This window comes from Periplaneta americana, chromosome 7 (genome assembly GCF_040183065.1).
Source record: "Periplaneta americana isolate PAMFEO1 chromosome 7, P.americana_PAMFEO1_priV1, whole genome shotgun sequence".
Classification (NCBI taxonomy): Eukaryota; Metazoa; Arthropoda; class Insecta; order Blattodea; family Blattidae; genus Periplaneta; species Periplaneta americana.
In genome coordinates this window covers 53,857,693-53,969,024 of record NC_091123.1, presented here as the reverse complement: position 1 = coordinate 53,969,024, position 111,332 = coordinate 53,857,693, and the positions used below count along the sequence as shown (strand labels likewise).

The window sequence follows — 111,332 nt, the reverse complement described above, 5'->3', positions numbered from 1 at the left end:
CGCAACATTTCTCAGTATTAATGACATTAACTTTTCGTACATTTTTTCACTGAAAGATTAGTAATTTATAAAAACGCTTCCTATGAAAGTTGTTTGTTTTGAAGAGCTCTATCAAATGTTACCTTACTTGACCCGACTCCCATTTGAAATTTTAAAGTGATAAGCCACTGATCCTACTTCCTGTCATGGCAGATTGATGAAATCAAGCTCAAGTGAAAGTTCACATTTGATTTTTTAGTTACAAATAATTTTGTAATGTTTTAATGCACTAGTTTCCGAAATAAATGACTTACAGATGGTCTGAATCACCCATTGTCTTTTCGTACGTTTTCTTATTGAAAGAGAAGGAATCAATAAAAACTTTTCCATGAAAGTTGTTTGTTTTAAAGAGCTCTATCAAAATGGTACCATATTTGACCACGACTCCCATTTGAAATTTTAAAGTAATATGCCACTGACCCTACTTCCTGTTGAAACTGATTGATGAAATCAAGCTCAAGTGAAAGTTCACATGTATTTTAGTTATAAATATTTTTGTCTCGAAAGTTTTAATGCACTAGTTTCCGAAATCAATGACTGTTACTGGTAGTCTGAATCACCCTGTATACTGAATGTTGAATTAATTCTCGATCAAGAAGCAACGTAGAAACATCAATATGTGCTTTTATACTGTAAAGACTTAGAAATGGTAAGTTTCAAAAGAGTCATATTTTATGAAGAATTTGTGGGACAAACAACTATACATTATATAGCACTAATTTACTTTATAATTGGTAGAGAAATGAATTATTCGTTCATGACACTAGTCGTGGGCCATAACATATTTTAAACGCAGTTGTAACATATCACGTCATAAATAAATGACTGTCACCCTGTATAAAAGTTTTGTTTGTACAGTTCTATTTTCCAAATAATACGCTAATTTATCTTATCAAAATATATAATTTAATTTCTTTTCAAATGACAGAACTATTACATATGAACTTTGGAATATATTAAAGTCAAAAAATTAAATATAAACTTCTGAATACACTAAACAAAACAAAATAAACAATAACTTGTCCATTTTCAATGTAATAGTCTTGTTTGTACACTTTGATTGCTTACACTTTTAAAAAGCAATGAGAATCTTTTCGACTTAATTACTGCTTGGCATCTTCTTCTCATTAATTTGACCAACTTTTTACATTGTTCTGGTTTGATTTTATCCCAATTTCCTCTTACTTCACGTTTGAAATCCTCTGGTTGTACACTTCTGCTCTCTCACACTCTTATTCTAAATTTCTAACAGATTTTCCATGGGGTTTAAGTCTGGTGATTGAGGTGGTGTTCGCAGTTGTTGGGATATGTTCCATATGAGTCGATTCTTATTCATTTGAGCATACAATTCTGAGCCCCTGTCGTTTACTGTTATTGTCTTGGTGGAACATATACATTGCATATACGTGGCATCCCCATTTTTTGTGCACTGTGCCCAACATTTGACTTTAAAGTGTTATTGTACACATACTTATCCATGATCCCACCTTTGAACTCAATATTCCCCATACCATTTGCACACATACATCCTGACAATAGTATGCGTCCACCCCCGTATTTCACTGCAGGTAATATGTTGTTTCTGTCGTTATCTGTGTTGAGCTTTCTCCATATCCTATGAATGCCATCGGAACCATAAAGATTTATCTCCGTCTCATCTGACCAAATCATCCTCTTCCAAAATTCCTCATCTTTACCAACATGTTCTTTATCGAAGTCCATTCTTCAAGTTTGATTTGTCTCACTAATGTACGGCCTCTTTCGTGGTGCTCTGCCATGGTGTAACCATTTTTCCAAAACACAAGCCGGATAGTTTGATTACTGATCTCCGTGTTTGGAAACTCTTCAGTCATGAATCGAATTTGTGGAACATTTATTCTTGGATATTTGACAATTTGATTAACTATGAATCTTAATAGTTTGATTACTGATCTTCGTGTTTGAAGACTTTTCAGTCATGAATCGAATTTGTGGAACACTTATTCTTGGATATTTGACAACTTGATTAACTGTGAATCTTAATAGTTTGATTACTGATCTTCGTGTTTGAAGACTCTTCAAACATGAATCGAATTTGCGGAACACTTACTCTGGGATATTTGATAACTTGATTAACTATGAATCTTAATAGTTTGATTACTGATCTTCGTGTTTGAAAACTCTTCAATCATGAATCGAATTTGTGGAACACTTATTCTGGGACATTTGACAACTTGATTAACTGTGAATCTTAATAGTTTGATTACTGATCTTCGTGTTTGAAGACTTTTCAATTATGAATCGAATTTGTGGAACACTTATTCTTGGATATTTGACAACTTGATTAACTGTGAATCTTAATAGTTTGATTACTGATCTCCATGTTTGGAGAATCTTGAATCATGAACCGAATTTGTGGAACACTTATTCTTGGATATTTGACAACTTGATTAACTATGAATCTTAATAGTTTGATTACTGATCTTCGTGTTTGAAGACTTTTCAATTATGAATCGAATTTGTGGAACACTTATTCTTGGATATTTGACAACTTGATTAACTGTGAATCTTAATAGTTTGATTACTGATCTCCGTGTTTGGAGAATCTTCAATCATGAACCGAATTTGTGGAACACTTATTCTTGGATATTTGACAACTTGATTAACTACGAATCTCTCGTCACGTGCATTTAGCAATTTTTTCTTGGTTTTTCCTTGCCAAGTTATTCCAAGTTCTGTGATTTCGAAACTTTTCTACAATGTGTTGTACTGTAGAATGTTTTTATGCACAACTTTACCTATTTTTATATGGGAATAGCCTTTCAGAGCCAGGTGAACAATAACTCTCTTTAAATCGGAACTGAGCTCCTTACGACCTCCATTGTACACAGTTCTGAATGACAGACTATCAGCAAGTGACCTCCACTGAAAGAACAACCCTGTGAGCACTGCATGCTTGTTTGCTATGAATCTAAACATAACTACCCTCTGTCAGTGGGGTAAGTGTACGAACAACAGTGTTACATGAATTTTACGTAATTGCATTTTAAAATTTTTATGTAAGTAACAGGCGTATGTAAATTAATTTTATTCATGTAACTGTGTTCGTGTTTAAATCATCAAACATAATGCATTAAGTTTTATTGATATATTTTAAATTTTAAGCCCATTTCAAAGGTGAGTTTAATAATATATATAGACACTGTTCTATACTGTATGTATGTTACACGTCACCAAACACAATAATAGCTATTGTGTATTTGTTTTCGTGTGTCGTTACTGTCCAAACTACAAAATTATGCTATTGTGATACTGTAAAATAATATGACTAGTCACGTAAATAACAGCCAGTATAAATATAGTAATAATGTTACCCTATTTATAACGTTCTGCATAAGGTTTCGATAATAATGACAATATTTATTTCAGGAAATTCCTCATTTATTATAACGCTGTTAAAAATGCCGACTAGTCCTAGAAACAATAATAAGGTAATTAATTTATATATTACAGAAACATAGCGACGACTACATTTATATCGTTCTGGCTGTACCATTATTGTTACAGTGAATGTGAAAAGTATTCGAACATTATAAAAAGTAGTTGTAATTGACTTTACAATTTTTCAGTTCATAACAAAAGCATATTTCAATGATAGTATACAACAGTGATGTGAAAGCAATCGCATTTTTCTGACCTTGACGTCATGCGCGGGCATCAAGCGCCAGGTATGGAAGGAGGAAGGGTTATGTATATGAATAAGCAGTCTGATTAAGAAGACAGTGGTGCACAAACTTGAAAAGGAACTTGAAATTTTATGTCGGTATTTTTATATGGCTTCTTTCTCTTTGATAGTATCTATAGTGTTTGTAAAACAAAAGCATTTACATCAATTTCTTAATATTGCAGTTGTCTTTTAAACGTTAACTACACAACAAAGATTTAAGAAGGAATATTCATATAAATTCCATAGTAGTTTAACTATACTGTACTAAGTGAATGAAACACATTATTCATAAAGAAATTGATATACCAAGGAAAGAGATTGAGTATGACATAGTAAGTTGGAATTGATATTGATGGTATCTTTAGCCATATAAAAGTAATCAATAAACTAATCAAAACAATATTACACTACAAAGCAAAGTTACCTAGGTGCTATAGCCTATATGTTTTAACTGTAACTAATATTAAGTAGCAAAACTCTTATCGAATTATGCTTTTAAGGTGATATTGGTGCGCAACCTGCCTATCATCAGAATATTAAGTTATTTTCTCGAAATCTGCTGAAGCTATAGAGCACACATCAGTACATATCTTTTGCTTATGATGTAACAGTAGTTGCTGCCTTAATTCATTTCCTTACTAACATTTTGCATGCGAATATTTTCAAAATTTGTAATGTACTATCTTCAGTTATACGTATTTACGATATATTAGATTTACGAAAACATTGTTTCAGTACCTATAAGGCTACTAAACAAACATATCTGATAATTTCACTTTTCTATAAAAAAAAAAAGTAGAGAAAAAGTCCTTTCGAATAAAAAGGTATATCTGTGAAAAATGAGTATTAAAATTGAAACTTACATTCTTATAATGGAATTATACTTGTCACACAAATCTAAAAATTAACACTGATGTTTAATAAGTTCTCTTCCCTTTATCCACTGAATCAGTGCTGGCCACCTCTGTATATAGCTCGACCAAGCGGCATATACTACGGGTACCTCTTTCGTCTGTCTCTTTCCTTTCCGTTGTAAAGCGCTCAGGATCTCCTGAGCTCTAAAGCTCGAACTTACGCCTATGGGCATCAATTGACGTGACTGGTATACAATAAGAAATTATGTAGATCAAATTATTCATGCAAAATTACGAAGATAATATTAAGATTTCACCTTACACTGAAAAGACCTACAGATTAGCAAAATGTAATAAGCGAAAGGTTTTTAAACGCACAATATTTCACGAATTTCTTCTCTGAATTTCAGCTTCTTTTCACAGTCTGTGTATTACAGCCCTGGGTATAAGAGGGGAAGTGAAAAAAGACGGAGAAACACACGCCCATTTCCTTTTTGCTTACACCGCCTTATAAACAAACGTGCAGTAAGGCTCTGTACATCAGTGGTGGATTTTAGGCGATCAGCGAGAGCCGAAAATTCGTAAAAGCTATGATGCCCGCTTGATACAATCCGCCACTGACATTCTAGCCTGCTCTTATCGCACCGAAACATTACTGTCTCAGCCGGGGAAGGTGGAGTGGGGAGTTAAGGGTTAGTCTGGAGAGACTCAATTGAGTTAATAACGCCCAGGCCTGGTGTATCAAATAAGATAACCATAAGATTGTTAGTACTGCTTGCAGTCTTCGAGGCATAGAGTTCACTAAATAAGACGTCAGATTTCAGTCTTTGATAAGCACTCTCTGAAAATCTTGTTTGCACGAAATATGGTATGTACTAATTCTTTTCTGCAGATGACTGCACAGATGCTGTATCGGATTGATATCTGAAGAATGAAGAGGGATCTTCAAATGTTTCGAGATGTTGGAGATAATCCACATCCTGGTATTTCATGCAATATGCTTAAGTTAATTATTCTGCATGAAAATATAGTTGTCTCGAATTCTCATTTTCTCAGCAATAGGTTTTAGATCAGCTTTCAGAATAATATCGACATATGAATTCTGGTCCATGAATCCATTGATAAAGTGCCGAGATTTCACGCTGGTCGCGCTTATTCACCCCATACCAAGAGAGAACCTCCAGCGTGTTTCACTGTAGGACAGAGTTTTCTTTCAAGCTTAGTATTCTGTCTTTTCCAGACTGTACATACTCCATCTGAAGAAAATGCATTAAACTGGCTCTCGTTTGTGAATATCAATTTACTTCAGAGCTCACTAGAGATATTTATTATGATTATTATTATGATTATTATTATTATTATTCATTAAAATGGATTTTAGGGAGGTGGGATATGATGATAGAGACGGGATTAATCTTGCACAGGATAGGGACCGATGGCGGGCTTATGTTGAGGGCGGGAATGAACATCCGGGTTCCTTAAAAGCCGTAAGTAAGTAATTAACTATTATTATTATTATTATTATTATTATTATTATTATTATTATTATTATTACTTTTGTTGCTAATTATAACAGTTTCTTTCTGTAGAATTCTTTCACAACATATTTTATCCTGGTTTCTCTTCCATGATATTCATTGTTTCTGAAATAATTACGAACTATTCTGTAACTTACGCCTAGATTTAGCTGTAGTTCTTCTGCAAGTTGACTGGCAATTTACGGTGGATTTAAGCAGGGATATTTCTTAATTTTTCTTAGAATTTCTCGTCCATTTATTTCAGATATTTTTTGTACACTAAGTTCTTCTCATATTTTCCCAATTTTTCTTTTCAGTACCACTGCCAATCATGCTAAGAATTCTTGCTGTAGCCCTATTGTATTGTATTTATTTCCATTCCATGGTGAACATCGTTTCACAGCTAGAACATTGAACATGTAAAAAAAAAAATCTTAATAGTACTACAAAGTCTTAATTATAGTCACAGTCTAATTAATATATATATATATATACTAGTATATATATATATATATATATATATATATATATATATATATATATATATATATACACTAGTATAACACAAGGGGTTATTATCGATGCTTAATAAAACACAGAAATATTCATGTAGCGTTGTTGAATGTCATAAATTCACCTGTAGAATAGAAGGCGTGAGAAATTAGATACTTCTTTAATTTGGCTCTTAAATAATTTTGTTTTGATTTTGATTTTTTATATCCATAGGGAGACTATTAAAAATGTTGTTGGTGTTGTTTTCTAATGCCAGGCGTTTGACAATAAAGTCATTTGACCTCTTGCACTCCAATATTTTTCAAAGCGTCCACACCTGCGGAGTAACAGTTAGCGCGCTTCTGGCCGCGAAACCAGGTGGCCTGGGTTGATTCCCGGTCGGAGCAAGTTACCTGGTTGAGGTTTTTTCCGAGGTTTTCCCTCACCCCAATATGAGCAAATGCTAGGTAACTTTCGGTGCTGGACCCCGGACTCATTTCACCTGCATTATCATCTTTATCTCAATCAGACGCTAAATAACCTAAGATGTTGATAAAAGCGTCATAAAATAACCTACTAAAAAAATTCAAAAATATTGTCATGGTCAGCCACTGAAGCACAGATTTTGAGGTGTTCCGAATCCATTTCTTGGTTTGTGTTGCTCAATGGGCACTTAGAGGACTGATATATTCCAATTACATGCAGGTGTTTGGCCAAACAGTCATGGCCTGTTGCCAATCTAAATGCAGCTAAAGACGATTTTCGTGGTAAATCGGGAATAACTGTGGATTATGATTATTAAAAATGTTTACTGCCATATAACGCACTACTTTCTAATAGCACGATAGACTTGCTGGTTGAATACGGAACTCATTTTGTGACTAGTATTGATGCTATGTTCTGTTGAATTAGTTACAAGTTTTCACGATTACGTACGAGGAAGTTTATTAATGAAAGAATATACTGGCAAGCCATGAACATTATTTGTAGTTTTTTTTAAATGGTCGTACATGACTCCCTAGATTTGGTACCTAATATTATTCTAATTACTCTCTTTTTGTAGTAGAAATATACTGTTGCTATATGTGAAATTTCCTCAGAATAGGCTATTATTCCAAAACACATTACCGAATGGAACTCTAAACTATATAAGATATTTCACGCAACGATTTACATTGATTATAATGTAATATGATAATTATCTTTCTTTCTTCCAATATTGTCTCCTTTCCCTTTCTACCCATTTTTGTTTTTAATATATGACACTGACCACCTGCATACAAACTACTGTACTTACAAGAGGCTGGTAGAGACTGAAACGATGTTCGCGCGGGCCAAGCGCGTTGGAGTCATAAACAGTGTTCTAGGGTTACCATCCGTCCGGCAAAAGAAGGACATGTCCTCTTTTTTAATAATTTTATCCTGTCCGGCAGGCATTAAAAAAATTGAAATAAAAAAATAAATAATACAAGCAATATAAAAAGGAGATACAGTAGTATTAACAAAATTTGAGACCGAATGAGCAGCGCTCGTGCTCGGTCGCAGTTCAGATATAATATTAAAATAAAAAATAATAATAATAATAAAAATAAATAAGTAAAATAACATAGGAACTAAAATATAATTACAGCGACAATGGAATTATATAATATAATATTAACACTAGAGAAGAATAATATCGCACGTGAAAAGTAGGACTAATATATATTTCAAAATTATAGAATACAAATATAATATAGGTTGATTAATTCATACACATAGGCTATAAATTTATTTAATCAAATTGAAGATATTAACACGTTTCTAATTTTCTTGTTATATGTTAGTGGGTTACATGTTAGAAGTTCTGGGTGTAATTTAGTTAAAGCATTGTACAACCGAGGGCCAAAATTAATGCTATGCTTTAGACCAGCAGATGTGAGACATTTAGGTTCTACTAATGTTGAATTAATATTTCGTCTTGTGTCATAATTGTGCGTCTGTAATACAAACTTATTACGATTTTTATGATAAAATTTTAACAGCGTATACTTATAAATTTGTTCAATATTAAATACATTAAATTCAGAATAAATTAATTTAGTTGGATAATCGAAACGTTTCTTCAAACAAATTTTAATTATTCGTTTTTGTAGTAACTTTAACGGACTAAGATTAATTTTTGTACTTCCACCCCAAACAATTATACCATATTGAATAATAGACTGAATAATGGCCAAATAAACATTTCGTAGAACTCTAATGGGTAAGTAGCATCGAAGATTAACGAATTTATAAATTGTTTTACGAAGCCTCTTACAAAGATAAGTAATGTGATGAGGCCATTTTAAATTCTGATCAATAATGTTACCCAGATATTTGACATACGTGGCTTCTTTCAATGGTGGACATTTACAACTTTTGGGATCTAAACAATTTTCACTGTGTATTATTAGTCTATATTCATCGCTAAATTTTAAATTTTGAACACTGGCAGCTGTTAACGAAAAAGGAACTAAAGTTGATTTGGATATATTTAAAGAAAGGAAGTTGGAATTAAGCCATTTTTTAACAATATTAGCACCTATATTAGCATTTCTATATGCTTCCAGCCAAGAAAAACCATTGAAAATAACTACTGTATCATCCGCATATGAATATATAGATACATTAAATTTTTCTAAATTTATATTTAGCAGATCATTAACATATATTAGAAATAAAATACGTCCCAAAATTGTTCCTTGCGGTACACAAATGTCCGGCATTTCGCATTTCAACTAGAATTATTATGAATGTTGAATAATGTGCGACATTATGCATAGAATATCTAAACAAATGGTGAAAACATATGAAAGAATTTAACTGCTTTCAATGGTTGAAGCTGGAGCACATAAAAAAACATAAAATATGATCACCTATTGACATGCATTGAATTCTTACATTCTAAAAATGTCACTATTCATGATTCTAAGCTATTTTATCAATGTTATTCTGCAGTGTACAAATATATGCCAATCAAGTTAATTTGGACAAAGATTTAACTTTAGATAAACAGTGGTGCAAATTATTCAATTCCAATAGTTCTGGGAGCACTGAAATATTTCAGAACTGTTAAAAATATGTCAGTTCTATTTATTTATCCCAACTCACAATGGAAGTGTTGAGGGAGTGTTTTCCTTAATATCTGCTTAATGGACAAAAGAAAGAAATGGCATGCTAACTGAGACAGTCAGAGGTATCATCATAGTGAAATATAATTTCAAGGACATGTCCTGTGAACAGTTCCATAGTTATTTGTTACAAGATACAAGTTTGTCTCTTCAGACTCTTGTGCACAAAGGGGCTCCACCGATAAGTAGGGTAGAGATGTAATACTGATCCAGCAACTAGTGAGAAAACTAAGGTGAGTCATTGTTTTTATCTTTAATTTTGTTCATACCAATGTTTAAAAAGTCCTCCTCTTTCAGCAATGTCCTCTTATTTTAGATTGCATGTCCTCCTATAGAATTTCTTCTCAAGGTAACCCTATGTATTTGTGAACCAAAAAGTGTCCTCGCTGTGTTATTTTGGTAATACAGATTGTAGTTGTCTTCGGCGTCATGCTGTCATCTTAATCATCATTATCACCATTTCGGCAGGAATATTTATGGAATATGAGATGAAAATACATGGATTCGAATCTAGATGTAGAGATTGTTATATCTTTGGAGTAGACCTCACTATAAAATGGTTTAAATATGAATGAAGTATGACTTTTTATAAACGGAAAATTTGACTATAACATGAAAATCATAAAAGTGCCTTTGCGCCCCTTGGCCTCGAAAAATGGTATCTACCCTAGCGCCGCCAGGCCTGAAATATACCCTCGTCATAACCGTCACGCGCATTTGAACTGTTGGAATACATATTAAGCGTTCAATTTTCACATCTCAGGAGATTTAATAGATTTATAGAACGTAATGGCTCCTACACTTCAGTGAATGTAGAGACAAAATGTTTCATATAAATAAGTGTTTACTGGACAATCTATACTAATAAAAAAACTGTAACCAATATTTTTCTGGTAATTTTCGATTCTGAAAAAATAATTGGTGTAAACATGAGACCGAAAATAGCATTTTTGAAATTTTTGTTTGTATGTCTGTATGTTTGTTACCTTTTCACAAGAGAATGGCTGAACGGATTTCTATGAAAATTAGTATGTAAGGTAAGTTATTTCCCACTTAGACATTAGGCTATATGATATTCAAAATAATTTCTTTTAAAGTGGGTTTTAAGGGAGGGGGTCTGAAGCAATTAAATCGAAATATCTCGCTTATTATTGATTTTTAGTAGAATGTTACATAATAGTAATATGCGTTACAAGAGCGGTATGTTGAAGTTTTCATGTTCGAGGAAAAGTTTGAAAAAGCGAAACGTAGTTGAGCTTTTTTAATTTCCGAGAATTGAAAGAAAACATACCGCTCGTGTATCGTACATTATTTTGTGCGAAGATCGTTTATTACATACCTGAAAGAAGAATTTCTAATTAGTTGCAATGAAATCTCCATCTTTGTTTCTGTTCAATGACGGCAATTTTGGAAAACAAAAATATCTATCTTCAACATTGTTGCTTTAAAATGTTTTCTGTGTTTACTATACTCCAGCAGACCGTGATATACGTCTGTCTTTTTTTCCCCCAGTCTATAAATGCGATCTTAAAACAAACTGCTTCCTTAGTGTTACATGCATCACGAAATGCAGTAACTTTAGTGGAGTTGTGGAGTTTACTGAATTTTTGCAAATATTTAAAAACAATAATTAACAGTGCAATTTACTGTAGGTGAAATTGCAGTGGTAAGTTTCCAATTTATAACTATTACTATATTGAACGTCTCTAAAAATAATATGTTAAAAGCCTAAAGCAGTAAAATTAATATGTCACTTAAGCGGTAAGAAGAGGGAAATTGTTATGTGTGTTCGGTTGGGAATACTGAATGTGGAATTTTAGACTTACCGCGGGTTGGTTTTGTGCGGAAACCAAGCAAATACGCACGATCTCATACAAACACTTTTGTAATATCACATAAAACAGTTCTGTGGTTCAGAGAAACTATATTAACAAAATAAACAATTGTAACATAAAATTTGATACCTAAGGTATAACTAGAGTTTGTAATACCTGCAAGGTCATCCATTTCTCTTTATTCAGTGCCAATGCCAGGCGCGACTAATCGATACGAACTATGAATACTTTGTCAGCTGTGGATACCGAATTATTTCGTAATTTATTTCCTACAATTTATAATGCTAAGATGCTATAAAGTGTAAACGAACACGAGATGGTAATACAGTCGCTAATGTATTTCAAATGGGAGTTATGACGTGACTTCTTATGTAACAACTAGATGGTAGCATAGTAAACCTGACAAAAGTTGTTACCGTCAAAGCCTATAACGCCGAATGTATAATCTTGTTATGATACTCTTGAAAATTGTCGTACTCACTATCGGTCGTGCAGTCTGGGTATATAATGATCTAGGATGATGGTCAAATGTCGGATTGCTATTAGAGCAGGCGAACTAAATCATTGTCGGCAAAACGAGGACTTGCCGAAGTTTAATGAGGAAAGCGCGTCGATAATACAGAGCTAGTGTTGTGTTAAAGACGTTAAAGTAGAAAACGGTCCAACTTAGACATTGTCGTCGCAAAAATTTCACGTTCTGAACAGTATTTAATTATTGGTTTTATTTCTTACATAAGTTTTATATTTCTTGAAAATTATTTAGCCTATATTTTTATCAAATAAATATTTGAAATTAGATAATCAATCGGACATACAAGAAAATAGCCTATGTTAATATGTTTACATTTAAATATGCAAAATAATAATATATATGCGTTTAAAAGGTAGATCCTTGAAATATGCATTTATGCAAAATAAACTTGGCTTCACTCGCACGTAGAAACCATAATCGGCAAAGATCCACTTTTGCTTTTTCAATATGTCACGTCAATAAAAACAAGCAATTGCATAAATTTCCGCGGTATAGCTATTACATTTAAGTATTCCACTTCCCAGTGGAAGTAAACACTCAGACAATATTCGTTCGTTGACATTGACAAACATATTTTGGGTTAAATCGAGTCTTCTTCTTTTTATACTTCTCATATTCCTTTATGTTGACTGTATTAATAATATTATTGGATTATACTCTTTCCTCGTTCTTATCGATGTTGTTTACATGCCCCGTAAGTTGACAATACCGCAAGTTGTCTAGTTGCTATAGAAACAAAAAATACAGTGCTATGATGATTACTTACCTCATTGGTGTGGTAAGTGAAGTGATCACAAAGGGAACATTTATTTAATAAGAATGTCATAGTATAATTTGTGCAGTTACTGGAGCAGTATTGTCCATCTTTTTTGTAGCGTCAAAGCAGTGATGTCAACGTAAGCGCAAGCGTGCCTCATCGCTCGTATGCACTGTTCAGAGCAAGTACGGCACGCAGGTACAAGCCACTAACGAACTCGAGGGTTGTACTTAAGATATTGAGGAAAAAGTCATTCAGTAAATTTTAGGCTGTCGGGAATCTTGTCTTCTTATGAGTGAAAGAGGAGATAATGTTCTTTGTCTGATATATGGAAAGGATTTAGTTACAAAGAGGAGCAATGTGAAACGCCTGAAATTATTAATTGATGTACATAATGATGTATTGAAATTTTGTTGTTTTATTGACGTTAAATAGTAATAAATATATGTTTAATGTATTGTAGAGATTCTTCCTCACTGCATTGCATTTAAGTTTACAGAATAAAGTACAAAAAGAGTGTGATGCTTATAGCGTAGACTTGTTACAAATTCTGCCTAAAAAATTGTCAAGATACGTCATCCATAGATTTTCAGCTGTGCTGTTTGGTTAACCTGTGACAGTTTCAATGCAATGTTGTGATTATTTGAAGTTTTACTATAACAAATTCTTGATTTTCATGATGGCATTATCGAAAGAGGAAAGAATTGATATCATTCTTCATTCTGGTAGGTTAAGCCACAGAAATGTTGCAGCAGGCTGGACGAACAATCCCTGGACATTGGATTGGTCGGCGTGGACCAGTAGAATGGCCGGCCAGGTATCCAGATTTAATACACCTTGATTTTTGCTTTTGGAGTTAAATAAAGAGCTTGGTATATGAAAAGAAAATTGAGAATGTGAAGAGAATATTTTATAGCATTTCCGGGGTGACTTGAGCAAAGCTTCAATGATACGGTTCTTTAAATGTTCTCCCATTTGTTGGCTTTCTGTGCGGGTCAAAATTATATTTATAATTATTTTGTATAACCTGGTATAATTTAATGTAATTCAGTATTTTCTTACCTCATGTTGTAATTTAACGGTGTAGACTTGTATAATTCTGAGCGATTCCCTTTAAGACTAGGTACTTTGTCGAAGGAGAATATTGCCTCTTTAATCATTAATATTGTAAGTACCGTGCCCGAAAAACAGGATATGCAGCCGCCAATGTGTTTTTTTATATGGAAGGGACTATTGGGCTTGAATTGCTCGTATTTTTCTCTAGTTGCCGAAAGATCAAATACAATTTAATAGGATATAATATGATCGAAGTAGTATCACGATTATTAGTGGATTTTGTAGGTTAAGGACATCGTGTTTTGAATGTCCTCCTGAGTCCTGAGACATTTGTTGTTTCATTTTTAAAGTTTAATATAATTCTGCAGTTCAAAGAGAAAGTCATCGACATGAAGAAGAATGCTGGAAAAAAATCTGCAGGTTACAGTTAGGGCACAAATGGAGATATACTATATTTCGGATCTCTGCACATACATCTTATATCATAATCATGTATGAAGTATAGTGTAATATTCTATATTCTGAGGACTCAGGAGGTTATCTAGGATGATTTTGAAAATTTGAAATTAAAAGATGGTTTTAATAATTAATAAACAATAATAATAATAATTAATAATTCATAATACTTCAAAATTTTATCACTAAGGAGGCATTGAGAATAATATTTTTTAGCTTTGGTACAATCATTAATACAATATGGTATAATAAATTGGGGTGGAGTAGCATCATCTGCACTTAATCCATTAATTTTATTACACAGAACATTAATTAAAATTTGTCTGACGAAAAATATGGATTACCCAACAAATTTAATTTATACAGATTTTAATGTATTGCCTATTGAAGAAATGTATAAATATAGTTCACTAACTTACTACCACAGAAATCAAATAAAACATAAATCTAATCGACATGAATATCGTGCTCGCTGACAAAAGTCTACTTTCCCATTAATTGAGCCTAAATGTCATAAAAGTGCAGCTCTTAAACATGGTGCTAGTTTCGGCCCAAGACTTTATAATAAAATTAGAAACCATTTTCCAAATTTGAAATATTTTAAAATTGAAGCTTTTAAAAAAGTAATTAATAACATTCTTCATGATATATGTAATATTAACAAATGTGTGTAGTTTTTTACTTTTTATTTCTTTCGACTATATTCAGGTTTTTATTGTGTGATTGTCAATTTATATTAAGTGTGTATTTTTCTCTCTTTTTCTCTTTATTCTTTATTCTTGCTCTTGTGTTTTATTCTTTGTTTTGAATATTAAGTTACTTACTGTATTTAGTAAATTGTCCTTGTAAATTTTATGTTATATTATTGACTAAGACCACACCGTACACGAACCTGGCTCTTACGATAGTGGCTAGAAACATTTTTGTTTTATAAATGTAATTTGTACTCACTAGCTAGCTAGTTAAAATAAAAAAAAAAAAATAAAATAAAAATAATTAGTCTACATTGAAGGCATTATTCACGAAATGGGTTTTTGGAGTCAAGGTTCCCTTACTTTTTTATTTTATACATTGACTATATTATTTATAGGTATATATTATATATTATATATTTTTTCACTACAGATCGTGCTGGATAATAAACATCCTAGTTAATTGAGAGTTACAGTAGGCCTGGTATCGTCTCATTATAAAATGCAGGCGTAAACTTCGGAGACTCCTACAAGTACTGAGTATAATCTAAACTAACATAGCTTGCTGTATTTTGCATATATTTTTATTACAATTTTTCTTTGCCCTCTTCCAAAATGAAACTATCGCCAGCAATTCCTTGCTTGAAGTAGTTCTTTTTGTTTAATATATCACTTTAGAGGCGCAATTTAATTAGTTATATTTTTTAAGGTGAAAGCATATATTCAAAATCTTTGGGGACCTGATTTAAGACAGAAAGCTTTCTCTGGATTTTTACATATACAGGGACATCATTTTATTTTTACTTAAATTTTTATTTTACCTGAGTTTTTGAATGTACTTCACTCCCACCCCTTCTACTAAAGAAGTTCAACCATCCTCCACACAGATCCAAGACCGCATATACAGTCATAGTAGCCTTACGGTCATAGTAAACAGTACGTTCCAAAAATATGTTCGCGTTTTCCAGTGACGAAAGAGCTTTCAATATTGTATAATTTTTCCATTTGCCTACGTCGCATCCCGGTTTCCCCCACCTGCTTCTATTCGCCTCTCTGTAAATGCTAGTGGCTGGGCTGTCTTAGCTCTTTTCTGGGAACATTAATTTCTGTTAGGAATTGGACGTCTACGTAATATTATACCCATACGATTGTTTAAAATAACTTAAATAAAAGGGCCTCGTTAAGTAATTAACTGTCACGTGATTTCCTTCCTTTCTACGACGCTTGCGACGTAACCGCTTGGACGGACAGTAGATAGCATGTCTGAGTAATTTTATCTTTTCGGATCGGGCAGAAGTGAAGATTGAATTTACAGTACATAAGGTCTCTTTTATAAAGTAAGTACAGAATTATTTCAACATGAGTTACTGATACGAAGTACGAAACTGGTAATTGGAATTACGTACAATAGGCTATAGTGCAATAATATGCACATTATAACTGAAGCCTGTATCGAAATGAACGGCCACCATTTTCAAAAATGTGTTTAAATATCCATATTATGATTATTTTTCAATTTAACTTCATTCTCTATAGTGTTAGTGTACGCTAATGTGCTGTAGATAGTATAATATACACTGCATAATGAATACGTCCGCATGGAAAGCTCAATTCGTAAGTAAAAACGCTGTGTTAATACTGTACTGTATTTTGATTAAACAAAAGCCTAATGAAAATTAACAAACTCAAATTCGCGATATTTCCTAGTTTACGTAAATGGATAACTACTTTTCTTCCCTCGTATACCTAGTAAAGTGATTTGTTTGTATATTACGCCAGTATCATCGAATTCCAGTCGTGAAAGGGGGTAGCAAACGGTGTTTCCTGTTCTTAATCGTTGACCCAAAGGTATAGCCAGGTTAATATTAGAAATTTTAGTAAAAATAAAATGATGTCCTTGTAGGAACGCAACAAAAATTTGGCATTTTGAGTTGTTTTTTAAGAGTATTTAATATACTAATATACTACGTAAATCTTCGATGTTTATGTACTGGAAAACAAATGCACGCGCAAAGCGCATCCCTCAAAGTACACGCGCGCTATCTGTTGGTGCTAGTTCAGGATATCCCTATTACAAAAATTCACTCTGCTCTCAGGATCGTTCCTTTGCGATTAGTACACTTGCGTTGCCATATAGCTTCAATTCAAGTAACTTTGTTGCTACTCTTGATGGTGATTTATATACAAGAACCTCCTCCTCAAATGCCCGGAAGATTTTGCGGCAAATTTTTTAGCAATGTCGTCTAAAGTTTTTTCAATATGAACTCTGCGGCACGGCATAAGTTTCTTATCAATTAAGAAGCCAGTCTCTCTTAATTTATTGGCTAGATCCCACACACTCGATGGATTTGATGGCTCATAATCTGATAATTCTTTCCGGAGTTGTCTTCTCACTGCTGGTACAGACTCCGGTTTAGCAAAATTATCCTACATAAAAACTCACTGTTCTGACTTGTTATATGTTCCGAACCATCTGAACTCGACTATAATAATAATAATATAATAATAATAATAATAATCATTCTTTATTTATACTGGCACAGTTAAGGCCATAGGGCCTTCTCTTGCACTCTACCAGGTCACAAAGTACACAAGCAGTTACATTTAACAAAAAGTTAAAGAACAGGATACTAACGTATTACAAAATAAAAATAATAATAATAATAATAATAATAATAATAATAAAATCGACACTAAACAACATGAAAATTATACAATACTAGAAAAAAGAAAGTGAAATACATTGGAATATAGTAAACGCAACTCATTTAGTACAAATGGTTAATATGGATAACGTAAGGTAGAATATAACAAAATGGAATGCAATAAAATAATAATAAAAAAGAAAATAAATACGAATATTAAATAAATTTCACAATAAAAAGGCTATGATAATAAATTCATCGGCTGATAAAGAGAACAAAAAGGGGGAAGGAAGGAAAGAAATATATAGCTTATATTTTTACAAAACTATCGCAGAGAAAAGGGCTTATAACTGAAAAGAATCAGAATTGAAAAAGTGCAATTTTAATTTATTTTTGAAACTAGACAATGTCCGACAGTCTCTGACATGTTGTGGTAAAGAGTTCCAGAGATGAGCTGCAGAGACCGTGAAAGATGAAGAGTAGAAGGATGTTCTGTGTTTAGGAATGGAGAGTGTGATATGGTGTTGTGAGGGAGTATCTATTTCGTGATATGAGGACTAATGTTGAGGACTGTACTGTACCTAACCAAGATGTAGAGTTAAGAACGAGCGTACAGTGTATTGATAATATGTACAATACACGTTTGGACCCCAGACTGCCTCGTATTGCTTTCATGTGATGAGAATTAATCTATGAATTATTTGTAAAGTTCTCCCGCCCGCAAACATGCTCGCCTATTACTGCTTCCGTGTAGCTGGAATCACAACGTTCTCCTCCGCCAAACGGGAGAGTTAATTCCCCGCGGGTATGGAAAAAATCCTCTCTATTTATGGATGTATCCCTATCAGCCTAATTTATGTTGGTATAAATCTAATTAAGTCAACAACTTAGATTCTGCTACTGCAATTGAGTTGGTTCGTGTAAATAGAAATCAGTCTTTTTTAGATCTTAGACTACTTCGTGATTTGATTGTACGTACGATGAATCGAGTAATGAGAAGAATGAGCCAGCTCATAAATATAAAGACGATGGAGATGAAAGCAATGACGTCCAACAACAGATACTGGTACCACTTGATATCCAGAGCAGCTGAGCGGAGATGATGCGCTCCTTTGTGCCTGATGACGTATTCGGTCCACCAGACTGCGCGGTCCAGAGAACGTTTAGTTTGATCTCTCGCAATTTTTGATATCTTCTTCATATTTTCTTTATACCTGCAAATATAACAAAAAGTTATATGTAGATATTTTAATTCTAATAGTGACACATTTGATTTGTGACTGTTGTTAAGAGACCCTAATGAAAGGTGACATGAAATAGTAATAGGTTTCTGGATCTAGTATATACCATGAAGAAAAAGGAGTTTGGAATTACGTATTGTGCACATTACAATAGTGTGCCTTGTAAATGATACGTCCTGGGTTTTGGTTGGCGGGCTAATGACCAAAATACATTTTCATTTGCATTTGTTTTCATAGTGCATTTAGCTGTTCAGCAAGCAAGTGCAATGAACTCTGAATGTCGTGGAATTTGTTGCGTTGAACATTAGACCTAGTTACTTATGGATTTTAAGGAACCCGGAAGTTCACTGCCGCCCTCACATAAGCCCGCAATCGGTCTCTATCCTGAGCAAGATTAATCCAGTCTCTACAATCATATCCCACCTCCCTCAAATTTATTTTAATATTATTCTCCCATCTACGTTTCGGCCTCCCCAAAGGTCCTTTTCCCTCCGGCCTCCCAACTAACACTCTATATGCATTTCTCGATTCGCTCATACGTGCTACATGCCCTTCCCATCTGAAAGGTCTGGATTTAATGTTACTAATTATATCAGGTGAATACAATGCGTGCAGTTCTGTGTTGTGTAACTTTCTCCATTCTCCTGTAACTTCATCCCTCTTAGCACCAAATATTTTCCTGAGTACCTTATTCTCAAACACCCTCAACCTATGTTTCTCCCTCAAAGTGAGAGTCCAAGTTTCACAATCATACAGAACAACCGGTAATATAACTGTTTTATGAATTCTAACTTTCAGATTTTTTGACAGCAGACTGAATGATAAAAACTTCTCAACCGAATAATAACAGGCATTTCCCATATGTATTCTGTGTTTAATTTCCTCCCGAGTATCATTAACATTTGTCACTGTTGCTCCCAGGTATTTGAATTTTTCCACCTTTTCAAAGGATAAATTTCCAATTTTTATATTTCCATTTCGTACAATACGAGTATTCTGGTCACGAGACATAATCATGTACTTAGTCTTTTTGGAATTTTCTTCCAAATCTATCTCTTTATTTGCTTCAAGTAAAATTCTCGTGTTTTCCCTAATCGTTTGTGGATTTTCTCCTATCATACTCATGTAATCCTCTTAGATAAGCAGCTGATGTAACCCATTCTATTCCAAACCCTCTCTGTTATCCTGGACTTTCCTAATGGCATACTCTAGACTAGAGCAAAGTTAAAGGTAAAGGTGACAGTGCATTTCCTTTCTTTAGCCCGCAATGAATTGAAAAAGCATCTGACAGAAACTGACCTATATGGACTCTGCTGTACGTTTCACTGGCACACATTTAAATTCATCGAACTAGTTTCTTGGGAATACCGAAGATGGGCGATTATTACCTCCCAATAGTGAAAAGCAGCACTATCACTATCAATATAACATTCGACTATGATGAACTTAATTCATTGGTCCCGATCTACATACATTGCTACACTAAAAAACTCGGTATTAGTTGACTTTGAACTTCAGTTTTAATGAACCTAAGAAATATAGCTAGCAATAATTTTTTTGTAATTTCAAAAATGTTTTCGAGGAACCCATTCTTCATGAACTTGAAGATACACTATAAGTCCTGTACCTGAATTATTTTGGTAGCAAGTACGGCGTGTGAAGGATTGAATGAGGATCCCTGGATAATCTTCGAACTAGCATAGACATCTCCCAACCCACATGATAAGCTGTCGGATTGAATGGGGACCCAAGGATAGTCGTTGCCTAAGTGGAACGACATCTGCAGCGAACTCTCAGAATAAATGGGAGAGAGAGTGTTGAGATAAGGGAAAAACGTAACTATCAATACCATACTTGTCAATTTAGTTAAAAGATTTAGATCACTGCAAGCAGCTGTATGTAACTGAATATTTCATTGTTAACGTCAAATATAGTAACAGTTATATTTTACTTAGTTTATACAGGGACATCATTTTATTTTTACTTGCATTTTTATTGTACCTGCATTTCTGAATGTACTTCACTCTCACCCCTTCACTAATGTCCTTGCTCCCGTCAGACACACAAACTTACGGCCGCTGTTGCATTCGAAGTCTTCAAACAGTGAAGTAAACACTGCAGTGTATAGTCGTTTCATAAATATGATTGCGTTTTCTATAGAAGAAAGAACCTATATTAATAATATCGTACTAAAAAATTATATTCAAGAAACGATAAACTCAATATCAGAGAATATGCTTTAAAATGTTTTTAATAATATGCGTACTGAATTGAAGCCTGCATTGTAATGAACGGCAACCATTTTCAGCAACTTGTTTAAAAATTCAGATTAGCTTTTTTTGAATTGAGGTGGCTAGAAGCAAAGGAATGCTGGTGACATTTGTAATAACATGAGTTGAGTGCATCCAGTGTAAGCAAAAGTATCAAAAATTTTAGTGGCAAAGGGATATTTTAATCGCATCACACATTAAAATTTAAATAAAAAATTTCACCGATTTTACAAAAGCTTAAATATTTAAACCCCATTTTCTCAAAAGTAACTTAAGTGCACTTACAGCCCTTTACTTATGACCCCCTCAATTTAGATGCACTCTCTATATTGTATGATAACATCAATAATTAATATGCTAAATAAAGTAGACTTTACATAACGAACATAGCCGCCTGAAAAGTTGAGTTTTTGAAAAAAAATGTTACTACTCTACTGTATTTTGATAAATTCCGTAAAAGTGATGATCAAACTGAAAATTGTAATATCGTATTTCCCTACAACATAAATGGATACACTACTTTTCTCTCCTCCTATACCTAGTAAAATGATTTGTTTACATATTGCACTAGTAACATCAAACTCCTGTAATGGAAGGGGGCAACAGTGTTTCCGAGTATAGCCAGGTTAATGTTAAAAATGTTGGTAAAAATAAAGTGATGTCCCTTTATTTACTTCTTATTAACAGATTCAGAAATAATGAAATCAGTTCTATATTAGATGTTCTATTTGTCCTATTACCACTGTTCTAATTCAGGTTTAGAGAAGACATTTCGGTTATAGTAATTATTATTGTTATTATTATTATTATTATTATTATTATTATTATTATTATTATTATCACCTTAAGAGGACTTGTACTTGAACGCATGGGCTATTCCATATGAAATCGATCAGTAAAAAACCTCGCATTTTTTATACTCTCATTTTTTCCCTATTTATACAACGTGCTGAGGAGAGTGAATTTTCAAAAATATACTATCGAAAGTCAAACGGTTTTCGTATCACTGAGCAACAAATTTAGCGTATTTTATTAAAACAAGCCTCTTTCAGCGCTCGGAACTCTGGAACCATTTACTGCAGAACATTGAACGAGAGCTTATTTTGAAGGTGACATTTGGTAGGTTATGTTAAGAAGCAATCCTTATTTTTATTGTACACAGAGAGACAGATAATCTGATTTTACTTACTTTTAGGCTTTTTGCCAATTTGTAAAAATGTAAAAAAATATTGAGAAAAACCTTGCATTATTAAGAGGGATTCGGCATTGTTTCTTCAGTGGCACGGCAATAAGTTTCGAGGGTATGAAATAGATTACTTTCACACGCCTAGACTTGAACGGCGCAGTACCGCACGCACTGGCCGATAGCTGAAGATAAGCGAGCGTTGGGCGTCATTTTACTCTTGTGTTTATGAAAACCTGTGATAAAGCTAGCACAGCCATGACTGCTAGACGATACATCACGTGTTTGTCTCCTGGCCTTGCTTACCTCGGCTAACTCCCGCCTCACAGTCAGCTGGTTAGTTCACGCACGTACTATTTATTTTCTTTATTTGATATTTTCAATACTTTCTTATCAACGTGCCATCAGTAAAAAATATGTGTTTATTTGTACTATCAATGCGGAATCTAACTATATATTTTTAAAATATTTTTTTTCCTTGGCAAAGGCGTCTTAATGAGGAAAAATCTAAATTTATCCATTTCCATAGAAAGTAAGAAAATCTGTTTATATGTCAATATAAACTTTAATTTCTCATCATGAAAATAAACCATGATTTTGATCATTGGGTGAAAGGGTTTCGGAGCTACAACAGTTTAAATTTGCAAATTTTATGAAAATATAATAAATTTAAATATTTTAAATTTAAACACTATGAAGTTCTGATGCCTCAAACTTTGCACAAAGCACTGTATCACAGTTCTCTACGTACAAAAAAAGTTTTATTGTATTTAGGAATTATAAGGTCAATTTTCTCTATATTTCGGTCGATTTGAGATGGAAGAGCTCGCATAGAAAAATTATTATAGATCTATTTATGTTAAACTGTAGATGCACAGAGAGTTGGACCCATAATTTGATGTAAATTTTACAGCGGTATAAAGGATAATTTAAGAATGTATTAAGATATGATTTGTAACTTTTAGGTGCAGGGTGTGCTTCGTTCACTGCTACATATTTTGTAAAATGTGAGACTCACCATTAAAGGATGTTTTAGCATAAATATTATGTCATATCATGCAACATATTATGTGAATAAATGTTTTTAAATTTGCAATACAAGTTTTTCAGTATACATTTCTCAATAACAAATTATCTATGCAGCTAATTTTATTACATCACCATTAATAGCGTTGCTTTGATTACATTTTCTTATAAAAATCCCAGAAAAAATCTATACCTTCTGTAATTATTCTTACTTCAGTTTCATAATAATTAGTAGGGCTAGAATTTTTATGACCTATAAATCATGAAAAAAGTCCTAAAACAATGCATTTATGAACTAAAAGTCTTTCAAAAACGCCCTAAAAATTGATCTTACATAATTGGCTTAGTAGGATTATTAATATTTAGACTACTAATTAAATTAAATTCTAGTACCACCATTCAAGTTTGTTTATTTTTACATAACTTTTCTAAGTAGTACACTTTAATTAATTATTTTACCTGATATAGATCCATGTAGTCGCCACAAGGCCACTCTTATCCGGAACTAGCAGGTATATAGGAGTCTTTATTGTAGGAGTGGTTGACTGATCCATTATATGGGGGAGTAATATGTTAAAATGACAATATTTGTGTAGAAAAACGATTAAAATAATATACAAAATAATGGGTATTAATTGAAAAAATAGGTGGAAAAATATCAAAGGAAATAAATAATATTTTACATTAATCATAGGGATTTATGGCCAAAATTAAATGAAAATACCCCAGAAAGGACAGAATGAAACAAAAAATGCTCTTGTGAGTTGTAAGAGGTAAAAAAAAATGCAAAAAATGCCCTAACAGATATGTTTTAAAACACTCAGTTTATCACAGAACATATAAATACTATAGCAGCAATGTTTCTGGCTTACTAGTAAAAAGATGCAATTTCATCAAAATCCTATCCCTAATAATTACAATGCACTGTTATTTAAAATGTTTCTGTGATATTTTAGATGGTGAAAGATAAGGCCATTTGGAAGAGATATACAGCATGTAAGCGGTATAAGTGCCGTCCTTTTCACAGTCGTCGGGGACGGTGTACGATTGTTCATACAACATAGGGTCAAAACTTAATAGTTTTTCCAGAAAAAAACTATTTCTTTGCTTATTTTATTTGCGTTATAGCCTGCTGCTTATGTCGTTAGTAAAATTGCGAAAACAGTTACATCAGTAGGTATATCTAGCAAAGAGTTAATATTAGTTTAAATAAATATTTGTGTTCTATTACGTTTTCGTTAATTTAAATGATAGTGCATGCTTAAATTTGTTAATATTCTGACGTGAGAGACGTGGCAACATGTTCAGCAGGATTCATGCAGCTGACGTACAGCTCAGCTGAGTTCAAACTCCCTATCCATAAGTCTCCTGTCGAGCGGATGGAAGTTCCCAGTACAGGTATTCGATAAACAATTTACAATGCCATTCACAGTTCAGGAATATCGTATGTTATTATTAATTTATGGAGAAAGTCGTCGTAATTCAAATGCGGCAAGAAGGACGTACCGTCAACCTTTTTCCGCAAAGAAGGTTACCTAATCGGCGAACTTTTGTAGCAGTTTCTCAACGATTATTAGAAACTGGCACACTTAAATGCCATCGACCTGGCCTGGGATCGAACCCGTAACCTCGGGCATAGAAGGCTATACCAACAGCGCCAACCAGGCCGACACCTGTGTAAGTGCGTGAACAACAGGACTAGTACTAGCGTAAAAATGGGCCTTCTACTTGGATTTAATAACAATAACAAAGTATTTATTTAAAGACAGCTTAATGCAATAAAAGATAATTTTTACTAGGGATAGACAAAACTTAAAAAAAGAAAAGAACAGGGGATTTTTTCCCACACATGCAATGAGAGAACCATACTAGCTAAGATAAAAATACATATACTAAAATATATTAAATTGTATTAAATATCTATGCACTTCAAATACAATGTCTCAGAGATGCCCTGCAGCTATGTAGGACAATATCTTGAGGTGTGCAACTTAATTATTTATTTTTAGTAGGTTATTTTACGACGCTTTATCAACATCTAAGGCTATTTAGCGTCTGAATGAGATGCTGGTGAAATGAGTCCGGGGTCCAACACCGAAAGTTACCCAGCATTTGCTCATATTGGGTTGAGGGAAAACCCCGGAAAAAATATCAACCAGATAACTTGCCCCGACCGGGAATCGAACCCGGACCACCTGGTTTCGCGGCTAGACGCGCTAACCGTTACTCCACAGGTGTGGACTGCAACTTAATGTAACGATATTAATAAAAAAACATTTTAATTTCTCCTACAACCGCTTTAGTCGTCATGGCTACGCCTGATTTTTACAATAAGTGAAACGCATCTAGATACTTTAGATGTAATTAAAATGTGGAATTAACAAAAATACATATATTATACGATGTTGTATAGTTCACATGAAATTATAATTGGAACTTTTTGTGCATTTTTAGTTTAAATTTAATAAATTCATAACCGTTTTCATGCGTTCACGTTCAAATAACTGAAAGACATTGGAGTATTTCTTTCAATTTCAAGTAGAGATACTTAAGACTACAGTAGCATAATGTATGGAAATCTACATCACATTTATTCTGTAAAATAATTCCTCGCCACAGTAAAATCTCAAATTTAAATAAGACAATTTATTTATTCTTTGAGATTAAAAAAGTGTCTGCAATGTTCAACGCAGAAAATAAACGTTATTCTTATTAATTGGATGCATACAGAATTGTCTAATTTCTTCATGATTGATGCCTGAATAAAATAATGTAAAAATAGGAACATAATTGATCAGCAACATATTGCCGGTAGCTGAATTATTGTGACAGTCATTAACCTATATCGAGAAAGTATTCGCCATCTTCAAGAAAGAACATTTTTTAACTGTACTCACGAAGGGTTATAGAGTATTTTGCGGATTGCATCCAGGATAACTTCCTTGGTGATATCTTCATATTCTACGTATATTCCTACGCCCAATTCAACCATCTTCTTCACATTGACATCTTGATCTGCGAAGAAAGGAATCCCGATAACAGGAACTTGGGCCCGTATGGCTTCTTCTGTGCTCTGCATTCCTCCTTGGTATATGAACACGTTCATTTTTGGATGCCCTGAAATTATACATTTTACAGTGACTATGACACTTTTACTACGTCACACTACTTGTGATACTTTTGACCAACAAAACGGTACGAAAGGACGTCTTTCAACCAATCATGGCTGCTTATCGCACAATTTTATCGCGTCCCTAGCATTTGTTTAATTTTATCGCTTCCCAAGCATTTGTTTATTTTTATCACTACCCTAGCATTTGTTTCTTTGTTTGCCAACATTTCAAACTGCACTGGTCTGGACGTCAAAAAAACAGAAAATTACAAACCACTCCAGTCGACGCACAGCAGTTTCAAATATGACTCGCATTGGCATACTTTTCGATTGCAGCGATATTTTACTACTTAATTTTTTTTATTTGAATTTAAATATACAGAATAAAGAATATAATTACAAACAACAAGAGAAATAGAAATAAAATAATACAAACAATATAAAACAGGAGATACAGTAGTATTAACAAAATTTGAGACCGAATGAGCAGCGCTCGTGTTTGGTCGCAGTTCAGATATAATATTAATAGGCCTATAAGAGAATATGAAATAAAATAAAATAGGAAATAGAATTAAAATTACTTATTATTCCAAGAACATGAATTTTACCAGCACTCGAAAAGTATTGGGAATAAATCTGAATAAGGAACAAAAAAAAGTTTCCTTCCCAGGCAGGATTCGAACTACGAAAGTCTTAGTTACCAGTCTATCGTGCTCTGGAGTGAACAAGGCTCTGAAATTCTGAAATCAGCTACAATGGTCGGTCCGGTTTTTTTTCCACTACTGTACATACAGTACTATTAATATTATTCATGCGTTTTCTTTATGGATATTCCATCTTTCTTTTAATATAACGTATTAAGAATTCCCCATATTTAAATCTAGTAAAGAAATCTATCAGTACTTCTAACTCACATTGGGATATAATCATTTTCGCTTGTAATTTTATATTTTGTACGATTCTAATCTAACAGCACTGAAAAACAAAGAAATTCAACCCGTAAACATAACAGCGTCCAAAGGTAAACAAAATATACAACGCGAAAATATAGGATACGTTCTTTTCTACGTAGAACGGAGTAAGCGCAGTCGTTTTTAAACGTTTATTTTTGCAGAGTATGGATGCTTTATTTTCGTCATTTTGTGTACCATCATAGACGTTATCCTGATTAAATGAGGTGTCAGTTAACCATGTTTAAGTAACCGATGATTATGGATGGTGCACAGAAATTACATTTTAACCGAGGTTGATACACTTGTCACGAATAGAAGAATTCGGTTTCAGCGGCGGATTTTCAGGGGAGGCAAGGGAGGCCGTGCCTCCCCTAATATTTTACCAGAACACAGTATGGCAGTAATAACTCCAGGTGAATTAAGATTACAAACAAGTTATAGTGAATGAAGAACATTTTTACTTTTATATTAATTTTACTATTCACTACGACTAAGATGTAAGTTACGTGAAGTCGACCACATCCAGTTGGAGATGCCCGCATGCTATACTGTAGATAGTACAAATAATTCGTACCGAAAAATAACATAGCGCTGTAACCTTTATAGTTGACATCTAGCAGCCTGCAGTTTCTATGCGAGAGCGAAAGAGAGGAGTCGGCTACATCACTCTACTCCCCGGTAACCATGACAACAGCAGTTCAACCAATAAGATAGCTGGTTAGCGGAGTGTTTAAACTTGACTAGAACGCGCGAGGGGAGCCGAATTTGGAAACGTCCTACCCACCGCTGATAACTGTTTCGGCTCTTTCTCTCTTCTTAGTTTTATAAATTTAAGTCACGTGTTGTTAGTTTTCTCTCCCTGCTTAAAAGTTTTGTTTTATGTTGTTAGATTTTTCTCTTGTTTGCGGGTGTTCCTGTTATTTTTTTCTTTTGTGTTACCGGTAGGAGATATATTTATTTATACAGTATTTTAAGTATATTGAGAGTTTAGAAACAAATGCAGATTTGTTTCTGGCTTCTTCTAGTAGCAGTTGTTCAGTATGTTGTGACCTAATTGATCGGTTTGAGAAAAAAGAGTATCGTCGAGTTAATTTGATGTAAAATTAGACTATGTAATAGTAATGAGCAAGCCCCGGATTCTTAGGTTCGAATGAATTTTGTTGCTATCTCATTACTCTCGAAATATTGCTTTTCTTATTCGTTTTATGTAGCAAAGATTAACATTATTATATTCAATGTGATCTAAAAAGACCTAATTCGTAGATTAGGATTTAAAATAACCTAAAGAGAGACGTTCTTTACCAAGCCGTTGTAATATATTAACAGTAGGCCTATGATGTTCATTTTCATTTTTTCCCCGTAAAATCATATAAATTCCTAAACATAACATTTAAAATCCTAAAACATAAATTGGAAAACCTAATTAAATTGGAAAATCTAATTTTAGTTTCTTAAAACCTATAAATTCTGCGCTTGGTAATGAGGTACGTCACAGGCCTTATATTTTTATATTCTCATCAGTCACGTCTTGGCCTACTCAAATTTCAAACTCACCGTCCGCTATTGTCCGGTTTCTTAAACCAGCTTAACGGTTGGGGGTGGAATCACGTTAATCCCCTTACTGGTTCGATGATCGTTCACCTTTGCTGAAGCATGTGAACATGGAGGCCAGCATTCGGCTGATTGTCCTTGGCCCTTCATGGGTTGTAGCGCTACGGACTATTACTATTTAACTCATATTTTATATTATTTGATTACCAAAGAAGACCAACAAAGATCACTCCATTTCAAATAACTAATTTATTCCGAAATGCGAGTTCAGTGGTACTTTGGAGACCGAGAATTCATCATTGATTACTGCACACTTGCCTTAAAGTTGAAAAAACCTCGCAAAAAGGCACTCTGCCATGTATTAAGCCCAAGCGAGATAAGAGTGAAGCCTAGAATCAAGAGAAATGCAAACAATGGACAGCTGTGAGATAGGTGATGAGGCATAATTAACTGATAAATCAGACTACACTGCTCCGTCGATTTAGTAGAATGCGTTTGAGCCTAAAGAAAGCAGAAAATAGCAAACTTGGTCTGTTGTGACGAGAATCCAAGAACCCCGCATGTCGGTTAGGCATCATGTCACGAACACGTTCATGTCTGAGTATTTCTTACAAAGTAAATATTATTCAATCCCTTGAAAGCAGCATAAATTTTAAGGATATTGCTGGAGAGAGTTAGGTAACATTTATTTTTTATTTATTTACTTAATCTTTTATTACTCGACCGAGGCGAGTGGAGCCGCGGGCGTAATGTGAACTATCGCGATGCGGTATTACGAACGTAGGAGCAGTAGCGCCACGGCCCCGGCTGCAGGACTCCACTGGCCTTGGTCGAATAACACTTATTTAATTCTTTATTTGTTGATTTATTTCTTTATTGAATTATCCCTCATTCGTTCATTCTTTCTTTCTTTCTTTCTTTCTTTCTTTCTTTCTTTCTTTCATTCATTCATTCATTCATTCATTCATTCATTCATTCATTCATTCATTCATTCATTCATTCATTCATTCATTCATTCATTCATTCATTCTTTCATTTATTCCTTCTTTCCTTAATTACATTCCTTCAGTCACTCATTCCTTTATTTATTTATTTATTTATTTATTCATTTATTATTTATTTATTTAGTTATTAGTTTATTTATTTATTCAACCATTCATTAATTTATTATTGTATTATATACATACATACATACATATACATATATACATATACACATATACATACATACAATCATGAATGAATGAATGAATGAATGAATGAATAAACAAGTAATTTTTTTATTATTTTTTATTTTAGTAGGTTATTTTACGACGCTTTATCAACATCTTAGGTTATTTAGTTTCTGAATGAGATGGAGGTGATAATGTCGGTGAAATGAGTCCGGAGTCCAGCACCGAAAGTTACCCAGCATTTACTCATATTGGGTTGAGGGAAAACCCCGAAAAATCCTCAACAGGTTACTTTCCCCGACCGGGAATCGAACCCGGGCCACCTGGTTTCGCGGGCAGACGCGCTAACCGTTGATCCACAGATGTGTAAAATTAACCAGTAAATGATGGAGATATATATATATATATATATATATATCCAACATTTATTTCCTAGTATATATATATATTTTTTTCTAGGAAATGAAATCAATTGGTATTATTAACGTTGTATCAAATTCACTTTTTATAATGAATTAACAACGCTTTAAGTACCCATTCCCGTATGATCGATTTTTTATTGTCAATATTCCTTGGCTTTCATGCTTTACCTAAACATGATGTTTGCCGATTGCAGAGGACGTGCTTCGCATCTTATGGAGTAAAGGTTGCTAATATGTGAAACGAGTAATATTATGATAGTTCTTATTGAGAATTTATTACCACTTTTACTTAGCGAGAGCAGGACCGGTTTTGTGCAGAAACTTGTGCACGAACATTCCCTTAATACGTTGACGCAAAAAATTGATCTTCTTGTCGCTCAGTAAAATTCTAATAAATTTTCAAAAATAACTATCACAATATTACTCGTGTCACAGTATTACCGGACCTTTACCCTATATAAGTACGTAAACATTGACTTTCTACTGGCATATCGACGGAGCAACGAACAACTTACTATAACCAGAAGAAGAAAATGGTTCTTCCCCCCCTCCCCACTTAGTTTAGTTGCCATTAATAAGGTACAGGAATTATAAATGTTGTATGTAGTTTATTTCCTCTTTGTGCGAAGAATGTAATATTAAATATTACCTACTTAAAATGTCTTCTTGAGGTAGCCATTTCGCCACCTTGACGTTGCAGGGTTGCCCTGGTAGCTCGTCAAGTTCCCATTTCCACAGAATTCTGAAGTCTTGCAGTTCTGAAAAGGCGTCCAGAAAAATCTGTCTCTTCTCCACTGACATTTTGTCGCTTCTAACGTTGGTACCGAGGCTGAAGTAGATCACTCCTTGTGATGCTCCGTCAAGGAAATTCTTCAGGTCCTGGAATGCCACAATATTGTTAAGCACCTATATGTGTCATATACCATCGGAGGTTCTTTCTGGTTTTTCCATATTTTGTAGCAAGATATAAATCATAGATTGGGCCGGATTTAGGATAGTGCCGTCCTAAGCAGTGCTAAAATTTGCCGCCTCCCAACTCCCACAAACAGTTTATGAGCAGCTATTATTCAGGTCTTGTTTAGTTTAAATTAGTCTTAACTGAAATATTAAATTGCAGAAAACAATAAATTACTGGAATCGAAATACATGCTTCTTACTTGTGAACTACAAAGATTTCCTTCGCACTTTTTTCACAGGGAAAGCATTGATGAAGTCATCAAGTCCGATCTGACGAAGCATATCAGATCAGACTCGATGCAAAGAAACATATTTACTTACTTGCTTACTTACTTACAAATGGCTTTTAAGGAACCCAAAGGTTCATTGCCGCCCTCACATAAGTCCGCCATCGGTCCCTATCATGTGCAAGATTAATCCACTCATCATCATATCCCAAATCTCTCAAATACATTTTAATATTATCCCCCCATCTACGTCTCGGTCTCCTCAAAGGTCTAATTCCCTCCGGTCTCCCAATTAACACTCTATAGGGTAACTCAGTCTAAATCGGGTCAGAGGTTAAATCGGGTCAGTTTCAAAACCTGTATCCATATTCAAGCGTAAACCAGTTCAAGCAAGTGCTACCATACACTGGTCAGGAAGAGAACTTCCTGTACACGTTGAGTGCCATTGATGCTAGCTGGAGTGTGTATTCTTTGTGTCGACAATGAAAGAATAGAGAGAATATAAAGGTGAGTTAAGAGTATTTTATACATTTGAAATAATGCTTTACGGTTCCTTTATTATTTTACAACAACTATTGTAGAGAATTTGTGCGATTAACTTTCAATATTAAGTTTAATCTTTTTAGGAGAGATTATGGCTATTAACGCCTTCGTCGAAGCAGTGTTCAGTACTACAAACCTCTAGCGCAAAAAAGTTCTAAATTTGGATTAAATAGGGTCAGTAATATCGGACAAATGGGGTCAGCATGTTTCAAATCAGTCCACTCAAATTAAGTATTTATTTTCAATTCTTTGTGACAGATGGTTAAATGTAAGAGGAAAACGTCAAATTCGTGGACTGAGAACGACATGCAGAAGGCTATTAAAGCATTTCGCGAGGAAAGAAGCCAACATCATGCTGCTGAGTTGTTAGGAGTTCCTCATTCATGTCTGCAACGACGTCTTCAAAGTGGCCAGGACAACCACTTGAAACTACGTCAAACTACGTTTACTCCAGAACAAGAAAATGAACTTGTGTCTAGAATTTTGAAACTGTACGCATGTGGTTTTGAATTACACTGCAACACAGTTCGTTGGTGCAGAAAAGAAAACAGTGTCTGTTTGTGGAAGATGTAAAGTGTTAAATTAAATCAATTCAATATTGATTCTAACGTTCCGTGCAGGTATATAGAGGGAAAAATTGTGACCCTATTTGCCCTAAACACTGACCCCATTTATCCTTATAAAAAGGGTAAAAAGAGTCACTGCAGTGAAATATTTCAGTTCATGTACAGACAGTTAGTTTAGAGTAAAAAGAAACATTTTTGGGGAAGTAGTATTTACATGTGGCTGTAACTAATGATGTTATGAGTGTAATATACTGTGAAATTAACAATAAAATTAAGGATTTGTTACTTTTTGACCCCATTTACCCTTGGTTACCCTATGCAAAGAAACATATTCAAACTTATTCATTGTTGAAAGAAAGTTGATTTGTGAAAGGCAGGCTGTGGTTTATTGTTAAGCACTGGTTTTGTTGGTGGTATAATTATTATGAGTAGATACGAGAATTTCATGCATTACACAATCCCAAAATATGCATGCATTAATGCACCGTTAAATACCACTGACGAACTGAAAATTGCGGGAAAATTCTGACTAAATTACATACTATAACATTTTCTTTCTTTCACAGACTCAAAAGACGTTGAAATGTTGCAAAAAAATACAGTGCATCATTGTTGCATCGAAATAAAAGCGTTTTTGTGATTTTCTTAAAGTGCAATCTGGAGGAGATACGGTATTTTAGCTTAGTGCGGCAGTATTCACCTGACATACAGTAAGGCGGTCCCAGACTTTTAATTTCCTCTATACTATTAACAAGAAATTATAGAACTTTACTGTTTGTGAATCAGAGACAATTAAAAAATTATACATTTTGATTATACAACTTTTAATACTATATCACTTCCGAATATAATATAATTTATCTCTTTCACGTGTTTAAAACCAGGTAACCTTGTTGACTATTTTCAGCCTGTTGTACGCTATCTTCAACTCAATTTCAGAACACACACACTTTTTGACTCCACATTACACTACACAAACACCCCCCATCCACAGAAAACACAATAAGAAGGCGCGAAAACCAAGATCACCCAGGTCTGAAGATAGCCTACAACAGGCTGAAACTAGTCAACAAGGTAACCTAGTTTTAACACGTGAAATAAATAAATTATAAATTCCGAAATTAAAATTTATGTCCCTAAGTGGTACACATCAGAATATTCCGTAAATATAGTTACTATTTTATTCCTGTTTTGTGAGTTATTCCAGGCTTGTAATACGCATCCATCCATGTCAAAGCATACCTGAATAATATTACTTTAAAGTATATTGGAAGCTCCTCATGGATTATAATAAACTCTACCAAGTAGATTATGTGAATATGCGGACTCTCCTTGTAGGCCTATGTACGTATTATGGAGCAGATTCGTTCACAGTGTTGAGTTTATCGGATATGACGTAAGCATTTCTAAGGTAACCAAAGTCGAATTTTAGTTCCACAAAATACTCTCTTTTTATATTAAATACGCAGAATATAGACGTTTCAAGTCAAAAGAAGGTATAGAAAAGTTTTTCTATTTTACTCCACTTCTGTAACGATTGGAATCAGTGATGTACGCAGAATTTTGTCATTATTAAAATTGTTTACAGTGTACATTATCGGTATTTTAAATTTTGTGTATTATTATTATTATTATTATTATTACTTACTGGCTTTTAAGGAACCCGGAGGTTCATTGCCGGCCTCACATAAGCCTGCATTGGTCCCTATCCTATGCAAGATTAATCCAGTCTCTTCCATCATATCCCACCTCCCTCAAATCCATTTTAATATTATCTTCCCATCTACGTCTCGGCCTCCCCAAAGGTCTTTTTCCCCCCGGCCTCCCAACTAAACACTCTATATGCATTTCTGGATTCGCCTATACATGCTACATGCCCTGCCCATCTAAAACGTCTGGATTTAATGTTCCTAATTACGTCAGCTGATGTATACAATGCCTGCAGTTCTGTGTTGTGTAACTTTCTCCATTCTCCTGTAACTTCATCCCTCTCAACCCCACATATTTTCCTAAGCACCTTATTTTCAAACGCCTTTTAATCTATGTTTCTCTCTCAAAGTGTGAGTCCAAGTTTCACAACCATAAAGAACAACCGGTAATATAACTGTTTTATAAATTCTAACTCTGTTGACTGCAGACTGGATGATAAAAGCTTCTCAACCGAATAATAACAGACAGTTTCCTTATTTATTGTGTTTAATTTCCTCCCGAATGTCATTTATATTTGTTACTGTTGCTCCCAGGTATTTGAATTTTTCCACCTCTTCAAAAGATAAATTTCCAATTTTTATATTTCCATTTCGTACAATATTCTCGTCACGAGAAATAATCATATACTTTGTCTTTTCGGGATTTATTTCCAAACCTCTCTCCTTACTTGCGTCAAGTAAAATTCCCGTGTTTTCTCTAATCGTTTGTGGATTTTTTCGTAACATATTCACGTCATCCCCATAGACAAGCAGCTGATGTAACCCGTTCAATTCCAAACCCTCTCTGTTATCCTGGACTTTCCTAATGGCATACTCTAGAACAAAGTTAAAACGCAGTGCTTTAGCCCGCAGTGAATTGGAAACGCATCTGACAGAAACTGACCTATACGGACTCTGCTGTACGTTTCACTGAGACACGTTTTAATTTATTATTATTATTATTATTATTATTATTATTATTATTATTATTAAAATATGAACTATCAAATGCACAAAACGTTAAACAAACAATAAAGTCAGAATTCAAACTAACGAACGTGTGACTATCGCTCTTAAAATATGTTTAAAATCGAAAATGCACATTATTTAACGTGTGCACTACAGAACTGCCAAAACAACGTTTTTAATATGTTTCACAACAAGTTAAATTTGACATTGTGTCGGCTTCATTTTATTACAAGGTTGGTGCTAGGCAGTAGATTTCACTATAATAAAGATAGCATCTTATAAATCGAACCTGCCGCAGCACCAAGCACAGGGATTATATGAAAGAGGGGTAGGAGGACTATGTCTTATGTCGATGTAGATTTTGTTACTCTGACAGTGAAAAATTAGAGAAGGGAAAACGATTATGGATAAAGAGAATATTGAAGTTATATACGTAATTTAAAAAAAAAAGTTCAAAAGGAGGTTCAAACCCGGTAACCCTCACCCTTGCATACGCTCCTGGTTAGAATTAACTTAATTTAGAAATTGTTTCGTATAGATCAGGTATGCTCAAAATTGTAAAAGACCCGATTATACGGATGATGCTGCACTGCATAACACACACACAGTGTACGGACTGGGCTCCGCAACTACATTGCAGCTCCGCCCGTGGCATCGCTCTCACGCTCTTACAAAAATACGGATAACAAACTGAAATTGAAAAAGGAAAGAGTATACACTGTAATATTCAGATATTACATTATTCATTATATTAACAAAAAGATTAATATCACTATCCATAGGCCTACATCTAAAATCACAAAATCTATGTTCTGTGAATTCACATTTGAGCTGTTCCAGTACAGAGATATAATTAACTATGTTTCGTTCAGGCACCATATATCTCTTTACAAGTTCACCATCCGTGAAGGGTTTCAGTGCCTTAGCTAATTCCCAACATACTACAGAACTTGCTCCTAAACATAGACTCTGAATTGTTCGACTCTCTTCAGTGTTTGGCCTTTCATGAAGTGCTTTCAATTCTTGAAGCTGTAGTGCACGTTGCACCCCTGAAAAATTATTTCATCATATCTGTTGGAATAAAATCGCCAAAATAACAATAAAGTAATAATAATAATAATAATAATAATAATAATAACTTTGGTATAGGAATGCATATTACAGAAAACAGCTTCCCTGTCATTTCGGCATGTTCTGGATGGCAGAGCGTATAATGTCGTTTTATGTTGCTCAGTAGTATTCCTGACAGTGCCTTACAACATAATAAACACTTTAAGTTTTCACCGAACGCACAACAAAAAATAGTCTTCCTCCCAAACTGTACGGAATGACTGTACTATTCTACGTTACTAAATAATTGAACTGCCTTCCGCAGCCATCCGTCGAGCTTCGAACGAGGAACAGCACGCTCTACATTCGAAGGTTGTGATTACAGAACGTAATCGCGAGTCAGAGAATGAGCATACCTGGTATAGATCCTGGAAATGTTTATATTTACCTCTGGCAGCGGTTGCGGCAAACGCAGATGCATACCTCCTATGTCAACCACAGCCGGCATATTCGGCCTCGAAGACTGGACTGAGAAGTGAGAACACGTCAAGATTAGACTAACGTTATTAACAACGTCTTCAATATATGGTATGGCGTTGTTATTAAAATGTCTCCTCACTACTGCATCATGAGCAGGTAGTATCCAGAAACGGTACGCGAATAGTAGTAGTATGTAGTGAATTGTAGCATGGACACGTTGAATGAACGTTGAATGATCCGTGTAACCCAGAAGGACGTCAGCAGCGTAAGCAGGATGTGCCGGATTGCCTACAGAATGGTGTACTATTATCGCTGGAGGAACAGAAGATATACCAATAACAGGAACTTCATACTTATGGCCTATTGCATGGAAGCAAGGAGACAGAATCCATTCTGTCATCACTAAGTCAAATGTGTTGTTCTCTTGAAAGAAGTTTCTAACATTTGGAAAATTCAGTTCCACTTCACATAGATCTATCCCCATTTGTGCGAGCTGCAGTGATGTGAAAATAAGATATCTTCCTTTGTCCCTGTTTTCGGTCAAGGTATTGAACTTGTCTTGCCACACAGAATACGCAGCAGAGAGGTCGATTTCTGTGTAATTTTGTAAACTGGGATCTCGTAACGGGTCTGGTGTGAGTACAGTGATGTGGTGTCCTCTGGAATGAAGCTCCTTCATGAGTGAACGGTACACAAGTTGGTGGCTGATAGATGGGATGCTGAAGACGCCCAAGATCTTGGCAGCTCCGGCGAATCTCAGAACTAGTACACACAGAGCAACACGTATCGCTTTCATCCTGATTCTGACAGGGACAAGCAACGAAAACTCCCTTTTTTATGTTGCGTTGCTTAATGCACGTCGTTGTGAAACTGTTACCGTTTTAACAGCATGGGAACTGAAAACTGACAGCGCAAAGGAATGTGTCATTTTCTTCTACGAGTAACTATCGTCATAAATCTGTCTGATAAGTGTTTTGTAACTTGTTATTTAACAGTCTTGTGTCCATTTCAAAAACATCGATGGAATTTCTGATAATTCCGAGTTTGTCTTTTCTGAGTGATTAACTGAACATTCTTTTAGAATTCGGAAAAACTTGTCTGATTCTATAGATTAAAATTGAGGTGGTTCTTTCCAACACTAACCTTACCCACTATAAGTTATTTCTCAGGAAAACGGAAAACAGATAATTACTATAATCTTGAATCGACGTACAGTAGGCACATCTATACATTTTTCAAAGACACTGCGAATATTGCGTGAAGTAGAGGTAACACTGAAAACAGCAAAAGTGAAGGATCTGCATACTCTACTTGATTTTACTCCTCCATTACACCACACTTTCTACCTTAATCTGAAAGTTGATGTCCCTAACGTCATTAACTTCGGAATAGAAAGAGGATGAGGACGAGGCTGTGGGCTGTGGACGTGATGTTCGAGAAAAAGAACGTGGAAGAGAGATTCCCCTTGAAAAATACTATTTCTGATGAAGAATACCCAGGTTAGGAGGAAATAAGTGACGACAGTGATTAATGTTCTCAATGTGCTATATGTTGATGGTTCAAGGTGGAAGAAAATGTCTTATAGACTGTAGAATAGTGTATCATGCTGTAGCGTTATCTAAATAATTCTGTGTTGGCAGAAATGTTGCTGAGCACCTAAAATAAAGTAGTTAGTTTCAGTATGTATCTGTACCGTAAAGTCAGAGTTGTAAATGGAGCTTAGTTTATATATTCTTTGAAAATTTGTTTATTATATTATTTTAAATTCATTTATAAGAAAATATACACTTACAACATGTAGTAAGCACTAAAAACTCTTTTAAAAGTGTTTGAGACCTTCCTTTTCCTCTTACCTTTTTTTAATTGGGTTATTTTACGACGCTGTATCAACATCTAGGTTATTTAGCGTCTGAATGATATGAAGGTGATAATGCCGGTGAAATGAGTCCGGGGTCCAGCACCGAAAGTTACCCAGCATTTGCTCGTATTGGGTTGAGGGAAAACCCCGGAAAAACCTCAACCAGGTAACTTGCCCCGACCGGGATTCGAACCCGGGCCACCTGGTTTCGCAGCCAGACGCGCTGACCGTTACTCCACAGGTGTGGACTTCCTCTTACCTTGGCATGTGGTTGATCGATGTAGGAACCAACAGAAATCACCCATCATGCGCAGACCGTATTGATCCTGGTACTGGATCCCATCGTTGATTTGTCTTGATGGAAACTCTCACCATGTTCGTCACTTACAGTACCGAAATTTGATGGATAAAAGTCAAGGTGTGAATGAAGAAAGCGCATTGTTAAAGACATGCGACAACCTAGATTCTGAAATGCTCTAAGCATGTTATATACTAGCTCAACATAATTATCAGCTCGATAATTTCCTAAAAACCTGTTTGACACTAGCATAAATTTGTCCCAAGCTTCGAGTTCAAGAGCACTCAGTTTTGACCTGAACGTAGTGTCACATATCAACTGTCGAATCTCTGGCCCAAATGAAAATTCCTGCCTTCAATTTTGCATCACTTTTCACTCTCCCAAACTCCTCCTTCAGATAGTTAAACCCGTCATCATCATGATTCGGAGCCCGCACAAAGTTTTTCATAATGTGAAGGGGTGGAAGAAATATCTTTTTTGAGTCAACGAGCGTCTTGTGTTAACAATTAAAAATGTACTTATTTTAAAATTGTGACGTGATAGAAAAAAAACGGACTTCAGATCTGTAATCAAGCACACTTAAATTACGGTTGGTACACTTGTTTTTCTTCAGTAGCAAAATCACTGTAGACCAGTGTTACCACGTTGTGCGGTAATTGAACCTAAGTGGCCTGGCATGCGTTCTTTCTTTCTACCCCTATTTAGACTTTATCTTCTGTAAAATTATTTAATGGGGTTTAATTCCTTACCTTAAGACATAAGATGTTCAAAATGACCTCCGCGAGTTTCAATACAATGCTTACATCGGGGAAGAAGATTCTGAAATGCGCGATCCAATTCCTGCCTTGAAATCCTGGAGATCACAGCCCGAATATTTTCTTGAAGTTCCTCTAATGTATGAGTTTTGTTCACATACACTTTATGTTTTAACATACCCCAGAGATAAAAGTCACATGGTGGTAAACACCATGATAAATTTAAACTTAAACAGAGCACAGTTCACCAAACACGTTAAATGAAAACTAAAACTGACCAAACAAGTTCACACCTTACAGAAGACTAACACTAATTGCAAGCTGGGTTGCACAACACCTCTGGGTTTTCCCTCTTGAAATACCGGCCTATCCTCCCGCTCGCCCGCCCGCCCGCCCGCCTGCCTGCCTGCCTGCCTGCCTGTCTCCCGCCGCACAACACCGCTTGGTTTTCCCGCTATAGAGAACGATCTATCGCCCGCCCGCCTGCCGTGACCAGGGTTGCGTCTTAATTTGAAAGCGCTGTACAGTGTTAAAGAGTGCATTACGAGATCAATAATAATTTTACACGAAATGTTAACTTCAAACAATGCAATCGAATAAATATTCGTGGAAGGAAAAACAATTATTGAGTGCTTACCTTCTAGTTTTCTCCTCTTAGCAGTAAGAAGAAAGCCGACTGATTGATACCATTAATGCAGAAACAGGGTTGCCAATGTACCCTTCTAAATAGTATAGTACAAGTGGCACTGTCACAGTCGTTTAGTCAAAATCTTTACTATGTCATTTTACCTGAGTATATCAGTTTAGGCTGATTCCCCCTACCTCTCCACAATAAGGTTCTTACTGTATTGTGCTACTGCGCACTCCACCGTTTTGTTTCACGAGATAACGAATGACCTATACTTGGCACTAAATGTACCTTTCAATATTGAAAGAATATTTGCACATGTATCTTATTATTTACAAAAATGTTACTTATATCACTATGGTTCTCATGGCCTAGGAAACTCAATGTCTAATATTCCTAAATATATTGGAAGAGTAACGTTCGGACTGTTTATATTAATTTATTTATTGTATTTCACAGGTTTACAATTTCTTTGACATCTTCCTTTCTTTTACCTTGGGGATTTAATTGAAGTGAATTTTTATGGCAGGCAGAGTAACTATCTCATGCCCCCATGTTTTATATTGCTACCAGTGCACTTCATTAGAACCAGGTACCCAGCTTCGAAGCTGTTGGTCCTGTGAACTTACAATATATTTATTTTCCCCTAGTATCATAGTACAGGGTTGTTATCTAAGAAATTAGCAAGTTCTTTGTGATAGTAGAAGAGAAAGAGTGGTTCGTGGCCCATTTCTTTTAGGGCTCATCCCGACATTTGTCTTATTATTCAAGGGAAACCACGGGAAAACCTTGAACAGGATAAGGTGTCGTGCTGACGACAAGCCAATTGGCTACAATGGGGTCTGAATATGTTGAGGTGGGAGGTTGTCTTTTAATCATTATTCAAAGTACATAGACATTAAAAATACATAAAATTGTTTACAAGGAAATACAATGCATCTATGCAGCCAATAACGTGATGACCCTGAAACAGAGAAATAACATTATTAGTGCATTAATAGACATGTGTGTCTGTAGAGTCAAGTGGTTGTTTAGTGTTCAAGTTTGTATTCGTCTTGTACGTTGTCGTTCCACGCTAGAGGGTGGAGTACGCACTTAGGTCGTTTGTGTTTATCTAAAGCAGGGTTGTAGTTACCCAGGGAAGAGATTAGTGGGTTGTTGCTGCTGTACGACTTGGTGTACGTGCAGAAGGCTTGATTTGAGATATATTCTTGAATTGTCCAAATTTCTAGTTCTTTATGAATCAATCTGACAGGTGTTACTCTAGGCCGTCCTGTAATGAATCTTAAAAGTTTGTTTTGGAAAACCTGTAATTTTTTAAGAACTGTAATAGGTGCATGTCCCCAAGCAGGACAAGCATATAATATTACAGATCTGATTAATGTTTTTATACAAAATCAAGGCTGTATGTATGTTTAAATGTCTACTTTTATTTCAAATTGGGTACAGCTCCACCATTCTAGAATTGGCAAGTCTGAGTTTTTGTAGTATATGTTCGGAGAAAGTGAGCCGTCTGTCTAGTGTTACTCCGAGATATTTAACTGAAGTTTTCCACTCGATTTGTGATCCATTTATGGCTAATTTTGTATGATTTATTCCCGGTCTATTGAATTTATTTCTTCTGCTAAATAAGATTGCTTTGTTTTGGATATATATTGGATATCTTCCTGTACCCATTTCAAGAATTTATAGCCACTCGCCACTCCTCTCTATTCTCCCAATCTCCTTTCTCTAAACCTCCTCACTCAATATTCTAACTATTCCCTCTGTCCAGGTTAAGTTCGGTCTTCCTCCCTTTCCTCATCCCGTCGGAATCATTCATAAATCTTTTTTCGGTAATCTGTCTTCCGTCATCCTTTTTATATGGCCAAACCATCTTAACTGTGGAGTGTTAATGTCTTCTACAAGGAATCTTTTCAGAGTTTCATCTTTTCCCTCATCACTTTGTTCCTGATTTTTTTTCTCTTCTCGAAATCCTTGCAGAACGTCGCCAGAAATCCATTTCAGTCGAATGTAATTTATGTATTGTTCTTCATTTCAGATGCCATGTATGTGATTGTTCTTTTTACTTATTGAATTATAAATGTTTGTTTTTGTTTTTATTGTAATATCCCGGTCCCATAAAGTGCTGTTTAGTTTTGATATTGCTATCCTTTCTTTGTTTATTCTTCCATTTATGTCTTCTTCAATGTTGCCATTTTTCGTGATTTTCACTCGCAAATATGTGTATTCTTCACAATAGTTTATGGTTCCTTTTCCATCTTCTAATATTAAGTCTTTTGAATCTGTTCCTATTACCATGTAATTGAATGTATGAATGTATATATTTGTCTTCAAGCAATATACCTTTTGGTGAGGCGGCACTTCACATTATTAGTATTCAGTGCCGTCTCCCCGTTTTACACGCCCCTCTTACAAGTCAATAGGGGACATTACTTATTTTTAACTTATAATTGCAATTCTTCCACTAGTCTTTTCTTGTCTTTCATCAATTCTTCCTCTACTTTACTCCTAACCCATCATTATACCAAAAATAGTGTAACCCGCCCTCACTCTACATCTCTAATTATTTACACTCTTCACTACTCCCTTTTCCACATAGCTACTTTTTAGGTCTTAGTTTTCTTCTCTCACGATTTATTTCCCCTCCACACCATTTCCTTAAGTCATACTGTTTTTTCACCTTGTTTTCCCCTCTTCCTTCACCACTGCTCCCTAAAGTATCTCCTATCTGCTTTACTCTACTTCTAGGCAGCCTCGATTTACACCTTAGTTCCTTCACCCGTTTCGGAATTGCTCCCATCTGATGTCCACTATTTCCATTCGCTTGCATTGAGGTCTTGTTTTGCTGAGCTTGCTGAACTTGCTGAATACCAGTTTACGTCACTCCTGTTTCTTCTTCAGTTGACGTCACTGCCTGCTTTCCGGAAATTTTCGCTGAGTTTGATACATTTACAATTGACTCGCGTACACTCACCACACTTGTGTCACTAACCTCGCCTTTAGATACAATATTCTTGATTTTTTCTTTCAAAAATTTTCTGTTCCTTTCCTTTTCTTCTGAGTCTACGATCGGTTCCTTTAACGGTACTAAGCACTCCTCTACACTAAAAACCAAATTGTATTACCATGTAATTTGTTTTCTTCAGATTAATGTTTTAAACCCCATCTTGAGTGTCGTCAGTTCTTCAAAGGAAGTATCAGTAGGTGAGGAATTAGGCAAGCCTAAATGTCCTTGTGCAGATGGAGTATGTGGTGTTTTTGGGGGTGTGGTAATGTCATTTTTAACTGAAATTTCACGTAAAATTTCGGCTAGAACCAGATCGTACTCAAACATGTTACCGTACAGTAAGTTAGGATGTCAATTATCTTACGTCATTAATTGTTAATCCATATATCCTTTAGAATCAAGGCGAAGTGTATGCCGAAGTAATTGACCTTTCATGTTTGTGTCGAGAGTTATGACTTTTTCTATTTGTTCGATATCAATGAAAATTAAAATATAAAGTTTAATTAAGATTGGTTGAATGGAAGATGAGTGGTTTCATACATGCAGGCATACACACAGAAATAAAAGCATATATAGGTACGGACAAAGTAGCACTAAAATTCTCTGTGAATGATAGCGAACTTTCTTAACACAAAACATACAAACATTTTGATAGAGACAGACCCTTAGGTGATCTAAGAACGGCAACAAGCTAAATCGACACATGTCGAGATTTCCCCAGAACACAGTGTCGAAATCTCTCAGAGTTACACCTTCATTAAAAAGACGACAGACCCCCCGAAACAAAAATAAATGTTTTGTCTTTTTTAGGATAATCACTTTGGCGCAATTACTAACCGGTAAAATTTATATACAGTAATTTGTGCATCTACTAATATCATGCGATACTCGGGAGGAAATTAAACGAAGCATACATATGGGAAATGCCTGTTATTATTCGGTTGAGAAGCTTTTATCATCCAGTCTGCTGTCAAAAAATCTGAAAGTTAGAATTTATAGAACAGTTATATTACCGGTTGTTCTTTATGGTTGTGGAACTTGGACTCTCACTTTGAGAGAGGAATATAGGTTAAGGGTATTTGAGAATAAGGTTCTTAGGAAAATATTTGGGGCTAAGAGGGATGAAGTTACAGGAGAATGGAGAAAGTTACACAACACAGAACTGTACGCATTGTATTCTTCACTTGACATAATTAGGAACGTTAAATCCAGACGTTTTAGATGGGCAGGGCATGTAGCATGTATAGGCGAATCCAGAAATGCATATAGAGTGTTAGTTGGGTGGCCGGAGGGAAAAAGACCTTTGGGGAGGCCGAGACGTAGATGGGAAGATAATATTAAAATGGATTTGAGGGAGGTGGGATATGATGGTAGAGACTGGATTAATCTTGCTCAGGATAGGGACCAATGGCGTGCTTATGTGAGGTCGGCAATGAACCTCCGGGTTCCTTAAAAGCCAGTAAGTAAGTAAGTAAGTAAGTACTTACTAATATCATTCATCCTCAGTTTAAGTACAATAAACTAAAGATGCTGTTTTATATTTCATGACCGAAAAGAAAAGTGTAACTCACATGTATTATGCATATTGCCTTCTGAGGACGTAAAACATGAGTTGGAGCCACGAGATTCACTTACACAGAAATTACAAACATAGTCAACACAAATATTATATAGTTCGAACTGTTTTCTCTAGAAAAAGTGCTCGCAATGGCTACTTTTCTTAAAAGTGTTGAGATATCCCAGAATGACTATATACAAGGTGATCCATGAGGATTTACCGTCACTTACTGAGCTTATTTCCGATGACATTCTGAGCAAAAAATGTTATATAAACATTTGTCCTAATCTCAATATTTTCAAAGTTACAGAAATTTGAAGTTGTTAGTAAAATATCTTTTTTCTTTAGTTTTAAGGGTAAAATAGTATTACAAATAGAGATTGAACTATTCAGAAGTATCATTTCTTTATTTGGCTAGTGTTTTGAAGCTAAAATGTGTTAATTGAAATGACATTATTCTTACGCACTTATCACAAAATCTGTTACAAATCATACGACTTTACGAACTTGATTCTTTACAGTTTAATTATGCATCCTCTTGTACAGTCTTGAAGAATTTACAAGAATGGCGTGATTTGCAACAATTGTTGTGATAGATCGTAAGAAAAATGTAATTTTGTGGTTAAAAAAAAATCTGTACGAAGCAACTATGGAATTCACAACATATTTTCAGCTTGAAAATACTAGCAAATTAAAGAAGTTATACTCATGAATAGTTAAATTTTTATCTGTAATATTTTTTTTTAATCTTAAAACTAAAGAATAATGGTATCTTACAAACGACTTCAAATTAGTGTAACTCTGAAAATATTGAGATTAGGACACATGTTTTTATGACACTTTTTGCTCAGAATGTGTTCGGAAATAAACTCCGTAATTGACGGTAAATCCTGGTGAATCAGCTGAATAACAATTTCAGTTTCAGGAAACAGGCATATTTCCTCTCTGATGTGGACTGAAAACATATTTGAATTTTTCCGCGCTTTCATCAACTGTAAGGTGAATTTTCGATAATCCCATGTGGAATACCCGTACTTATTTCTCCAAATATCACCTCGTTCTTACCTCCTCCACATTGTGGTACCTGTTCGTAATATTTTATGGCAGCTGATAATCTGCAATACATTATGCCAGAATTTATAGTGAAATGATAAATGACTAAAGATAAATAATTACGCTTACATCACACAAGGCGCAACATTATTCAAATGGACTACACATGAAACATTTTGTAGTTTTCATATTTTACTTTAAAGCGGGCAATATTTAACAATGTCATTCATATATCTGTCTCTAATATGATGTACTGCCATGTCAGGGAATTTGTCATTTATACTGTCCTCTTTCGCATAGTCATCATGGAAAATATAGCCAAACTGCCATGGGAAATGAATATTTGCAGAACTTCATTATGTAAGGTTTCTCAGAAGCAAGAGGTACACATCTAATTGTTTACACCTTTATTTTCTGTGTACTATTAAAAATTCTGACACGTCTTATAACTCGATAAATATCAATTCTTATGCTATATCTATTGCCATAATTTCATTGCAAATGTAGTATGTGTCTACAATTTTCTTCTTGTGTAAATAGCAGCCTTTCTTCTGTACTGTAAACGCAAGTTCTTTGCTCATGTTTTAGAAAATCTTTTAAATGTGTGTGATAAATTCCATCAATTATGAGTTGTCTTGGATCAGCTCTTTCTATAGATAGTCCCAGTATAAGTTATCCGCAAGATTAATGTCTGGTGATCTTACAGGCCAATTTTTTGGTGACTCGCTACTGAGTTCTTATAATTTCTAGAATTTTCATTGTATGCTCTTGAAACATTTACATCAGGTCATATTGCTAAAATACAATGTTGCTGTGCGCCTGTAAAAGCTACTATGTGCATTTAAACAGATTTTTTAGGAGAAATAAAACATTATCTTTTTTATGCTCTTCATTTTCAAAGTTACTTTGGATATAATTTAACCATTTTTCATGTAACGACTTAAATTGTATCGAAATTAGCTTAGAAAATGAAGGGAATTAAAAGTGATAATGCTTTTATATTTGTACTGAAATATCTGTTGAACTGCACATAGTGAATTTTTGAGGCCCAGTGATAAATACGCCATTTTTTTATATTTTTATATTGAAAAATTTTTATATGCGAAGGGCCATTTCGAAAGTGAAAAAACTCAAAGTTTAAAGTTTTGAAAAGAGTGCACTTTGTAGTTCAATATCGCTGTGAAAAATACAAGGATCATTGAAATTACTCCAAACTCTGTTAATGATGTTTCTTAAAATATACTATAGCCGAAGTTCCAATTAGAGTGATGCAAATTAGATTTTTCACAGCAACATCAAACTTTAAAATGCAGTTATCTCAAAATTTAAATTTTGAGTTTCCCATTTGAACTGGTGAGTCGATATTATATTTTAAAATAATTTAGTTTTTAGTGAACATTCATCTTGGCCTCAAATAAATACATTGAATTTCGTAAAGTTTAAAATCAATCTTGAAGACTGCCTATAATGAAATTGTGCATTGGTTCTCCTAGTCACTATGCTTCATTAGCAAAAAATTATTGAACATTTATGTTTTTTTTTTTCAACTTCGCTGCTAGACATAAAAATCATAGTCTATATGAACAGTAGTGGCAAAAAAAAAAAAAAAAAACGGGACCGACCCTTGTAGCTGATTTCAGAATTACAGATACAAATTTTGCTAGTCACAAAACACATCCATCTTGTATAATTAATTGTAACAATGAAATTTATTGCTGGTAAAATTCGTGTTATGGTAATAATAAGTTAATTAAGTAGTAAAATATCGCTGCAATCGAAACGTTTTGGGAATAAATTTGAATAAGGAACAAGAAAAAGTTTTTTTTTTCCAGGCAGGATTCGAGCCACGAAAGTCATAATTGCCAGTCTATCGTGCTCTGGAGTGAACAAGGCTCTGAAATCAGCTACAAGGATTGGTCCGGTTTTTTTACCACTACTGTACATTTAACAAAATCATTGTTGACCATTGTAACGATAATACTTGCCTACAAGTGTTTGTTAAATAATATATTCCGACTTTAATACCCACTAGTGGCTTGTGCAGCAAATGCTGCAAACTGAGTTCATTAGACGTTCAAATAAACAGTTTTCAGATTTATTTTCAATGAGGAATACCAGACATTCTGAAAGTTATTTGCTTCCATAATAATGAAAGATACTCTCGAGCCAATACTGAAGAGAACCACGCATATAAATATCTATACCACACCGCCATTAAATATATGAAAAAGACCCAACCCCACTTGATTAATAACTACAAAAATATTTAATTTTTAATAATATTATCATCTTACGTAAGTTTTATAGCTTTCAGTAACATATACTATATACACTATATAGCCGCCACTCAGTAAAATATAGAAATCAAAATCTAATTTAAGTTATTCTCTACATCTACTTATATAACCCCAAAACGTTTCACTTTCATATCATCAATATAGCATTAACATGTATAATTAATGAAAAATAGTTACATCACGGCATTAACTACAATAATATATCATTTCTAATAGTAATAATGTCATCGAACCACCTCAAGTTGTGTAGTTTTTAATATCCAATACACAGCTGTACCCAGAAAATTACACACCACAGAATCGAACCTGTAAATTATTTTTAGTAAGTTAAGTTTTTAATAACCAATTTCATTTGAGCTCTAAATATGTCAGCATTCTTGCAGATCATGCATGGCCTTCGTGTAATATTGTTTACTGTAGTGTGTGTTTTGTTTTATTCTGAAATGCAACACGGCCGACTTGATGCTCGCTTCGCTTCTCCTGAATGCAATTAGCTAGTTCTCAAAACTGACGACAGATGGATTTTGGAAAATAGGAAAATTATGTAGGAAAATTGACATTTCACTGAAAACTACTATTTTTCCGAAAAAACTTTGGGTTCCAAGCTTCAAAATGAGGGGCCATTTATTAAAATCCGTTCAGCCGTTTTCCCGTAATTTCCATTACCAGTTCAAATTATATATATAGATATGCTGGGTTGCAAGAAAGCATTTATAGGTTAAGTATCAGGCGCTATTGAAAATTGTATGCTGTGAACAGGGACATGAATAAAATGGACATGGACCAATGTTCTCCTGAAGTTTTGCCATTTAGCAATTAGAAAAACAGTAATTTTGTACCATTACGACCAATCAAAAGCATTTTTATTTACAATATTTTATTTTTTATGATACTGACTCTCTTTTGTAACTAATAACGTACTTATACTGTATATGCTATTTTATAATATATGATATAAAACAATTTATGTAAACAAATGCAGTTTTCTCGAAATGTGACATTATGGACATGGCCCACTATTTTACTGAAGGGCTCAAATATTGAAAATTGTATGCTGTGAACAGGGACATGAATAAAATAGACATGGACCAATGTTCTCCTGAAGTTTTGCCATTTAGCAATTAGAAGAACAGTAATTTATACCACTACGACCAATCAAAAGCATTTTTATTTACAATATTTTATTTTTCTTATGATACTGACTCTCTTTTGTAACTAATAAAGTACTTTTAGTGTGTATGCTATTTTATAATATATGATATAAAACAATTTATGTAAACAAATGCAGTTTTCTCGAAATGTGACATTATGGACATGGCCCACAATTTTACTGAATGTCTCAAATATTGGTATAAAAGTAACTTACAGTTTCAGTTTTCCTTCGACGGTCGGAGTTATTACATAACATACGTTGTGTACGAATCGCAATGCATGAAATGGCTTGTATTATATAGCACCTTCACATAATGTACGCTAATGTCATCTGCGAATGTTTTATGATCTGTGGCAAGTGCAATGAAACTAGATAAAGTGTAATTAATCCTCAGTTATTTAAATCACACATAGGGGCAAAAAAATGTGAATGAGCATTTACGCCTCACAAATTATTTCCTTGAGGATAATATATGAAGAGTGAAGTGTATCTTAATAGGCCACACACCTTCCTGGAATTAAAAGAAAGCAGAATCAATGCAATTACAGCCATTGGTTCAGCTTTACTGCGGAGAGTTATGCAGAAATATCAAACTAGATTACAAGAATGTGTTGTATGGCATGGAGGTTATTTAATTAATGTATTTTTACAAGGATAGATTCATAAAATTTATTATACTGATTTTTTCCAGAATAATTAGGCTCAGTGTCTTATAAGATGATTATAAAACCGTCACATTCCATTGCCGCTTCCAGTTTTAGATACATTTCGGGTGATATCTGGCATTATTCGGAAAGCATGAAGAATGAAAGAAATCAGGATATCAGATTAAAATTTCATAAAACAATAGTCGCTGCACGCTACAATGAATCGTAGGTATTTTCATTTTTGTGAGACACTAGCAATCCTGGGTTCGTATGAAAGCTAATGTAACATTCCATTGTTTTTCGTCAATTCATTCTCACGTGAGGAGCTTGCGTTCAAAAACATGTTTGTCCATGAAAGATGAAATGTATAAAAAATATATATAAATTGTGACACTTAACATATTATATGATGAATGGTTTTACCTTCCCAGTAAGCTGCTTAATCACAAAGTGAATAATGGTCTTAAACTAAAAAATCCCCTTCCATTACTCAATGTCTCACAAATGAAAATTTTATGAACTTACAACATTTTGAAAATAAACTCTAGACTGGCAAAGTTTTAAATGAAAACAGTTGACAAACAAAGTTTTGAATAAAATAACATTTGACATACACAATTCTTTTAATAATTAAAACATGTGATAACAAAATAATCATGTAGCTATAGAAAATGATCTACAAGAAATACCAGCATTTGTAATTTAAATATGCCTGTCTTTTAACAAATTAAAATAATAGTAATCTTTTTTTACAGATTAAGTCGAATATTATCTCCCCCACAATCACAATCCCTTTTACCATTTTCATCCACATCATCATCTCCAGTAATAAGCAATAGTAATTTGTGCTGTTCTAGACGTAATGCTTTATTTACTTGCCAATTTTATCATGCAGAATTTTGCAGATGCTTCGGTACATCATTTTTCCTTTCCTCTGAAATAGGATACTGCAGTGGTAACTCTTCTAGTCTTCTTTCTTCCCTTGTCAGTGACAAATAATAGAGTACCCGTCAAAAAAGACGGGCTGTCAAGATTATTGAAATTATATATTTTGATTCGAGCATAAAAGTGCGAATGTTTTATTTCCTGTGGCAAGTGAAATGAAACTAGATAAAGTGAAATTCATCCTTAGTTACGGTATTTAAGTCACACATATTGGCTTGTCGATGTTAAGGCGGGAAAAGGAATCTGCTCTGGCCGACCACAGAAGTCCAACTAAGGCCCAATTGTATAAAACTCCCTGACTAAAGATCGAAGATCGGAAAGTGAACCGAGTTCAGACACTTCTTCTATTGTATAAAACTTTTCTGCGATCAAATTACTTAGGTTCAAATGCAATCTAAGTTCACGTGAAAAGGACTTGGCAACATCGCATAAACAGGTGAAGTATGTAATGCGCGGGCCATGTTGTACAGGTTTGTTCAGCGTAGCCAATTTAGTGACTTCAACTCTTTTTCCACGACAATTTCTTTTAACTTTTATATTGCTTAAATAGGGATTTAGCGACCTTTTTAGCACCTCATAGTGACAAAATTTAATCTTTCTTTGTTGATAATAAGAAATCTAGCGACTTTCCAAGTACTTTTTGTCGACTTTCCGTACACTCTGTTGGAGACACTGGTTTCTTTTGTGCATTGTTTTTCAGTAGGTTATTTTACGACGCTTTATCAACAGCTTAGGTTATTTAGCGTCTGAATGAGATGAAGGTGATAATGCCGGTGAAATGAGTCCGGGGTCCAACACCGAAAGTTACCCAGCATTTGCTCATATTGGGTTGAGGGAAAAACCCGGAAAAAACCTCAACCAAGTAACTTGCCCCGACCGGGAATCGAACCCGGGCCACCTGGTTTCGCGGCTAGACGTGCTAACCGTTACTCCACAGGTGTGGACTTGTGCATTGTAAATAATGGCGGACAATAAGAAGATTGAGCGTTCTCCAAATTGTTATGTTATGGTGTTTGATACTGCTAAACGTAATAAAGCTTTATAAAACGACAATTTTCGTTTAGTAATACGGTTAATTGAAAATTTATGAATGTAGCTATCATATCCATGAATAATTAATGGTTGTTATAAACATAACAGGCTATAATTATAGGTTATGTTATTTCATACTGCTGAACACGATAAGGCCTTATAAAATATAAGTATGTTTGTATATTATGGCAAGAAATCGAAAAAAAATATATAGACTATATAAATGTATCTACCATATATATTAATAATAATGGTTATTCTTTTTGCACAATCTGCCACTCGTATACTTCAAATAGAAAAGAAATAACTGAACTTGGATCATCTAACTTAATCGGAGAAATTTCTTCAGTCAAAGTTGACTTTAGTTTAAGACAAATTAATCTCAGATTAGACTTTATACAACAAAAAATTTCAAATTCAGCTAGAACGAGGTTCAATTTAACCTCTGATCTAAGATTAAATGGTTTATACAATCGGCCCTAAGAGTGTTACTAAGTTTAAATTAAGGCTGTTATTTATCCATAAATCATTTTTCAAGGCTGAGATGTTGTGTAATCCAAATTAGCATATTTTTAGCACATGTAGTTCTAATAGGACAAGAATAAGACTTGGACAACTTGTGGCAGTAATAAATATTGTAGTACACACCAGATATTTAAAGCTGTCCACTTGTTCTACTACCTCATTCCCAATTCGTATGTGTACCTTCTTCGTTTTTCTTTTTACTCGTATCTCAGTAAATAAGAACTTAACAGCTTGCAGCACATTGTTATTCAATAAGATATACTGATTTTGATCCTACCTCTCATTGCTTTGCATGTCAGTATACTAATCGTTATTCTGATGTGAAAGAACCAATCAGACATTTTAAAAGTGAAAGTGCTATCTTATATGCTTGACCAAATTGTAAAACTTCTCGAGTAAATAATGTAAGTCTATGAAATGCCATAAGGGTAAAGGTGTCCTGCATTTCCGCAAGGTGGACTCTTGTGAATACTCACTAGATGAGGTAATCCTAGCAAGTTATCAGGCGCTATAAAGCAGTATTCGCGGAATATTAGTACACTCCTTTAATATTATAGCCAAATCGTATACTATACGTATAGTTTTGTACGTTATTTTTATGTTTTCTTTTTGGAAAAAATGTGCTAATTTGTTGGAAATTATTTTATTATAAGTCAAAGTCGACCGCGTTTTGTTGTTCTCAATTACTTCCAGATTTGAGGAACAGCATTACCGACAAAATCAAATATACATCATTATTCAACATCAAACAACCCAACGTATAATTCATTGGCATTTATAAAACCATTTAAACTTGAAAATATAAATATATACATATGTATATATATATATATATATATATATATATATATATATATATATATACAGACGTGGACAAATTATTAACAAAATGGACGATTTTTATGATAATTCTGTTTACAAAATTTGACTTTTCAATTTAGACTACATTTGACAATTTTGGATATTTCCATCATTACAGTAGACAGAAATATGCAAAAATGTCAACTGTAGTTTAAATTGAAGAGTCAAGTTTTGTAAAAATATATAATAAAAGTCTTCAATTTTGCTAATAATTTGTAAATTAGCAAAATTGTCAACTGCATTGAAGAGTCAAATTTTGCAAAAATATGAAACAAAAATCTTCAGTTTTGCTAATAATTTCGAAATATCCAAAATGTCAACTGTAGTACAAATTGAAGAATCGAATTTTGTAAAAATATACAACAAAAACCTGCAGTTTTGCTAATAATTTGTAAATATGCAAAAATATCAATTGTAGTCCAAATTGAGGAGTTAAATTTTGAAAAATATACAATACAAATCTTCAATTTTGCTAATAATTTGGAAATACACAAAAATGTCAACTGCAGTCTAAATTGAAGAATCATATTTTGTAAAAATATATAATAAAAATCTTAAATTTTGCTAATAATTTGTCCACGTCTGTATATATAGATATATATTCAAATAATTACGTGACACAAACCATGATACATACGTTTCAGAATGGTGGAAATATATATATTATTGTGAAACAGAAATAAAAATATAATAAATGTAATCACTGTAATTTTGCAACTCTTCACATTCATAATTTTTATCTTAGTTTTATATTTTATTATTTTTATCACTTTTAAATCATGTCATTTTATTATCTCATATGTAAAGACTTGCATTTATATATATGTGTAAATCAATATTTTTTGTAATCTATACATGTATTTTAAGTAAGTGACAATCAAGGCAGTCATATAGAATGTCAATGTGTATCACAGTAATGTTGGTTTTTAATATGTCTCATTTTGCATGCCACTAAGTATGTTTTGTATTTGTAGATGTTATGTAGAGAGCATTGATATTGCTGAAATGTACTTCGTATCTGATGATGTTGGCGTAGACCAACGAAAACGTTCATACGTCTTAAATATGTAATGTAAAGGTGTAGCACCTTAAACATATGCTGTGAAGTCAGTGACTGAAATAAATACTTTTTAAGATACAATATAGACTTCTCTGAAAATTAAAAATGAATTGCAAAACTAATACATTTAGTACTTTCACGTTTTCAATTGACAGATTACTAAAAGTTTCACTATGCAAGAAAAACTTCGTAAAAAACTTCTGACATTATTCCGAGATCATGAAAAATGAAATAAATCAGGATACCAAATTAAAATTTGATAAAACTTTAGTCGCTGCATGCTACAATGAATCTTACGTAAGTCTCCTTTTCTGTGGGACACCAACGATCCAGAATGGATTCATTCATGCCGATGGATTCGTATGGAAGCTTATGTAACACTCTATATCAGGCATGTCAGAAATGAGACTCTAAATGTGCAGTTATGTGTGCGGATCGCCGGTCTGTGCAGGTTGCATCAATCAAGCGTTGCTCTTACCCGTTCTTAGCTGGAGGGGTGTACAATAATCTATTCTGCGCTTCTAGGGTTGGATTAAATAGGCATTTGGACATTATAAACATAGTTAGCAGAACGAAAAAAACACAGTTATTATCAGTGTCTATATTTGACAATTGTGATACAAGAAACTTTAGGCTTACTCAGTTATACTTCACAAAGTAGTGGTTTGTAAAGCATAATTTATTAACATGATTTTTATACAGTATTTGAAGAAAACAAATTGCAGTAATTTCGAAACAACAAGAAACGAACAAATATTTCATTTTACGTAGTAGGTACTAATTATTTTAAAGTAATAGACCCTATTCTTTCATTGTTCGTCAAGCATTATTATTTACAGTGACCATATTATACTCTCAATTAATTACCTGCAGTAGGACATTGTGAAATTTTTACACTGAAATCATTTCTTTGCTGTATGTCAATATAAATTAATATTAATATTAATAAATATAAATTAAGCTGAGAACTTAAATTCACATATAGTTTATTTGAAAACGTTGAGAGCAAGTATCGAAAAGTTGGAAGCGTTACTTAAAGAAATTAAAAGTGTAGTTCACAAGCTGTGAAGCGACGATATTCTCTTTATGTCAGATTTAAAGATTTATTGATATAAGTATATTGAATTAATATTGTGACGTGAGATGGAAAATTTGCCATTATATATTTTTCCAGAAAATTTTTCCGCCTTGCAAATAGTTGTTTTCTTCTCTCCTTACAACCTCAAGAGCTTCACTATATTCTCATCACTTACCAGTTTATGAAATGAAAGTCGTAAGTCGTCTAACCTTTGATGGCTGTGTTAGTACAGACTCCAAACCAACGCCACTGTCATGTACGTTTTGCCGTAAGAGTACTGATTAAGAAATAATCGCTGGCAATATCATATTTTGAGAACTTTACTAATCTGATGTAAATTGTCACCTCACAACACTATTACCTCGACATAGGCTGATGAAAGCCTTTCATTTTAAAATAATTATTGTTGTTGGCTGAGGAAAATATTATAACAATTATGTTACATGATTCGTAATTTCTCTTCTCCGTTATCTGTGAACTCCTCACTTTATTTATCATAACTCATTCACAGACACAGCCAAATCGGCACTCGTACTGAAACTGTTACTGAAACAAAAGCTGCTGCAGTTACTGTATAGTCCTGTCGCGTTCCCCTCCAAGGCGATTCACTCCCTCCAGGTAGGAGAATAAAGAGTGCACGTCGCACAGAGACAGTTGCACAATGTGCGCGACTGTACAATGTGCAGAGTTTTGACATGCCTGCTCTATATGAATTTTTTTTTGCCAACTCATTCCCATCTGAGGAGCTTGCGTTCAAAAACACGTTTGTCCATGAAAAATGAAATAGAGAAAAATGGAAAAAATGTTTCACCTAAACAACATATGAAGGGGACAGAAGCAAAACCAACAGGGTTCATTTACACGAACTTTTCAAGAATTTAATTTTAAAAAGAACATACTCATATCTCTAATGCAAGAGTTAATTGTAGGCGATTATTATTAAAAAAACCCTTAGATTATTATCAATCACATCTAGTATTATGATGTAAAGTCACTAGTAACTTCTAGTGCCATTAATTAATTACGTAACTTTTAATTGGACCCTGTTGGTTTTTCCCCTGCATAGGCAATGTCTTTTCTTAGTGAGTGAATTCGTGACTTTCGAAGAAACTTTTGTTAATCTTAATTACAGTAATGAACATACTTAATTTTTCAGTAAACAAAAAAATTTTTACAAACATTCTCTGTACAGTAGGTGTATAAAAATTCCTGAATTTTTTTAATCAAATAGTGGTAAATATGGTTTTGTTATCAGTTAAATTTATGATTACTGAACATTATTTTAATGCAGTATATCAACATTCCTCGATTATTTTAACAAAATACATTTTATTTAAATCAACTGTTATGCCCCAGGGGTAAAGAACGCCCTGTAGCATGATTTACTGTGGAGTATTAAATTTGAAACAGAAACAGTGTCAGCGGAATATACGGTCTTAAGATGCTTTATAGCGTTATAGAGTCTTGTCGGGCGTGTGGTAAATCACTGCCTATAATGAAAGTATTCTTACGCCACAGATCATCGCTGGACTAATCGCATTGGTCAGTAGAACAAAGCATGCATTTTTAAAATTATATCACGCATTGTTCGAACTCTTTTCTTGCGCGTAGTCTCATTATAGCGACTTATCACTATAATGCACTGAATAAAATTAATTGTAAGAGATGTTTGATTAAGACGACATCTGTAAATACGTGAAATCAAAAGGGGTTTTAAGCCCATCTCACCTGGTGGATGGCGTGGTCGGTACCCCGGGCGGGAAACGGATAACGAAACATAAAAATTGTTGGTGAAGAGATGCTGGGTTAGTTGAGATTGACGGAGGGTGTTAATCGGGTCTTTTTGGTAAAGAAGAGACGGTAGTGTGATGGCGTCGGCGGCAGCAAACGAAATACCTTGTAAGTAACTTTGATGTACATTTTGTAAATATATAATAAATCAAGTAGAGTTTACAATATTGCAATCATTTCAGATTAAGTTTAGTAATCATGTAGTTATCCTTTAGTATCCTGAGAGTTCTAGCTCTTCCAGCAAAATAGTTTTCCATTGTTGAGTAAAATGGTGGTGTCAGAAATCCTGATGAGAAGGAGCAGAAGTCGAATGCAGTAGCGATCCGGTTAGCAAACAGTGCGACCTAAGTGATGGTCGCACAACACAACCTTTCTCCTTCAAGAGTATCATTTCCATAGAGAATGTTTACACCTCGAAAGAGGGAGAAATTATTAATCCCAGTCAATGAAATTCGGTGATACGGCAGCAAGATAGGTTGGACGTGAGAGACGGGAGGGTGAAAACCGAAAACCTGGACAATACTGGTACTACTAACCGTTTAAAATTCACAATCTCTCTGATCATTTTCTGGATCTTCTTGTCGACCAACAACCTCAGGCGCAGAAAGAAGTTGATAAAATTTCTGGAGGCCTTCCTCTTCATAGAGTCTTACATGGTCCTCTAATTTACAATATTTCTTCCCAAAAAGTTTTGTGGAGAGCACTATACAGTCTTTCTCTTTCACCTTATGTAATTGGTTTTAAATTAGACATTTGTAAATAACCTCCACTCCTTTTTTTCTCCGTCTTGCCAGAAGAAATGAATCACCCATTGTCCTTCACGAATGAAGTTTGTCCTTACAATTTTGCAGTTGTCGAATACGCTTTCTTCATGATAGAAACTTTTTCTTGTACTCTGGCGTCAAGACCTTTAACCAGTGCTTAAATATGGTTTGGTCATATCAACATTCGACGAATCTTACATTCTTCTTACCATCTTCCGCTTCTTTGCCGATTTTTCTGAATCATTCCGCGACTTTTCGTCACTCTCGGAATTAGATTAATTTACAAAACAATCTAATAATACCTGACATAGTAAACGTTAAAACACAAAAACTGGAAAATAAAAGTTCACTCGTCACAGAATAGCCAGTACCTTCAGTTATAGTATTGCTAACTTTCTCAATGTAAGCCTAGGCACTTATTATTCTGAAAAATTAAACTCCTATTATATCAATGGAAAAATATATTATGTAGGTAGATGAATGAAACATTTTGTCAAGCAGTATATTTTCGGCATAACACAAAAAAATTCATACCTATATAAATAATATTAAAAAAAATCTGAATTCAGAACTAAATTGGACTTGCTGCCCCATAATTTAACTGTTTCCTGATGAATCGTCATCAGAAAGAACTAATAATTTTGAATGTTAGTTTAAACGTGGTGAATGGACTGTGCAGGTTCTTCCCTTGTACGAATTTGTTTGTCACTCTATAACTTTTACAGTGTTGGGTTTTCCACTGCAATGTCTAGACATCATAAAATAGCTGATTAAGAAGTACGCATTGGTACCATTATCTCATATATCATGAATGGTTTTATCTTATGAGGTAAATTGATTAAGCACTCAGTGAAGAATGGTCTTAAACTTAAAACCCCCTCCATTACTTAATGTCTTACAAATAAAAATATTCTGAACTTACAAAGTTTTGAATAAAGCAACAAGTGATAAACATAGTTTTGAATAAAATAACATTTCACAAACACAAAACCATTAAAAATTGAAACATATTATAACATAATAATAATAATGTAGCTATGAAAAATTATCTGCAAGAAATACCAGCATTTGCAATTTAAATATGCCTGTGTTTTAACATATTAAAATAATAATAACCTTATTACAGATTGAGTTCAATACCATCCTCCTCACAATCACAATCCCTTTTGCCATTTTCCTCTACATTATCATCTCCAGTAGCAAGCAATAGTGGTTTGTACTTTTCTTGCCAAGTTTATCCTGCAAAACTTTGCAGAAACTTCAGTGCCTACATCCTTCTTCTTTTCCTGTGAAATAGGATGCTGCAATGGCAACTCTTCTGGTCTTCTTTCTTCAAAGGAACAACCTCATTGTATTTCTCTACAATTTAGATAGACCATGCTTGCTGTAATAAGACTCCATTATTACTTTGACCACTCTATGGCCTCTTGATTTGTCCCTCTTAATAAATAACTTATTATTTTCATTTCTCTTATGGCTGCTACTTTTTGTAGAATATGTAACAGCTGCTCACTTTCAAAACTTCTCTAATGATTTTTACATCTCCAAATTCCTTGCAGATTTCCTTGCATGTCTGAGGAAATGTTAATAGTACATTCTTTTCTTAACCCAGATATGCTGATATATTTTACTGAATGGAAAATTTTATGTGCAGGTGGAAGAATAATATGACATAACTCCACAATGAACTAACCGATTACCTTGAAACAAGTTCTGACTATATTAATCTTGGTTTCATAATAAATATTCAAACTTCAAAATAAATGAGTATAGTAATGAGTTTGCAAAATTAACAAAACAGGTCTTCCACTACAATACAGCTATCTGCCGCGTCAACATCAAGCCTTCCCCGTCCAAATTTATGTACAAGAATAATGAAGAAACAGAGGTACTCCTAAAATCTAAGTAAATTTTGCTATGAAACGGAACTTGTCATTTTGAAAGGACGGTAGGAACTGTGGGTTAATAGTTCACCTCGCCCGAAGACACGGTCCGCTGGCGAAAAAAATAACGGAAGAAATCTTTCTTGAAATGCAGGGAGCCAGTGTGTTGTGACCGAAATTAGACTAATCATGTTTTGAAAACATGCCAATATGTGTTGGAAATGTTTCTTGTTCTTATGAAAGAAAGTTAATAAGAGAGTTAAGAGATGGCTCTTATGCAATGCTTTCTCATCGTGCAATAATTAAGAAATTTGAAGTAACTGGTTAAATTCATGATAAAACAAAATCATTACATCCAATAAGTAGTGATATTATCTTACAGAAGTTGAAGTTCCTTATGAAAGCCAAAATTTGGTTACAGAAATCCCACTATCAGTCAGCAGTGTTAATATACAGGGTGATTCAGGACCTTTGCAACAAACTCTAAGGATCGATGGATCTCGCAATGATCATCATTTTTCGTAAAACAATCTATGTTCTCCGATAATAATCATAGACATGTTCATGAGTCATAGGTATACTTAAAATGGAGGCTGAAATAAAATTAGAGGCATTGAGTTGTAATTCCTCAGTGTACACAAGAAGCATTAATGTTTTTTGATACTGTGTCACATAACGAAAACTTGCTTCGATAAATTTTTTTGTCGGCCTTGGTTGCGCAGTTGGTATAAGCTGGCCTTGTGTGCTCGATGTTGCGGGTTCGATCCCCGCTCAAGTCGAAGGCATTTAATTGTGCTTAAATGCGACAGGCTCATATCAGTAGATATACTGGCATGTAAAAGAACTCTTGCAGGACAAAATTCTGGCACAGACGACACTAATATAACGTCGGTTGTTGCGACCGTCGTTAAATAAGCAATAATTTAATTTTTTATCCAATTTTTTCATTATTGGATAAACAATTCAGGAAAGAGCATGTGAAAGGGTGTAAGTATATAGGAAATGAATTCGAGTACATTACGTGTCCGTGTTCTAACTTAATTACGGGATCAAGAAGTTTTCCTGTCTTTGAGGCGTGAGTACATAAGTTATACGATATACGAGGATCAATCAATAAGCTTCCGGACTTCTCTGAAAGTAGACAACACACATGACATTAAATTGAGAGGTTATGTAGAACCTGGGAAACGCCTGGAATCTGTACTAAATGCAACACTTGAAAGACAGGAAAAAGATTAGCCATAAGGCGTAGGCCTATGTGGAGAGATTCCAGGAAAAATCGCAATAGGTCCTTGACATGTTTGCACAAAACTACGCGCATAAGCTCAGTTCTTAAATGAAAAAGTTGATTATATGTAGCTTTAATATTACGTTTCTTAATTTACAGAATCCTGTAATCCTAAAATTGTTTGTCAGATCATAATCTGAGTCACTATATATTGTAGTGTAATTTCTCGTCATATCTTTATATTTCTAGAACACATATTATTAGCATTAAGAAGATAATGAACAATGCACATAGCCTACAATTAGTTTTATTTTATGTGGCCTGTAAGATAGTTTTCTCCACATTCTCTATGCTACATTTCACCTTTTGTATATTATAATGTTTGTATTTTAGCTTCCTCTTATTTTGCATCATTAATATCCCACATTTATTTGTACCCAATGATATAATATATAATACAGCTTAAATTTCATTTCTAATGTAATCCACGAATACTTTTTCAGGTACAATTGAGTTTGAATATTAGTCATTTGCGCTTACTCACATTCATTAAAAATTTATTAATCCATAGTGTTTAATTTACATTCAGTTTTTTTTCCATTAAAATGTATTACTTTAAGTTTTGTATCCCAATTAAAAAAGTAATATTTTCTAGATCATTTATATTACGTTTATTTTTTATGTATATTTTTTCTTGATTTCATTTATCATGTTCTTCAACCACAAGATCTGCTTCGTACCATATATTTTATTTTCAACATGTTAACCTAGTATGCATATAAAATTATGCATATTTAATAAGTTTTTTATTCATAACGGCGTCATTCCTACAAATCAGTTGATTTTATTCCTGTTCACCTTTTCAACAATTAATAGTAATAATACGCATTATTTTTCATACGCTGTTTTATTAAAATATGCAGAATTATATACATCACATGTAATGATGACTTTTATACTGTTTTTAAACTTATATCATTTTCCACTATTTTAACCTTGGTCATGTCTTCATATTTGTCAGTATTTAATATTTATTGCTTATTTATTACATAGATATCGAATTTTATGTCTGAAGATGCCCACAAATGGGCGAAAACGTTAACACTAATAATGTAATTGTAAAATAACTATTTGAGTATTTTACATTAAAATAAGTGAAAACACTAAACATTTGCATCTTTTTTCATTTGAATATACTTGACTTATTGAAACTCAAAAATGAATTCAAAGTTCAGTTCTCAAACACAATCTGACGCTGTTTGATAGACTGAATCAACGGGCAACAAGCAATGATCTTCAGTGACACACACATATATGTTTAACGGTATAATTATTACAAGTGCAGCTCGGATACACAGGGCGTTTCTGAGGTGGTGTTACAAACTTTCAGGCATGATGGCGAAGGGAACATGTATCAATTTGAGATAGGAACTCTGGTCCGGAAATGACCGAGTCGAAAGTTACAAGCAAAAATAGTTCTGTGGAAATGAAATAATTTTATTCCTCTGTACACCTTATTTAGCCTATGTGTATTTATCTGTACAACTTACACATACTGTATTCATCTGACGTTGTTTACGTTGTCTACTTACAGTATTCCATTCAGTGCGCTGTCTGAGGGATGGGGACAGGAAACTACACTAAAGCAATGCAGATAGCGTAATGTGTAACGGACATGGTCGGTCCTGATATGCACGTCTGTAGACAGCAGTGTATGTGTATAAGTTGCAGTGTCCAGTCAATCAGTCCTAGTGAAATGGAGGAGTACACGAGAGCAGAATAAGCAGACCTGATTTCCGAATACGGATGAGCCAATGGGAACAGTAGACAAGCCCACAGATTGTATAGGGCCAAGTACCCACGTAGGAGACATCCGGCCCATACCATTTTTCCATGACTGTCCCATAAGTTAAGGGAAGGAGGGCACGTGGTGCCAAATTAGAATTCCATTTCCACACAACTATTTTTGCTTATAACTTTCGACTCAGTCATTTCCGGACCATGGTTCCTTTTCTCAAATTGATACATGTGCCCTTCGCCATCATCCCTGAATATTTGTAACACCACCTCGGAATCACTCTGTATATTGATTGACCCTCGTACAGTATAGCATCGCTCATTTTCCATAATGGATTCTGCGTATAAGCAGAATCACACGGTAGACAATCCAGAATGAAAGGAAAAGTACGAAAATTATACAAGCGATAACATCAAGCAGAAGGTTTTGGATCCACGTAAGATCCAGAGCTGCTGTGCGGAAGTGACGTGCCCCTTTGTGTCTGATGACGTACTCAATCCACCAGGCTGCGCGACTCAATGAGTTATCAGGTTCATCTTTCAGTCGTATCATGAGTTTCTTCATATTTTCTTTATATCTGTAATTACAACATGTCAGTATATTATATACAAGGTATTAAATTTCTGTATTTTGAGAGGTGAAAATAACACAGAAGTCTAATAAGTATGTCTTAAAAATTATTGCCTTACAAAATATATGAGTATTTGTTCATTAAGATGATAGGAGGTGCTCAATTTGATTTACATTAAAAAATAGCACTGTATTCTGAGAAGCGGTAAGTATTATTCATCAAAACAAGACGAAAGTTCAATTACCATGATTCCTAAAAATTACTGAATCCGAAATATGAATACTTGTTTATCAATACGATAGAATATGCTCAATGTAATTTCCATTGTAAAAAATAATCATTCAGTATTATGAGAGGTGGTAGCAGAGACCGAAACAAGAAAGAAATCTAATAAACATGGGTCCTAAAATTAAATTTTGTACGAAACAAGTGTCTTGAAATTGGTATTGTAGGAACAGCAAATGTTCTAAAGCGAGTTCTTTGCTTGTTTTTTTTTTTTGGGGGGGGGGCATATAACAACATAATATAATATTTTGTGAAATGTTGTTAAAAATGTGAAACGAGGTGTAATTCCTCGAGACGTATGGCAGAAGTATGCGTTACAATGAATACAAAATGAGCATCTCCTAAGATGGTGGTGAACAAGTAGTTATATTTCGGAACGTATTAATTTTAACACCCATGTCGATTAGAATTTTTGTCTTGTCTTGATCAATACTAACACCAACAGAATATTGAGCGTCTTTTCAGTGAAAATCACTTAGGTGATATACACTATCTACCAAAAAGTAATTGGGCACTGTTTTTCCCCCTTTAGATCCTCGTGGTACCACCTCTTGTTGCTATAACAGCAGCCACCCTGTCAGGCATGCTCTCCACTAGCTTGTGTACGATATCCGCTGGAATGCGTCGCCATTCCTCCTGCAACATGGCACTCAGTTGGACAATGGAAGTTGGCCGCATCTCCCGAGACCTGAATCGCCGTTCCAATTGGTCCCAAAGGTGCTCAATGGGATTGAGATCAGGACTCTGTGCAGGCCAGTCCAACTGGTGAACATTATTGCCTGCATACCACTGCATAGTAGCCGCCGAAACATGCGGCCAACTTCCATTGTCCAACTGACTGGCATATTGCAAGTGGAATGGCGACGCATTCCAGTGGATATCCTACACAAACTAGTGGAGAGCATGCTTGACAGTGTGGCTGCTGTTATGGCAACAAGAGGTGGTACCACGAGGTTCTAAAGAGGCAAAAACAGTGCCCAATTACTTTTTGGTAGATAGTGTACTTTGATGTTGATGAGCAAGTACTTTTATCTCCGAAGATATTAATTTAGGACTCATATTTATTAGACTTGTTATTCTTTTGACAAACACATCCTAAAAATATTGAATATTTAACACTCTGTAAATGTTGTACACTTCAATACGTATACTCAGTTAACTTTTAATAGAAGAATTTCTGTCCACTTATAATTAAAAATAATTAATAAACCTGTCCTTGTACTTGACGGTTGCAAATGTGATTATAGTGACTATGCCTGTTATACTTGTATTATGTCATCCTACTTTTGATCAATAAAACGATATTCGACGACGTGTTTCAACTAAAGATGGCTGCTTATCCTAAAATTTTTATAACCTCTCTAGCATGTATTTGTTTTTATCACTTCCCCAGCATTTGTTTCTTTGTTTGCCAACATTGTACTTTCAATAATTGTACCTTTTTTAATTGATTGATGTTCATTTCATCATCCATAATTAAAACTTTAATATAATTTATCTTTATATTATTAAATTATGTTATAGCTTCTGCTATATGAGATTATGGATAGTCACGTATCAGACCTTGTTTAATATATATATAAAGTGGAATACAACACGTAACGGTATCAGATTGTTTAATATAATACTTTGATAATTGAAGTGGAATACAACACGTACCGGTATCAGAGATTGTTTAATATTATATTGGTAATTGAAGTGGAATACAACACGTAGCGGTATCAGAGATTGTTTAATATACATTGATAATTGAAGTGAAATACAACACGTACCAGTATCAGACATTGTTTAATATGTATTGATAATTGAAGTGGAATAAAACACGTAGCCGTATCATATATTGTTTAATATATATTGATAATTGAAATGGAATAAACACGTACCGGTATGAGATATTGTTTAATGTATATCGATAATTGAAGTGGAATACAACACGTACCGGTATGAGAGATTGTTTAATATAATTGATAATTGAAGTGGTGCAATTGTTTTAATAAAAATGAAACATAATCAACAAATCCTTCTTGACTAATAATCATCCATACAGTGCAATGAAGATTGGATACAACTGGTAGCAGGAGAACAGGAGATAATAACACAATTGCCATCTAACGGAATATTTGTAATGATGAGAAGGTATAGCAATACATTTTCAAGGTTAGTGCATATTTTAGTAAGTCAATTAATATTTTATTGTATTATAGTATTACATTATTTCTTCTAATCTTTATATGCTTTCTTCTAATCCTGTAATAATCATATCTTAAAAGTATTTATTTCAGTCACTGACTTCACAGCATATGTTTAAGGTGCTACACCTTTACATTACATATTTAAAAGACGTATGAACGTTTTCGTTGGTCTACGCCAACATCATCAGATACGAAGTACATTTCAGCAATATCAGTGCTCTCTACATAATATCTACAAATACAAAACATATTTAGTGGCATGCAAAATGAGACATATTAAAAACCAACATTGCTGTGATACACATTGACATTCTATATGACTGCCTTGATTGTAACTTACTTAAAATACACGTATAGGTTACAAAAAATATTGATTTACATATATATATGAATGCAAGTCTTCACATATGAGATAATAAAATGACATTTAAAAGTGATAAAAATAATAAAATATAAAAACTAAGATAAAAATTATTATGAATGTGAAGAGTTGCAAAATTACAGTAACTACATTTATTATATTCTTATTTCTGTTTCACAATAATATATATAATATAATAAGAATATAATAAATGTAATTACTGTAATTTTGCAACTCTTCACATTCATAATACTTTTTATCTTAGTTTTTATATTTTATTATTTTTATCACTTTTAAATGTCATTTTATTATCTCATATGTGAAGACTTGCATTCATATATATATATATATATATATATATATATATATATATATATATATATATATGTAAATCAATATTTTTTGTAACCTATACGTGTATTTTAAGTAAGTTACAATCAAGGCAGTCATATAGAATGTCAATGTGTATCACAGCAATGTTGGTTTTTAATATGTCTCATTTTGCATGCCACTAAATATGTTTTGTATTTGTAGATATTATGTAGAGAGCACTGATATTGCTAAAATGTACCTCGTATCTGATGATGTTGGCGTAGACCAACGAAAACGTTCATACGTCTTTTAAATATGTAATGTAAAGGTGTAGCACCTTAAACATATGCTGTGAAGTCAGTGACTGAAATAAATACTTTTAAGATACAATATAGATTTCTCTGAAAAATTAAAAATGAATTGTAAAATACTGTAATAATCAGTTAAATCCCACTCGACTTTTGATAATTGAAGTGGAATGCAACTGTTTTAATAACAGTGAAACAGAATCAACAAATCTCTCTTGACTAATACTCAGCCATAGAGTCCAATGAAGATTATATACATCCAGTAACAAGAGAACAGCAGATAATAGCACACTACTGCCATCTAGCGGAATATTTGTAATGATGAGATGGTACAATAATACATTGTCAAGTTGAGTGCATATTTTAATAAGTCAATTAATATTTTATTGTATTAGAGTAATACATTAGTTCTTCTAATCGTCTGATATGTAGATAATTGGCGATGTATGCAATGGAGGGGAAAAGGTACTGGCCATCATACCCCATTATCTCCTGGCCTAGTTGTCTCATAAGTGTTGCTTTTGGTATCACTGTGAGGGTCTTCGGACAACTGACTAAAGAAACGTGTAATAGTCAATTAAATCCCATTCGAGTTTTGATTTTCTCTAGATAAATCAAAATCTCTAGTGAGATTACTGTAGATAATAGTGTAATAATTATTATAAATTTATAAAGATTTCCTTGAGGTCCTTCAGTGAAGTAGCGTAACCCGGAGTGAGACAAGTGGCCATCAGGCTAGGAGATCACATATTCAGTTTCTTTGATTCCCGAACCCTTTGCGAGTACGCGTTTTGTGTAACTTTTAAATTTCTCCTCCCACTTCTCCTCTTTCAATTAAATTCAAAGTAGTCCGTTTATATTCACTTACGTTTTGTTGTAGATGACTTCGTTAACTTTATTCAGTAGCGTTTCTTTTTTGAGATCATTGAAGTCAACATAGACTCCTGCACCAAATTCAGCCATATTTATTACAATTCTATTCTGATCCGCGAAGATTGGAATTCCTATGATAGGAACGCAGGCTCGAATCACTTCTTCTGTGCTTTGCAATCCCCCTTGGTATATAAACAATTTGATATTTGGATGACCTGTAAGGCAGAACATAAAACCTGACGTTATAGATTTTTCTGTTTTGTCAATAGTTAAACAAGTATGTAGGAGACAATTATACAGTAAGAAATTGATGTTGTAACTTCCGGTTATTTTGAAAGATCAGTTCAACGGAGAAAAATTCTCTCAGACACCGGTATTTGAACCGGGTTTTCAGCTCTACGTGCTGACGCTCTATCAACTAAAACCACACCGGATTCGCATCCCGGTGTCGGATCGAATCCTCTGAAGTTTAAGTTCCCTCTAGTGGCCTACCCTCATCCACTGCGTCATATATGTATATGACAGTGGCACAATGTCCACACATGTGCAGAGGTGCACTCGTTATGAGTGACTATATGGCCGGGATCCGACGAAATAAGCGCCGTCTTATATCACTAAGTTATTATTATTACGATGTACCGAAGTACATATGATATTTCCGTGCAGAAATTCTGCGTCATCATATGATGAATGTTGAGTGGAACGGAGAAAAAGTCTCTCCACTCATGTTTTATGATATGATGACGCAGAATTTCTGCATGAAAATATCATATGTACTTCGGTACATCGTAATAATTCCGGTTATTTGTTTTACTAAGTTTTTAAGCAAAAATATGAAGTTATTAACAATATTACAGGAAATTACAACTTTTCAAAAACGGCAAAATGCTAAAGTTCGAGTTTAACGTTCCATGCCAGTTTACACAGCACATAATATCACTGTAAAACATAGTAACATCATTGGAGCTATTTTTCACAATTGTGTCGCTTCATAGAGTAATTCAATTCCTTTCACAAATTTTTATTTTTAAAGGTACTTCTACCTTCAGATTTACAGTTAAGGACTCAAAGTCTCAGACCATTATACAGTGTGTCTCAGGAGGAATGCAAAATACTTCAGGATGACGTAGTTTTGGTTAAACTACATGAATTTGACCTAATTTAGCCTACCTACGTCGAAGTGTAACGGTTGAGGAGAAATTAATGGGAGAAATACTGGAACGATCTGCTGTTCAGTGTACAATACTTGACGTGTTACGTCAGATCTTTTGCACAGAGCACTATCTGGGTATCGCAACACCTCACAACTGAATACACGTTCACTTGACATTTAATTCAATTTAATTACTACAATGTTGAGTTTGCATTGCATTTAATTCCATAGTAGACAGTATCACTGTTGAGAACATTGCCGTTACAATACTCTAGTGTTCTGGTTTGACTCCTATGATGTCATTTGCGTATTTGCATAGAGAATATGTAGACATGCTTTTTGTTCATGGATTTTGTGCATTGGCCGCTGTTAGCAGAGAACGTTTTCCTAATCGAAAGGTTCAATCTAGCCGTGTGTTGTCCCATGTTTGTCGGGTGGTAACTGAATCTGGCAAGCTATAATTTTTTCATTGAGGTCGGAAAGAGAGTCATTGTAGGTCATTCTTTATCTCGTGAAACCAAATGCTTCCTTGCGCCGTAACATTTATTAAGAACCTTATGGTGGGTGTAAGTGAGCTCGCTTGCTAAGAGTAGAAGTGTCGCGAGGTAGGGAAATTTCTCAGTCCACTCTCTTCTTCCCTGACGTGCAGGTAGGTTTCACGAGATACCGAATAGTCTATACCTGATATGAATTTAAGAGTAAACGTACTGCATATGGTACAACACAATTCACAACTGACCTCTCGTAGAATAGCTTCACGTAGGCTTACTGGAGTTTCTCGATCGCGTGTATTACGGATTCTGCAGCTGAAGTAGAATTCATGAAATACATAGGATGGTCAACCTTCGTAATTTGTCTTGTGTAATTATTTTATTTTCTTATTGAGTTTGATCCACACCTGTGGAGTAACGGTCAGCGCGTCTGGCCGCGAAACCAGGTGGCCCGGGTTCGAATCCCGGTCGGGGCAAGTTTACCTGGTTGAATTGTTTTTCCGGGGTTTTCCCTCAACCCAATACGAGCAAATGCTGGGTAACTTTCGGTGCTGGACCCCGAACTCATTTCACCGGGATTATCACCTTCATTTCATTCAGACGCTGAATAACCTAGATGTTGATACAGCGTCGTAAAATAACCCAATAAAAAAACTTATTGAGTTTGTACTTAATATGAAATACATGTATTGGATCAGGACAAGATGGAGTATTATCAATAATGTATCATATCACAATGTTCTGAAACATAAAAATAAGTGGATCCAGAATCACAAGGGTCTTTCCTGTAGTGAGTGGGGGGGAAGCGGTCAAGATGACTGCAAACGTGTCAGCTGTACGTAATGTGCCTTGCAGGTCTTCGATAGGGATGATTGAAACCTTTACCCATGTCCTGGGGCCTGTCCACACCATGAACTACGAAATACGCGGCATCATACAGTAAGAGCTATAATAGCAACTGCCTTAAGGAACAAAGGTTAGTCAGTATTTGAAGAAGTACACGGCATATCCAGTGTGGGCAGTAATAGAAGAGTCGACATAATTGCATTTAAACCTTCTTATCATTAAGGTTTCATCATGGACCCTGCTATGAGATTCGAATCGCATGAACATCTGCCAGAAGAAGGACACGAAGAAAAAAAGAACATATATGAATCTTAAATTTTTATAAGGACAAATACCATTTGGAATCCATCGTCATTGCAGGACTAATGATAGGAGCCCGTGGGATCATACACCGATTTCTAGTCGACTTCTGTAAATCTTTTGGCCTGCATAAAGTTATTTTAAGAGATCTAACAATTGGAACACTCAAAGGATCAATAGCTATTTTCAGGCATCATACATATGGACCATGACTTTAATTCATATCTTCTTGACGTTACTTCGTATATTACTATGTGTTTCAATCTATTTCAATTTGCTATTCTTCACTGTAACAACAAAAATATGGTTCATTTACTCTATATTTATTATATCATGGTACTCTTTATCAATGGCAACCTGTAGTGGTTACAGGAAGAAATAAAGAAATATATCAAGTATATCTCTGCAGATTTTAAACAAAATGTATGTATTATGATAGGTTTTCATTGTGTAATATTGAAATAAATTTAATTGTACGTGCAAGGATAAATAGGCTGTGAAATGTGTTTCATTTTTTGATAGATAATTATGTACGTTATTACATACTTGCTCTTGCAGTTTGTACATAATGAAATACTATAACGTGAGATGTTGGAAATAACTATTATATACATCATTAACGAGGAAAGGAGAAAGGGAATACAAGGAGAACAAGAGAAGACAAAGTGAACAAAGGTCGTAACTTTTTAAAATATCAAAACTTTTTATCTCATACGTAGAATTCATAGAATTGAAACGAAATCAGTCACTAATACGAATATATTAGTGACCTAGTGGCATTATGACTAATTTCTGATATCCTAGTGCAATGTGTTTACATACTTAGAACATCCTGTTGCGGTAACCACTTCGCCACCTTGACGTTGCTGGGTTGTCCTGGTAACTCATCACTTTCCCATTTCCAAAGCACTCTGAACTGTGGCAGTTCTGAGAAAGCATCCAAGAATATCTGCCTCTTCTCCTCTGTCATTCTGTCACTTCTAACGTTAGTTCCCAGACTGAAGTAGATAACTCCTTCCAGTGCTCCGTCAAGAAAGTCCTGTAGGTCCTATCGGTTACAAGGAACAGTGATCTATCATTTTACATTCGTGCCAGTTTCGACGGCAAACCTAAAAAATAATATAAACGAAACATTATAACATTCCATCTCATCTGCTGAGAACACCGGAAAGGTAGCTATATATGGTACAAAGATACTAAATAGTTTTAATGTTTCTAGATTTATTTCAGTGCTAAATAATCATTTGTACCGGCCAGGAGTTAATTGCACGATACGACTAATTGTGGCGTTACTACAATATTATGTCCTCTCCTTGTGCTGGAAACATATTTCTCATATTACCAATTTTGCATGGTGGCGCATTTCGTAAAATGTATCGAGATCGTTATCATGATCATTGTCGTAGTCCTGTTGTGATCCTTGTCGTGGCACTTACAGTGATTATTGTCCTGTTCCTTGTCAAGATTCTTGTGATCATTATCGTGACTCTTTGTTATGCTCCTTATCGTGATCTTTATAGTGGTCCATGTCGTCAATGTTATCATGATGCTTGTCGTGGTCCTTATCGTGATGCGTGTCCCGTTTATTTTCGTTATCCTCGTTTTGGTGATTATCATGACCCTTATGATCGTTATCGTGATTCTTTTTTGTTGCCCTTATGGCTCTTGTTCGATACTTACCATGATACTCTGTAGTTGTGATTGCCGTAGTCCATGCTGCGATCCCTGTCGCTGATTTTTTGTTCTTGTCTTTTTCCTTATTGTGATCCTTGTCCTTATCGTAGTCCTTAGTGTGATGCTTACAGTATTTTCTTCTTCGTAGTCGTTATCGTGGACCTTGTTGTCTTTGTTATGGTCGTTATTGTGTCGTTTGTCATAATCCTTATCGTGGTCGTTATTGTCATTCTCACAACCCTCATCATAATTATCGTGGTACATGTGATACTTATCGAGGTTCGTATCGTAATCCTTGTTGTCTTTGTCATGGTCCTTATCGTGACCCTTGTTGTCTTTGTCATAGTCCTTACTGTGATCTTTGTTTTCTTTGTTATGATCCTTACAGTGGCCTTATGTTCGTCGTGGTTATGATCGTGATTCTTGTCATGATCGTTATCGTTACTTTTATTCTCGTTTATGTGGTCATCCTTATCGTGGTCTATATCGTGGTTCTTGTCGTGATACTTCTCATAGTCCTTACATTTTCTGTTTTCTATCGTGATCTTTGTGGTATTTCATGTGGTCGTTATCATCGTCCTTGTCGTGATCGTTATTGTGGCCGTTATCGTGGTCTTTGTGGTTCATTTTTATCCTTATTGTTATCTTTGTCATCTTCTTCGTGGCCTGAATCGTGGTCCACGTTGTCTTGGTCGTGTTCCTTATTGTGGTATTTGTCATCTTGTTTACTTTATCGATCCTTATTATGATCTTTGTTCTCCTCGTGATCCTTGTCTTTGTTATGGTCCTTATCATGGTCATAGTTGTCTTTTTTATGATCTTCATCGTGGTCTTTGTTGTCTTTGTTATGACCCTTTATATGGTAATTCTCGTGGTCCTTATCGTGGTCGCTGTTGTCGTCCTTCTCTTGTCGTCGTCGTGGTGATTATCGTCATCTTTGTCGTGGTGTTTGTAGTAGTCAAACTCGTGATCCTTATCGTGGTACTTGTCGTTGTCATTGTCTTCATTACTGCGGTTCTTGTATTTCTCTTGATACTTATGGTGGTTCTTGTTTTTCTTGTCGTGGCCCTTGTCTTTGTCATGGTTCAATATTAGGCACTTCAAAGTAATATTGCTTCCCTTATTTTGCAACTAAGTTTTATGTCACAAGTTACATTAAACAAGTTTAAGAAAATACGTGAAACCAACTAGTTAAACAGTGACATTGAAAAATACACATTAAGATGGGAAGTCCGACAACTATTATGTATGCTTATACCCTGGACATGACACTTCAACTTCACCGTGATACAGCGAAAATGAGATTTATTATGGCTGTAATTATTATTACTCCACTTTGAATCCGTATACTGTCCTCACGTTTTGTAATGTGAAATTTTTGAGTGTAGAAGTACTTGCCTACTTCAATATTTCCAAAATTATAATAGCAGTACACATATCTATTCCAATAAAACTACCTATATTCCATTTTATTTAACAACGAAAGGTTTACCTCCACCTATGAATAATTATCACTTAGTATACATAATACTTCATGTGATGAATTAACAAATAATTATTGTAATTGCCCACATCTAACACCTTCCACACAAGTCAAATATTTAGGAATTATTATAGATCAGCATTTACGTTGGGATAAACAAATTGATTTTATGTGTACAAGTATAAGAAAGACAATTTATAAATTCATAATACTTCGAAGTTTTATCACTAAGGAGGCATTGAGAATAATATTTTAGCTTTAGTACAATCATTAATACAATATGGTACAATAAATTGGGATGGAGTAGTATCATCTGTACTTAATCCATTAATTTTATTTCACAGAAGATTAATAAAAATTTGTCTGACTAAAAATATGGATTATCCTACAAATTTAATTTATACACATTTTAAAGTATTAACTATTGAAGAAATTTACAAATATAGTTTACTAACTTACTACCACAGAAAGCAAATAAAACATAAATCTAATCGACATGAATATCGTACTCGCTGACAAAAGTCTACTTTCCCATTAAATGAGCCTAAATGTCATACAAATGCATGGTGCTAGTTTCGGCCTAAGACTTTATAATAAAATTACAAACCATTTTCCAAAATCAAATATTTTAAAATTGAAACTTATAAAAAGGAAATTTATAAAATTGTTCATGATATATAATATTAACAAATGTGTGTATTTTCTTACCGTTTATTTCTGTCGACTATATTCATGTTTTAATTCACTAACAGTGGCTACTGTCTGAATGTGAATTTGTATTAAATGTGTTTTTTCTCTCTTTTTTCTATTTGTTCTTTTTTGCTCTTGTGTGTTATTTATTGGTTTTAATTAAGTTACTTACTGTATTTAGTAAACTGTCCTTGTAAATTTTATGTTATACTAGCTGGAAACACTCGGCATTGCCCGGGTTTTCATTTTTGCTTTTATTTTTAATTAAAATGGTTGTTAGACTTTTCAGAAATCTCGGAAACTCAACTATAGACAACCTCTTTCATAAAGTCGATTCTTTACATAGCGTCACTTACATGAATTAATTAATGCCTACCAGGATTAAGTCACTTTAAAACAGCTGTAGATCAGGCACCGAGAATTGCATCGTGAGCCTTGCGTTTAACTGTTTTTTAAATTTAATTATATAGTCTATATATTTTTATTTATTTAATCTGGTATAGTTAAGACCTCTAGACCATCTCTTCTACACCACCAGAAATAAAATAAAATAATAGAAAAAATCAAACTATAAACCAAGTAAAACCAACGACAATATATATAGGCTACAGTCACACGAACTTTAAATGAGTTAGCATTGTCTTGAAGTTCAGCAAAATAAAAACACACCTCTTGGTACGTACACACCCACTTAGCGTTGACCCAATGTTCTACAGATCTTACATTTCATCTCTGGTGGTCAATGACTATTAAATTTTAAGTGGATTGTCTTATTCGTGGGCGTTAAAGTATTAAAAAGCATTACGACCTTTCTGCCATCTCTTTCCTCTCCACAGCAAATGTGACGTTACACAGAGGCAGAGATAAAATAATATAAGATCTGTACATTGACGTGAAGCTGTCCTTACACACATTTCACGTAATTTCATGACCATGTGTGCTTTCATTTGAACTTCAGAGAGAGCTGACGATGAAATAGGGAATTCCCGTGTTAACAGTCTTAACCCGTTGGGTTGTCATCGTCAGCAAAAATTTATCTCTCTATCGGTCATACCAAAGAATCAATATATACGTTATGTAATTTAATTTATATTCGAAAATTTTTTACCCCTTGAGCCCTGTACGCCAGTGTATGTCATACCCATTTTTTTTTAATATGACTTGAGAAATTATATCTCATAAATTAAGGACATATTAATTATATTATATCTTATTTTGTATACAAAATAAAAATACAATATATAAATTCGCAATGTCATTGTTTAACATAAATAATATTTTAGGATACGTATATTTTAGAAATTAAGACATAGTTCTTCCCACAATGCTTAACTGATAGGCAACGTGATTATACAGATAGAATCTCGCAGTAACACATTTTCGGACTACGTACATTCACATAATAACATTAGCAACATAAAAATATCATTGAATTGCTTTTTCGTATGTGTAAAATGCTTTGTTTTCCCCTCCTTTGCATAAATAAATATTTCTATATAAAATTACATATTTAATTATGTGGGTTCAAAGAATTAAAGAATTCAGTTGGATAAAATACAGCCTGCTCACTATCTAAACTCTATCGAGAAACTCATAGTACGTTTCTGGACTGCGGAAAGATACTTATTGCATGAATTGTTTAAATTTTGGCCTTCATGATATATCAACAATGCTTTCGTGCTCTTTGTTCCACGGCCTTGTGAAAGTCGATGTTGGATACAACAGACAATAATAAAGAACAGTTGACTGCAGAAGATTGCTTTTAATATTATACACTAGCCGTATCCGCGCGCTTCGCTGCACTTGTTATAAATAAATATCATTGACTTGAATCTGTAATATTTCCAAATACAACTTTGTTATTGATAGTTAATACTTAATTTATTATGAATTATAAATCGTTTGCTCCTGAATTACTATTTAGAACTATGAATGTAACTGTTATTACCATACAATAGATTATGGATTTGTTCAATTAATTTTACTTTTAAGCTTGGTATTATGTTAGACCTAACAGCGTCTGAAATAGAATATATTTGAAGGGCTCGGTGCAATAAGGTGTTAACCCACACGTAGTTACTTCTGAGATATGAGCATTTTAAAGTTTAGAAAAACGCATAATTCCAAATATTGAAATTTAAATGCTGAAACTGCTTTCAATGTGAAGCTGTGACTCTTAAGTTACATTCATGTAATTTTGAAACTTTTTACCGATTTTGGAAGACCTATATTACAGGCATATTTGATAATCGGGGATGTCTGTGTTGGTTAGCACCTTATTGCACCAGATGGTTGGACACTGCTTAGAGAGGAATTACGAATGAATAAAGAAACATAAATTTATTCTGAACATTTATACAACCTAACTAAATTATTTTATTTTATTTTATTTTAATGGTTATTTTACGACGCTTTATCAACATCTAAAGTTATTTAGCGTCTGAATGAGATGAAGGTGATAATGCCGGTGGAATGAGTCCGGGGTCCAACACCGAAAGTTACCCAGCATTTGCTCATACAGGGTTGAGGGAAAACCCCGGAAAAAACCTCAACCAGGTAACTTGCCCCGACCGGGAATCGAACCCGAGCCACCTGGTTTCGCGGCCAGACTCGCTAGCCGTTACTTCACGGAATAAATTAAATTAGACCAGTCTTCTGTAGTATAAACGGTGGAACAGTATCTCCGAGAATACAACTCTACTGTATGCGACCAAAATCATGATCGCTCTAGTTTGAATAACTTCTTTGTTGAATAGTGAAGTATATTGTTGTCCTTTATTTTTCCTTCTCTTGTGTTTAAAACGTTCCCAGTCTTGATGGTGACGCTTTCTTTTCCTGTTTGGAGGGAATTTGATGTGACTGATCTCAGGTTCCCTTGATATGTTTAATTCACACTGAAACAGTGGAGTAAAAAAAAATATATGCATATATACTCATATATATGTAACTTTTATAATGTTCAACTTTGATGCAAGAAGGGGTCATCCCTCAATACTATTTTAATAATGAGAAATTAAATTAATCCTCACCTCTTCCGATGTGCCTTCATTTCCAGTCAGATATAATATAATCTGGGTCGTCGATGCTAATCATCAGTGTAGTTAATCACGTCATCGTTTCAATTAACTTATTTTTTTATAATCTGTTCATTTGGCTACTTTCTCCTTCCAACTTGGTATAGGTTGGCGCCTTATTGCTCAAAACAAATGACTCTTAACATTGATTAGAAAAAGGGTATTCATTTACTGCTGCGAAATTTATAATCATACCAGAACCATCTTTTGATAGAAAGTGCACAATATTATTCCACGTATGTTTGTGCATAAATCTCAATTTTCACAAAAGTGAGGCTTAGCACCTTATTGCACCGACCCCTTCATTTGTAAGAACTGAAGGTTGTTACTCTTAGCTGGAAGAAGGTTTTGTCACCAAACGATACCATTTGAAATAAGGTGTTGTACTGCTCCATATTATTTAAAACGTGTATTGATAACGGATGTACTACTATAAGTACCTACCTAAGTTTTTAATTCGTTGTGGGGGCTCTTGAATCTCAGAAAGAGAAAACTTTTCCAGCAGCTCAACGTATTCAAGATTAATTTACAAACATGTTAAGCGAATTATTCTTGCAACGAAAACGAATGCTCCATAGACCAAATAGTCGTATTTCATTTATGTAATCACTTCATAGTTTCATCTGCTATTGTATGACGTTATGACTGAAATACCTATGTTGTTAATTGTTTTTATTGTAACATTCGGTCATAACTGACCGAGTATATAAAATCTCGCGCTCAGAGGGGTGGAGTTTGGGGTTTGAGATGTCCTACAAACCACAAGTCATGCTAAAGATGTTGGTTTTTTAATTATTCAATATGGAGTATTGTGCACTACATAGAACAGTACCTCCTATACATTACCATAGCTCACTCAAATACATAATTAAGCTATATGTACAGTTGTGTTACTGAATAATTAATACTTAATATGTGCCGCGCGTATATTTGTACAATTATTCCAGCTCTAACTTTCATTCTTTCATAAAAAAAAAAAACGCAACGCAAATCAGACATCAAATTTCAGTACGGTACCTCCAATTTCAGTACGACACAAATTTAACTGCAGAACATATAGCTAATAGTTTCGACAATATATAAAGTTTTCTATGCGTAAGGTTCTGTTTAGTCCTACCTTATATGCATTTGTGCCCAGTACTCGATTAACTCAAGAGCTTCTGTAATGACATAAAGCCTACGTCCATCTAAAGGAACTACACTTTCCAATGATGAAAGAATTATTTAAATCTATTAAATAGTTTCCTGAGATGGCCTCATATAAACACACAAATACTCTGCAAATCAAGATTTTCAGGTATAACTTCCTGTAAAGTTGATTTGAATAATTTCGAGGGAAAAATTGTTCCGGAGCCGGGTATCGAACCCAGGACCTTTGGTTTAACGTACCAACGCTCTACCACTGAGCTACTCGGAAACTCTATCCGACACCGATCCAATTTTTCCCGAGTAGCTCAGTGGTAGAGCTTTGGTACGTTAAACCAAAGGTCCCGGGTTCGATACCCGGCTCCGGAACAATTTTTCCCTCGAAATTATTCAAATCAACTTTACAGGGAGTTATACCTGAAAATCTTGATTTGCATAATACACGTCACTGTTCGTTAACAGAAAACCACAATTTAAGTCACACGGAGTTAGTGTGGACTCGAAGTTGGTTGCTTGACGGTTGTCAGCCCACTTTGAGGTCTGTGGATATAGAGGGAAAAATTGGATCGGTGTCGGTTAGAGTTCCCGAGTAGCTCAGTGGTAGAGCGTTGGTACGTTAAACCAAAGGTCCCGGGTTCGATACCCGGCTCCGGAACAATTTTTCCCTCGAAATTATTCATTACACAAATACTCTGTCTTTATAATATGATAATATTAGTATATTATAAACACATATTATCATATCATCCGTATATTAATCCGATTGTTGTCCAAGGACTCCAAGGCCGCCTTAAATAAATGCAGAGTCATTTGTTTATCTTTATTACTCGTATTTTAATCGGACCTGGTCACGATCTAAAAAGTATTGTTATTTTAAAACTGATATATGTCGCCATATGGTAATGCAGAATTCCTGCACGGAAATGTTATGTTGTTGTTTTCTAATGCCAGGCGTTTGACAATAAAGTCATTTGACCTCTTGCACTCCAATATTTTTCAAAGATATTATCATGACCAGCCACTGAAGCACAGATTTTGAGGTGTTCCGAATCCATTTCTTGGTTTAAGTTGCACAGTGGACAGTTAGGGGACTGATATATTCCAATTCTATGCAGGTGTTTGGCCAAAGAATCATGGCCTGTTGCCAATCTAAATGCAGCTACAGACGATTTTCGTGGTAAATCGGGAATTAACTGTGGATTTTGATGCAGAGTGTTCCATTTTTTCCCTTGAGATTGTGTTATCAAATTTTGTTTGTTGAAGTCTAAGTATGTAGATTTAATCAATCTTTTCACAGAGTAATATGTAGATTTAGTAACAGGTCTGTAAGTAGCAATGCTGCCCTTCTTTGCTAAAGCATCCGCATTCTTGTTTCCCAGGATTCCACAGTGGGATGGTATCCATTGGAATACAATTATTTTATTGAGTGATATTAATTGAGAGAGCATTTTAGTTATTTCTGCTGTTTGAGATGAAGGTGTGTGTTTAGAGACTATTGATAGAATAGCTGCTTTGGAGTCTGACAATATAACTGCATTTTTAAATTTACTGATGTGGCATAGAAGATTCCTGAGACTTTCACTTATTGCAATGATTTCTCCATAAAAACTTGTGGGAAATATTATGTACTTCGGTACATCATAGTAATATTAGTCCTATCAAAATTTTGCATAGAATAAAACTTATCGGAAATAGTTTTTAAAGAAACTTTTGTTATGTAATGTTTTTTTATAAAAATCAATAATAAGCGAGATATTTAGATTTATTTAATTAAGACCCCCTTATAATCCTGATTTTAAATTAAGTATTTTGAATGACATGTAGCCTATAATTTAAGTTGCAACGAACTTAATTTATATTCCAATTTTCATATAAATCGGTTCAGCCATTATCGCGTGAAAAGGTAACAAACATCCAGACAGACACAGAGACAGACAGACAGACATACAAACAAAAATTTCAAAAAAGCGATTTTCGGTTTCAGGATGATTAATTATACATGTTGACACCAATTATTTTTGGAAAATCGAAAATTACCAGAAAAATTTCGGTTACAGATTTATTATTAGTATAGATGAATGTTTGATCGTATATAACTTTATTTTATTATTTTTTTTATTAATTTAACGTCCATCTGTCCGATTTTAATGTAGCCTTTGATCTACTCCTGGTTATAAAGGCTAAATGTGCAAACTTTGGCAAATATCGGTCAAAGCGTGTAGATATGTATAGAGTACATACATACATTCATACATACATACACATACATACAAACATACATAAATACATAGCCACATTGACTTTTATATAGGACTAGTGGCTTGTGCAGCAAATACTGCTGCAAACTAAATTCGTTAGAAGTTCAAATAAAAATTTTCAGATTTATTTTCAATGAAGAATACTTGTCTTGTTGATAGTTATTTGCTTCCATAATAATGAAACATACTCCCTCTGAATGGATTTTTTTAGGCCAAATACTTTTTCTTGAACCTATCCTACTTCAGCTTTTTAGTTTCAACGCGAAAACGCAAGTATCAATGTGAGGACGATAGCAATAGCTATTTCAGGTCATTGTGGATTGTAGGCAAAAGTTAAAAAAATGTTAGGTTTGCTAAGCTTTCGAACAATAGCATTTTCGTGTAGAACTTGAAATGTAGAGCGTAAAATCATTTTATCCTACTAAGAGATCTTGCTGAAATGATCTGGAGACTACAAAATTTTCTAGGCCTCTTACTTAATCAGTAAGTAATACCTTTTAATCTTTCCTTAGGAACTGTAATTTTTGCGCTCTCTCGAGCCAATACTGAAGACAATGACACATATCAATATTTACACTACACCGCCATTAGGAACTGTAATTTTTGCGCTCTCTCGAACCAATACTGAAGACAATGACACATATCAATATCTACACTACAACGCCATTAAGTATATGAAAAAGACCCAACCCCACTGGGTTAATAAGTATAAAAATATTTGATTTTTAATAACAATATTATTATCTTACTTAAGTTTTGTAGTTATATATAGCAGCCACTCAGTAAATTATAGAAATGAAGATCTAAATTAAGATATTCTCTACATTTACTTACATAACCATAAAACGTTTCACATTAATGTCATCAATGTAGCATCAATATTATGTACAATTAATGAAAAAATAGATGCATCATGATATTAACTATAATAATATTTAATTTCTAATGGTAATAATGTCATCAAACCACCCCAAGTTTCATAGATTTTAATATCCAATACACAGCTGTACTCAGAAAATTATACACTGCAGAATCAGTTTTTAATAACAAATTGAATTGAGCTCTAAATATGTCGGCAATCCTGCCTTCGTGTAATAGTCTATTGTTTATTGTAGTGTGTGTTTTGTTCTGAAATTCAATCAAGTCAGCCGTTATTGAATAAAATTTGTTCTCAAAACTGACAACAGATGGATTTTGGAAAATAGGAAAATTATGTAGGAAAATTGACATTTCACTGAAAACTACTACTTTTCCGAAAAACTTTAGGTTCCAAGCTCAAAAAAGAGGGGTCATTTATTAAAATCCGTTCAGCCGTTTTCCTGTAATTTCTATTACCAGTTCAAATTATATATATAGATTATTGGCTAAGTCCACATTGTACACAAGCCTGGCTAGATAGTGGCTAGAAACAATTTTGTTTTGTAATTTTAATTTATACTCGCTAGCTAGCTACTTAAATAAATAAATAAATAAATAAATAAATAAATAAATAAATAAATGAATGAATAAACTTTACCTTTGGTAGAGGTTTTGGTTGCTGCAGATGCAATCCCCTTATTTCGACGATAGCTGGTACGTTCGGCCGTGTGTACAATGATAATGAGTCGAGAGTCAATATCAGCAAACTTAAATTCTTCTCAATATCTCCTATGTGGGGCATGGAGTCTCCAAACTGCTGCCTTGCAATTGCATCATGGCTTGGTAATATTATGGTATGCCACAACCATCTGAACCATAGAGCATTCCACACGCTGGAAATTCTTTCCCAAAACGTTTTATGATCAGTATGTGGAAGAACTGCATTAGGTATATAAGCGGGATGTGTTGGATTCCCAACAGAATCATGACCACTATCGTAAGTGCCAGTAGAGGAGATCCCAATCAAAGGGCTTGATAGAAAGTAACTGTACCCATATGTGCAAGGCGCTGAATGCCATTCTACAATCACCAAATCGAAATTCTGCTCTAAGAGTATTTTCTGAAGCTGTTGATTGTTATATATAATGGTACACATATATTCAGTGATTTGTAGAATATTCCAAATGAATTTTTTCTGATATGGGTCATCATCTTTGTCTGTACCGAATCTCTTTGACCAGTACAGCTCAGTATCAGATATGTCTATTTCGGTGTAATTCTGGAGACTTGAGTCTTGCATAGGGTGGGATGTGACGACAACGACATGATGTCCAAGAGAATGTAATTCTTTCATCACTGCTCGATGAACAATATGATGGCTGAATGAAGGAATTGGAAATACTCCCAAAATGCGTGCTGTATTAGCTGATGTGAAACAGATTACCAGTTTGAGAAATACGTAGTACACCTTCATATTTCAAATATTGGCGATTCTGAAAACATCAAAAGAAAGCATTTCTTACGTGAGAAGGCTTTTTGAAACGTTAATTACTATTCTTCACCTGAAACACAATGGGGTAGCAATAACATTCTTTTCATACAATAAGCTCATTAACTGACATAATTTAAATTAGTATTTGTTGAATTAAGTCTATCTCCAGACTTTTCGTCCAGAACCTTTCATTGGCTGACATAATTGAAATTAATATTTCTTGTATTAAGTCTATCTGCAGCCATTTCGTCTAGAACGTTTCATCTGCTGACATTACAACATGTTTTGGACTACATATGCTTTATCCAAAAATTGTTCTCTCTGTACTCTGTACCGATCGTCGTTCAATTTAATACACATATTGGCTTGTGCAGCAAATGCTGCTGCAAACTAAGTTCGTTAGATGTTCAAATAAAATTTTTTTCAGATTTATTTTCAATGAAGAATACTTGTCTTTTTGATAGTTATTTGCTTCCATAATAACGAAACATACTCCCTCTGAATGGACTTTTTTAGTCCAAATACTTTTTCTTGAACCTATCCAGCTTCAGTTTTTGAGTTTCAACGCGAAAACGCAAGTAACAATGTCAGGACGATAGCAGTAGCTATTTCAGGTCATTGTGGAGTCAGCTTTGCTAAGCTTTTGAACAATAGCATTTTCGTATAGCTGCTACATGTAGAACTTGAAATGTAGAGCGTAAAATCATTTTATCCTACTAAGAGATCTTGCTGAAATGATCTGGAGACTACAAAATTTTCTAGGCCTCTTATTTTATCAGTAAGTAATACCTTTTTATCTTTCCTTAGGAACTGTAATTTTTGCGCTCTCTGCAGCCAATACTGAAGAGAATGACGCATATAAATATCTACACTGCACCGCCATTAAGTATATGAAAAAGACCCAACCCCACTGGTTTAATAAGTATAAAAATATTTGATTATTAATAACAATATTATTATCTTACTTATGTTTTGTAGTTATATATAGCAGTCACTCAGTAAATTATAGAAATGAAGATCTAAATTAAGATAATCTCTACATTTACTTACATAACCTCAAAACGTTTCACTTTCATGTCATCAATATAGCATCAATATTATGTAAAATTAATGAAGAATAGACGCATCATGATATTAACTATAAAAATATTTAATTTCTAATGGTAATAATGTCATCAAACCACCTCAAGTTTCGTAGATTTGAATATCCAATACACAGCTGTACTCAGAAAATTATACACTGCAGAATCAGTTTTTAATAACAAATTGAATTGAGCTCTAAACATGTCAGCAATCCTGTAGGTCCTGGCCTTCGTGTAATAGCCTATTGTTTATTGTAGTGTGTGTTTTGTTCTGAAATTCAATCAAGTCGGCCGTGATTCAATAAAATTAGTTCTCAAAACTGACAACAGATGGATTTTGGAAAATAGGAAAATTATGTAGGAAAATTGACATTTCACTGAAAACTACTATTTTTCCGAAAAACTTTGGATGCCAGGCATGAAAATGAGGGGTCACTCATTAAAATCCGTTCAGCCGTTTTCCCGTAATTTCCATTACTAGTTCAAATATATATATATATATATATATATATATATATATATATATATATATATATTGGCTTGTCAATTTGAAGGCGGAAAAAGTAAACTTTTCTGTGCCGACTACAAAAGCCCAACTAAGATTGTCGCTAAGTTTAAATTAAAGCTGTTATTTATTTGTAAATTATTTAGCAATGCTGAGATATTGTGTAATGTAACTTAACGTATTTTAACGCATATATTTCTAATATAATAAGAATGAGAATTGGGCAAATTTTGGGGATAATAAATATTATAGTACACCAAGTATTTAATGCTGTTCGCTTGAGCTACTATAGGCTACGTGATTTTATGCGAACATATCAAGAACCTATTGCTATTTTTCCTGTAATCTTTCCATATACGCCTTATGGCTAGTCTTCTTCTCTGCCTTTCAAGTGAGGCATTTAATGCAGGCCCCAGGCTTTTCCCTGGTTCTAGATAAGTTCTCCGTTTCCTGTGTCATCTATGTTGCTTACATTCAGAGCAGTCCGGAAAATTATTGATCGACCTTAGTTTATTTAAATACGCTATTGCAAATATTGGTATAAAAATAACTTACAGTTTCAGCTTTCCTTCGCCGATCGCAGTTATTACATGCGTTGTATACAAACCACAATGCATGAAATAGCTTGTATTATATAGGGTCTTCACATAATGTAGATTTACGATGACGTCATTAGCGAATGTTTTATGACCTGTTGCAAGTGAAGTGAAACTAGTTGAAGTGCAATAATCTTTAGTTATTTAAGTCATACAAAGGTTTTAAATTATGAATGTGCATGTACGTTTCATAAGTACTTTCTAGTGCTCGGTTTTAAATGGGCCTATACTATGCATTTAGTAATCGTTTTTATGATCCGTCCTGATGCACTCTGCGAAGATCATGATGAAAGCCTTTTGATTATAAATAGTTGCCATCCTCTTGATAAACCACCCAACTTCGAAGACCAAAAATTTTCTATCAAATCTACCTCCCCATAGAAAATTTCTATCATTACAGCTGAAGAGATCTTCCCAGATTGTAATTTTTATGGTAGGTAATTTTCCACTAAATTTTTACGTTTCAGCTTCAGACTGGAATGCAATTTCACGTATGTTACCAATCAGAAAGCTAACAAAAAACTAGATGTCTCTGTTAGTTAAATCCGTATCATTATTGGACACTCTTACTATGACAAGGTGAGGCTTTTCATGAAATTATGCTTGCAACAATAGCTATACTTTTAAGCAAGCATTTGGATGATAACCAAAGTAATCTCTTGATTCAAAATGAAATTACACAAAATGTAAGAATTGTATTTTACAGAGATTGATCTCCTTAATTTGAATTACAGATTTTATATGATTGTAAAGAAAGTTAAAATTGAAAATCCATGTTTCACCTAAATAACGATAATTTTAGAAAAAAATATATATGTACCAGTATTTTCATAAAAGTTTGTGGTCGGAAAGAAAAAAGTCTTAAGTAAAGATTTTATACTTTTCAGGAGAGCAGTAGAAAGATTGAAATTGGTGTCAGTTATAGAGTTTTTTTTAATTAAGAGGTTTTTCCTGGATATTATTTGTTTATATATTTTCTTCTAAAATAGGTAATATTGGTCATTTAACAATTTCCTTGATTATTTCCAAAAATAGCCGCACTTAAGCCCTTTTAAGGCTAGAACCCAAACGGAGTAAAAGGGACTATGTAAATATAAGAACTTTTTCATGTCAAAATAAATGAGAAATGTAAATTACTAGGAATGCAAAATAGATCTTAAACAATAAAGGACTGTTTACCCTGGTGCTTAAAGTTTTAAAAGGAAAGGGCATCAGTATGTGATAAAATAGCTAAAATATAAGTTAGACCTTTTTAATAGGCAAGCATGGAAAGTAAACGTGTGATGTTTGTAAGGAATAAAATATTAAATATTAAGTCCTTTATTCTGTGTGTGCTCGATTTAAAAAGTACTTAGGACATTTGGTAACGCTCTATAATTCCAGTCAGAAGTCTTATTTGACTTTAACCGTTTTTCCAGATTGTAGAGAATTGTTTCCGCTTTGGGAATATATAAACATCTCATTTTCACAAAAAATTGACTTAAGACCTTTTTCCTTCCGGCCACAGAAGTTATAATTGAAAAACTAGGCGAGCATATGAATATATTGGAAATACATATTGCATTTCAGAAAGCAGGACGTAAATTATTTGCTGACTGTCATGGAAAAAAAAGGCCGCCAAAACACAAAATATATAAGGGCACAAAAATTGATATTTTACATTTTCACCAAGAGGGCATAAAAGACTAAAGAATCCAAATAAAGGTGCAGTTCAACTTCCATAATTTTTTTAATCTTTTATTTTTGTTTCTTGTGTAAGTATTAATAGGAACGCACGACATTCTATAATGTTCAGTGGATTTGGAAAATGTTTATAAAAAATGCAGACAACATGCAGAAAACTCAGTTCCAGTTAGATTAAATCTCTTGCTGAATTTAATTTAAAATATCAGTAAAGAGAAGAATCATACGGATAAGAAGGAAAATGCAGATAGTGAAATAATTTTGCTATCTAATATATCGGAACAAGTCCCTCACGGTTGAACTTAGTTTGTGTCATAAGTGAAGATGAAGACAATAATCTGAATAATACAGTGCGATCGTAAAGTCCCTCCGCAGCTCCATTAGTTGTAGTAATCCTGTAGAACGTTGGTATGTAATCCTTTAGAAAGTTGGCACTCTCCCATTCATTCCGGTTTGACAACCTCACATCCCCTGTCCATCATATGCTTTGCGGCCAGTGCTGCCACTTGAATTCTCTGCCTAGTGGAGTCTCGGCTACACCATGGCTACTCAAGCACTGCGGAGAGACTTCTTGATCGCACTGTATAACGGGTGCGGCTAAGTAATATGACGGTTATTTTTTTCGGAACGCAGCTGTTTCTAGCGTTTTTGCGTGAGGAAGCAAGCATTGGTGATTATGTGTACTGCAAGTTCCAGTTACATTAAACACACTAGGTGCCGGTGGTTTCTTATAAAAGCTTATGTAACCCTGTATATTAACTTGCTTGTCGTCAGTTCATTCTCACATGAGGAGCTTGAGTTAAAAAACATATTTGTCCATGGGGGAAGAAATGTATAAAAATGAAAATATATATATATATATATATTTTTTTTTTTTTTGACACTTAAACAACATATATCATGAATGGTTTTATCTTACCAGTAAGTTGCGTAGACACTAAGTGAGTAATGGTCTTAAATTCAAAAATCCCCTTTCAGTACTTAAGTCTCACAAATGAAAATATTGTGAACTTACAACGTTTTGAATATAAACTCTGGACAAACAATGTTTTAAATAAAAAGAATTGACAAATAAAGTTTTGAATAAAATAACATTTGACAAACACAATGTTATTAACAGTTAAAACACATTATGACGTAATAACCATGTAGGCCTACCTATGTGAAATAATCTGAAAGAAATATCAGCCTTTGCAATATAAATATGACGGTTATTTAACAAACTAAAAATCATTTTGTTAAAGATTAAGTGGAAAATAATCTCGCCCACAATCAAAATCAATTTTACCATTTTCTTTCACATCATCATCATCATCATCATCATCATCATCATCATCATCATAATTACCTCCAGTAGCAAGCAATAGTGGTTTGTACTATTCCAGACATAATGCTTAATTTTCCTGCCAATTTCTCCTGCAAAATTTTGCAGAAGTTCCAGTACATCATTTTCCTTTTCCTCTAAAATAGGATGCTGCAGTGGTAACTCTTCTAGTTTTCTTTCTTCCCTTGTTGGTGACCAATAATAATTCACCCGTCAAAGAAGAAGAAAATGATGACTAATCATATTTATAATACAAACAGTATGTACATTCAACAATACATTTAAATTTGAATGAATTATCTTTTCACCAAATGAAATATGTTTCATGTTATCTATTTTTTTTGCAATAGTGGACGAAATAGTCAGTGGACGAAAACATAATGGACGAAGCATGAAAATGGATTAAATGGTCAGTGGACAAAACTTAATGGACGAATGATGAAATGGACAAATGTATCTGTGGACGAAAAGAAAGTGGACGAAACTGAGTGAACCAAAGGCCGTACTTAGTGTGTAACAGAAATGCGTACCAGGGGCATTTCCTTGAGGTTAAAGTCGGCGTGAACATAGGACTGACTTCCCTACTATCATAAAATGCCGATTGTCTGTTAAGGTTGGAGCCTTAATCCCTCGCCAATCTATGGGCCGATTTGGCCTGTCATGGTTTTGACTTTACCTTTACTAACAGTACTTGTTAAGATGTATTTGTTCTGTATACGTAAATGCCCACAGTGAACCTTGGTTATAAGTAACACACACATATTTCTGATTAGTATATAATAATGCACATGTACTGGAAAATTAAACTTAATCGCATATAAATTAATTCGCTTTTGTAAACAGTAAACCTTTTCCTTTAATCAAGTTTAAAGTCTATGTATTTTTGTTCACTTTAATCTGTAATAAAATGTCATTTCACCTTCACATGATTTTTCTTATGACTTTGAATACGTTTTAACATTTCCCACAATCCTCAAGGTCAGCTGCGGGATATGGGGAACATGTAAGTCATGTGATCGTGAAGAGCGCTGCCTCTCTATACAAGTGTTCTTATGGTTAGAGGACTCTGATAAAGAAAACTCATACAACCCAGGTGAATACAGAGCTGACACGCACCGTCTTTATATACTACCTTATGTTATTTCTCACGAGATATGTTGCGAACATTTGGAAACAATTGCAGATCAACATGTATAATATAGAATATGATAATTAACATATCTGAATGTATGAATTTATTACTGAAGAAAAAATGCATAGTAAATGTATGAAGCGCATTTATACTAGACGTTAAAATTGTAGCTATTTTATTTTGATTAAAGCATGTTTGGACAAGTTAGCACATTTCTTAAGTGCTCCCACCTCTCTATGTTCTGTTGAACTGGTTCCTAATCATTCGAAAGTTAATCTTGCAGTATGTTCAAACCGTATTTATATGTCGCTCTGACTTGGTGTGAAATAAACAGTTCTCTTTCAAACTAGATTTTCCTGTATGAGGGTCAATCAATATATTTCCGAACTGCACATGTATTTATTGTACCGCTAAACATACTATAAATGCGTGTGGCACTGAAAATCATAGCTTCAATGCCTGTTGAGTCAGTCTATGAAACAGCGCCAGATTGTCTTTAAGAACTGAGCTACTACACGTGATTTTATGCGAATATTGCGATTTTTGCTGTAATCTTTCCATATACGCCATATGGCTAGTCTTCTTCTCTGCCTTTCAAGTGAGGCATTTAATGCAGGCCCCAGGTTTTTCCCTAGTTCTAGATAACTTCGCCATTTCCTATGTCCTCAATGTTGCTTACATACAGGGCAGTTCGGAAACTTATTGATTGACCCTCGTATATTGAAATTCGCTATTGCAAATATTGATGTAAAATAACTTACAGTTTCAGTTTTCCTTCGACGATCGGAGTTATTATTCGTACATGCGTTGTGGCGTTGTGTACGAACCATAATGCATCAAATTGCTTGTGTTATATATCGTCTTCACCTAATGTAGTTGTACTCTATGTCATCTTCGATGTTTTATGACCTGTGGCAAGTGCAGTGAAACTAGATAACGTGCAATTAATCTTCAGTTATTGAAGACACACTTAGGGTAAAATTATGAATGTGCATGTATGTCTCATAAATTCTTAATTGTGTAGACTAAGGAAAGGTATTTTCGTGATATACATATATTCGTGATAATTTTTTCGAAAGTTTTCAAGGACATGCGTACTGTAGAAAACAGTTCTAGGCGTCTGCTAGTAATACTGCATTGTTTCACGGATGTCGAAAAATGATTGATTCCATCTTCATTTGTTTGTGCTGGCCAAGAATAAAATTTGTAATATGCGCTGCGTATTTTCTTAAGAATTTCAATAGTTTTTGAACTGTTTGTAGTGTTGCAGTGATTACTGTGCACTTATTTAAAGTAGGAAGTCTATACTTGTACTATACTGTGAATTTCTGTAAGGGGTTGTTGCATTTTTCCAGAGCTACGACACAACATCTAGTTTGAAGTTAGGTAAACAATAGACTGGTCGAGATGACCCTGTAGCTTGGCCTCCAAGATCACCTGACTGAAATTCAACCATTGACTTTTTCTTTGCCTGTGATCATGTGAAAACCGTAGTATACTGCTCTGCATTTTACCTGGTTGCAGAATTGCAGCATCGAATTGTAGACAGCTGTCAGAAATTTGAGAAATGATCTGTGAGTGTTTCAAAGAATTCGAAATTCAGTGCGGAGAAGAGTTCAGTTTTGCTTACAAAGGCAAGCATTTTATCACAATTAACATTTCATTTCTTGAAGTCAGTAAAACTGAAATATGTGATCTTTTGTGAAATAAGTCTTAAGAAGGTTTACGGTTTTACGTGTTTATGCACCGGTACTTCTTTAGTAATAGAAGGATCTTAATATAAGATTTTCAGTATCACGCAAACTGTGCATTTGTGGACAAATGCTGACAGAGACGTTTTTGCTTATACCAGTGCGTACATCTTATGCTTACATTACTTACAATCACTTTCGAGACATCTTGTATTGAATATGTTGAAAATAATTTGTGGCATAAATATTCCCTGAAGTCCTTTGAGTATGCGAGCTATGATATTTCATATGGCTACGGTAATAGTGTAAATGACAAAAACAGAGCAAATGGAAGTAGTCTTTGGAACAGTTACAAAATGTTTAAGAAAAAATTTACTGGGAAACAAGCAACTAATGTTTTAATTACGTTGTCTCTACATCAACACAACTACTTTGTTCAGGGTCTTTAGTACAAACTAAGATGTTTTATTGACTGAAAAGGAAGCTCCAAGAGCTGTTAAAATGCAGAATAAAACGAAAATAAATTAGGTGTATAGGAAAGATTGTAGAATGCTGGTTTTGAAGTGAAAGACCAGCAACGAATGAATATATTTATTGCATAATGTTAAGCACAAAAACAAAAATATTTTAAACTTTATATAAACAGAATTAACCCACTAAGCTTATATGTGCTAAGAAATGCAGGAAAATGTAGTTATATGGACGGTGTTATGCAAAAATGTGTAAACCCATAAAATGAAAAAAAAAGAAATAATAATAATAATAATAATAATAATAATAATAATAATAAAAGATTAGAAAAGGAGATATTCAGACAGGAGGATGGGTAAAATGGAACTCTTTAATAAAAAAGAATGGTTTAAACCATATTCGTTACTTTATGCGATCAAGGGAAGGAAAAGTCATTCCACTTTCTATAGATTGTTCAATCAAAATTAAGCACTAACCAATCAGACCACGATCATGCCATCTTGGAGGAAAATACAGAATCTAATGCAAGCAAACTGGCGATTGTCAAGTCAAAAAAATAACAACATATTAATTACTTGTGTTCCTTCGCGTACTTACACTAGAATATACTTGTTGACGCACTTGTTTCACAATATTCACGATAACATAAATAAAAATATTTAAAATGAGGAACTCATTTTCAAATTGTCTCGTGTCCATCTGATAACGAAAATGATCTTCCTGTGTCCATATATTCTTCAAATATAACTCTACATACAACTGTTGTGATTCGACTTCTAGAACGCCCTCTAAAACCATTAAAATATTGCGTTAAAAGTGACTATTGGAATCAAACTGACACCTTTCCACAGCAAAATTGCGACAAAATATTAGTCCCATCTTTGGAACAAAAACTTTCATGCTTCCATTTGATTCTAAATACACAAAACTACTTGGTTTCATAATGCCTCTTACCTAGCTGGTAAGAAATTTGAGGCCTGAAAACTGTTTTTCGTGATTTTCCACACGAAAATGGACAAGTGTCGTCTTGAAAATAAGCTCCCAAATAATAATGGGTGTCAAATTGTCCCTTTTTGCCTCCTCGGTGCTGTTGTTACAATAAAAATATTTCTTCATATATTGTCAGTTTTGGGGTGGTCTTTCTCTCATATCAGTCGACAAATAATATTTATATCTATAGGCCTACTTAACTTCTGTGATATTTTCTGAATAAAATTACGTGTATTTTGTGGTATATAACCTTGTGTTAGTGATTTTTGCCAATATGTTAATAGTACATTATACAACGAGTCTATAATGATAGTAATTAAGACGCGAGGATGTTTATGAAACGAGCGCAAGCGAGTTTCATAATTTTCATACGAGCGTCATAATTACCATTATAGGCAAGTTTCATACGACTTTTTGTGCTCGACCATATTTCTAATTTGAAATTTGGTTATGGTTATGTGACTGGGGAGCGAACTGACCTTGTGCAATCTCGTAAATTGTGAGATGTGCGCAGACGCGAAAGTACTGATTTTTTCCGGGCAACGAATGTCGACGACCTTGATATAATCTAGTAAGATAAATGTTAAACTTGATATAACCTTGAAATTGAATTCGACATTGAAAAACGAGATGACAAATTGAATTTATTTGAATATTATTTACAATTAACGCTAATTATTATAGTAACAGAACATAACCTTCTGCGACAGTATTGGATTTCTAGCCTGCGTGACGTTTTGCTAGTTGTCTTTCGATTGCATATCCGAGAATAATCGAAAACCTGAACTTTAATGAATAGGTGTACTTTAATGACATGCATTAAAGGACTGTTACCAGGTGTATAATTACTACATTTCGGCATGGTCGAGCATAAACGTTATGTTTAATCTACTCAAAAGTACCACCTGGTGCGTTGACTTAATTTTACATAACACTGTTCATATATCGTAATTTTGAAACACGTTTTAATTATTTAATGTAAGAACACAAGTGATTTTATGTTAGTCTTTCTTATGTCTGAAACTTTTTGTACACACAGTTTTGCGTGTAAATAATATAATGATACGATAAGCAATCCACAGTGTGAGGACAGGCACGATAATGACGAAAGCGATGACATCGAGCAAGAAGTACTGATACCATGCAAGGTTCAGAGCTCCTGAACGGAGGTGACGAGCTCCTTTGTGCCTGATGACGTACTCAATCCACCAGGCTGCGCGGTGTACTGGTTTTTCGGGTTGATCACTTAGTCGATTCAAAAGTTTCTTCATGTTTTCTTTGTATCTGTAATGGAAAACAAATTTTGTATAATAAAATTGTCATAAATAAATTATAACTCTTGAAATAACTTATTATACAAAGGCCGCAGAAAAAAATACTTCTGACGTCTCTAGTGAAGCACGTGGAAGATACAGAGTCAGAGCGCGATGTTGCTACTAACAGTATTACTCCTTCCCTCACTAGCTTGGCAGGCAATCAACTGGAGTGTGGGCAGGTGAACGGGCAGGCAGATACGCATGGAAGAAACGTTAGGGATTATATCTATGTGACAACGTCGTTTCCGCTTCCAGTAAGGTACCAGAAAGTCTAGCGACGTATGCAGTTCCCATCGGTTGAGGGATCCAGGGACAGGATTGAAAGGAGTCCAAAAAATACGGTGCGAAACTGTCACAAGTTGCTTTCTTCCTACGGAAGCTTTAGTTTTTCCTTGTATATACCTACGAAAAGCATTTCTTTACTGGAAAATCAAAATTTGAGTATGAATCTAGCCGATGCTTATAAAACGTTTGTGGTATAAGATTGTGTTTTGGTGGATTATCTCTGGATACTGTGATTCCTTCCACTGTTACTTAATAGAGGAACTGTTACAAATATGAAATGGGAGTATAAATATAAAATAGTGTGATATACGATCTAAGACGAGTTGTGTTCTACTCATTCTCTTTCACAGTTAGAAGCTGAACTGTCAAAATGTTTATCTACATTGCATTTTCGAGGACAGTGAAAATTTTGGAAGTAACTTCTTGTCTTGAATGTACTTCGTTATTCCTCAATGTTAGAAATATTAATGATATATTATATTGTTAAAGAGAAATAATCCACGCTTATAGCAATGTAGATATGTTTAATTGAATTCGTTTTTAAATTATGATATATATTGAGGATATGACTTACAACATCACAAATATCAAATACTAATACTATTAGTAATACATCTTTACACTCCGGTTTTTTATTTCGTTATTAGTGTGGGCACCTGTAAAGGTTGACACTCACTGGCACGAACCGACCGGAACGGAACGAACCGGAAATAATCTGCGAGAGACGTATGCATGTATTTTAAACGGCAAACGCTCACTTGTCCGAACGGAAGCAACCGGCTGCCGGTCCTGACGGACAGGGTTCTCGCGACACGACCCTAGCGGAATTTCCGAGACGGCTGATGACGATCGTCAGCATTCGTATGTCTTCGCTGGTCTTCGGAGAAAAGTGTGTTGGCTGCTCTCAGTACTTTCCCACTCAACATGTGCTGGTGCGTAGTCCAGACAGATTATTCTTAAAATGGGCGATGAAAAGTTAATTTTAACAGTGCTAATCGCGCTTCTGTGCTGATTGGCCTTCGAAATGTGATGTTTCCCTTCATTATTTCAGTGCTAATAACAGATGAATTTTTTAACATTTTTCTTCGCTCATACGAAAGTACTAAAAAGACCATTACTCGATCTTTACACAAATGTGGAAAAAGATGGTTAAAGTAATCAAAACACTTTTTTATTTTGTTATGACTAGAGCCCGGATTGTATGTAATTACCGTAAAGTGGGGTGACTTTGAACGCTGAGGTGACTTTGAACAGTAACTTAACGCCTTTCTAAATTACTGTTCAAAGTCACCTCGGCGTTCAAAGTCACCCCACTTTACGGTACATATTCCGTTCCTACATATGTAGCTATAAGGAAAGCTAAAAGTCCGCGAATCGTATTAAATTTAAATGTAAATTTAAATTTAATTTAAATTTAAATATACAGTATAAAGAATATAATTACAAACAAACAAGACAAATAGAAATAAAATAATACAATCAATATAAAAAAGGAGATACTAGTTTGTTGGCTATATCCCTTGAGAAGTAACGGTAAAGTAGGTACAAATACCAATGCGAATGGTGGGTCATTGTACTGCTAACATAGTGAAGTAAATAATGAAAATTACCCTGTGGGTATGACCGTTTCGCACAAACACCCCCAATCAGTTGCTCTAAAAGAAAACAATAGTTTTTTTCTGTTTGTTTTTTTAAGAAACTTATTTTGACATCAAGTAATACAAGTAGCAAGCCTACTGCCATTCGCATACAAGTTAAAAGACTGGATTTCAATTGACGATTCCTTTACTAAAATGGTAAAATCGTGCAGTCCAAAGTGTGTGACAAAAGCATTGGGTACTCCATGAAGTCACAATTAGAATAGCATTTAAAAATTGGACTTCATGTGAGAAATAAAAAACGTGCTCCGTCGAAAAGAAAAAGTTCTTCTTACACAAGTGGTGCTGAAATATTTGTCTTCTACAAGTGAATTTAATAAAAATTTGTGCATGGCAATGGTTGCTGCAAACATATACAGTGGTATAAACTTGGAGTTCCAAAGTTCCAAGCATTCCTACATAAATACTGCAACTTCAATATTTCGCATGAATCAACACTCCGGAAAAAATATTTGAACTCCTGCTACACTGACACAATGGAAACGATTAGAGATGGACTTGATGATTCCTGCGTATGGGAACTACTATCCCACTCCATGTTTAAACCAGACTGCCTGTCGACTGTACCGGAATATTCCGAGCAGTGAGCGTCAGAGCTTCCGCGGAAAACGGACTGCTGTAGATTTCCGTTCTGGTCGGTTCGTGCCAGTGAGCGTCAACCTTAAGAGGAGGGAAAACCTCACCCTCGGACAAACTTAGTAAACAGTAAATTCATCGAACTGTAATTCTCATAGATGACGCAGATAACTAAAATAGTTGTCTTAGCTTACAAAATGCGACGAAGAGTATCAAAATATCCTTACGTTTTGTTATAAATCGCTTCTTTTATTGCTTCCAGTAAAATTTCTTTTTTGAGTTCATTAAATTCCACGTAGACTACAGCACCAAACTCGGCCATATTTCTTACAATTTTGTTTTGATCCGAGAAAAATGGAATTGCCAACAGAGGAACGGACGCTTCAAGTGCTTCTTCTGTGCTCTGTAGACCTCCTTGATATATGAACAGTTTTATATTGGGATGACCTGCAAATCAGAACATAAAAGAGAAATTGTGTGCTTTAGTCTCATTATGTAGTGCTCTTTACACATCTATACGGTATATATAATTTGAACTGGTAATGGAAATTACGGGAAAACGGCCTAACGGATTTTAATGAGTGACCCCTCATTTTCATGCCTGGCATCCAAAGTTTTTCGGAAAAGTAGTCGTTTTCAGTGAAATGTCAATTTTCCTACATAATTTTCCTATTTTCCAAAATCCATCTGTTGTCAGTTTTGAGAACTAATTTTAGTGAATCACGGCCTACTTGATTGAATTTCAGAACAAAACACACACTACAATAAACAATAGACTATTACACGAAGGCAGGATTGCCGACATATTTAGAGCTCAATTCAATTTGTTATTAAAAACTGATTCTGCAGTGTATAATTTTCTGAAGCTGTGTATTGGATATTCAAATCTACGAAACTTGGGGTGGTTTGATGACATTATTACCATTAGAAATTAAATATTATTATAGTCAGTATCATGATGCGTCTATTCTTCATTAATTGTACATAATATTGATGCTATATTGATGACATGAAAGTGAAACGTTTTGAGGTTATGTAAGTAAATGTAGAGAATATCTTAATTTAGTTCTTCATTTCTATAATTTACTGAGCGACTGCTATATATATAACTACAAAACTTAAGTAAGATAATAATATTGTTATTAAAAATCAAATATTTTTATACTTATTAAACCAGTGGGGTTGGGTCTTTTTCATATAATTAATGGCGGTGCCATTGTCTTCAGTATTGGCTCGAAAGAGCGCAAAAATTACAGTTCCTAAGGAAAGATAAAAAGGTATTACTTACTGATAAAATACGAAGCCTAGAAAATTTTGTAGTCTCCAGATCATTTCAGCAAGATCTCTTAGTAGGATAAAATGATTTTACGCTCTATATTTCAAGTTCTACATGCAGCAGCTATACGAAAATGCTATTGTTCGAAAGCTTAGCAAACTTCACTTTTTTTAACTTTTGCCTACAATCCACAATGACCTGAAATAGCTACTGCTATCGTCCTGACATTGATACTTGCGTTTTCGCGTTGAAACTGAAAAACTGAAGTTGGATAGTTTCAAGAAAAAGTATTTGGCCTAAAAAAATCCATTCAGAGGGAGTATGCTTCATTATTATGGAAGCAGATAACTATAAAAAAAAGACAAGTATTCTTCATTGAAAATAAATCTGAAAAATTGTTATTTGAACGTATAACGAACTTAGTTTGCAGCAGAATTTGCTGCACAAGCCACTAGTTTTTTTGTATAATATTGAGTAATAGATTTTTGTTATTCATATTTCGTATTCAGGTAATTAATTTGAATATGAATTGCAGGATGTGCTTCGTATTGTTATGACCAGAGCTAGGAAGTTCGTACCAAAGCAGATTTCAGTTGAGTACAGCGAGAAATATAGATATCACCCGCACCTCGCACTGCTGCCGCTCGCTACAGACGGTACGCAGTATGTTCACAAACATCGGATAGTGGCATTCTGTGGATCTGTGTAGAGTCATGAATAGTTTGAATAATATTGTTAATTTATATTAATATTTTAGGTTCTGAACGAAATGAGCTATTCTCTTATTATTGTATTATTTACGTAATGAATATTATGCATATAGAGGGAAAAATCGGATCCGTGTCGGGTATAGTTCCCGGGTAGCTCAGTTGGTAGAGCGTTGGTACGTTTAACCAAAGGTCCCGGGTTCGATACCCGGCCCCGGAACAATTTTTCCCTCGAAATTATTCAAATCAACTTTACAGGGAGTTATACCTGAAAGCTTGATTTGAATATTATGCATTATTCCAAAAAAGTAAATTCATCTGTTATTAAATAATAAAGCAAAATGAGTGTGTAACACGCTTATTTTTTCCCGATTATTCTTTGTTAAATGTTGACTTTTTATGCAGTTATGAATTCAATTGCGTTACAGTTAAAGTTCAACATCGGAATTACAATACGAACTTCCTAGCTGCAATTACAATAGGAACGAACAATTTTCTTTATAATAATTATGGATCTAATATTATGTCCCACATTTGAGATACACTATTAGATTTACAAAGTAGTTGTTCACCTGATGATAGTAATAAATACTGTATCATATTTCAGATTTGCTCCAGTAAGGTTTTGTGATGTGGAACGAATATTTTCAGAGTACAGATATTGTTTTTTTTTTAACCTAAAAGGAGTATTTCTTTTGATAAAATGAAAATGTTCATTGTTAATTGTTATAATGAGGCTAGAATCATTATTGTATACTTTGTATGTTATTTTTATATGTATGGGTAAATTAATTTAGATTGGGAGTTAGGATCTTTAAAATTGCAAATTATTGTTTTTAATATTATTTTCTTGTTCCAAGACTGTGCACGATTGGAGTACATGCTTGGTTATTACCCGGCTGTACATGTTAGTCGTTATGCTTCACTGACACAGGGAGACTCTCTATTACTTTTCACTCAGTAGAGATACTGTATAGCCTAGTTCATGCTCACACAACTTAACAGTTTTGGTACCAACTTCCTAGCTCTAGTTATGACAATGAATCGAACCCATGATATTAAGTTGGAGCCACAAAATAAGTGAACTTTTTCGCTACGCGAAATATTTTTGGAAGTAAATTTCATAAAGTAAACGTTTACTATTTTCGTACCAAGAACTAGGTACCGTAACGAAAATGTATGAAACATACTTATTAATTTTTTAAATTATATAAATCCTACAAAATATTACAGTTATAGGAATGTTTATAATTAAGAAGTTTAAACAAATTATTAAAACTTCAGTACATTTGAGAAGTGATTATAATTGTTTGATTACTAATTGTTTGTGTTTGCTTACTGAGAACATGCTGTTGCGGAATCCACTTGGCCACCTTGACATTGCTGGGTTGTCCTGGTAACTCATCACTTTCCCACTTCCATAATATTTTGAACTGTGGAAGCTCTGAGAAAGCATCCAGGAACATCTGCCTCTTCTCCGCCAACATTCTGTCACTTAAAACGTTAGTGCCGAGACTGAAGTAGATAAATCCTTCTGGTGCTCCGTCAAGGAATTCCTGAAGGTCCTGTCGAATATTCAAAACCCAACATAAAGATCTGTTAAATTTAAATTGTTTTGGCTTTAGTAGATACTTTATCAATCTGTGGGATATGGAAACATCACATCATGTCCATCTGGAAGAAATCGTGGCAACAATTCACATATAATTTCCATGTAGTTGTGCCAAAAAAATATTGAACGTAACAAGTACAAAAATGTCTTTCGCGCACTCCTTTCGAAATTCCGGACTCCTTTAACGCCACGTCCGTAAACGTCTCACTCGTACACAAAAGTATCACTTTCTGTCCTAGTTACGTAAATAACTATTGCTTATTCCACGTACCAAAACTAAGATATTAGTCTTTTGTCTTTCTAGAATTATGTATGCAATGTATTCTTACGAGGCGAGTGATTAGCCCAGCTTTCAACCCTCAGAAAAATTTGGAGGACCGTGCCTGTTGTTAGTCAGCGAGTCCATTAGACCTAGTCTGGAGGACTACCGCAGTAAATACACCGATCACATTTCCATTCGCCCCATTCCGGACTTGTAACGCTATGACAGGCTAGCGTACATGGTGGAATAACAAAAAATCTGCGTTTGAATTTTGCATTTCATAAATTACATCTGCCAAAGACACAACGACTATTTCATTTCGTTTCGGTCTTCTTCTAAAGTTAAAAAAAAAGAGTCGTTTGATTAGATATCGAATTTAACACCATTTTGTACAGTATCTGCATTTAAAATCAAGACACAACATTTTTGTACTGCAGTAACTGTACAATAAGTGCATCATTCCAGGACAAATTGACACGTAGATGCATTATATAAAAATTTTAATCAATTTGAAGAAATCGCTGTACACACATGGTTAGAGAGGAGGCGAGGTGCTTAAAAGAACGTTTCGGCATGTGGAATGGTGTAGGCCTATATATATAAATTTCCACGAAAATCTCGAAGTATATATTTGCAACAATATTCCAAATTTGGATCAATGCTAGAGCGTTAGCGCTATATTCTCCCGGTGCTGACGGCGCAGGGGTTTCCTCTGGGTACTCCATACTCCATACGAGAACAGTGTAGATCTACCACTTATGGTACACTCTGGGTAGTCTTTGTGAAGATTACTGGTCTACGCTTCACTGCATTAGTGACATCTAAGAGCAATTTCTTCATTTCTGGGCATATAATAGCAAAATTAATGGTCCTGTCATTGGAAGGGGGGAATTGCAACGTAATATTTCTCTTAATGAGAGAAATAAAAGGCTGAAACAACACATAATCTGCAATTAGTTACCTGTGGTAGAGGTTTCGGTTCCTTCAGATGTAGTGCCCTTGCTTCAATAATAGCTGGAACACTAGGTCTGACGTATAGAGATAAAGAGTCATGGCTCACTATCACGAAACTCACGTTCTTCTCAATATCTCCGATATAGGGCATGGAGTCTCCAAAGTACTGCCTTGCAATGGCATCATGTCTTGGCAAAACTGTGCTATGCCATATCCATCGCAACCACAAAGAATGCCACGCGCTGGAAACCCTTTCCCAAAATGTTTTATGATGAGTATGTGGAACATATACATCTGGTATATACGCCGGTGTAGTTGGATTTGCAACAGCATCGTGGCCAGGATAAAATATCCCAGTTGAACAAATGCCTACATATGGAGAAGATAAGAGGTAACTATACCCATACAAGCAAGGTGATGCATACCATTCTACAATCACCAGGTCAAAACTTTGCTCCAAGAGTATTTTTTGAAGCTGTTGATTCTTGTATGAGAACTGGCACATATGTTCAGCATTTCTCGTAAGACCCACAATGAATCTTTTCTGCTGTTTGTCATAATCTTTATTTCGAGCAAAATTGAATGTGTTTCTCCAGGAAACGTAGAGTTCAGACACATCTATTTCGGTGTAGTTCTCGAGACTTGGATCCCGAATAGGGTCGGTTGTCACGACAGTAACATGATGTCCACGAGAATGTAGTTCTTTCATCAGACCTTCATAAACAACTTGATGGCTGTATGAAGGAAGTGGAAACAGGGCCAAAATACGTGCCGCAGCTGCTGATGTGAAACATATTGCGAACGCCAGTAATAAATGGTACACCTGCATACTTCTTTCGTTGATCATTCTGAAAATATTAAGAAAAAGTGTTGCATTAGTTTAAATAAGACATAAAATTATACGTAATATTGTTACATTGAACTTCCTGTTGGAGTGAACTTTACTATTCTCTGGAGTGTAAAGTATAGCCCCATAATTCCAATCCCTTTCACATACCGGTATCTAAAAAATATTCCTGCTCTAGAACTTCTGTTCATTCGAAAAGAAGTAGACTTGTGATATAAGGAGTTTTAATTGTCATTGGATATTTTAATTATAATTTACGTTTCTTAAGATCGAAAATTGTAATAAATAATGAGCCTATTGTACAAGTTAACAATTTAACTACCTTGGCTCTAGTATATCATATGATAAAACATCTGATGTAGAAATAAAACTTCCTAAATTCCAACAGCTATTGTCGGACCATCGGATCTGTGCCTCGTCAGTGCTGTCGTCGTTAATACCTGTACTCACTCCATTCCACCCGCTTTCCTCCCACCACATCAAACAGAAGGCCACGAACCTTGCCGAATAGGGGTGTTGCCTAACTTCCGTCAAACGGTGTCAGAAATAACTGGTCCTCCATGCTACAATATCATTTCTTTCAATCAAAATACATCTTGTATTTCTACATTTTTTAAACCTAAATACCATGTCTCGAATCACTTTCCGTAGTGTTTCTCTCCAACCTTGGAAATTATTGCTTCTCTCGCAACCTTCAGTAATTTCTTCAACGTCGGAACTTCTTTCTGCACGGTATAAAATTCTTGTATCTTCTTAAATACATCGGTTCATATCATCTACAAGAATTAAAGGTTCCCTTGATCTGTTCTTCCCTGGCGATTCTACCTTTCATCTCCTGCACAGACTCCCTCTCTCCTGATTTTCTTTGTTAGGCGCTCTGAACTGCCTATATAAATTACATATCATGTTGTATTAGTATTAGTTAAGTAAGTAATGTTAATATGTCATCAAGTGAAATAAAATAAACCTCACCTGTGACACCAGCTGCTCTTTTCGTTGCCTTATTTATAGGAAACAGATATTGACCTGTTTGTTTCTCTTCGTCGCAAAATGCTATTACGTACTTGCTTAATAATATCTCTTTCGCCACTCCTTGCTACAGTGTTCATGTTGAATTGACAACACTGGACTGCAAGTGCAAATAAACTGTCCCGCAAGAAGGCTCAAAATTGTGAATATTGGGGGAGAGAAAGGGAGAGAGGCAGAAAAGAGAGAGATAGGAATGCAGGGAGAGAAATGAATTAGGCTACCGAGGCTGGGAAGGAATTAGGGTTCAGTTCGCATATCTTGCGGGGGCACAGATCCGATGGTCCGACAATAGTAGGAACTATCAAAGGAACACTTTGTAACAAGGTCAGAAAGGAAACAGTTTTAAAATTTTATAAAGTACTTGCTATACCATCATTTATCTGTGGATGTGAGATCTGGACTTTGACTGAGAAACAAAAGAAAAGAATGGAAGCAGCGGAAATGAGACTGCTCAGACCATTGGCAGGTGACAGTCTATTCCACCATAAAAGAAATATAGAAATACGCGAAGAACTAAATATGACAAGTGTAATAACAACAACACATGAATATATAAATAGAAGGCATGACAATATTAGCAGAATGGAACAAAACTATATACCACAAATAATATATCAATATCAACCAAGAAGTAGAAGAGACATCGGTCGACCTAGGAAGAGATGGTCTGACCAATTTTAATTTTAACATTTTACGTATGAAGACGGAACAGGCTTTATGGCCTAAATCGTGTTGTTTATGACGATGATGATGATTTACGTTTCTCCTTACACATATTTCGAATTACTTTACATTACTTTCTTGCAGTTAATCAAATTTCAAAATGATTTTGCTTTGGATGTTGCCTTTCTTGGCATGGAAGGAACTGAGATGGAGCTTGTCAGGTTTCCACAATAAAGGAAATAGGAAAGATTGGAGAATTCTGGGTTTGCAATGAGAAACCTATCCTTGGACAGAAAACTATGAATATGCATATGATCGTTAGAAGTGTTTAACATAATCTTTGGACATGCCAGTTCAATTATTTTAAGACATTGCGGTAAACAAAGTAATTTATTATATTCTTTAAGAAATCGTAACTGAAGAAACAACAAGAAGTTATATGCTGGTATTATTTTTACATTTATCTAACCACAAATTTATACACTATCTACCAAAAAGTAATTGGGCACTGCTTTTCGTCTTTAGAACCTCGTGGTCCCACCTCTTGTTTTTATAACAACAGCCACCCTGTCAGGCATGCTCTCCACTAGTTTGTGTAGGATATCCACTGGAATGCGTCGCCATTCCTCTTGCAACATGGCACTCAGTTGGACAATGGAAGTTGGCCGCATCTCCCGAGACCTCAATCGCCTGTTTCAATTCGCCACAAAGGTGCTCGATGGGATTGAGATCAGGACTCTGTGCAGGCCAGTCCAACCGGTGAACATTATTGTCTGCATACCACTGCATAGTAGCCGCCGAAACATGGGGCCAACTTCCATTGCCCAACTGGCTGCCATATTTGAAGAGAAATGGCGACGCATTCCAGTGGATATCCTATACGAAATAATAATAAAAATACCGCTAAATAATAATAAAAATCCCGTTTAATAATAAAAATCCCGCTGATAGGAGTGGTTGTGTCACAGAGCGTGAATGTGAACCAAATTCAACTTTCAAAATAACTTCCAAAGGGGTTAGAGAGAGAATAACGAAATTAAAAAATCGGAAGTCTCGAGGACCAGATAGTATTGCTACAGAGATTCTTAAATTAGGTTCTGAGGCCATAATTCCATACTTAATGCGTAAATTTCATGTTTGCATAAACAATGCAGCTATTCCATGTGACTGGAAATCAGCTATAGTGGCACCCATACATAAAGGTGGAAATAAATTAGATGTCGGAAACTACAGACCGATTAGCCTTACATCTGTCGTATGTAAAGTCATGGAGCATTTGATATCGGATTATATTCGTCATGTTCTAAATGCGAAAGACTGGTTTTACAACCGCCAGCATGGTTTTAGGGAAGGCTTCTCATGTGATAGTCAAATTACGTCGCTGGTTCAGGATATAGCTGAAGAGGTAGATAGAGGCGGAAGAATCGACGCAGTTGTGATTCATTTTTCGAAAGCATTTGATTTGGTGCCACATGACATATTAATAGATAAGTTAAGTAGGCTAGGAATAGATAAGAGTGGTGTTATGGATCCAAGAATTCTTAAAAGGTAGAACCCAGAGGGTTAGAGTAGGTCATGAAATATCGGAATTTGGAAATGTAAGTTCTGAACTGCGACCGAGCACGAGCGCTGCTCATTCGGTCTCAAATTTTGTTAATACTACTGTATCTTCTTTTTATATTGCTTGTATTATTTTATTTCTGTTTCTCTTGTTTGTTTTGTAATTATAAGTATTCTTTATTCTGTATATTTAAATTTAAATAAATAAATAAATAAATAAAAAATAAATAAGGGGTGCCACAGGGCAGCGTTCTGGGTCCATTACTCTTTATAATATACGTAAATGACTTATGCCAGAATATTATATCAAATGTGAGGCTATTTGCAGACGACTGCATTATCTATAGAAAGAGTAGGAATAATTCAGATGTGGATGCTATTCAAACAGACTTGAATAAAATTCATAACTGGGCGTTAATGCAAAGGATGAAAATAAATGGTTCTAAAAGTAAATCTATAACATTTTGTAAAACCCGAGAGGAAACTAGTCTTAATTACAAATTCAGTGGTGTTCTAATTCCGTAAGAACAATGTTGAAATACCTAGGAGTGTATTTAAACTCCAAACTTTCTTGAGGAGAGCATGTTGATACGGAACTACATGTTGGGATCCCTGTAAAATATATGAGATAAATTTCTTAGAAAGAATCCAGAATAGGGCAGCTAAATTTGTTAAAGGTAAAAGAGAAGATGGAAACGATACGATAAAAGAACTTAAATGGGAAACTTTGGAAAACAGACGTAGGAAAATTAGAATAACATCATTGTATAGAGCACATCTAGGTCAGAAAGCATGGGTAGACATAACGGCTCGGTTATAAAAGCCAACGTACTATGGTAGGAACGATCATGATTTTAAAATCAAATGTAGGAAACAGAAAACGGATGTAGGTAAATTCTCATTTTTAAATAGAACTATAAATGATTGGAATGACCTACCTGCAGCGGTCTTTGAGGGCTGTCCTTCCTTAAGGAGATTCTAGAATAACTGAAAAAGTTGTGTATAAAGTGCAAATTAAAATGTAAGGTGCCATTTTAACATTTAATATTTTAAGGTGGCATGTATTTATTTAGCCTGACGAGTTACTTCCTTGGTTTGAATTGTAAATTATTAAAAAATTGCATGTAAGAGGGCCTTAGACTAGAAATGTTTAGCTTAAATGTAGTTCTGTTTATAAGTATGCATAAGGGAGTAATTATCTGACTTATTTGAACTGTTGTATCAGTGAAGCGAGGTGAGTCAGTGGAGTTATGGTTTTACAGTGCAGTGAATTGTTCGATCAGTGATAATTTATAGCGTCAATGAAATGTGTTCTATAGTGTCAGTGAAATGTGTCCTAAAGTGTCAGTGAAATGCGTCAAAGTGCCACTACAGTGAGTGAGATGAGGTTAAAGAGAAAGACTATTGAAACTTATGACGGGCCTATACATATGTAGGTTGTATTGTAAAATTAGGTACTTTATGTTTTATTATTAATTATAATTATTGTGTTCAATTGTATTGTGTATTGTAAATTTTATTGTGTATTGTTTATGATTTTATTGTGTATTGTCTATCATTTTATTTTGTATTGTTTATATTGTGTATAGCACTGCCACCGGGTGCTTGCCCACTTGCAGTGTAAATAAATACATGCAACTAGTGGAGAGCATGCCTGACAGGGTGGCTGCTGTTATAGCAACAAGAGGTGGTACCACGAGGTTCTAAAGAGGAAAAGCAGTGCCCAATTACTTTTGGTAGATAGTATATATATATATATATATATATATATATATATATATATATATATATATATATATATATATAATTTGTACCAACATGTTAGTTAATATAATGCGTATCAGATGCATTTGTGATTTTATTATTTTTCCCCCGTCAGATTTAACATCGGGCCTTCTGTGGCCAAGTTGGAATGTAGGTATATAGAGACAAAAACTGTTTATTATTCTGTGAATCACAGTCACAAATTTATTTTATTATAACTCTTCACATTAAAAAACTTAATAATGTGTTTGTTGTTTAGTTAACTGTCCGAAAACAGGTGATGATGATGTTTAATTTTATTACTACGGTGTTGGTGGTGAATAGAGGGTTATAGAAAGTAATGATAGGGTATTAATTACGGTTATTGATATCCAATGTATGAGGAGTATATTGGGTCTGTACGCAGGTATAGCTGTAATTATTTGAATAATTTAAAGGAAAAATTATTCTGGGGCCGGGTATCGAACCCGAAACCTTTGGCTGAGAGCGCCAACGCTCTACCGACTGACCTCCCAGGAACCCTACCAAATCCGGCTCAATTTTTTGCTTTTATATCCGCATACCTCAAGTGGATTGACAAGAAGACAGATACCCAGCATTGAGTGTACACTAAGCCCTGTGTGACAGTTTTTTTTTTTGGTCAATCGATCAGTGACGTATATTACACAAATCTGGCTTTGGAGTTTAGCTACCTGTGAAGCTGACTTGTATAATCTCAAGGGATTCCCTGCTTTAAGGAAAATTAATTCTGCCTTAAAACTTGGCTCAATTAAATGTTTATTTTTTGTAATAATTGATGTCAGACTTTAAAATAGTTCCTCCAGTTTTATAGCATCATGGCTGAATTATAAAGAGAATAAATTAAATACATAAAAAGTAGTATGCGTTTAAAGATAAATATTCCTTGAATGACGAAGGAAAATGCATGTACTGTACACCTAAGAGAGATTGCTAGCATATTTTCAGATTTCGATTAAATTTACATTTTATTTACAGTTTAGAGAAAATATTTCTGCATTCTTTTTGTGATAGTTAAGGACTTTGTCTTACTTTTCTTATAGTTTATTGCTTCTAGGAGCTTACAATTTTTTGAATGATACATTTCAAAGTAAATCGCATCAAGTTTTAGTTGTGGTTACAAATATTAAATTACAATAATTTTACAGTTAGTTACATTTATCGAGAATTTTCTGTAGGCTTACACAATGACAGTATTTTACAAAGCAATGTCACAAAACAATCTGGGCAATAATCAAAATCCTTAACTTTATATTTACTGAACATAAATGGATTCGACTTGCTTGGATTCAAAAACAGTTTTTAACGATTTCTCATTAAATACCACGAACCATAATGATGTGATACTTACCTCTCATGTATTGAAGATTGCAAAATGCTTTCCTCGCTATGTGCCAACACGACGTAGTCCTAAACAAGTCACAATGAAAAATGTGCTTGTGGAAGTGTGGTTGCATGAGAGTACGCTGTTCATTATTTATTTCAACATAGCTTTCAACTTGTCCAATATTTTGACGGCTTGATATGGGTCACCCTTCGTGCAAATAATATTAGCAATCTTATTACCTTTAGAGAAAATATTACTCTCTAGGTACACGATAAACAAGTTATGAAGTTACGAAGTCATTTATTCTATTGAAGAATTATGCCCTTACGAAGCAAAATTACCAAAAATAGAGTTATTTTCTTGTCCAGCGCTTGAGTAATTTCATATTGTATGGGGAATTGTTGCTTTTCATTCCCAAGATAGTCTGATTGAACAGTATTATTCGTTTAAGGGGATGGTAAGGTGAAAAAATGATAATTTTTTATCAAAATACACGGTTTTTACATTTTTGCTTTATAATAATATGCAAGGTTTGACTTATCACTCCACGAATTTTCAGGGCCCTACGGCCCCTCTAAGGCCTGTGTTTAATCGCCATTTTTAAAGTGCTGTGTTCAACTTGCCCTTTAAATTGCTGTACTACACGCCCTAATTACTTATTATTAGGTTTCCTTTACTATTTAGATGAAGAAATTTTATTACAATTTTCAGTTTATGGTCTGACTGAAGAAGAAATAAAACACAACAGATAGAAGTCGAGAAATATTTTTCTAATCTCTGCAGTAAATACGTGTGTATTTGTTTTTTTGTCCCATTGCTGGTCTTGTTTCTGAACTAGATATCTTTTATTAGTTAGTTTATAGTACGTTAGGCTTTTTATTTTCTTATTAGTTATGTGATTTTAGTGTATAATTGACAATAGTTTCATTAGGTTAGTTGTGTGTGTTAGATTATAGGGATCACTCATAAAATATTTTTCTTTAGTGTAGGGTAAAGATGGGTAAAATTGTAATATGAGTAATATTATTATAGTTCTTTTTGAGAATTCATTAGAATTGTACTGAGCGAGAAGAAGATCGAAGTTTTACGTCAACGTATTAAGGCAGCGTTGTCAGACAGGGACTAAACGGAGCGGAGCGCTCCACTAGACTCGTTGCGTGCTCCGGTGTTTCCACAGACATAAGCAAATTCACGCTCCGATCTAGCTCCACAACCAGATTTGGGACTTACAACTCTGACACTACTGTATTAAGGGAATGTTCGTGGACAAATATAATAATTTAAAATTCTTTCTTATATTTTTTGTAATGTAAATTGTTGTAATAATATGTTTATTAATTATTTAGACTTAAATAGCTTATTACTATTTACGAATTTGTTATGCATGTTTCATAATTTTATATGTTCAACCAAACTGAAATATTGAATTCCATAATAAAACCTGTCATTCTCTCGCTCAGTAAAATTGCAATAATTTCTCAAAAATTACTACCGCAATATTACTCGTATCACAATATTACCAACCTTTACCCTATAGTAATTTTTAGGACAGTAGTGTAAACGCTACAAAGCAAAGGGAAGGAGTAACATACAAGTTGGCAATTTCTAACATTCCAGAAGAGATTAGGGTTTCTGTTTCCAGCAAACTGTAAGCAAACATTAACCACCCGTTTCTCGACTTTTCATTTTTCTTACCCTTTGCGCATTTACGAAATGTATCAACTCCTGCAAAAATGAAGCTAGAAAGCTGATTTTGTTGTGGAACTTGTCTAATATGTTTGTCACATAACTTGCTATTTAATGTTAGTATGATTTCAAATATTTGAGAAACGAAATTTTTTAAATGTGTAAATTCTATTTTTTTTTTCAACGGATACTTGACTCTTGGAAGAAAATATTAAAAAGGAACTATTCGCGGACGACTGTATAATATAGCCTATAGACAAATTAATGATGAATCCGATATCGCCGCCTTACAAAACGATCTTAACATTATTGAAACCTGGACGAGAGAAAATAAAGTGAAAATCAATGTCAGTAAAAGTAAGTCAATATCCTTCTGTAGAACGCATAAAGAAATTTGTCTCGGATATCAGCTGAATGATACATCGGTGCCACAAGTGAACACTTGTAAATACCTAGGTATATATTTAAGTAACAAACTGGGTTGGGAGGAACAAGTCACTAATACCATAAGGAAAGCCTGGAAAGCACTACATTTCTTTATGCGTATTCTGAAGAAATCTTACCGAAAGTCAAAAGAATTAGCGTA

General features: G+C 34.3%; 3 protein-coding genes across 3 annotated transcripts; all 3 read right to left on the bottom strand.

Moving 5' to 3' along the window:
- Positions 1-17,988: 17,988 nt before the first annotated feature.
- LOC138703099 (UDP-glucosyltransferase 2-like) lies at positions 17,989-38,041 on the bottom strand. The gene is made up of 4 exons (XM_069830685.1): positions 37,112-38,041; positions 31,317-31,542; positions 26,351-26,570; positions 17,989-18,947 (listed from the first exon to the last, which is right to left on the bottom strand). The coding sequence occupies exons 1-4, from the start codon at positions 37,937-37,939 to the stop codon at positions 18,665-18,667; spliced, it is 1,557 nt and encodes a 518-aa protein (XP_069686786.1). The 5' UTR covers positions 37,940-38,041; the 3' UTR covers positions 17,989-18,664.
- Positions 38,042-62,242: 24,201 nt separating this feature from the next.
- On the bottom strand, positions 62,243-85,914 carry LOC138703098 (UDP-glycosyltransferase UGT5-like). The gene is made up of 5 exons (XM_069830684.1): positions 85,875-85,914; positions 82,899-83,733; positions 71,880-72,105; positions 68,263-68,482; positions 62,243-63,942 (listed from the first exon to the last, which is right to left on the bottom strand). The coding sequence occupies exons 2-5, from the start codon at positions 83,712-83,714 to the stop codon at positions 63,684-63,686; spliced, it is 1,521 nt and encodes a 506-aa protein (XP_069686785.1). The 5' UTR covers positions 83,715-83,733; positions 85,875-85,914; the 3' UTR covers positions 62,243-63,683.
- An 8,137-nt stretch (positions 85,915-94,051) lies between these two features.
- On the bottom strand, positions 94,052-109,166 carry LOC138702696 (UDP-glucosyltransferase 2-like). The gene is made up of 5 exons (XM_069830017.1): positions 109,085-109,166; positions 101,860-102,700; positions 100,364-100,589; positions 97,269-97,488; positions 94,052-94,490 (listed from the first exon to the last, which is right to left on the bottom strand). Exons 2-5 carry the CDS (start codon positions 102,697-102,699, stop codon positions 94,208-94,210), a joined length of 1,569 nt encoding a protein of 522 aa, XP_069686118.1. The 5' UTR covers position 102,700; positions 109,085-109,166; the 3' UTR covers positions 94,052-94,207.
- Positions 109,167-111,332: the final 2,166 nt, after the last annotated feature.

Bases quoted from the DNA above. Each gene is read 5' to 3' on its own strand.
- LOC138703099 (XM_069830685.1), bottom strand. From the start codon at position 37,939: ATGAAAGCGATACGTGTTGCTCTGTGTGTACTAGTTCTGAGATTCGCC. The intron at 31,543-37,111 runs GTAAATATAAAC...GTGGCATTCCAG, and splicing joins TGCCGCAACCGCTGCCAGAG to GACCTGAAGAATTTCCTTGA. The intron at 26,571-31,316 runs GTAGGTAATATT...GTATAATTTCAG, and splicing joins ACCTCAAGAAGACATTTTAA to GGCATCCAAAAATGAACGTG.
- LOC138703098 (XM_069830684.1), bottom strand. From the start codon at position 83,714: ATGAAGGTGTACTACGTATTTCTCAAACTGGTAATCTGTTTCACATCA. The intron at 72,106-82,898 runs GTAAAGTTTATT...TGTAACCGATAG, and splicing joins AACCAAAACCTCTACCAAAG to GACCTACAGGACTTTCTTGA. The intron at 68,483-71,879 runs GTATGTAAACAC...TCTGCCTTACAG, and splicing joins ACCGCAACAGGATGTTCTAA to GTCATCCAAATATCAAATTG.
- LOC138702696 (XM_069830017.1), bottom strand. From the start codon at position 102,699: ATGATCAACGAAAGAAGTATGCAGGTGTACCATTTATTACTGGCGTTC. The intron at 100,590-101,859 runs GTAACTAATTGC...AATATTCGACAG, and splicing joins AACCGAAACCTCTACCACAG to GACCTTCAGGAATTCCTTGA. The intron at 94,491-97,268 runs GTAAGGATATTT...TTTCCATTACAG, and splicing joins GAAGCGATTTATAACAAAAC to ATACAAAGAAAACATGAAGA.